This window comes from Taudactylus pleione, unplaced genomic scaffold (genome assembly GCF_031769625.1).
Source record: "Taudactylus pleione unplaced genomic scaffold, aTauple2 ptg000063l, whole genome shotgun sequence".
Lineage (NCBI taxonomy): Eukaryota > Metazoa > Chordata > Amphibia > Anura > Myobatrachidae > Taudactylus > Taudactylus pleione.
In genome coordinates this window covers 2,042,250-2,186,428 of record NW_028284465.1, presented here as the reverse complement: position 1 = coordinate 2,186,428, position 144,179 = coordinate 2,042,250, and the positions used below count along the sequence as shown (strand labels likewise).

General features: G+C 48.8%; 1 protein-coding gene across 2 annotated transcripts; it reads right to left on the bottom strand.

Annotated features, from left to right (window-relative positions):
- Window positions 1–48,829: 48,829 nt before the first annotated feature.
- CCDC25 (coiled-coil domain containing 25) lies at window positions 48,830–120,899 on the bottom strand. 2 transcript variants are annotated; one of them, XM_088465723.1, is made up of 10 exons: window positions 120,706–120,899; window positions 120,260–120,328; window positions 91,063–91,110; window positions 89,104–89,143; window positions 88,837–88,888; window positions 84,948–85,023; window positions 71,121–71,224; window positions 67,013–67,212; window positions 59,187–59,232; window positions 48,830–49,448 (listed from the first exon to the last, which is right to left on the bottom strand). In XM_088465723.1, the coding sequence occupies exons 2-10, from the start codon at window positions 120,282–120,284 to the stop codon at window positions 49,419–49,421; spliced, it is 621 nt and encodes a 206-aa protein (XP_088321849.1). In that variant the 5' UTR covers window positions 120,285–120,328; window positions 120,706–120,899; the 3' UTR covers window positions 48,830–49,418. The 2 variants fall into 2 exon arrangements, with proteins under 2 accessions (XP_088321849.1, XP_088321848.1); XM_088465722.1 differs by having other exon boundaries at window positions 120,738–120,898.
- Window positions 120,900–144,179: the final 23,280 nt, after the last annotated feature.

The following is a 144,179-nucleotide window of genomic DNA, read 5'->3' as shown; positions in this document are numbered from 1 at the left end:
AGAAAACAAAAACAGACCCAGCCCAGAAATGTAACAAGAGCCCCCCGGCCTATATCTGCAGCCCTGCTGGATGGGCGCACAGGTCGGACCTGGGATGGTTACAGCCGAACCTTGGCATGCATTGAGAGAAAGCCCTGGGCCTACACTGCTGAATACGTTTAATCCCGATGTCACTGGATGAAAGGGAACGGCCAGGGAAAGCAGGGATTGCTATATGGATTGGAAAGGGATGTGATAAAACCTCCGATAAGCGCATTACAAGTTTGTTGTCACTCCGCGTCCCCCGCTGGGGACATTCCCTTGATCTGTTCTCGTTCACAGGAGGCCCAGAGAATAGGATCATTGGCTGGTGACAAAATTAACCCTTGTGTATGTGTGTGGTAGGAAATTAGTTTGGTAGATGAACAGAAAGCCGCTATACAGCGCATGATTCCAATAAATAAATAATAATGGTTAAAAGAAAAAAAAACACCACAAACACAATATTATTATTATCCTTTATTTATAATATAATTGCATACGACTAAATTAAGATTTGTGGATATTGTTCAAAAAAAACTATTATTTATTTATTCGACATCCATAGGCTCTGCTATAGAATACAAGGTTTCCCAAACTTGGTCCTCAAAGCACCCTAGCAGTCCAGGTTTTAAGGATATCTATGTTTGTGCACAGATGGTAAAATCGAAACTGACTGAGGTACTAATTAAGTCACCTGTGCTTAAGCATGGATAGCCTTAAAACCTGAACTTTTACGGTGCATTAAGGACCGAGTTTGGAAACCAGTGGTGTACACAATACAGTCAGCTGAGATCTGTACAGCAGGATCAGGATGGGACCAATATTGCACATAAGTGCCGTAATATGTAAGACCAGAAAATTGTATAAACCGTCTATCTTTAGTATGGATCAATGTTCTCACCCCCCCCCAAGCCTCTAGTACACCCAACAGGTCATGTTTTGAGGATTTCTGTCTGTGGGAGCAGGTGGGAATATTATTGGCCCAGGAAAATAGATTAACAGACATGTGCATGATTAGAGAAATCCACACAGCGTGAGCGGTACTTGCGCCCCTGTCATTATCGGCACTGCTATCTATAAAATATAGCGCAGATAACCTGGCCAATGTACAGTATGAACAGCCAGTTCGCCTGACCATTCCGGCAGCTGCAGCTGGCGTTACCCTGCCACCACAGCGCTGTCCCTGCCGGGTCCAGGGATGCAGGCGGGATCTTGCGAGATCTCACGCATGCTGGCCGGGAGTGAGACACACAGCACTAGGCTGATGCGCTGTGGTCTCTAGCGGGGATCGCCGTAGGGGGGAGCTTTCACTCCTTCCCTTGGATTGTTCATCGGATTTCTTTATCTGTAAATAATGGCCAAGCACAATGGTACAATTCATATACAGTAATATAATCACCTCCACTGGATCACCTGAGGGGGGACACCTACGGCCCGATCCAATTGTTTAGCTACCAAACAAAAATTTCCATCACACAATATCATCATTTTATGTCCAGAAAACCTTCACCATTCGTCCTCCACATGTGATATAATGTGCACATTCGCCAAATACATTTATATTGTACAATTACAGTATATCTCAGCCAGTGGGCAGGGCAGGTTGTAGTAGTATCCCATTACTGTCCCGGAATATGTATATCCCTATTAGCATCCCTCCTCCCCAAGCCAGTGCTTAAAATACACACACAGAAAACGGTTCGAGGGGATGACGTTCCTGAGCGGTCTCCTCCTCTCTGTAATGATGCGTCGCAGGATGACCTCACCCCTGGGCTTGGACCACTGGGCCTGATTCAGAGCCGGACGCTCTGAATCAGGGCCCTCCTACCTAAACTTAGAGCGGCCTCCTGGCCGCTCGCATAGCTGTGGGTGACCACCCACAGCATATGCGAGCGGCCAAAAAGATGGTCGCGATGGGCAAGACCATCGGGCTTGCGACGAGACCCTGCAGTAGGGTCTTGGTGACCGCAAGCCCTGGAGTGATTTTGGCTCTATCAGAGCCAAAATCACTCCCACTGACATCACTAGTGATGTCAGTGGGGCCGCACCCAGACGGTAGGCGTTTACCATGGGAACGCCTCCGTCTGGCAGCCATGCCCCCGGCACGCCCACCAAAGGGGGCGTGCTGTCAATCAACATCAACACTGTCAATCAACATCAACACTAGGGCACCATCGACCCGCTTGCGAGCGCTCAGCGCTCGCGAGCGGGTCTGAATCAGGCCCACTGTGTAGAGTGCCGCCGTACGCTTCGCTTCTCTAGTGACAGCTGTGATTACCAGTCATAGCCTTTGCTAATACCGCTATTAACCCTGTGCATACTGTTATACCCCTTTTACACTGGTCCAATAACCCAGGTTATTGCAGTGTCACAGCTTAGTGTAAAAGGATCCCCGAAAAATAACCAGGGTCTAGTGATCCGGCAATCCAACCAGGGTAGCAAGCAGGGTTGAACCCAGGTTACGGTGCAGTGTAAATGGGTGTCCCAGGTCACCTGACCCTGGTCCCGTTTTACAGCATAGGAACAGCCGACTCACCAGCGATTGGAGATAAAATGGTGACCCTATATTAGTCAGAGGGATCGGAGACAAAGGACCTCATTCAGAGTCGGTCGTACGCATCCGATGTTTCCAAACCACGCATGCGCACGGTTAGTTGTGCGCATGTGCGTAGGAGGCTTTGCGATCCAAAATGCTGCAGAACGTATGGCTTACGAGCAGGAAGTGGCTTCTGAGAGTTGATTGACATGAAAGGCCGTTTGTGGGTGTTGACGGGGGTGGTGGTCTAAAAATGCAGGCATGCCTGAGCGTTTTGAGGGGCGTACGTAAATTACCTGCTACGAGCGACATAGAAGGCCGGAAGTAGTAAAACGTCACTCTGAGAGCAGGTTAGAGGCCTGGCTGATCATACAGCTTGAAGTAGGGTAGGAGCTCCATCAAGCCCCAGAATACAATCGATAGTAACAAACGTAACTGATGTTAGGATTGATGTTTCTATTTTGAGCCACACAATGCAAGCAGCTAATAATCGATTAATGAAGCTAATAACACTGCTAATTGGCTTGTAATTGATTCAGCTGCATTTGCATTAGTGAATAATAAGAATAAATCAATTTCATGATGATGGCTTTTTCTATGCGTTTTTTTTATTTTTTGTGGGCATCAACACAACACAACACAAGCGGCCGCAACCATCAGAAGAAAATTAACATACAGCGACTGACAACGACTGACTCGATCGCTAGCTGCTATCACTCGTTAGCTATAGGAGGTGTATTGTTCATGTATGGGCGTCACTTTGGTTGCGACCGACCGGCCATGCGATTGCTTCCTTTTTCAGCTTCTCGGACGTTAGGCATACGACCGAGCGGCCGCTTACGACCACCTCTGAATGAGGTCCAAAGTCCTTACAGTCACGAAAGTCAGGACAATCATGATACGCCCGAGAATTAAAGGTGAAACCAAAGTCACAGGCATTCGGAATGTGTATTTGTACCAGATTTGGGGACCTTATTGCCATAAGTATCCTAGAAGAAAAATGTTTCAAGGTTAAGTTCACAGAGGGCAAATATGTTGTTTAGAATAAGACAGGAGCTGCAACAGTAACCCTGTGTCGGCAACTATACGCTCCTATACTGTACATGGAGTGTTATGTGATGGCGGCATGCTTCAACGGCAACCCTGTGCCGGCAACTATACGCTCCTATACATGGAGTAGTGTTATGTGATGGCGGCATGCTTCAACAGTAACCCTCTGCCGGCAACTATACGCTCCTATACATGGAGGAGTGTTATGTGATGGCGGCATGCTTCAACAGTAACCCTGTGCCGGCAACTATACGCTCCTATACATGGAGGAGTGTTATGCGATGGCGGCATGCTTCAACAGTAACCCTGTTCCGGTAACTATATGGTCCTATACATGGAGGAGCGTTATGTGATGGTGGCATGCTACAACAGTAACCCTGTGCCGGTAACTATACGCTCCTATACATGGAGGAGTGTTATGTGATGGCGGCATGCTTCAACAGTAACCCTGTGCCGGCAACTATACGCTCCTATACATGGAGGAGTGTTATCCCATGGCGGCATGCTTCAACAGTAACCTTGCGCCGGAAACTATACGGTCCTATACATGGAGGAGTGTTATGTGATGGCGGCATGCTTCAACAGTAACCCTGTGCCGGCAACTATACGGTCCTATACATGGAGGAGTGTTATGTGATGGCGGCATGCTTCAACAGTAACCCTGTGCTGGAAACTATACGCTCCTATACATGGAGTGCTATGTGATGGCGGCATGCTTCAACAGTAACCCTGTGCCAGCAACTATACGGTCCTCTACATGGAGGAGTGTTATGTGATGGTGGCATGCTACAACAGTAACCCTGTGCCAGCAACTATACAGTCCTATACATGGAGGAGTGTTATGCGATGGCGGCATGCTTCAACAGTAACCCTGTGCCGGCAACTATATGGTCCTATACATGGAGGAGTGTTATGTGATGGCGGCATGCTTCACCAGTAACCCTGTGCCGGCAACTATATGGTCCTATACATGGAGGAGTGTTATGTGATGGCGGCATGCTTCAACAGTAACCCTGTGCCGGCAACTATACGCTCCTATACATGGAGGAGTGTTATCCCATGGCGGCATGCTTCAACAGTAACCTTGCGCCGGAAACTATACGGTCCTATACATGGAGGAGTGTTATGTGATGGCGGCATGCTTCAACAGTAACCCTGTGCTGGAAACTATACGCTCCTATACATGGAGGAGTGTTATGTGATGGTGGCATGCTTCAACAGTATCCCTGTGCCGGCAACTATACGCTCCTATACATGGAGTGTTATGTGATGGCGGCATGCTTCAACAGTAACCCTGTGCCGGCAACTATGTGGTCCTATACATGGAGGAGTGTTATGTGATGGCGGCATGCTTCAACAGTAACCCTGTGCCGGCAACTATACGGTCCTATACATGGAGGAGTGTTATGTGATGGCGACATGATTCAACAGTAACCCTGTGCCGGCAACTATACGCTCCTATACATGGAGGAGTGTTATCCCATGGCGGCATGCTTCAACAGTAACCTTGCGCCAGAAACTATACGGTCCTATACATGGAGGAGTGTTATGTGATGGCGGCATGCTTCAACAGTAACCCTGTGCTGGAAACTATACGCTCCTATACATGGAGGAGTGTTATGTGATGGCGGCATGCTTCAACAGTAACCCTGTGCCGGCAACTATACGCTCCTATACATGGAGTGTTATGTGATGGCGGCATGCTTCAACAGTAACCCTGTGCCGGCAACTATATGGTCCTATACATGGAGGAGTGTTATGTGATGGCGGCATGCTTCAACAGTAACCCTGTGCCGGCAACTATATGGTCCTATACTGTACATGGAGTGTTATGTGATGGCGGCATGCTTCAACGGCAACCCTGTGCCGGCAAGTATATTGGTCCTATACATGGAGGAGTGTTATCCCATGGCGGCATGCTTCAACAGTAACCTTGCGCCGGAAACTATACGGTCCTATACATGGAGGAGTGTTATGTGATGGCGGCATGCTTCAACAGTATCCCTGTGCCGGAAACTATACGCTCCTATACATGGAGGAGTGTCATGTGATGGCGGCATGCTTCAACAGTAACCCTGTGCCGGTAACTATACGCCCCTATACATGGAGGAGTGTTATGCAATGGCGGCATGCTTCAAAAGTAACCCTGTGCCGGCAACTATACGCTCCTATACATGGAGGAGTGTTATGTGATGGCGGCATGCTTCAACAGTAACCCTGTGCCGGCAACTATACGGTCCTATACATGGAGGAGTGTTATGTGATGGCGGTATGCTTCAACAGTAACCCTGTGCCGGCAACTATACGCTCCTATACATGGAGGAGTGTTATGTGATGGAGGCATGCTACAACAGTAAACCTGTGCCGGCAACTATACAGTCCTATACATGGAGGAGTGTTATGCGATGGCGGCATGCTTCAACAGTAACCTTGTGCCGGCAACTATATGGTCCTATACATGGAGGAGTGTTATGTGATGGCGGAAAGCTTCAACAGTAACCCTGTGCCGGCAACTATACGCTCCTATACATGGAGGAGTGTTATCCCATGGTGGCATGCTTCAACAGTAACCTTGCGCCGGAAACTATACGGTCCTATACATGGAGGAGTGTTATGTGATGGCGGCATGCTTCAACAGTAACCCTGTGCCGGCAACTATACGCTCCTATACATGGAGGAGTGTTATGTGATGGCGGCATGCTTCAACAGTAGACCCTGTGCCGGCAACTATATGCTCCTATACATGGAGGAGTGTTATGTGATGGCGGCATGCTTCAACAGTAACCCTGTGCCGGCAACTATACGGTCCTATACATGGAGGAGTGTTATGTGATGGCGGCATGCTTCAACAGTAGACCCTGTGCCGGCAACTATACGCTCCTATACATGGAGGAGTGTTATGTGATGGCGGCATGCTACAACAGTAACCCTGTGCCGGCAACTATATGCTCCTATACATGGAGTGTTATGCGATGGCGGCATGCTTCAACAGTAGACCCTGTGCCGGCAACTATATGCTCCTATACATGGAGTGTTATGCGATGGCGGCATGCTTCAACAGTAGACCCTGTGCCGGCAACTATATGCTCCTATACATGGAGTGTTATGTGATGGCGGCATGCTACAACAGTAACCCTGTGCCGGCAACTATATGGTCCTATACATGGAGGAGTGTTATGTGATGGCGGCATGCTACAACAGTAACCCTGTGCCGGCAACTATATGCTCCTATACATGGAGTGTTATGCGATGGCGGCATGCTTCAACAGTAGACCCTGTGCCGGCAACTATATGCTCCTATACATGGAGTGTTATGTGCTGGCAGCATGCTACAACAGTAACCCTGTGCCGGCAACTATATGGTCCTATACATCGAGGAGTGTTATGTGATGGTGGCATGCTTCAACAGTATCCCTGTGCCGGCATCTATACGCTCCTATACATGGAGGAGTGTTATGTGATGGGGGCATGCTACAACAGTAACCCTGTGCCGGCAACTATACAGTCCTATACATGGAGGAGTGTTATGCGATGGCGGCATGCTTCAACAGTAACCTTGTGCCGGCAACTATATGGTCCTATACATGGAGGAGTGTTATGTGATGGCGGCATGCTTCAACAATAACCCTGTGCCGGCAACTATACGCTCCTATACATGGAGGAGTGTTATCCCATGGCGGCATGCTTCAACAGTAACCTTGCGCCGGAAACTATACGGTCCTATACATGGAGGAGTGTTATGTGATGGCGGCATGCTTCAACAGTATCCCTGTGCCGGAAACTATACGCTCCTATACATGGAGGAGTGTTATGTGATGGCGGCATGCTTCAACAGTAACCCTGTGCCGGCAACTATACGCTCCTATACATGGAATGTTATGTGATGGCGGCATGCTTCAACAGTAACCCTGTGCCGGCAACTATACGCTGCTATACATGGAGGAGTGTTATGTGATGGCGGCATGCTTCAACAGTAACCCTGTGCCGGCAACTATACGCTCCTATACATGGAGGAGCGTTATGTAATGGCGGCATGCTACAACAGTAACCCTGTGCCGGCAACTATACGCTCCTATACATGGTGTGTTATGCGATGGCGGCATGCTTCGACAGTAACCCTGTGCCGGCAACTATATGCTCCTATACATGGAGGAGTGTTATGTGATGGGGGCATGCTACAGCAGTAATCCTGTGCCGGCAACTATACAGTCCTATACATGGAGGAGTGTTAAGTGATGGCGGCATGCTTCAACAGTAACCCTGTGCCGGCAACTATACGCTCCTATACATGGAGGAGTGTTATGTGAAGGCGGCATGCTACAACAGTAACCCTGTGCCGGCAACTATACAGTCCTATACATGGAGGAGTGTTATGCGATGGCGGCATGCTTCAACAGTAACCTTGTGCCGGCAACTATATGGTCCTATACATGGAGGAGTGTTATGTGATGGCGGCATGCTTCAACAGTAACCCTGTGCCGGCAACTATACGCTCCTATACATGGAGGAGTGTTATCACATGGTGGCATGCTTCAACAGTAACCTTGCGCCGGAAACTATACGGTTCTATACATGGAGGAGTGTTATGTGATGGCGGCATGCTTCAACAGTATCCCTGTGCCGGAAACTATACGCTCCTATACATGGAGGAGTGTTATGTGATGGCGGCATGCTTCAACAGTAACCCTGTGCCGGCAACTATACGCTCCTATACATGGAGTGTTATGTGATGGCGGCATGCTTCAACAGTAACCCTGTGCCGGCAACTATATGGTCCTATTCATGGAGGAGTGTTATGTGATGGGGGCATGCTTCAACAGTAACCCTGTGCCGGCAACTATACGCTCCTATACATGGAGGAGTGTTATGTGATGGCGGCATGCTTCAACAGTAACCCTGTGCCGGCAACTATACTCTCCTATACATGGAGGAGCGTTATGTGATGGCGGCATGCTACAACAGTAACCCTGTGCCGGCAACTATACGCTCCTATACAAGGAGTGTTATGCGATGGCGGCATGCTTCAACAGTAACCCTGTGCCGGCAACTATACGCTCCTATACATGGAGGAGTGTTATGTGATGGGGGCATGCTACAGCAGTAATCCTGTGCCGGCAACTATACAGTCCTATACATGGAGGAGTGTTATGTGATGGCGGCGTACTTCAACGGCAACCCTGTGCCGGCAGCTATACGGTCCTATACATGGAGAAGCGTTATGTGATGGCGGCGTGCTTCAACGGCAACCCTGTGCCGGCAGCTATATTGTCCTATACATGGAGGAGTGTTAAGTGATGGCGGCATGCTTCAACAGTAACCCTGTGCCGGCAACTATACGCTCCTATACATGGAGGAGTGTTATGTGATGGCGGCATGCTACAACAGTAACCCTGTGCCGGCAACTATACAGTCCTATACATGGAGGAGTGTTATGCGATGGCGGCATGCTTCAACAATATCCCTGTGCCGGAAAATATACGCTCCTATACATGGAGGAGTGTTATGTGATGGCGGCATGCTTCAACAGTAACCCTGTGCCGGCAACTATACGCTCCTATACATGGAGTGTTATGTGATGGCGGCATGCTTCAACAGTAACCCTGTGCCGGCAACTATATGGTCCTATACATGGAGGAGTGTTATGTGATGGCGGCATGCTTCAACAGTAACCCTGTGCCGGCAACTATACGCTCCTATACATGGAGGAGTGTTATGTGATGGCGGCATGCTTCAACAGTAACCCTGTGCCGGCAACTATACGCTCCTATACATGGAGGAGTGTTATGTGATGGCGGCATGCTACAACAGTAACCCTGTGCCGGCAACTATACAGTCCTATACATGGAGGAGTGTTATGCGATGGCGGCATGCTTCAACAGTAACCTTGTGCCGGCAACTATATGGTCCTATACATGGAGGAGTGTTATGTGATGGCGGCATGCTTCAACAGTAACCCTGTGCCGGCAACTATACGCTCCTATACATGGAGGAGTGTTATCCCATGGCGGCATGCTTCAACAGTAACCTTGCGCCGGAAACTATACGGTCCTATACATGGAGTGTTATGTGATGGCGGCATGCTTCAACAGTAACACTGTGCCAGCAACTATATGGTCCTATACATGGAGGAGTGTTATGTGATGGCGGCATGCTTCAACAGTAACCCTGTGCCGGCAACTATACGCTCCTATACATGGAGGAGTGTTATGTGATGGCGGCATGCTTCAACAGTAACCCTGTGCCGGCAACTATACGCTCCTATACATGGAGGAGTGTTATGTGATGGCGGCATGCTACAACAGTAACCCTGTGCCGGCAACTATACAGTCCTATACATGGAGGAGTGTTATGCGATGGCGGCATGCTTCAACAGTAACCTTGTGCCGGCAACTATATGGTCCTATACATGGAGGAGTGTTATGTGATGGCGGCATGCTTCAACAGTAACCCTGTGCCGGCAACTATACGCTCCTATACATGGAGGAGTGTTATGTGATGGCGGCATGCTTCAACAGTAACCCTGTGCCGGCAACTATAGGGTCCTATACATGGAGGAGTGTTATGTGATGGCGGCATGCTTCAACAGTAACCCTGTGCCGGCAACTATACGCTCCTATACATGGAGGAGTGTTATGTGATGGCGGCATGCTTCAACAGTAACCCTGTGCCGGCAACTATAAGCTCCTATACATGGAGGAGCGTTATGTGATGGCGGCATGCTACAACAGTAACCCTGTGCCGGCAACTATACGCTCCTATTCATGGAGTGTTATGCGATGGCGGCATGCTTCAATAGTAACCCTGTGCCGGAAACTATACGCTCCTATACATGGAGGAGTGTTATGTGATGGGGGCATGCTACAGCAGTAATCCTGTGCCGGCAACTATACAGTCCTATACATGGAGGAGTGTTATGTGATGGCGGCGTACTTCAACGGCAACCCTGTGCCGGCAGCTATACGGTCCTATACATGGAGGAGCGTTATGTGATGGCGGCGTGCTTCAACGGCTACCCTGTGCCGGCAGCTATATGGTCCTATACATGGAGGAGTGTTATGCGATGGCGGCATGCTTCAACAGTAACCCTGTGCCGGTAACTATATGGTCCTATACATGGAGGAGCGTTATGTGATGGTGGCATGCTACAACAGTAACCCTGTGCCGGTAACTATACGCTCCTATACATGGAGGAGTGTTATGTGATGGCGGCATGCTTCAACAGTAACCCTGTGCCGGCAACTATACGCTCCTATACATGGAGGAGTGTTATCCCATGGCGGCATGCTTCAACAGTAACCTTGCGCCGGAAACTATACGGTCCTATACATGGAGGAGTGTTATGTGATGGCGGCATGCTTCAACAGTAACCCTGTGCCGGCAACTATACGGTCCTATACATGGAGGAGTGTTATGTGATGGCGGCATGCTTCAACAGTAACCCTGTGCTGGAAACTATACGCTCCTATACATGGAGTGTTATGTGATGGCGGCATGCTTCAACAGTAACCCTGTGCCAGCAACTATATGGTCCTATACATAGAGGAGTGTTATGTGATGGTGGCATGCTACAACAGTAACCCTGTGCCGGCAACTATACAGTCCTATACATGGAGGAGTGTTATGCGATGGCGGCATGCTTCAACAGTAACCCTGTGCCGGCAACTATATGGTCCTATACATGGAGGAGTGTTATGTGATGGCGGCATGCTTCACCAGTAACCCTGTGCCGGCAACTATATGGTCCTATACATGGAGGAGTGTTATGTGATGGCGGCATGCTTCAACAGTAACCCTGTGCTGGAAACTATGTGGTCCTATACATGGAGGAGTGTTATCCCATGGCGGCATGCTTCAACAGTAACCTTGCGCCGGAAACTATACGGTCCTATACATGGAGGAGTGTTATGTGATGGCGGCATGCTTCAACAGTAACCCTGTGCTGGAAACTATACGCTCCTATACATGGAGGAGTGTTATGTGATGGCGGCATGCTTCAACAGTATCCCTGTGCCGGCAACTATACGCTCCTATACATGGAGTGTTATGTGATGGCGGCATGCTTCAACAGTAACCCTGTGCCGGCAACTATGTGGTCCTATACATGGAGGAGTGTTATGTGATGGCGGCATGCTTCAACAGTAACCCTGTGCCGGCAACTATATGGTCCTATACATGAAGGAGTGTTATGTGATGGCGGCATGCTTCAACAGTAACCCTGTGCCGGCAACTATACGCTCCTATACATGGAGGAGTGTTATCCCATGGCGGCATGCTTCAACGGCAACCCTGTGCCGGCAACTATATGGTCCTATACATGGAGGAGTGTTATGTGATGGCGGCATGCTTCAACAGTAACCCTGTGCCGGCAACTATACGGTCCTATACTGTACATGGAGTGTTATGTGATGGCGGCATGCTTCAACGGCAACCCTGTGCCGGCAAGTATATTGGTCCTATACATGGAGGAGTGTTATCCCATGGTGGCATGCTTCAACAGTATCCCTGTGCCGGCAACTATATGGTCCTATACATGGAGGAGTGTTATGTGATGGCGGCATGCTTCAACAGTAACCCTGTGCCGGCAACTATACGCTCCTATACATGGAGGAGTGTTATCCCATGGCGGCATGCTTCAACAGTAACCTTGCGCCGGAAACTATACGGTCCTATACATGGAGGAGTGTTATGTGATGGCGGCATGCTTCAACAGTAACCCTGTGCTGGAAACTATACGCTCCTATACATGGAGGAGTGTTATGTGATGGCGGCATGCTTCAACAGTATCCCTGTGCCGGCAACTATACGCTCCTATACATGGAGTGTTATGTGATGGCGGCATGCTTCAACAGTAACCCTGTGCCGGCAACTATGTGGTCCTATACATGGAGGAGTGTTATGTGATGGCGGCATGCTTCAACAGTAACCCTGTGCCGGTAACTATACGCTCCTATACATGGAGGAGTGTTATGCAATGGCGGCATGCTTCAAAAGTAACCCTGTGCCGGCAACTATACGCTCCTATACATGGAGGAGTGTTATGTGATGGCGGCATGCTTCAACAGTAACCCTGTGCCGGTAACTATACGGTCCTATACATGGAGGAGTGTTATGTGATGGCGGTATGCTTCAACAGTAACCCTGTGCCGGCAACTATACGCTCCTATACATGGAGGAGTGTTATGTGATGGCGGCATGCTACAACAGTAACCCTGTGCCGGCAACTATACAGTCCTATACATGGAGGAGTGTTATGCGATGGCGGCATGCTTCAACAGTAACCTTGTGCCGGCAACTATATGGTCCTATACATGGAGGAGTGTTATGTGATGGCGGCAAGCTTCAACAGTAACCCTGTGCCGGCAACTATACGCTCCTATACATGGAGGAGTGTTATGTGATGGCGGCATGCTTCAACAGTAACCCTGTGCCGGCAACTATACGCTCCTATACATGGAGGAGTGTTATGTGATGGCGGCATGCTACAACAGTAACCCTGTGCCGGCAACTATACAGTCCTATACATGGAGGAGTGTTATGCGATGGCGGCATGCTTCAACAGTAACCTTGTGCCGGCAACTATATGGTCCTATACATGGAGGAGTGTTATGTGATGGCGGCATGCTTCAACAGTAACCCTGTGCCGGCAACTATACGCTCCTATACATGGAGGAGTATTATCCCATGGCGGCATGCTTCAACAGTAACCCTGCGCCGGAAACTATACGGTCCTATACATGGAGGAGTGTTATGTGATGGCGGCATGCTTCAACAGTAACCCTGTGCCGGCAACTATACGCTCCTATACATGGAGGAGTGTTATGTGATGGCGGCATGCTTCAACAGTAGACCCTGTGCCGGCAACTATATGCTCCTATACATGGAGGAGTGTTATGTGATGGCGGCATGCTTCAACAGTAACCCTGTGCCGGCAACTATACGGTCCTATACATGGAGGAGTGTTATGTGATGGCGGCATGCTTCAACAGTAGACCCTGTGCCGGCAACTATACGCTCCTATACATGGAGGAGTGTTATGTGATGGCGGCATGCTACAACAGTAACCCTGTGCCGGCAACTATATGCTCCTATACATGGAGTGTTATGCGATGGCGGCATGCTTCAACAGTAGACCCTGTGCCGGCAACTATATGCTCCTATACATGGAGTGTTATGTGATGGCGGCATGCTACAACAGTAACCCTGTGCCGGCAACTATATGGTCCTATACATGGAGGAGTGTTATGTGATGGCGGCATGCTACAACAGTAACCCTGTGCCGGCAACTATATGCTCCTATACATGGAGTGTTATGCGATGGCGGCATGCTACAACAGTAACCCTGTGCCGGCAACTATACAGTCCTATACATGGAGGAGTGTTATGCGATGGCGGCATGCTTCAACAGTAACCTTGTGCCGGCAACTATATGGTCCTATACATGGAGGAGTGTTATGTGATGGCGGCATGCTTCAACAGTAACCCTGTGCCGGCAACTATACGCTCCTATACATGGAGGAGTGTTATCCCATGGCGGCATGCTTCAACAGTAACCTTGCGCCGGAAACTATACGGTCCTATACATGGAGGAGTGTTATGTGATGGCGGCATGCTTCAACAGTATCCCTGTGCCGGAAAATATACGCTCCTATACATGGAGGAGTGTTATGTGATGGCGGCATGCTTCAACAGTAACCCTGTGCCGGCAACTATACGCTCCTATACATGGAATGTTAAGTGATGGCGGCATGCTTCAACAGTAACCCTGTGCCGGCAACTATACGCTCCTATACATGGAGGAGTGTTATGTGATGGCGGCATGCTTCAACAGTAACCCTGTGCCGGCAACAATACGCTCCTATACATGGAGTGTTATGCGATGGCGGCATGCTTCAACAGTAACCCTGTGCCGGCAACTATACGCTCCTATACATGGAGGAGTGTTATGTGATGGCGGCATGCTACAACAGTAACCCTGTGCCGGCAACTATACAGTCCTATACATGGAGGAGTGTTATGCGATGGCGGCATGCTTCAACAGTAACCCTGTGCCGGCAACTATATGGTCCTATACATGGAGGAGTGTTATGTGATGGCGGCATGCTTCAACAGTAACCCTGTGCCGGCAACTATACGCTCCTATACATGGTGTGTTATGCGATGGCGGCATGCTTCGACAGTAACCCTGTGCCGGCAACTATATGCTCCTATACATGGAGGAGTGTTATGTGATGGGGGCATGCTACAGCAGTAATCCTGTGCCGGCAACTATACAGTCCTATACATGGAGGAGTGTTAAGTGATGGCGGCATGCTTCAACAGTAACCCTGTGCCGGAAACTATACGCTCCTATACATGGAGGAGTGTTATGTGATGGCGGCATGCTTCAACAGTAACCCTGTGCCGGCAACTATACGCTCCTATACATGGTGTGTTATGCGATGGCGGCATGCTTCGACAGTAACGCTGTGCCGGCAACTATATGCTCCTATACATGGAGGAGTGTTATGTGATGGGGGCATGCTACAGCAGTAATCCTGTGCCGGCAACTATACAGTCCTATACATGGAGGAGTGTTAAGTGATGGCGGCATGCTTCAACAGTAACCCTGTGCCGGCAACTATACGCTCCTATACATGGAGGAGTGTTATGTGAAGGCGGCATGCTACAACAGTAACCCTGTGCCGGCAACTATACAGTCCTATACATGGAGGAGTGTTATGCGATGGCGGCATGCTTCAACAGTAACCTTGTGCCGGCAACTATATGGTCCTATACATGGAGGAGTGTTATGTGATGGCGGCATGCTTCAACAGTAACCCTGTGCCGGCAACTATACGCTCCTATACATGGAGGAGTGTTATCACATGGCGGCATGCTTCAACAGTAACCTTGCGCCGGAAACTATACGGTTCTATACATGGAGGAGTGTTATGTGATGGCGGCATGCTTCAACAGTATCCCTGTGCCGGAAACTATACGCTCCTATACATGGAGGAGTGTTATGTGATGGCGGCATGCTTCAACAGTAACCCTGTGCCGGCAACTATACGCTCCTATACATGGAGTGTTATGTGATGGCGGCATGCTTCAACAGTAACCCTGTGCCGGCAACTATATGGTCCTATTCATGGAGGAGTGTTATGTGATGGGGGCATGCTTCAACAGTAACCCTGTGCCGGCAACTATACGCTCCTATACATGGAGGAGTGTTATGTGATGGCGGCATGCTTCAACAGTAACCCTGTGCCGGCAACTATACTCTCCTATACATGGAGGAGCGTTATGTGATGGCGGCATGCTACAACAGTAACCCTGTGCCGGCAACTATACGCTCCTATACAAGGAGTGTTATGCGATGGCGGAATGCTTCAACAGTAACCCTGTGCCGGCAACTATACGCTCCTATACATGGAGGAGTGTTATGTGATGGGGGCATGCTACAGCAGTAATCCTGTGCCGGCAACTATACAGTCCTATACATGGAGGAGTGTTATGTGATGGCGGCGTACTTCAACGGCAACCGTGTGCCGGCAGCTATACGGTCCTATACATGGAGGAGCGTTATGTGATGGCGGCGTGCTTCAACGGCAACCCTGTGCCGGCAGATATATGGTCCTATACATGGAGGAGTGTTAAGTGATGGCGGCATGCTTCAACAGTAACCCTGTGCCGGCAACTATACGCTCCTATACATGGAGGAGTGTTATGTGATGGCGGCATGCTACAACAGTAACCCTGTGCCGGCAACTATACAGTCCTATACATGGAGGAGTGTTATGCGATGGCGGCATGCTTCAACAGTATCCCTGTGCCGGAAAATATACGCTCCTATACATGGAGGAGTGTTATGTGATGGCGGCATGCTTCAACAGTAACCCTGTGCCGGCAACTATACGCTCCTATACATGGAGTGTTATGTGATGGCGGCATGCTTCAACAGTAACCCTGTGCCGGCAACTATATGGTCCTATACATGGAGGAGTGTTATGTGATGGCGGCATGCTTCAACAGTAACCCTGTGCCGGCAACTATACGCTCCTATACATGGAGGAGTGTTATGTGATGGCGGCATGCTTCAACAGTAACCCTGTGCCGGCAACTATACGCTCCTATACATGGAGGAGTGTTATGTGATGGCGGCATGCTACAACAGTAACCCTGTGCCGGCAACTATACAGTCCTATACATGGAGGAGTGTTATGCGATGGCGGCATGCTTCAACAGTAACCTTGTGCCGGCAACTATATGGTCCTATACATGGAGGAGTGTTATGTGATGGCGGCATGCTTCAACAGTAACCCTGTGCCGGCAACTATACGCTCCTATACATGGAGGAGTGTTATCCCATGGCGGCATGCTTCAACAGTAACCTTGCGCCGGAAACTATACGGTCCTATACATGGAGGAGTGTTATGTGATGGCGGCATGCTTCAACAGTATCCCTGTGCCGGAAACTATACGCTCCTATACATGGAGGAGTGTTATGTGATGGCGGCATGCTTCAACAGTAACCCTGTGCCAGCAACTATATGCTCCTATACATGGAGTGTTATGTGATGGCGGCATGCTTCAACAGTAACACTGTGCCAGCAACTATATGGTCCTATACATGGAGGAGTGTTATGTGATGGCGGCATGCTTCAACAGTAACCCTGTGCCGGCAACTATACGCTCCTATACATGGAGGAGTGTTATGTGATGGCGGCATGCTTCAACAGTAACCCTGTGCCGGCAACTATACGCTCCTATACATGGAGGAGTGTTATGTGATGGCGGCATGCTACAACAGAAACCCTGTGCCGGCAACTATACAGTCCTATACATGGAGGAGTGTTATGCGATGGCGGCATGCTTCAACAGTAACCTTGTGCCGGCAACTATATGGTCCTATACATGGAGGAGTGTTATGTGATGGCGGCATGCTTCAACAGTAACCCTGTGCCGGCAACTATACGCTCCTATACATGGAGTGTTATGTGATGGCGGCATGCTTCAACAGTAACCCTGTGCCGGCAACTATAGGGTCCTATACATGGAGGAGTGTTATGTGATGGCGGCATGCTTCAACAGTAACCCTGTGCCGGCAACTATACGCTCCTATACATGGAGGAGTGTTATGTGATGGCGGCATGCTTCAACAGTAACCCTGTGCCGGCAACTATAAGCTCCTATACATGGAGGAGCGTTATGTGATGGCGGCATGCTACAACAGTAACCCTGTGCCGGCAACTATACGCTCCTATTCATGGAGTGTTATGCGATGGCGGCATGCTTCAACAGTAACCCTGTGCCGGAAACTATACGCTCCTATACATGGAGGAGTGTTATGTGATGGGGGCATGCTACAGCAGTAATCCTGTGCCGGCAACTATACAGTCCTATACATGGAGGAGTGTTATGTGATGGCGGCGTACTTCAACGGCAACCCTGTGCCGGCAGCTATACGGTCCTATACATGGAGGAGCGTTATGTGATGGCGGCGTGCTTCAACGGCAACCCTGTGCCGGCAGCTATACGGTCCTATACATGGAGGAGTGTTATGCGATGGCGGCATGCTTCAACAGTAACCCTGTGCCGGTAACTATATGGTCCTATACATGGAGGAGCGTTATGTGATGGTGGCATGCTACAACAGTAACCCTGTGCCGGTAACTATACGCTCCTATACATGGAGGAGTGTTATGTGATGGCGGCATGCTTCAACAGTAACCCTGTGCCGGCAACTATACGCTCCTATACATGGAGGAGTGTTATCCCATGGCGGCATGCTTCAACAGTAACCTTGCGCCGGAAACTATACGGTCCTATACATGGAGGAGTGTTATGTGATGGCGGCATGCTTCAACAGTAACCCTGTGCCGGCAACTATACGGTCCTATACATGGAGGAGTGTTATGTGATGGCGGCATGCTTCAACAGTAACCCTGTGCTGGAAACTATACGCTCCTATACATGGAGTGTTATATGATGGCGGCATGCTTCAACAGTAACCCTGTGCCAGCAACTATATGGTCCTATACATAGAGGAGTGTTATGTGATGGTGGCATGCTACAACAGTAACCCTGTGCCGGCAACTATACAGTCCTATACATGGAGGAGTGTTATGCGATGGCGGCATGCTTCAACAGTAACCCTGTGCCGGCAACTATATGGTCCTATACATGGAGGAGTGTTATGTGATGGCGGCATGCTTCACCAGTAACCCTGTGCCGGCAACTATATGGTCCTATACATGGAGGAGTGTTATGTGATGGCGGCATGCTTCAACAGTAACCCTGTGCCGGCAACTATACGCTCCTATACATGGAGGAGTGTTATCCCATGGCGGCATGCTTCAACAGTAACCTTGCGCCGGAAACTATACGGTCCTATACATGGAGGAGTGTTATGTGATGGCGGCATGCTTCAACAGTAACCCTGTGCTGGAAACTATACGCTCCTATACATGGAGGAGTGTTATGTGATGGCGGCATGCTTCAACAGTATCCCTGTGCTGGCAACTATACGCTCCTATACATGGAGTGTTATGTGATGGCGGCATGCTTCAACAGTAACCCTGTGCCGGCAACTATGTGGTCCTATACATGGAGGAGTGTTATGTGATGGCGGCATGCTTCAACAGTAACCCTGTGCCGGCAACTATATGGTCCTATACATGGAGGAGTGTTATCCCATGGCGGCATGCTTCAACGGCAACCCTGTGCCGGCAACTATATGGTCCTATACATGGAGGAGTGTTATGTGATGGCGGCATGCTTCAACAGTAACCCTGTGCCGGCAACTATACGGTCCTATACTGTACATGGAGTGTTATGTGATGGCGGCATGCTTCAACGGCAACCCTGTGCCGGCAAGTATATTGGTCCTATACATGGAGGAGTGTTATCCCATGGCGGCATGCTTCAACAGTAACCTTGCGCCGGAAACTATACGGTCCTATACATGGAGGAGTGTTATGTGATGGCGGCATGCTTCAACAGTATCCCTGTGCCGGAAACTATACGCTCCTATACATGGAGGAGTGTTATGTGATGGCGGCATGCTTCAACAGTAACCCTGTGCCGGTAACTATACGCTCCTATACATGGAGGAGTGTTATGCAATGGCGGCATGCTTCAAAAGTAACCCTGTGCCGGCAACTATACGCTCCTATACATGGAGGAGTGTTATGTGATGGCGGCATGCTTCAACAGTAACCCTGTGCCGGTAACTATACGGTCCTATACATGGAGGAGTGTTATGTGATGGCGGTATGCTTCAACAGTAACCCTGTGCCGGCAACTATACGCTCCTATACATGGAGGAGTGTTATGTGATGGCGGCATGCTACAACAGTAACCCTGTGCCGGCAACTATACAGTCCTATACATGGAGGAGTGTTATGCGATGGCGGCATGCTTCAACAGTAACCTTGTGCCGGCAACTATATGGTCCTATACATGGAGGAGTGTTATGTGATGGCGGCAAGCTTCAACAGTAACCCTGTGCCGGCAACTATACGCTCCTATACATGGAGGAGTGTTATGTGATGGCGGCATGCTTCAACAGTAACCCTGTGCCGGCAACTATACGCTCCTATACATGGAGGAGTGTTATCCCATGGCGGCATGCTTCAACAGTAACCTTGCGCCGGAAACTATACGGTCCTATACATGGAGGAGTGTTATGTGATGGCGGCATGCTTCAACAGTATCCCTGTGCCGGAAAATATACGCTCCTATACATGGAGGAGTGTTATGTGATGGCGGCATGCTTCAACAGTAACCCTGTGCCGGCAACTATACTCTCCTATACATGGAATGTTAAGTGATGGCGGCATGCTTCAACAGTAACCCTGTGCCGGCAACTATACGCTCCTATACATGGAGGAGTGTTATGTGATGGCGGCATGCTTCAACAGTAACCCTGTGCCGGCAAGAATACGCTCCTATACATGGAGTGTTATGCGATGGCGGCATGCTTCAACAGTAACCCTGTGCCGGCAACTATACGCTCCTATACATGGAGGAGTGTTATGTGATGGCGGCATGCTACAACAGTAACCCTGTGCCGGCAACTATACAGTCCTATACATGGAGGAGTGTTATGCGATGGCGGCATGCTTCAACAGTAACCCTGTGCCGGCAACTATATGGTCCTATACATGGAGGAGTGTTATGTGATGGCGGCATGCTTCAACAGTAACCTTGTGCCGGAAACTATACGGTCCTATACATGGAGGAGTGTTATGTGATGGCGGCATGCTTCAACAGTATCCCTGTGCCGGAAACTATATGCTTCTATACATGGAGGAGTGTTATGTGATGGCGGCATGCTTCAACAGTAACCCTGTGCCGGCAACTATACGCTCCTATACATGGAGTGTTATGTGATGGCGGCATGCTTCAACAGTAACCCTGTGCCGGCAACTATATGGTCCTATACATGGAGGAGTGTTATGTGATGGCGGCATGCTTCAACAGTAACCCTGTGCCGGCAACTATACGCTCCTATACATGGAGGAGTGTTATGTGATGGCGGCATGCTTCAACAGTAACCCTGTGCCGGCAACTATACGCTCCTATACATGGAGGAGCGTTATGTGATGGCGGCATGCTACAACAGTAACCCTGTGCCGGCAACTATACGCTCCTATACAAGGAGTGTTATGCGATGGCGGCATGCTTCAACAGTAACCCTGTGCCGGCAACTATACGCTCCTATACATGGAGGAGTGTTATGTGATGGGGGCATGCTACAGCAGTAATCCTGTGCCGGCAACTATACAGTCCTATACATGGAGGAGTGTTATGTGATGGCGGCGTACTTCAACGGCAACCCTGTGCCGGCAGCTATACGGTCCTATACATGGAGGAGCATTATGTGATGGCGGCGTGCTTCAACGGCAACCCTGTGCCGGCAGCTATATGGTCCTATACATGGAGGAGTGTTAAGTGATGGCGGCATGCTTCAACAGTAACCCTGTGCCGGCAACTATACGCTCCTATACATGGAGGAGTGTTATGTGATGGCGGCATGCTACAACAGTAACCCTGTGCCGGCAACTATACAGTCCTATACATGGAGGAGTGTTATGCGATGGCGGCATGCTTCAACAGTATCCCTGTGCCGGAAAATATACGCTCCTATACATGGAGGAGTGTTATGTGATGGCGGCATGCTTCAACAGTAACCCTGTGCCGGCAACTATACGCTCCTATACATGGAGGAGTGTTATGTGATGGCGGCATGCTTCAACAGTAACCCTGTGCCGGCAACTATACGCTCCTATACATGGAGGAGTGTTATGTGATGGCGGCATGCTACAACAGTAACCCTGTGCCGGCAACTATACAGTCCTATACATGGAGGAGTGTTATGCGATGGCGGCATGCTTCAACAGTAACCTTGTGCCGGCAACTATATGGTCCTATACATGGAGGAGTGTTATGTGATGGCGGCATGCTTCAACAGTAACCCTGTGCCGGCAACTATACGCTCCTATACATGGAGGAGTGTTATCCCATGGCGGTATGCTTCAACAGTAACCTTGCGCCGGAAACTATACGGTCCTATACATGGAGGAGTGTTATGTGATGGCGGCATGCTTCAACAGTATCCCTGTGCCGGAAACTATACGGTCCTATACATGGAGGAGTGTTATGTGATGGCGGCATGCTTCAACAGTAACCCTGTGCCGGCAACTATACGCTCCTATACATGGAGTGTTATGTGATGGCGGCATGCTTCAACAGTAACACTGTGCCGGCAACTATATGGTCCTATACATGGAGGAGTGTTATGTGATGGCGGCATGCTTCAACAGTAACCCTGTGCCGGCAACTATACGCTCCTATACATGGAGGAGTGTTATGTGACGGCGGCATGCTTCAACAGTAACCCTGTGCCGGCAACTATACGCTCCTATACATGGAGGAGTGTTATGTGATGGCGGCATGCTACAACAGTAACCCTGTGCCGGCAACTATACAGTCCTATACATGGAGGAGTGTTATGCGATGGCGGCATGCTTCAACAGTAACCTTGTGCCGGCAACTATATGGTCCTATACATGGAGGAGTGTTATGTGATGGCGGCATGCTTCAACAGTAACCCTGTGCCGGCAACTATACGCTCCTATACATGGAGTGTTATGTGATGGCGGCATGCTTCATCAGTAACCCTGTGCCGGCAACTATATGGTCCTATACATGGAGGAGTGTTATGTGATGGCGGCATGCTTCAACAGTAACCCTGTGCCGGCAACTATAAGCTCCTATACATGGAGGAGTGTTATGTGATGGCGGCATGCTTCAACAGTAACCCTGTGCCGGCAACTATACGCTCCTATACATGGAGGAGTGTTATGTGATGGCGGCATGCTACAACAGTAACCCTGTGCCGGCAACTATACAGTCCTATACATGGAGGAGTGTTATGCGATGGCGGCATGCTTCAACAGTAACCTTGTGCCGGCAACTATATGGTCCTATACATGGAGGAGTGTTATGTGATGGCGGCATGCTTCAACAGTAACCCTGTGCCGGCAACTATACGCTCCTATACATGGAGGAGTGTTATCCCATGGCGGCATGCCTCTACAGTAACCTTGCGCCGGAAACTATACGCTCCTATACATGGAGGAGTGTTATGTGATGGCGGCATGCTTCAACAGTATCCCTGTGCCGGAAACTATACGCTCCTATACATGGAGGAGTGTTATGTGATGGCGGCATGCTTCAACAGTAACCCTGTGCCGGCAACTATACGCTCCTATACATGGAGTGTTATGTGATGGCGGCATGCTTCAACAGTAACACTGTGCCGGCAACTATATGGTCCTATACATGGAGGAGTGTTATGTGATGGCGGCATGTTTCAACAGTAACCCTGTGCCGGCAACTATACGCTCCTATACATGGAGGAGTGTTATGTGACGGCGGCATGCTTCAACAGTAACCCTGTGCCGGAAACTATATGGTCCTATACATGGAGGAGTGTTATGTGATGGCGGGATGCTGCAACAGTAACCCTGTGCCGGCAACTATACGCTCCTATACATGGAGGAGTGTTATGTGATGGCGGCATGCTTCAACAGTAACCCTGTGCCGGCAACTATATGGTCCTATACATGGAGGAGTGTTATGTGATGGCGGCGTGCTTCAACAGTAACCCTGTGCCGGCAACTATACGCTCCTATACATGGAGGAGTGTTATGTGATGGCGGCATGCTTCAACAGTAACCCTGTGCCGGCAACTATACGCTCCTATACATGGAGGAGTGTTATGTGATGGCGGCATGCTACAACAGTAACCCTGTGCCGGCAACTATACAGTCCTATACATGGAGGAGTGTTATGCGATGGCGGCATGCTTCAACAGTAACCTTGTGCCGGCAACTATATGGTCCTATACATGGTGGAGTGTTATGTGATGGCGGCATGCTTCAACAGTAACCCTGTGCCGGCAACTGTACGCTCCTATACATGGAGGAGTGTTATCCCATGGCGGCATGCTTCAACAGTAACCTTGCGCCGGAAACTATACGGTCCTATACATGGAGGAGTGTTATGTGATGGCGGCATGCTTCAACAGTATCCCTGTGCCGGAAACTATACGCTCCTATACATGGAGGAGTGTTATGTGATGGCGGCATGCTTCAACAGTAACCCTGTGCCAGCAACTATATGCTCCTATACATGGAGTGTTATGTGATGGCGGCATGCTTCAACAGTAACACTGTGCCGGCAACTATATGGTCCTATACATGGAGGAGTGTTATGTGATGGCGGCATGCTTCAACAGTAACCCTGTGCCGGCAACTATACGCTCCTATACATGGAGGAGTGTTATGTGATGGCGGCATGCTTCAACAGTAACCCTGTGCCGGCAACTATATGGTCCTATACATGGAGGAGTGTTATGTGATGGCGGCATGCTTCAACAGTAACCCTGTGCCGGCAACTATACGCTCCTATACATGGAGTGTTATGTGATGGCGGCATGCTTCCACAGTAACCCTGTGCCGGCAACTATAGGGTCCTATACATGGAGGAGTGTTATGTGATGGCGGCATGCTTCAACAGTAACCCTGTGCCGGCAACTATACGCTCCTATACATGGAGGAGTGTTATGTGATGGCGGCATGCTTCAACAGTAACCCTGTGCCGGCAACTATAAGCTCCTATACATGGAGGAGCGTTATGTGATGGCGGCATGCTACAACAGTAACCCTGTGCCGTCAACTATACGCTCCTATTCATGGAGTGTTATGCGATGGCGGCATGCTTCAACAGTAACCCTGTGCCGGCAACTATACGCTCCTATACATGGAGGAGTGTTATGTGATGGGGGCATGCTACAGCAGTAATCCTGTGCCGGCAACTATACAGTCCTATACATGGAGGAGTGTTATGTGATGGCGGCGTACTTCAACGGCAACCCTGTGCCGGCAGCTATACGGTCCTATACATGGAGGAGCGTTATGTGATGGCGGCGTGCTTCAACGGCAACCCTGTGCCGGCAGCTATACGGTCCTATACATGGAGGAGTGTTATGCGATGGCGGCATGCTTCAACAGTAACCCTGTGCCGGTAACTATATGGTCCTATACATGGAGGAGCGTTATGTGATGGTGGCATGCTACAACAGTAACCCTGTGCCGGTAACTAGCCGATCCTATACATGGTGGAGTGTTATGTGATGGTGGCATGCTTCAACAGTAACCCTGTGCCGGCAACTATACGCTCCTATACATGGAGGAGTGTTATCCCATGGCGGCATGCTTCAACAGTAACCTTGCGCCGGAAACTATACGGTCCTATACATGGAGGAGTGTTATGTGATGGCGGCATGCTTCAACAGTATCCCTGTGCCGGCAACTATACGCTCCTATACATGGAGTGTTATGTGATGGCGGCATGCTTCAACAGTAACCCTGTGCCGGCAAATATGTGGTCCTATACATGGAGGAGTGTTATGTGATGGCGGCATGCTTCAACAGTAACCCTGTGCCGGCAACTATATGGTCCTATACATGGAGGAGTGTTATGTGATGGCGGCATGCTTCAACAGTAACCCTGTGCCGGCAACTATACGCTCCTATACATGGAGGAGTGTTATCCCATGGCGGCATGCTTCAACGGCAACCCTGTGCCGGCAACTATATGGTCCTATACATGGAGGAGTGTTATGTGATGGCGGCATGCTTCAACAGTAACCCTGTGCCGGCAACTATACGGTCCTATACTGTACATGGAGTGTTATGTGATGGCGGCATGCTTCAACGGCAACCCTGTGCCGGCAAGTATATTGGTCCTATACATGGAGGAGTGTTATCCCATGGCGGCATGCTTCAACAGTAACCTTGCGCCGGAAACTATACGGTCCTATACATGGAGGAGTGTTATGTGATGGCGGCATGCTTCAACAGTATCCCTGTGCCGGAAACTATACGCTCCTATACATGGAGGAGTGTTATGTGATGGCGGCATGCTTCAACAGTAACCCTGTGCCGGTAACTATACGCTCCTATACATGGAGGAGTGTTATGCAATGGCGGCATGCTTCAAAAGTAACACTGTGCCGGCAAATATACGCTCCTATACAAGGAGGAGTGTTATGTGATGGCGGCATGCTTCAACAGTAACCCTGTGCCGGCAACTATACGCTCCTATACATGGAGGAGTGTTATGTGATGGCGGCATGCTACAACAGTAACCCTGTGCCGGCAACTATACAGTCCTATACATGGAGGAGTGTTATGCGATGGCGGCATGCTTCAACAGTAACCTTGTGCCGGCAACTATATGGTCCTATACATGGAGGAGTGTTATGTGATGGCGGCAAGCTTCAACAGTAACCCTGTGCCGGCAACTATACGCTCCTATACATGGAGGAGTGTTATGTGATGGCGGCATGCTTCAACAGTAACCCTGTGCCGGCAACTAGACGCTCCTATACATGGAGGAGTGTTATGTGATGGCGGCATGCTACAACAGTAACCCTGTGCCGGCAACTAGACGCTCCTATACATGGAGGAGTGTTATGCGATGGCGGCATGCTTCAACAGTAACCTTGTGCCGGCAACTATATGGTCCTATACATGGAGGAGTGTTATGTGATGGCGGCATGCTTCAACAGTAACCCTGTGCCGGCAACTATACGCTCCTATACATGGAGGAGTGTTATCCCATGGCGGCATGCTTCAACAGTAACCCTGCGCCGGAAACTATACGGTCCTATACATGGAGGAGTGTTATGTGATGGCGGCATGCTTCAACAGTAACCCTGTGCCGGCAACTATACGCTCCTATACATGGAGGAGTGTTATCTGATGGCGGCATGCTTCAACAGTAGACCCTGTGCCGGCAACTATATCCTTCTATACATGGAGGAGTGTTATGTGATGGCGGCATGCTTCAACAGTAACCCTGTGCCGGCAACTATACGGTCCTATACATGGAGGAGTGTTATGTGATGGCGGCATGCTTCAACAGTAGACCCTGTGCCGGCAACTATATGCTCCTATACATGGAGGAGTGTTATGTGATGGCGGCATGCTACAACAGTAACCCTGTGCCGGCAACTATATGCTCCTATACATGGAGTGTTATGCGATGGTGGCATGCTTCAACAGTAGACCCTGTGCCGGCAACTATATGCTCCTATACATGGAGTGTTATGCGATGGCGGCATGCTTCAACAGTAGACCCTGTGCCGGCAACTATATGCTCCTATACATGGAGTGTTATGTGATGGCGGCATGCTACAACAGTAACCCTGTGCCGGCAACTATATGCTCCTATACATGGAGTGTTATGTGATGGCGGCATGCTACAACAGTAACCCTGTGCCGGCAACTATATGGTCCTATACATGGAGGAGTGTTATGTGATGGTGGCATGCTTCAACAGTATCCCTGTGCCGGCATCTATACGCTCCTATACATGGAGGAGTGTTATGTGATGGGGGCATGCTACAACAGTAACCCTGTGCCGGCAACTATACAGTCCTATACATGGAGGAGTGTTATGCGATGGCGGCATGCTTCAACAGTAACCTTGTGCCGGCAACTATATGGTCCTATACATGGAGGAGTGTTATGTGATGGCGGCATGCTTCAACAGTAACCCTGTGCCGGCAACTATACGCTCCTATACATGGAGGAGTGTTATCCCATGGCGGAATGCTTCAACAGTAACCTTGCGCCGGAAACTATACGGTCCTATACATGGAGGAGTGTTATGTGATGGCGGCATGCTTCAACAGTATCCCTGTGCCGGAAAATATACGCTCCTATACATGGAGGAGTGTTATGTGATGGCGGCATGCTTCAACAGTAACCCTGTGCCGGCAACAATACGCTCCTATACATGGAGGAGTGTTATGTGATGGCGGCATGCTTCAACAGTAACCCTGTGCCGGCAACTATACGCTCCTATACATGGAGGAGCGTTATGTGATGGCGGCATGCTACAACAGTAACCCTGTGCCGGCAACTATATGCTCCTATACATGGAGTGTTATGCGATGGCGGCATGCTTCAACAGTAGACCCTGTGCCGGCAACTATATGCTCCTATACATGGAGTGTTATGTGATGGCGGCATGCTACAACAGTAACCCTGTGCCGGCAACTATATGGTCCTATACATGGAGGAGTGTTATGTGATGGTGGCATGCTTCAACAGTATCCCTGTGCCGGCATCTATACGCTCCTATACATGGAGGAGTGTTATGTGATGGTGGCATGCTTCAACAGTAACCCTGTGCCGGCAACTATACGCTCCTATACATGGAGGAGCGTTATGTGATGGCGGCATGCTACAACAGTAACCCTGTGCAGGCAACTATACGCTCCTATACATGGAGTGTTATGCGATGGCGGCATGCTTCAACAGTAACCCTGTGCCGGCAACTATACGCTCCTATACATGGAGGAGTGTTATGTGATGGGGGCATGCTACAGCAGTAATCCTGTGCCGACAGCTATACGGTCCTATACATGGAGGAGCGTTATGTGATGGCGGCGTGCTTCAACGGCAACCCTGTGCCGGCAGCTATATGGTCCTATACATGGAGGAGTGTTAAGTGATGGCGGCATGCTTCAACAGTAACCCTGTGCCGGAAACTATACGCTCCTATACATGGAGGAGTGTTATGTGATGGCGGGATGCTGCAACAGTAACCCTGTGCCGGCAACTATATGCTCCTATAATTGGAGGAGCGTTATGTGATGGCGGCATGCTTCAACTGTAACCCTGTGCCGGAAACTATATGGTCCTATACATGGAGGAGTGTTATGTGATGGCGGGATGCTGCAACAGTAACCCTGTGCCGGCAACTATACGCTCCTATACATGGAGGAGTGTTATGTGATGGCGGCATGCTTCAACAGTAGACCCTGTGCCGGCAACTATACGGTCCTATACATGGAGGAGTGTTATGTGATGGCGGCATGCTACAACAGTAACCCTGTGCCGGCAACTATATGCTCCTATACATGGAGTGTTATGCGATGGCGGCATGCTTCAACAGTAGACCGTGTGCCGGCAACTATATGCTCCTATACATGGAGTGTTATGTGATGGCGGCATGATACAACAGTAACCCTGTGCCGGCAACTATATGGTCCTATACATGGAGGAGTGTTATGTGATGGTGGCATGCTACAACAGTAACCCTGTGCCGGCAACTATATGCTCCTATACATGGAGTGTTATGTGATGGCGGCATGCTTCAACAGTATCCCTGTGCCGGTATCTATACGCTCCTATACATGGAGGAGTGTTATGTGATGGGGGCATGCTACAACAGTAACCCTGTGCCGGCAACTATACGCTCCTATACATGGAGGAGTGTTACGCGATGGCGGCATGCTTCAACAGTAACCCTGTGCCAGCAACTATACGCTGCTATACATGGAGGAGCGTTATGTGATGGCGGCATGCTACAAAAAGTAACCCTGTGCCGGCAACTATACGCTGCTATACATGGAGGAGCGTTATGTGATGGCGGCATGTTTCAACAGTAATCCTGTGCCGGCAACTATACGCTCCTATACATGGAGGAGCGTTATGTGATGGCGGCATGCTACAACAGTAACCCTGTGCCGGCAACTATACGCTTCTATGCATGGAGGAGTGTTATGTGATGGCGGCATGCTTCAACAGTAACCCTGTGCCGGCAACTATACGCTGCCATACATGGAGTGTTATGTGATGGCGGCATGCTTCAACAGTAACCCTGTGCCGGCAACTATATGGTCCTATTCATGGAGGAGTGTTATGTGATGGCGGTATGCTTCAACAGTAACCCTGTGCCGGCAACTATACGCTCCTATACATGGAGGAGTGTTATGTGATGGCGGCATGCTTCAACAGTAACCCTGTGCCGGGAACTATACTCTCCTATACATGGAGGAGCGTTATGTGATGGCGGCATGCTACAACAGTAACCCTGTGCCGGCAACTATACGCTCCTATACAAGGAGTGTTATGCGATGGCGGCATGCTTCAACAGTAACCCTGTGCCGGCAACTATACGCTCCTATACATGGAGGAGTGTTATGTGATGGGGGCATGCTACAGCAGTAATCCTGTGCCGGCAACTATACAGTCCTATATATGGAGGAGTGTTATGTGATGGCGGCGTGCTTCAACGGCAACCCTGTGCCGGCAGCTATATGGTCCTATACATGGAGGAGTGTTAAGTGATGGCGGCATGCTTCAACAGTAACCCTGTGCCGGCAACTATACGCTCCTATACATGGAGCAGTGTTATGTGATGGCGGCATGCTACAACAGTAACCCTGTGCCGGCAACTATACGCTCCTATACATGGAGGAGTGTTATGTGATGGCGGCATGCTTCAACAGTAACCCTGTGCCGGCAACTATACGCTCCTATACATGGAGGAGTGTTATGTGATGGCGGCATGCTACAACAGTAACCCTGTGCCGGCAACTATACAGTCCTATACATGGAGGAGTGTTATGCGATGGCGGCATGCTTCAACAGTAACCTTGTGCCGGCAACTATATGGTCCTATACATGGAGGAGTGTTATGTGATGGCGGCATGCTTCAACAGTAAACCTGTGCCGGCAACTATACGCTCCTATACATGGAGGAGTGTTATCCCATGGCGGCATGCATCAACAGTAACCTTGCGCCGGAAACTATACGGTCCTATACATGGAGGAGTGTTATGTGATGGCGGCATGCTTCAACAGTATCCCTGTGCCGGAAACTATACGCTCCTATACATGGAGGAGTGTTATGTGATGGCGGCATGCTTCAACAGTAACCCTGTGCCAGCAACTATATGCTCCTATACATGGACTGTTATGTGATGGCGGCATGCTTCAACAGTAACACTGTGCCGGCAACTATATGGTCCTATACATGGAGGAGTGTTATGTGATGGCGGTATGCTTCAACAGTAACCCTGTGCCGGCAACTATACGCTCCTATACATGGAGGAGTGTTATGTGATGGCGGCATGCTTCAACAGTAACCCTGTGCCGGCAACTATACGCTCCTATACATGGAGGAGTGTTATGTGATGGCGGCATGCTACAACAGTAACCCTGTGCCGGCAACTATACAGTCCTATACATGGAGGAGTGTTATGCAATGGCGGCATGCTTCAACAGTAACCTTGTGCCGGCAACTATATGGTCCTATACATGGAGGAGTGTTATGTGATGGCGGCATGCTTCAACAGTAACCCTGTGCCGGCAACTATACGCTCCTATACATGGAGTGTTATGTGATGGCGGCATGCTTCAACAGTAACCCTGTGCCGGCAACTATAGGGTCCTATACATGGAGGAGTGTTATGTGATGGCGGCATGCTTCAACAGTAACCCTGTGCCGGCAACTATACGCTCCTATACATGGAGGAGTGTTATGTGATGGCGGCATGCTTCAACAGTAACCCTGTGCCGGCAACTATAAGCTCCTATACATGGAGGAGCGTTATGTGATGGCGGCATGCTACAACAGTAACCCTGTGCCGGCAACTATACGCTCCTATTCATGGAGTGTTATGCGATGGCGGCATGCTTCGACAGTAACCCTGTGCCGGCAACTATACGCTCCTATACATGGAGGAGTGTTATGTGATGGGGGCATGCTACAGCAGTAATCCTGTGCCGGCAACTATACAGTCCTATACATGGAGGAGTGTTATGTGATGGCGGCGTACTTCAACGGCAACCCTGTGCCGGCAGCTATACGGTCCTATACATGGAGGAGCGTTATGTGATGGCGGCGTGCTTCAACGGCAACCCTGTGCCGGCAGCTATACGGTCCTATACATGGAGGAGTGTTATGCGATGGCAGCATGCTTCAACAGTAACCCTGTGCCGGTAACTATATGGTCCTATACATGGAGGAGCGTTATGTGATGGTGGCATGCTACAACAGTAACCCTGTGCCGGTAACTAGCCGCTCCTATACATGGAGGAGTGTTATGTGATGGTGGCATGCTTCAACAGTAACCCTGTGCCGGCAACTATACGCTCCTATACATGGAGGAGTGTTATCCCATGGCGGCATGCTTCAACAGTAACCTTGCGCCGGAAACTATACGGTCCTATACATGGAGGAGTGTTATGTGATGGCGGCATGCTTCAACAGTACCCCTGTGCCGGCAACTATACGCTCCTATACATGGAGGAGTGTAATGTGATGGCGGCATGCTTCAACAGTATCCCTGTGCCGGCAACTATACGCTCCTATACATGGAGTGTTATGTGATGGCGGCATGCTTCAACAGTAACCCTGTGCCGGCAACTATGTGGTCCTATACATGGAGGAGTGTTATGTGATGGCGGCATGCTTCAACAGTAACCCTGTGCCGGCAACTATATGGTCCTATACATGGAGGAGTGTTATGTGATGGCGGCATGCTTCAACAGTAACCCTGTGCCGGCAACTATACGCTCCTATACATGGAGGAGTGTTATCCCATGGCGGCATGCTTCAACGGCAACCCTGTGCCGGCAACTATATGGTCCTATACATGGAGGAGTGTTATGTGATGGCGGCATGCTTCAACAGTAACCCTGTGCCGGCAACTATACGGTCCTATACTGTACATGGAGTGTTATGTGATGGCGGCATGCTTCAACGGCAACCCTGTGCCGGCAAGTATATTGGTCCTATACATGGAGGAGTGTTATCCCATGGCGGCATGCTTCAACAGTAACCTTGCGCCGGAAACTATACGCTCCTATACAAGGAGGAGTGTTATGTGATGGCGGTATGCTTCAACAGTAACCCTGTGCCGGCAACTATACGCTCCTATACATGGAGGAGTGTTATGTGATGGCGGCATGCTACAACAGTAACCCTGTGCCGGCAACTATACAGTCCTATACATGGAGGAGTGTTATGCGATGGCGGCATGCTTCAACAGTAACCTTGTGCCGGCAACTATATGGTCCTATACATGGAGGAGTGTTATGTGATGGCGGCAAGCTTCAACAGTAACCCTGTGCCGGCAACTATACGCTCCTATACATGGAGGAGTGTTATGTGATGGCGGCATGCTTCAACAGTAACCCTGTGCCGGCAACTATACGCTCCTATACATGGAGGAGTGTTATCTGATGGCGGCATGCTTCAACAGTAGACCCTGTGCCGGCAACTATATCCTCCTATACATGGAGGAGTGTTATGTGATGGCGGCATGCTTCAACAGTAACCCTGTGCCGGCAACTATACGGTCCTATACATGGAGGAGTGTTATGTGATGGCGGCATGCTTCAACAGTAGACCCTGTGCCGGCAACTATACGCTCCTATACATGGAGGAGTGTTATGTGATGGCGGCATGCTACAACAGTAACCCTGTGCCGGCAACTATATGCTCCTATACATGGAGTGTTATGCGATGGTGGCATGCTTCAACAGTAGACCCTGTGCCGGCAACTATATGCTCCTATACATGGAGTGTTATGCGATGGCGGCATGCTTCAACAGTAGACCCTGTGCCGGCAACTATATGCTCCTATACATGGAGTGTTATGCGATGGCGGCATGCTTCAACAGTAGACCCTGTGCCGGCAACTATATGCTCCTATACATGGAGTGTTATGTGATGGCGGCATGCTACAACAGTAACCCTGTGCCGGCAACTATATGGTCCTATACATGGAGGAGTGTTATGTGATGGCGGCATGCTACAACAGTAACCCTGTGCCGGCAACTATATGCTCCTATACATGGAGTGTTATGCAATGGCGGCATGCTTCAACAGTAACCTTGTGCCGGCAACTATATGGTCCTATACATGGAGGAGTGTTATGTGATGGCGGCATGCTTCAACAGTAACCCTGTGCCGGCAACTATACGCTCCTATACATGGAGTGTTATGTGATGGCGGCATGCTTCAACAGTAACCCTGTGCCGGCAACTATAGGGTCCTATACATGGAGGAGTGTTATGTGATGGCGGCATGCTTCAACAGTAACCCTGTGCCGGCAACTATACGCTCCTATACATGGAGGAGTGCTATGTGATGGCGGCATGCTTCAACAGTAACCCTGTGCCGGCAACTATAAGCTCCTATACATGGAGGAGCGTTATGTGATGGCGGCATGCTACAACAGTAACCCTGTGCCGGCAACTATACGCTCCTATTCATGGAGTGTTATGCGATGGCGGCATGCTTCAACAGTAACCCTGTGCCGGCAACTATACGCTCCTATACATGGAGGAGTGTTATGTGATGGCGGCATGCTACAACAGTAACCCTGTGCCGGCAACTATATGCTCCTATACATGGAGTGTTATGCGATGGTGGCATGCTTCAACAGTAACCCTGTGCCGGCAACTATGTGGTCCTATACATGGAGGAGTGTTATGTGATGGGGGCATGCTACAGCAGTAATCCTGTGCCGGCAACTATACAGTCCTATACATGGAGGAGTGTTATGTGATGGCGGCGTACTTCAACGGCAACCCTGTGCCGGCAGCTATACGGTCCTATACATGGAGGAGCGTTATGTGATGGCGGCGTGCTTCAACGGCAACCCTGTGCCGGCAGCTATACGGTCCTATACATGGAGGAGTGTTATGCGATGGCGGCATGCTTCAACAGTAACCCTGTGCCGGTAACTATATGGTCCTATACATGGAGGAGCGTTATGTGATGGTGGCATGCTACAACAGTAACCCTGTGCCGGTAACTAGCCGCTCCTATACATGGAGGAGTGTTATGTGATGGTGGCATGCTTCAACAGTAACCCTGTGCCGGCAACTATACGCTCCTATACATGGAGGAGTGTTATCCCATGGCGGCATGCTTCAACAGTAACCTTGCGCCGGAAACTATACGGTCCTATACATGGAGGAGTGTTATGTGATGGCGGCATGCTTCAACAGTACCCCTGTGCCGGCAACTATACGCTCCTATACATGGAGGAGTGTTATGTGATGGCGGCATGCTTCAACAGTATCCCTGTGCCGGCAACTATACGCTCCTATACATGTAGTGTTATGTGATGGCGGCATGCTTCAACAGTAACCCTGTGCCGGCAACTATGTGGTCCTATACATGGAGGAGTGTTATGTGATGGCGGCATGCTTCAACAGTAACCCTGTGCCGGCAACTATATGGTCCTATACATGGAGGAGTGTTATGTGATGGCGGCATGCTTCAACAGTAACCCTGTGCCGGCAACTATACGCTCCTATACATGGAGGAGTGTTATCCCATGGCGGCATGCTTCAACGGCAACCCTGTGCCGGCAACTATATGGTCCTATACATGGAGGAGTGTTATGTGATGGCGGCATGCTTCAACAGTAACCCTGTGCCGGCAACTATACGGTCCTATACTGTACATGGAGTGTTATGTGATGGCGGCATGCTTCAACGGCAACCCTGTGCCGGCAAGTATATTGGTCCTATACATGGAGGAGTGTTATCCCATGGCGGCATGCTTCAACAGTAACCTTGCGCCGGAAACTATACGCTCCTATACAAGGAGGAGTGTTATGTGATGGCGGTATGCTTCAACAGTAACCCTGTGCCGGCAACTATACGCTGCTATACATGGAGGAGTGTTATGTGATGGCGGCATGCTACAACAGTAACCCTGTGCCGGCAACTATACAGTCCTATACATGGAGGAGTGTTATGCGATGGCGGCATGCTTCAACAGTAACCTTGTGCCGGCAACTATATGGTCCTATACATGGAGGAGTGTTATGTGATGGCGGCAAGCTTCAACAGTAACCCTGTGCCGGCAACTATACGCTCCTATACATGGAGGAGTGTTATGTGATGGCGGCATGCTTCAACAGTAACCCTGTGCCGGCAACTATACGGTCCTATACATGGAGGAGTGTTATGTGATGGCGGCATGCTTCAACAGTAGACCCTGTGCCGGCAACTATACGCTCCTATACATGGAGGAGTGTTATGTGATGGCGGCATGCTACAACAGTAACCCTGTGCCGGCAACTATATGCTCCTATACATGGAGTGTTATGTGATGGCGGCATGCTACAACAGTAACCCTGTGCCGGCAACTATATGGTCCTATACATGGAGGAGTGTTATGTGATGGCGGCATGCTTCAACAGTAACCCTGTGCCGGCAACTATACGCTCCTATACATGGAGGAGTGTTATGTGATGGCGGCATGCTTCAACAGTAACCCTGTGCCGGCAACTATACGCTCCTATACATGGAGGAGTGTTATGTGATGGCGGCATGCTACAACAGTAACCCTGTGCCGGCAACTATACGCTCCTATACATGGAGGAGTGTTATGTGATGGCGGCATGCTACAACAGTAACCCTGTGTCGGCAACTATACAGTCCTATACATGGAGGAGTGTTATGTGATGGCGGCATGCTTCAACAGTAACCCTGTGCCGGCAACTATACGCTCCTATACATGGAGGAGTGTTATCCCATGGCGGCATGCTTCAACAGTAACCCTGCGCCGGAAACTATACGGTCCTATACATGGAGGAGTGTTATGTGATGGCGGCATGCTTCAACAGTAACCCTGTGCCGGCAACTATACGCTCCTATACATGGAGGAGTGTTATCTGATGGCGGCATGCTTCAACAGTAGACCCTGTGCCGGCAACTATATCCTCCTATACATGGAGGAGTGTTATGCGATGGCGGCATGCTTCAACAGTAACCTTGTGCCGGCAACTATATGGTCCTATACATGGAGGAGTGTTATGTGATGGCGGCAAGCTTCAACAGTAACCCTGTGCCGGCAACTATACGCTCCTATACATGGAGGAGTGTTATGTGATGGCGGCATGCTTCAACAGTAACCCTGTGCCGGCAACTATACGCTCCTATACATGGAGGAGTGTTATGTGATGGCGGCATGCTACAACAGTAACCCTGTGCCGGCAACTATACAGTCCTATACATGGAGGAGTGTTATGCGATGGCGGCATGCTTCAACAGTAACCTTGTGCCGGCAACTTTATGGTCCTATACATGGAGGAGTGTTATGTGATGGCGGCATGCTTCAACAGTAACCCTGTGCCGGCAACTATACGCTCCTATACATGGAGGAGTGTTATCCCATGGCGGCATGCTTCAACAGTAACCCTGCGCCGGAAACTATACGGTCCTATACATGGAGGAGTGTTATGTGATGGCGGCATGCTTCAACAGTAACCCTGTGCCGGCAACTATACGCTCCTATACATGGAGGAGTGTTATCTGATGGCGGCATGCTTCAACAGTAGACCCTGTGCCGGCAACTATATCCTCCTATACATGGAGGAGTGTTATGTGATGGCGGCATGCTTCAACAGTAACCCTGTGCCGGCAACTATACGGTCCTATACATGGAGGAGTGTTATGTGATGGCGGCATGCTTCAACAGTAGACCCTGTGCCGGCAACTATACGCTCCTATACATGGAGGAGTGTTATGTGATGGCGGCATGCTACAACAGTAACCCTGTGCCGGCAACTATATGCTCCTATACATGGAGTGTTATGCGATGGTGGCATGCTTCAACAGTAGACCCTGTGCCGGCAACTATATGCTCCTATACATGGAGTGTTATGCGATGGCGGCATGCTTCAACAGTAGACCCTGTGCCGGCAACTATATGCTCCTATACATGGAGTGTTATGCGATGGCGGCATGCTTCAACAGTAGACCCTGTGCCGGCAACTATATGCTCCTATACATGGAGTGTTATGTGATGGCGGCATGCTACAACAGTAACCCTGTGCCGGCAACTATATGGTCCTATACATGGAGGAGTGTTATGTGATGGCGGCATGCTACAACAGTAACCCTGTGCCGGCAACTATATGCTCCTATACATGGAGTGTTATGCAATGGCGGCATGCTTCAACAGTAACCTTGTGCCGGCAACTATATGGTCCTATACATGGAGGAGTGTTATGTGATGGCGGCATGCTTCAACAGTAACCCTGTGCCGGCAACTATACGCTCCTATACATGGAGTGTTATGTGATGGCGGCATGCTTCAACAGTAACCCTGTGCCGGCAACTATAGGGTCCTATACATGGAGGAGTGTTATGTGATGGCGGCATGCTTCAACAGTAACCCTGTGCCGGCAACTATACGCTCCTATACATGGAGGAGTGCTATGTGATGGCGGCATGCTTCAACAGTAACCCTGTGCCGGCAACTATAAGCTCCTATACATGGAGGAGCGTTATGTGATGGCGGCATGCTACAACAGTAACCCTGTGCCGGCAACTATACGCTCCTATTCATGGAGTGTTATGCGATGGCGGCATGCTTCAACAGTAACCCTGTGCCGGCAACTATACGCTCCTATACATGGAGGAGTGTTATGTGATGGCGGCATGCTACAACAGTAACCCTGTGCCGGCAACTATATGCTCCTATACATGGAGTGTTATGCGATGGTGGCATGCTTCAACAGTAACCCTGTGCCGGCAACTATGTGGTCCTATACATGGAGGAGTGTTATGTGATGGGGGCATGCTACAGCAGTAATCCTGTGCCGGCAACTATACAGTCCTATACATGGAGGAGTGTTATGTGATGGCGGCGTACTTCAACGGCAACCCTGTGCCGGCAGCTATACGGTCCTATACATGGAGGAGCGTTATGTGATGGCGGCGTGCTTCAACGGCAACCCTGTGCCGGCAGCTATACGGTCCTATACATGGAGGAGTGTTATGCGATGGCGGCATGCTTCAACAGTAACCCTGTGCCGGTAACTATATGGTCCTATACATGGAGGAGCGTTATGTGATGGTGGCATGCTACAACAGTAACCCTGTGCCGGTAACTAGCCGCTCCTATACATGGAGGAGTGTTATGTGATGGTGGCATGCTTCAACAGTAACCCTGTGCCGGCAACTATACGCTCCTATACATGGAGGAGTGTTATCCCATGGCGGCATGCTTCAACAGTAACCTTGCGCCGGAAACTATACGGTCCTATACATGGAGGAGTGTTATGTGATGGCGGCATGCTTCAACAGTACCCCTGTGCCGGCAACTATACGCTCCTATACATGGAGGAGTGTTATGTGATGGCGGCATGCTTCAACAGTATCCCTGTGCCGGCAACTATACGCTCCTATACATGTAGTGTTATGTGATGGCGGCATGCTTCAACAGTAACCCTGTGCCGGCAACTATGTGGTCCTATACATGGAGGAGTGTTATGTGATGGCGGCATGCTTCAACAGTAACCCTGTGCCGGCAACTATATGGTCCTATACATGGAGGAGTGTTATGTGATGGCGGCATGCTTCAACAGTAACCCTGTGCCGGCAACTATACGCTCCTATACATGGAGGAGTGTTATCCCATGGCGGCATGCTTCAACGGCAACCCTGTGCCGGCAACTATATGGTCCTATACATGGAGGAGTGTTATGTGATGGCGGCATGCTTCAACAGTAACCCTGTGCCGGCAACTATACGGTCCTATACTGTACATGGAGTGTTATGTGATGGCGGCATGCTTCAACGGCAACCCTGTGCCGGCAAGTATATTGGTCCTATACATGGAGGAGTGTTATCCCATGGCGGCATGCTTCAACAGTAACCTTGCGCCGGAAACTATACGCTCCTATACAAGGAGGAGTGTTATGTGATGGCGGTATGCTTCAACAGTAACCCTGTGCCGGCAACTATACGCTGCTATACATGGAGGAGTGTTATGTGATGGCGGCATGCTACAACAGTAACCCTGTGCCGGCAACTATACAGTCCTATACATGGAGGAGTGTTATGCGATGGCGGCATGCTTCAACAGTAACCTTGTGCCGGCAACTATATGGTCCTATACATGGAGGAGTGTTATGTGATGGCGGCAAGCTTCAACAGTAACCCTGTGCCGGCAACTATACGCTCCTATACATGGAGGAGTGTTATGTGATGGCGGCATGCTTCAACAGTAACCCTGTGCCGGCAACTATACGGTCCTATACATGGAGGAGTGTTATGTGATGGCGGCATGCTTCAACAGTAGACCCTGTGCCGGCAACTATACGCTCCTATACATGGAGGAGTGTTATGTGATGGCGGCATGCTACAACAGTAACCCTGTGCCGGCAACTATATGCTCCTATACATGGAGTGTTATGTGATGGCGGCATGCTACAACAGTAACCCTGTGCCGGCAACTATATGGTCCTATACATGGAGGAGTGTTATGTGATGGCGGCATGCTTCCACAGTAACCCTGTGCCGGCAACTATACGCTCCTATACATGGAGGAGTGTTATGTGATGGCGGCATGCTTCAACAGTAACCCTGTGCCGGCAACTATACGCTCCTATACATGGAGGAGTGTTATGTGATGGCGGCATGCTACAACAGTAACCCTGTGCCGGCAACTATACGCTCCTATACATGGAGGAGTGTTATGTGATGGCGGCATGCTACAACAGTAACCCTGTGTCGGCAACTATACAGTCCTATACATGGAGGAGTGTTATGTGATGGCGGCATGCTTCAACAGTAACCCTGTGCCGGCAACTATACGCTCCTATACATGGAGGAGTGTTATCCCATGGCGGCATGCTTCAACAGTAACCCTGCGCCGGAAACTATACGGTCCTATACATGGAGGAGTGTTATGTGATGGCGGCATGCTTCAACAGTAACCCTGTGCCGGCAACTATACGCTCCTATACATGGAGGAGTGTTATCTGATGGCGGCATGCTTCAACAGTAGACCCTGTGCCGGCAACTATATCCTCCTATACATGGAGGAGTGTTATGTGATGGCGGCATGCTTCAACAGTAACCCTGTGCCGGCAACTATACGGTCCTATACATGGAGGAGTGTTATGTGATGGCGGCATGCTTCAACAGTAGACCCTGTGCCGGCAACTATACGCTCCTATACATGGAGGAGTGTTATGTGATGGCGGCATGCTACAACAGTAACCCTGTGCCGGCAACTATATGCTCCTATACATGGAGTGTTATGTGATGGCGGCATGCTACAACAGTAACCCTGTGCCGGCAACTATATGGTCCTATACATGGAGGAGTGTTATGTGATGGCGGCATGCTACAACAGTAACCCTGTGCCGGCAACTATATGCTCCTATACATGGAGTGTTATGTGATGGCGGCATGGTACAACAGTAACCCTGTGCCGGCAACTATATGGTCCTATATATGGAGGAGTGTTATGTGATGGCGGCATGCTACAACAGTAACCCTGTGCCGGCAACTATATGCTCCTATACATGGAGTGTTATGTGATGGCGGCATGCTACAACAGTAACCCTGTGCCGGCAACTATATGCTCCTATACATGGAGGAGTGTTATGTGATGGTGGCATGCTTCAACAGTATCCCTGTGCCGGCATCTATACGCTCCTATACATGGAGGAGTGTTATGTGATGGGGGCATGCTACAACAGTAACCCTGTGCCGGCAACTATACAGTCCTATACATGGAGGAGTGTTATGCGATGGCGGCATGCTTCAACAGTAACCTTGTGCCGGCAACTATATGGTCCTATACATGGAGGAGTGTTATGTGATGGCGGCATGCTTCAACAGTAACCCTGTGCCGGCAACTATACGCTCCTATACATGGAGGAGTGTTATCCCATGGCGGCATGCTTCAACAGTAACCTTGTGCCGGCAACTATATGGTCCTATACATGGAGGAGTGTTATGTGATGGCGGCATGCTTCAACAGTAACCCTGTGCCGGCAACTATACGCTCCTATACATGGAGGAGTGTTATCCCATGGCGGCATGCTTCAACAGTAACCTTGCGCCGGAAACTATACGCTCCTATACATGGAGTGTTATGTGATGGCGGCATGCTTCAACAGTAACACTGTGCCGGCAACTATATGGTCCTATACATGGAGGAGTGTTATGTGATGGCGGCATGCTTCAACAGTAACCCTGTGCCGGCAACTATACGCTCCTATACATGGAGGAGTGTTATGTGATGGCGGCATGCTTCAACAGTAACCCTGTGCCGGCAACTATACGCTCCTATACATGGAGGAGTGTTATGTGATGGCGGCATGCTACAACAGTAACCCTGTGCCGGCAACTATACAGTCCTATACATGGAGGAGTGTTATGCGATGGCGGCATGCTTCAACAGTAACCTTGTGCCGGCAACTATATGGTCCTATACATGGAAGAGTGTTATGTGATGGCGGCATGCTTCAACAGTAACCCTGTGCCGGCAACTATACGCTCCTATACATGGAGTGTTATGTGATGGCGGCATGCTTCAACAGTAACCCTGTGCCGGCAACTATATGGTCCTATACATGGAGGAGTGTTATGTGATGGCGGCATGCTTCAACAGTAACCCTGTGCCGGCAACTATACGCTCCTATACATGGAGGAGTGTTATGTGATGGCGGCATGCTTCAACAGTAACCCTGTACCGGCAACTATACGCTCCTATACATGGAGGAGTGTTATGTGATGGAAGCATGCTACAGCAGTAATCCTGTGCCGGCAACTATACAGTCCTATACATGGAGGAGTGTTATGTGATGGCGGCGTACTTCAATGGCAACCCTGTGCCGGCAGCTATACGGTCCTATACATGGAGGAGTGTTATGCGATGGCGGCATGCTTCAACAGTAACCCTGTGCCGGCAACTATACGCTCCTATAATTGGAGGAGCGTTATGTGATGGCGGCATGCTTCAACAGTAACCCTGTGCCGGAAACTATATGCTCCTATACATGGAGTGTTATGTGATGGCGGCATGCTACAACAGTAACCCTGTGCCGGCAACTATATGGTCCTATACATGGAGGAGTGTTAAGTGATGGCGGCATGCTTCAACAGTAACCCTGTGCCGGAAACTATACGCTCCTATACATGGAGGAGTGTTATGTGATGGCGGGATGCTGCAACAGTAACCCTGTGCCGGCAACTATATGCTCCTATAATTGGAGGAGCGTTATGTGATGGCGGCATGCTTCAACAGTAACCCTGTGCCGGAAACTATATGGTCCTATACATGGAGGAGTGTTATGTGATGGTGGCATGCTTCAACAGTATCCCTGTGCCGGTATCTATATGCTCCTATACATGGAGGAGTGTTATGTGATGGGGGCATGCTACAAAAGTAACCCTGTGCCGGCAACTATATGGTCCTATACATGGAGGAGTGTTATGTGATGGTGGCATGCTTCAACAGTATCCCTGTGCCGGTATCTATACGCTCCTATACATGGAGGAGTGTTATGTGATGGGGGCATGCTACAACAGTAACCCTGTGCCGGCAACTATACGCTCCTATACATGGAGGAGTGTTATGCGATGGCGGCATGCTTCAACAGTAACCCTGTGCCGGCAACTATACGCTGCTATACATGGAGGAGCGTTATGTGATGGCGGCATGCTACAAAAGTAACCCTGTGCCGGCAACTATACACTGCTATACATGGAGGAGCGTTATGTGATGGCGGCATGTTTCAACAGTAATCCTGTGCCGGCAACTATACGCTCCTATACATGGAGGAGTGTTATGTGATGGGGGCATGCTACAACAGTAACCCTGTGCCGGCAACTATACGCTCCTATACATGGAGGAGTGTTATGTGATGGGGGCATGCTACAACAGTAACCCTGTTCCGGCAACTGTTCGCTCCTATACATGGAGGAGTGTTATGCGATGGCGGCATGCTTCAACAGTAACCCTGTGCCGGCAACTATACGCTCCTATACATGGAGGAGCGTTATGTGATGGCGGCATGCTACAACAGTAACCCTGTGCCGGCAACTATACGCTCCTATGCATGGAGGAGTGTTATGTGATGGCGGCATGCTTCAACAGTAACCCTGTGCCGGCAACTATACGGTCCTATACATGGAGGAGTGTTATGCCATGGCGGCATGCTTAAAAACTACTCAGCTACACAGCAAAATATGCATTCAGAAACAATATTATTGCTGGGTACTAGGAGGGGTCTTGTGGGCACGAACGTAAATGTAAATATACTGTTTGGTCCTATGTTCCAGCTTTCTGTGGGACATTCAGAATGTGTTTGCACATAGCAGACTGCCATGAGATGGGCATTGCTGCTATCTGCCCCTCACCTCTCCTCCTGCCTACACACTGTATAGTCTGATGAGATAGTAAAGCGCATCTGGAACATGAATAATGGATGTGCTGCACATGAGCTGTGTAGCAGCCGTCTGTAAGATGGCCAGAGAGCCTTTCTGCACATTTCTACACTATATACTGTAAATACATTTAGATAAATCATAACGGAAAATGCTGTTAACAGAGCATGGGGGAGATGTACTAAGCCAGTGTTGGCTAACCTTGACACTCCAGCTGTTATGGAACTACATAACCCAGCATGCACTGCTACAGTTTTGCTATTAGGGCATGCTAAACCTGTGGCAGGGCATGCTGGGATATATAGTTCCACAACAGCTGGAGTGTCAAGGTTAGCCAACACTGTACTAAGCTCTGCAAAGTAATAAATTGGAGAGTGATAAACCACCAGCCGATCAGCTCCCAACTGTCATGTCACAGGCCTTGTTTGAAAAATGACAGTTGGGAGCTTATCGGCTGGTGGTTTATCACTATCACTTAGTACATCTGGCCCATAACTAAATAAGAAAACAATGTATGCACTTTACCATGGAAGTATGGCTTGGTATGTATAGTATGTAACAAGGTGCGCGTATGAACCAATGCTCCTGTAAGAGACGTTTCCTCTTGCGAGGGTCGCACCTGGCGGTCACACTTATTGTCCTCTATGGAGTAACATTACTCCTCTATATTTATGGGGTTCAGATGTGTGCTTAAAATTTAGCATCTTACTTGAATCACAAAGGCAGTGAAACACCACTCACAGAGTGCGAGAGAGGTGGGGGCTGCAACAAATTAGTTTTAAAATTTGTACAAAGTCGAAGCACAACGGAACTTGGGGTGAGAAATAGCCACGGCCGCTTCTTATACAGATTCAGACTCATTCGCACACAGATATACAGAGGTCACACCTCACGTCGATCAGTGTAATCTAGCAAAGTAGTTTTGTCACTCCCAGTCATCTCGTTTACGTGCTCATTGCGTCCGAGTCGCCAGAGAGGGGCTGTATGGCGCGATTGCAGCCAGTGTACGAGGGCCCATCTGTACTTCTATCCCAACAGATATAGAGCGTCATTATCAGTGAGGCCACATCATGGGGAACCGGCCTATGATTTACTAACCTCAAGATGCAGGAAGGGCAGCATCTTAATAACTAAGACATGTTCTATATTCATTACAGAACATTATTTGTCAAATAATTAGAATAATAATTAATTCCAGTTGTAAATTGCAACAGAATATGCCGGCATGATAAAAGTAAATGTTAATAAACAATGATATGCGCTCAGGCTCACTGACCTAATGATGTCATCTGTAACGTGAAGGCGCGATGTCATCTGTAACATGAAGGCGTGATGTCATCTGTAACGTGAAGGCGCGATGTCATCTGTAACCTGAAGGCGCGATGTCATCTGTAACCTGAAGGCGCGATGTCATCTGTAACATGAAGGCGCGATGTCATCTGTAACATGAAGGCGCGATGTCATCTGTAACATGAAGGCGCGATGTCATCTGTAACATGAAGGCGCGATGTCATCTGTAACATGAAGGCGTGATGTCATCTGTAACATGAAGGCGTGATGTCATCTGTAACATGAAGGCGTGATGTCATCTGTAACGTGAAGGCGTGATGTCATCTGTAACGTGAAGGCGTGATGTCATCTGTAACGTGAAGGCGTGATGTCATCTGTAACGTGAAGGCGCGATGTCATCTGTAACATGAAGGCGTGATGTCATCTGTAACCGGAAGGCGCGATGTCATCTGTAACATGAAGGCGTGATGTCATCTGTAACCGGAAGGCGCGATGTCATCTGTAACATGAAGGCGCGATGTCATCTGTAACGTGAAGGCGCGATGTCATCTGTAACATGAAGGCGTGATGTCATCTGTAACATGAAGGCGTGATGTCATCTGTAACATGAAGGCGTGATGTCATCTGTAACCGGAAGGCGCGATGTCATCTGTAACATGAAGGCGTGATGTCATCTGTAACGTGAAGGCGCGATGTCATCTGTAACGTGAAGGCGTGATGTCATCTGTAACATGAAGGCGTGATGTCATCTGTAACCTGAAGGCGCGATGTCATCTGTAACCTGAAGGCGCGATGTCATCTGTAACATGAAGGCGTGATGTCATCTGTAACATGAAGGCGTGATGTCATCTGTAACATGAAGGCGCGATGTCATCTGTAACATGAAGGCGTGATGTCATCTGTAACCGGAAGGCGCGATGTCATCTGTAACATGAAGGCGTGATGTCATCTGTAACCGGAAGGCGCGATGTCATCTGTAACATGAAGGCGTGATGTCATCTGTAACATGAAGGCGCGATGTCATCTGTAACGTGAAGGCGTGATGTCATCTGTAACCGGAAGGCGCGATGTCATCTGTAACATGAAGCCGTGATGTCATCTGTAACGTGAAGGCGCGATGTCATCTGTAACATGAAGGCGTGATGTCATCTGTAACATGAAGGCGTGATGTCATCTGTAACGTGAAGGCGTGATGTCATCTGTAACATGAAGGCGTGATGTCATCTGTAACCGGAAGGCGCGATGTCATCTGTAACATGAAGGCGTGATGTCATCTGTAACGTGAAGGCGCGATGTCATCTGTAACATGAAGGCGTGATGTCATCTGTAACATGAAGGCGTGATGTCATCTGTAACATGAAGGCGTGATGTCATCTGTAACCGGAAGGCGCGATGTCATCTGTAACGTGAAGGCGTGATGTCATCTGTAACGTGAAGGCGCGATGTCATCTGTAACATGAAGGCGTGATGTCATCTGTAACATGAAGGCGTGATGTCATCTGTAACCTGAAGGCGCGATGTCATCTGTAACCTGAAGGCGCGATGTCATCTGTAACATGAAGGCGTGATGTCATCTGTAACATGAAGGCGTGATGTCATCTGTAACATGAAGGCGCGATGTCATCTGTAACATGAAGGCGCGATGTCATCTGTAACCGGAAGGCGCGATGTCATCTGTAACCGGAAGGCGTGATGTCATCTGTAACCGGAAGGCGCGATGTCATCTGTAACATGAAGGCGTGATGTCATCTGTAACATGAAGGCGCGATGTCATCTGTAACGTGAAGGCGCGATGTCATCTGTAACATGAAGGCGTGATGTCATCTGTAACGTGAAGGCGCGATGTCATCTGTAACATGAAGGCGTGATGTCATCTGTAACGTGAAAGCGTGATGTCATCTGTAACCTGAAGGCGTGATGTCATCTGTAACCTGAAGGCGCGATGTCATCTGTAACCTGAAGGCGTGATGTCATCTGTAACGTGAAGGCGCGATGTCATCTGTAACCTGAAGGCGTGATGTCATCTGTAACCTGAAGGCGCGATGTCATCTGTAACCTGAAGGCGTGATGTCATCTGTAACGTGAAGGCGCGATGTCATCTGTAACATGAAGGCGTGATGTCATCTGTAACATGAAGGCGCGATGTCATCTGTAACCTGAAGGCGCGATGTCATCTGTAACATGAAGGCGTGATGTCATCTGTAACCGGAAGGCGCGATGTCATCTGTAACATGAAGGCGTGATGTCATCTGTAACCTGAAGGCGCGATGTCATCTGTAACATGAAGGCGTGATGTCATCTGTAACATGAAGGCGCGATGTCATCTGTAACATGAAGGCGTGATGTCATCTGTAACCGGAAGGCGCGATGTCATCTGTAACCGGAAGGCGCGATGTCATCTGTAACATGAAGGCGTGATGTCATCTGTAACCTGAAGGCGCGATGTCATCTGTAACATGAAGGCGCGATGTCATCTGTAACATGAAGGCGTGATGTCATCTGTAACCTGAAGGCGTGATGTCATCTGTAACATGAAGGCGTGATGTCATCTGTAACCTGAAGGCGCGGTGCACGTTACCGACTTGCAACATAACTTTATAAACCAAAAACAACCATTACTATAGCAGGAAGCAGCAGCCCCGTACCTGGTAAGGTGACTGGAGATTCTTACCGGTAACTGCAGTTGAGACTAGGCAGTGCTCTGGCAAAAGTACCTGCAGGCTGGCGCTCGGCATTTGTGAACGATAACACAGCAATGTGCTAATGCTCAGCAAGTACAGAGCGTACGCCGGCCATTGGTAAGACCTCATAAAACACCCAGAGCACAAAGAATTGACACCGCTGCCCCCTGATGGCAGCCGTGGGGTAGTGCACTCAAGATATCAACCCTGCAAGGTCTACACCTGCTCTCACTCTGTGCTGTATAATTCCTGTTCTGTCTGATGTGTTTTGCTGAACCTGTCCTCACCGTTTCTGTAAAGATAAATGATTGGTCTACCATGTGACCTGGAAGCGGTCAGTGATTCCATTCCAGGTGGAGCAGAGCCTCACAGCAGTACTTGTGGCCAGGAAATTTTAGGGACCACACTACACACTAGCCCCCCCAATAATCCAACTGTTATACCCATGTGTTCTGGAGCGTGATTTTTGTGGTCTATCCCGGATGAGCAGTCTCATGTATAAAATAACCATAAGACTGATCTGAAGCAGTACATGGGCTATACAAGGGACACATGTGTCTTAATGCCATTACTGTACATGCCCAATTCAAAAGGGGGAACAACATAGACATAATAGAGACCAAATGCAAAATGCATTAAATCTCTGAGAAACGGGCCTGGCAGAAAGAACAGACCGAGACTTCTATGGCTTAAACTTTATTTCTCAAACTTGCTTATTGAACGCGCCCAATCGTGACATAAGCTAGCAGACGGAATTGGCTTTCGGCGAGTCCCAGCAATATCCCAGACGTAGACTCAGAGCTGCACACGTGTAGACATCAGAGAGACATCTAAAAAAATATATCAAAATTGTCTGAGATGTTGAGAAAAGGAATTAAAAGTTTAAAACGCCCATTCCAGCGAAGCCGTTTGCATAGGACTCACAGTCCGCGCGGGTGCTAGAACCGGTCACTGCAGGCATAGCCAGGTGTGTGATTTCCACATGGTCCTCGCATGAAGTCGCTTTACTGACAGGACACCACAAACTCTGTTGGGTGGCTGATCCCATTTCCAGCTCCCGAACCTCAAACTATCTTCTTGTGGTGTTAGAGAGCTCTGCGTATCCTCCACACGGTGTAGTCAGAGGGGCTCACGGCAGGTGTGTATGGCTGGTGCAGTAAGCGAGCGCTGGATGAAGGGTTAACAAACAGTCTCTATTTTGGCATTGACAAGTCCCCAGGAGCAATTTAACATAGTTCAACTCTTAACAACTAGCGCTGTCCGCCCATGTTACATGAAGTCATCAGATTCATTGCCGTCCTGCGGGAAGAGAATATACCAATGATTAGGTTTTAAAGTACCAGTAACATGATTTTATGTGCTGCGTCCCCCCAGGCTCTGCTCGCTGGGGTGTTACATCATTAAGAAGGTTCTGCTGTAGAAATGACACCTTATCACCAACAGCAATGACCATCTTCAGCTCAGCAGCTATACTGTGCCCTCTGCTCTCCCAGTCTATAGGGAAGACCAGGAGCGGGAAGGGGGGGGGTGACCTGTAATGCACAATTCACCTGCTCCTAATAACTCAATGCAAGCCCCGGCTGGGACCTCTGCAGCCCACCACCTCCCCCACCAACCAAGCCTGAGGGCTGGCAGGAGGTAGGCGATGTAGACTGTCAAATGTGCGTACTTTCACAGCCAATGAGAAAACGGGGATGGCTGTTAAGGGTTAAAGTGTCTTCTCCAGCAGGGCCTCTGACTGACAGGGTATTGCTTTCTAGATGGTTTTGGGAAGCTGGTGAGGCAGAGGCCCCTCTGACAAACATTGTGTGAAAATATTATTTTGACAAGAAAAAAAAATAAAAAATGAGCCCTGAAAAAAATTTCAAAACCAAAACAGACGATTATTAAAGCGGCCGATGAAGTTGGGGTAGTGGTGATAATGGCCTACAAAATATAACCTCAGACTAAACGGATACAAAACTTAGGGAGAGCAACACATAGTAAGTTCTCTGCATCACAAAGAAAATTGTAAAAAAAATAATAATATAGGCATTAGAAAAGTATTGGAATTAATTAATGCAAAACTATAAGGACATCGGTGCTATTGATGAGGAAGAGGCTACACTTTTAACCAATAAGAACCCATCTACTCCTGTAATTTATGTGCTCCCAATGGTTCACAAGGACATCAGGAATGCTCCTGGATAGACCTATAAGTGCAGGGACCTCCACTCTAATCTTCCCTTCTGGAGCCATTACCATCTACGGCCCTTAGCTGGCAAATGCCAGTGACACACTCCAGTACCCACACTCGGGTAACCACACTCCAGTAACCACACTCCAGTAACCACACTCCAGTAACCACACTCCAGTAACCACACTCCAGTAACCACACTCCATCTTCTAAAATACAAAGTGGGTTTTTTCCTATAGTAGCCAGGCATGCATTGTGGTTATACACACAGGCAGATTATCAACACTATGTTAATGTCCCATATTACGAAATACAGTCAGGTGCATAAATATTGGGACATTGCAGAATTTTCATATTTTGGCCTCTATTCACCACCACAATGGCTTTGAAATGAAACAAACAAGATGTGCTTTAACTGCAGACTTTCAGTTTTAATTTGAGGGTAATTACATCCAAATCAGGAGAACGGTGTAGGAATTACAATGGTTTCCCTATATGTGCCTCCCACTTTTTAATGGGCTAAAAGTAATGGGACTATCAACTCAAAAGCTATTTCATGGACAGGTGTGGGCTATTCTCTCGTTATTTCATTATCGATTAAGCTGGTAAAAGGTCTGGAGTTGAATCTAGGTGTGACATTTGCATTTGGAATCAGTTGCTGTCGACTCTCAATATGAGATCCAAAGAGATGTCACTATCAGTGAAGCAAGCCATCATTAGGCTGAAAAATCAAAACAAACCCATCAGAGAGATAGCAAAAACATTAGGTGTGGCCAAATCAACTGTTTGGAACATTCTTAAAAAGAAAGAATGCACCGGAGAGCTCAGCAACACCAAAAGACCCGGAAGACCACGGAAAACAACTGTGGTGGATGACAGGAGAATTATTTCCCTGGTGAAGAAAAACCCCTTCACAACAGTTGGCCAAATCAAGAACACTCTCCAGGAGTTAGGTGTATATGTGTCAAAGTCAACAATCAAGAGAAGACTTCACAAGAGTGAATAACAAGAGATATGGTAAGAACTTACCTTTGTTATCTGTTTCTACGAAGTCCATAGGGTCCACAGGGTGACCTTGGGGTATAGCTGGATCCTGGATCCTCGGGCACCACGGAGTTAAAGCTTTTAGCTGCTCCAAGGATGCACTCGGGTCCATCCTCCTCTATACCCCGCCCCCAAGCCACAGGCACCTCAGTTGGTAAGCAGCCCAGGCCGGAGGAGGAGACGAAACAGAGAGAAGGAAGACTGGAACACACAAGAACCATACTCACAGAAATGGGAGACGGAAAACCGGTGACCAGTCACAGAGCCCATATGAAGCCAAGTGCGTCAGGGCGGGTGCCCTGTGGACCCTATGGACTTCGTAGAAACAGAGATAACAAAGGTAAGTTCTTACCATATCTCTTGTTTTCTACTTCAGGGTCCACAGGGTGACCTTGGGGATGTCCCAAAGCAGTCCAACTAAGGGCGGGGACGCTCCTGTGCAGAAAGGAGAACCCGTAGCCCAAAGGATGCATCCTGAGAGGCGAAGGTGTCAAACGTATATAACCTCAAAAAGGTCTGAATGGAAGACCAGGTGGCCGCCTTACACAGCTGAACAGCAGAGGCGCCACGACTAGCAGCCCAAGAAGGGCCCACAGACCGAGTGGGATGAGCCTTAACAGAGGCTGGAACAGGTAAACCCTCCTGCATATAAGCCTCAATAATAACAGAACGAAGTCAATGGGCTAGAGTCTGTTTGTTGGCAGGCCAACCCCTCTTGTGAAAACCAAAGAGGATAAACAAAGAATCCGACTTCCTCACAGAACTAGTCCGGTCCACATAAACCTGGAGTGCACGGACAATGTCTAAGGAAGCCTCCCCAGCCGAAAGATCAGGCGACTGAAAGGCTGGTACAACAATTTCCTGATTAATGTGGAACCTGGAAACCACCTTAGGCAGGAAATCAGGACGAGTGCAAAGCACCGCTCTGTCCTGATGAAAAACCAGAAAAAGGGGGACGACAGGAAAGCGCCCCCAAATCCGACACCCTCCTGGCAGAAGCAATTGCCAAGAGGTAAACCGTCTTAAAAGTTAGCCACTTGAGCTCCACTGACTCCAAGGGCTCAAAAGGAGGACCCTGTAAGGCCCGAAGAACCACCGCCAAATCCCACGGGGCCACAGGTGGCACAAAGGGAGGCTGGATTCCTAAAACACCCTGGAAAAAGGTGTGTACGTCCAGCATAGCAGCAATCCTGCGCTGGAACCACACCGACAGAGCAGACACGTGCACCTTCAGTGAGGAAAGACAATCCTAAGTCCAAACCCGACTGAAGGAAAGCCAGAAAACGCGAAACTCGGAACACCTGGGGATCATATTTTCTGGCCTCTCACCACTGAAAGTAAGTGTGCCACACTCTGTGGTAGATCCTCGCGGAAGCAGGCTTGCGCGACCTCAGCATGGTGGTAATAACGGAGCTAGAAAAGCCCCGAGACCTCAGGACGGCTGTCTCAAGAGCCACGCCGTCAAAGATAGTCGACCCAGATCTGGGTGAAGACAGGGCCCCTGAGACAACAGGTCCCGCCGTTGAGGTAGGAGGTACGGAGCGTCGATGGACAGGCTCCACAGATCGGAGTACCACGGCCTTATGGGCCACGCTGGGGCCACCAGGATGAGTGTGCCTCCATCCTGCTTGAACTTGCGCAGGACACGAGGCAGCAGAGATATCGGAGGGAACAAGTAAGCCAGGTGAAACAGCCATTTCACCGACAGCGCGTCTATCAGATTTGCGCCTGCGTCCCTTGTCCTTGACCCGTACACGGGCAGCTTGTGATTGTAACGGGACGCCATCAGGTCCAGCTCTGGCAGCCCCCACTTGTCCACCAGTAGTTGGAATACCTCTGGATGAAGCGACCATTCCCCGGGATGCACGTCGTAACGGCTGAGGAAGTCTGCCTCCCAATTGAGGACTCCCGGGATGAAGACTGCCGAGAGAGCTGGAAGATAGCGCTCTGCCCAAGCCAGGACGCGGGACACCTCAGACATCGCAGCTCGACTGCGAGTCCCTCCCTGGTGATTGATGTACGCCACCGTGGTGGCGTTGTCTGACTGCACCTGAACGGCCCTTCCGTGAAGAGCGGTGCCGGACGACTGCAGGGCTCTGTACACTGCCCGCAGTTCCAGGATGTTGATGGGAAGAATCGCTTCCTACGTTGACCAACGACCCTGAAGTGACAAGGAGCCTGTCACCGCCCCCCAACCCCGGAGACTGGCATCTGTGATGAGCAGAACCCATTCCGGGATCCAAAAGGGACGCCCCTCGAAGAGATGAGCCGTCTGTAGCCACCAGGCCAGGGACAGACGCACCTCCGAGGACAACACCAGCATCTGAGAGCGGATCCTGTGTGGCAATCCGTTCCATTCCGAAAGAATCAGCCTCTGCAGGGGCCTGGAATGGAACTGGGCAAACTCCACCATGTCGAATGCCGACACCATGGACCCCAAAACTCTCATTGCTGAGTGCACCGACACTCTGCCCCTGCTCAGACAACTGTGAATCCGCAGCTGTAAGGAGGAGACCTTCTCTGGAGTCAGAAAAATCCGTTGCTGACGAGAGTCCAGCAGGGCCCCCAAATGAACCATCCGCTGTGATGGGATGAGGGAGGACTTCTTCCAGTTGATCAACCATCCGTGCGCCTGTAGACAAGCGAACGTCTGGAGATGCTGGATCAGTACCTCCGGGGAGCTTGCCAGCAAGAGGTCGTCGTCTAGATACGGTAGCAACCGTATCCCCTGGCTCCGAAGGTGAGCCGCCATGACCGCCATCACCTTGGTAAATACCCTTGGTGCCGTGGAGAGGCCAAAGGGTAGAGCCCTGAATTGGTAGTGGTTGTGGAGAATAGCAAACCGCAGAAACAGTTGTTGCGATGTTGCTATAGGCACATGGAGGTAGGCGTCCTGGATATCCAGGGAGACCATATAATCCCCCGGTTCCATCGCCAGAATGATGGAATGCAAAGTTTCCATCCTGAATTTGGGAACCCTGAGAAACCTGTTCAGGGACTTCAAATTGAGGATGGGGCGATGAGAGCCATTAGGTTTCTGCACCAGAAACAGCGTAGAGTAATACCCCATCCCACGTTGAGATTGTGGTACGGGTATAATGACCCCCGCCATCAGCAAGGCCTCTATGGCTTCCTGAACCTGCAAGGCCTTGGTTTTGTCCTGAGAAGGACTTGTGCAAAAAAACTGGCGAGGCGGCATGTGCCGAAAAGACAGGGCGTACCCCTGGGAGACCACTTCTCGCACCCAGGCATCCGTGGTGGTATTGTGCCAGCACTGGGCGAATTGAAGAAGTCGGCCTCCCACTCTGGGGTCCCCCAGAGGGAGGCCCGTCCCATCATGCAGAAGGCTTATCTTCTTGCTTGGAAGAAGGGCGCCTAGCACTCCAGGCTTGCTTCTTTGGCTTTGAGGCGGTCTTGGTTGCGGACTGCCTCGGGAAGGACTGACCCTTTGCCTTGCCCTGAACCCGAAAGGAGTGAAAGGCTGAGCTTCGGACCTTAGCAGGTGTCGTAGCTGAAGGAAGGAAGGCTGACTTGGATTTTGCCAGGGTATCTACTATTTTGTCCAGGTCCGGACCAAATAGTAACTCTCCATTAAAAGGTAAGGCCTCCAAGCCTTTCCTTGAATCAGCGTCTGCTCTCCAAGACCTCAACCACAAGGATCTGCGAGCAGACACTGCTGCCGCCGAAACCCTAGAGGTCAGCAGGCTAGCATACAAAGATGCTTCTACAATGTAGGAAGCGGCATCTCTCATCTGTCCTAACAACGCCCTCTGGACATCCGGAGCTTCATCCGTAAACGTATCCTCAAGGCGTTGGCCCGACCCTCAATGGCCTTGGCCACCCAGGAGACAGCCGGGCTACAGCCCCTGAGAGAGAGTAAATAGACTTTAGACAAGTCTCCACCTTCCTGTCCGTAGGATCCTTCAGCGAGGATATAGACGGCAATGGCAAAGTAGCACTCCTGATGAGACGTGTTACATGGGAATCGACCGCAGGCGGAGGTTCCCATTTCTTACAATGCGCCTCCGGAAAACGGATAATTGGACGCCAACCGCTTCTGTGGCAGGAAACGCTTACTGGGTGTCTGCCAGACCACCGCCATGTGATCAGTCAACTGATCAGACAAGGGGAACGCTGCAGAAGTAACCTTAGCTTTTTTAAAACTAGGATACCTCGACTTGGGAGCGGGTGCCTCATCCTCAATCAGAAGAATGGCCCGCACCGCCTTAACCAGAGCCCGCACATTGATGGAAGACTTAGAGTCTACCTCCTGGACTGAGGCATCTGAGGCTGAGTCATCCTGCACCTCACCATCATCCGAGGACCGCTCAGAGTCCGAAAAATGCGCAGCCTGCGCCATAACTGTGCGTTTAGACGCCCTGGAGGGCACGTCACTGCGCAACATCGACTGAAAAGCCGAAGATGCTGCCGCCAAATCTTGGACAGTGTGGGAAAGCGCATCCACCCAGGGTGGAGGAGCTGCCACAGGAGCCTGAAACGGCACCACAGCCTGCTGCGCCACAGGGGTGGACTGTATATACATTGGCAACCCCGCATAGGGACCAACAGGCTGAGACCCTGGGGGAGTCTGCAATAATTGTGGGACACCCGGGGAATGGGGGATGGTAGGCTGGGGCAACGCCCTAGTAGGGACGGCAGTCGGGACCGACAGACGGTCCGCAATGGACACCAGCACCTGGGAAAACATCGCCCATGGTGGCTCCTGCGACATAGGAGGTTTAGACACACCAGGGACCGCCTGGCACCGTCCGCACAGGCCGTCCTGTGACAAATCCTCCCTATCCACTCCTGCAGAACAGCGCCTGCAGGAGAACAATACCGGAGCCACGGAGTGCTCAATCTCCTCCTCAGACATGACAGACTATATAATTAAATATACAGTTATGACATAGGAAGAAAACGTGCGCACTCACCAGTGTGCTGGACAACAGCCCACAATATGGCCCTGTGTAGCACACAATTGTATGTGACGGACCTCACAAATACGTGATCTATATAAGTGAGGTCAGTAGAAACACCCTTCCCCCGCACACCTGTAGGGCTTGTAGGAGAAGGAAAGGGATAGGTATAGGCTGACAGTAAGTAGAAATTAGCACAGACAGGCAGCACTAGCAAAAGTCACATACCATGCAGGAAGATATACTCACTGCACCTTTCCACTACAATCAACCTGCCCAGATTCAGTGTCTGGGAGGGCTATAGCGCTCCTGATCGGGGGAGAGGTACACAGGGGGACCGCTCCGCGTGCTCCCTGAGAGTATCTGCGCTGCCACTGGAGAAAATGGCTGCTGGAGACCTCAGAGGAGGAGTGGCCGAGTAACTGCAGCTCAGCGACGCCAGACTACTAGCTGAAAGGCGCGCTGAGCTGAGGGGAGGAGCCGCTAGACAGGGAAGGCTTCCTCCCCTGGCTAGCATATTAACCCCCGGGTTGCTGGCATCCCGCTTGCCGCGTTATTCACCCTGGTGGCCTAGTGGTCTGGCGGGGTATGCCTCCAATGGAGGGGGAGCCCGCCGCCACCGCTAGCTCCCCCGGTCTGTCCCCTAGACCGGGGGCATGGGACTGCATTTAAAAGGAACCCGCGCACCGCCGCTAATCAGTGGTGCGCGGCTTATCTTGATCTCCCCGGCGTCTCCGGCAGCAGTGTCGGGGGAAACCAGAGTCCAGCTAGTACAGACTCTGGCTTCCCCCGCCGCGATCCCCAGTTCAGTGCTGGCGTCGCGGCGCCAGCAGGGAGAAGGAGCGGCAGCGTGGGCGTCTGTACAGACAGCCCATCGCTGCCGCTCTGGAGAAAAAGAAAAAACTGTAGTCAAAAAATAAATAAATTTAACTAAGTTAAAAAAGCTTTAGGGGGCTGCTCCTGCAGACCCCCCCCCGCAGGGTGACCCGACTCCGGCCGGGCACCATCTTAAACTGAGGTGCCTGTGGCTTGGGGGCGGGGTATAGAGGAGGATGGACCCAAGTGCATCCTGGGAGCAGCTAAAAGCTTTAACTCCGTGGTGCCCGAGGATCCAGATATACCCCAAGGTCACCCTGTGTACCCCTATGGACCCTGAAGTAGAAATAGAGGGTTCACCACAAGATGTAAACAATTGGTGAGCCACAAAAACAGGAAGACCAGATTAGAGTTTGCAAAACAACATCTAAAAAAGCCATTACAGTTCGGGAACATCCTATGGACAGATGAGACAAAGATCAACTTGTACCAGAGTGATGGGAAGAGAAGAGTATGGAGAAGGAAAGGAACTGCTCATGATCCAAAACATACCACCTCATCAGTGAAGCATGGTGATGGTAGTGTCATGGCGTGGGCATGTATAGCTGCCAATGGAACTGGTTCCCTTGTATTTATTGATGATGTGACTGCTGACAAAAGCAGAATGAATTCTGAAGTGTTTCGGGCAATATTATATGCTCATATCCAGTCAAATGCTTCAGAACTTATTGGACGGCGCTTCAGAGTGCAGATGGACAATGACCCGAAGCATACTGTAAAAGCAACCAAAGAGTTTTTTAAGGCTAAAAAGTGGAATGTTATGCAATGGCCAAGTCAATCCCCTGACCTGAATCCGATTGAGCATGCATTTCACTTGATGAAGACAAAACTGAAGGGAAAATGCCCCAAGAACAAGCAGGAACTGAAGACATTTGCAGTAGAGGCCTGGCAGAGCATCACCAGGGATGCCCAGCGTCTGGTGATGTCTATGCGTTCCAGGCTTCAGGCTGTAATTGCCTGCAAAGGATTTGCAACAAAGTATTAAAAAGTGAAAGTTTGATTTAGGATTGTTTAGTTTGTCCCATTACTTTTGGCCCCTTAAAAAGTGGAAGGCACATATAGAAATCGTTGTAATTCCTACACCGTTCACCTGATTTGGATGTAATTACTCTCAGATTAAATCTGAAAGTCTGCAGTAAAAACACATCTTGTTTCTTTCATTTCAAAGCCATTGTGGTGGTGAATAGATGCCAAAATATGAAAATTCTGTCAATGTCCCAATATTTATGCACCTAAGTATTAAATAAGGTGGCTGAACCAATGTTTAACCTGACAATTCATTAGGGACCAGTGACCTCTCAGGCACAAGGCACTAGTCCCTGGAGTTGAATACTGGATTAAAGTGACGGAATGGCTGCCTCCATTGTCGTATTGGGGACAGGAACATGTATGGTCAGAGGCAGCATACACACTCCGAGCTCTTATTGGGGACAGGAACATGTATAGTCAGAGGCAGCATACACACTCCGAGCTCTTATTGGGGACAGGTACATGTATAGTCAGAGGCAGCATACACACTCCGAGAGAGCTCTTATTGGGGACAGGAACATGTATAGTCAGAGGCAGCACACACACTCCCAGAGCTCTTATTGGGGACAGGAACATGTATAGTCAGAAGCAGCACACACACTCCGAGAGCTCTTATTGGGGACAGGAACATGTATAGTCAGAGGCAGCATACACACTCCTAGCTCTTATTGGGGACAGGAACATTCAGAGGCAGCGCACACACTCAGAGAGCTCTTATTGGGGACAGGAACATGTATAGTCAGAGGCAGCACACACACTCAGAGAGCTCTTATTGGGGACAGGAACATGTATAGTCAGAGGCAGCGTACACACTCCGAGAGCTCTTATTGGGGACAGGAACATGTATAGTCAGAGGCAGCATACACACTCCCAGAGCTCTTATTGGGGATAGGAACACGTATAGTCAGAGGCAGCACACACACTCAGAGAGCTCTTATTGGGGACAGGAACATGTATAGTCAGAGGCAGCATACACACTCCGAGAGCTCTTACCTGGTTTGTAGACATTTTGTCAGTTTTCATCAATGAAGAGTAATTTCTGAGGAGAGACCAGACACAGGATAACTACACTGGGAACATGTGAATAACACATAACGCAGGTATCAGTAAGGATAGAGAAAAAAAAGAACTCTGAGCCGTATTCAGAGCCGGACGCTCTGACAGAGTGCTCGCTCTGAATCAGGGCGTTTTTTTTTTTTTTAAGGAGCGGCCTCCTGTCCGCTCACATAGCTGTGGGTGACAACCCACAGCTATTGCGCGCTGCCAGGATGATGGTCGCGATGGTCAAGACCATCGGGGCTATCGGGCTTGCGACGAGACCCTTGTGGTAGGGTCTCGTGGCCGCAAGCCCCAGAGAGCTTCCGGCTCTAATAGAGCCGGAAGCTCTCCCACTGACATCACTGGTGATATCAGTGGGGCCGCCCCCAAACGCCAAGGAGTTCCTTCGGGAACGCCTCCGTTTGGCCGGCCACGCCCACGGCTCGCCTACCAAAGGGGGCGAGCTGTCACTCACCATCGACAGCTCGCCCCCTTTGTAGCGAGACCCGGAGCGACGGAGTGCCCGTCGCTATCCGGGTCTCGCGCATGCGCACAACGGAGCCGGCTCCGTCGTGCGCATGCCCAGTGGGCCACCATCGACCCGGTTGCGAGCGCTCAGTGCTTGCGACCGGGTCTGAATCAGGCCCTCTGTTGGGTGAACACAAAGAAAGATGTAATATGGTTGTGTTTAAAAATTAACTTTTAATATAAAAATGTTACAATATTACTCTGTCATAATAGGCAAAAAACAAGAGATATGGTAAGAACTTACCTTTGTTATCTCTGTTTCTACGAAGTCCATAGGGTCCACAGGGTTGACCTTGGGGTTATAGCTGGAACAGGATCCATGGGCACCACACAGTTAAGCTTTTAGCTCCCAGGATGCACTTGGGTCCTCCTCTATACCCCGCCCCCGAGCCACAGGCACCTCAGTTGGTAAGCAGCCTAGGCCGGAGGAGAATATGGAACAGAGAGAAGGAAGACTGGAACACACAAGAAACCATACTCACAGCAATAGGAGACGGAAAACCGGTGACCAGCCACACAGCCCATTTGAAGCCAGGTGCGTCAGGGCGGGCGCCCTGTGGACCCTATGGACTTCGTAGAAACAGAGATAACAAAGGTAAGTTCTTACCATATCTCTTGTTTTCTACTTCAGGGTCCATAGGGGGTCCACAGGGTTGACCTTGGGGATGTCCCAAAGCAGTACAACTAAGGGCGGGGACGTTCCTGTGCTGAAAGGAGTACCCGGCGCCCAAAGGATGCATCCTGAGAGGCAAAGGTGTCAAACGCATAGAACCTCAAAAACGTTTGAATTGAAGACCAAGTGGCCGCCCTACACAGCTGAACAGCAGAAGCGCCACGTCTAGCAGCCCAAGAGGGACCCACAGAACGAGTGGAATGAGCCTTAACAGAGGCTGGCACAGGTAAGCCCTCCTGTGCATAAGCCTCACAAATAACGGAACGAAGCCAACGGGCTAACGTTTGTTTGTTGGCAGGCCAACCCCTCTTGTGAAAACCAAAGAGGATAAACAAGGAATCAGACTTCCTAACCGAAGCCGTCCGGTCTACATAAATTCTAAGCGCCCGGACCACATCTAAGGAAGTCTCACCAGCTGAAAGATCAGGGGACTGAAAAGCTGGCACAACAAGTTCCTGATTAATATGGAACTTCGAGACCACTTTGGGCAAAAACTCAGGACGAGTGCAGAGCACCGCTCTGTCCTGGTGAAAAATCAGGAAAGGAGGGCGACAGGAAAGCGCCCCCAATTCAGACACCCTCCTGGCCGAAGCAATTGCCAGGAGAAAAACCGTCTTAAATGTCAGCCACTTGAGCTCCACCGCCTCAAGAGGCTCAAACGGAGGACCCTGCAGGACCCGTAGCACCACCGCCAAGTCCCAAGGAGCCACAGGAGGCACAAAGGGAGGCTGGATCCTGAGAACACCTTGGAAAAAGGTGTGAACGTCTGGTAGTATTGCAATCCGCCGTTGAAACCACACGGACAAGGCGGACACATGAACCTTCAGAGATGCAAGGCGTAAGCCGAGATCCAATCCTGACTGAAGAAATTCCAAGATCCTAGAAACTCGGAACACCTGAGGATCATAAAGTCTGGACTCACACCACTGAAAGTAAGTGTGCCACACTCTGTGATAAATCCGTGCTGAAGCAGGCTTGCGTGCCCTGAGCATCGTACCAATAACCGAACTGGAGAAGCCCCGAGACCTCAAGACGGCTGTCTCAAGAGCCACGCCGTCAAAGACAGCCGACCCAGATCCGGGTAAAGGCAGGGCCCCTGAGACAACAGGTCCCGACGTTGAGGAAGAAGGTACGGAGCGTCGATGGAGAGGCTCCTCAGATCGGAGTACCAAGGACGTCTGGGCCACGCCGGAGCTACCAGCACGAGCATGCCGCCGTCCTGCTTGAATTTCCGCAGAACCCGAGGAAGCAGGGATATCGGAGGAAACAGATACGCCAGGTGAAACGTCCATGTCACCGACAGCGCGTCCACCAGACTTGCACCTGCGTCTCTTGTCCTTGACCCGTAAACGGGCAACTTGTGATTGTGACGGGAGGCCATCAAGTCCAGCTCCGGCAGTCCCCACCTGTCCACGAGTAGCTGAAACACCTCTGGGTGAAGCGACCATTTCCCGGGATGCACGTCGTGACGGCTGAGGAAGTCCGCCTCCCAATTGAGGACTCCGGGGATGAAGACCGCCGAGATCGCTGGAATGTGACCCTCCGCCCAAGACAGGATACGAGACACCTCCGACATCGCTGCCTGACTGCGAGTTCCGCCTTGGTGATTGATATACGCCACCGTGGTGGCGTTGTCGGACTGCACCTGTACCGCCCTTCCGTGAAGAGCGGGGCCGGACGACTGCAGGGCCTTGTATACTGCCCGCAGTTCCAGGATGTTGATGGGGAGAAGTGCTTCTTCCGCTGACCAACGACCCTGAAGCGACAAAGAGCCGGTCACTGCCCCCCAACCCCGGAGACTGGCATCCGTCGTGAGCAGGACCCAGTCCGGGATCCAAAATGGGCGTCCCTCGACCAGATGAGCTGTCTGAAGCCACCAAGCCAAAGATAGCCGAACGTCCGGAGACAACACCAGCACCTGAGAGCGGATCCGGTGAGGTAACCCGTTCCATTCTGATAGAATCAGCCCCTGCAGGGGCCGGGAATGGAACTGGGCAAATTCCACCATGTCGAATGTCGACACCATGGACCCCAGAACTCTCATAGCCGAATGGACCGACAGGCGGCAACGGCTCAGGCAACTGCGTATCCGCAGCTGTAGTGAGGCGACCTTCTCCGGAGTCAGGAAGATCCTTTGCTGACGCGAATCCAGCAGGGCTCCCAAATGAACCATCCGCTGTGATGGAATCAGAGAGGACTTTTTCCAATTTATCAACCACCCGTGTGCTTGCAGGCAAGCGATCGTCAGGTGGAGATGTTGAAGCAGTACCTCCGGGGAGCTCGCCAGCAACAGGAGGTCGTCCAGGTACGGCAGCAGCCGTACATTCTGGTTCCGAAGATGTGCGGCCATGACCGCCATAATCTTCGTGAACACCCTCGGTGCCGTGGAGAGACCAAAGGGTAGCGCCCGGAACTGATAGTGGTGTTGAAGGATAGCGAACCTCAGATACCGCTGGTGTGAAGATGCTATCGGAACATGGAGGTAGGCGTCCTGGATGTCCAGGGACACCATGTAATCCCCCGGTTCCATCGCCAGAATGATGGAACGTAACGTTTCCATCCTGAACTTGGGAACTCTGAGGAATTTGTTCAGAGACTTCAAGTTGAGGATAGGGCGATGAGAACCATTGGGTTTCTGCACCAGAAACAGAGACGAATAATTCCCCGTCCCTCGTTGTGATAGAGGAACGGGAACAATGACCCCTGCTTTCAGCAAGGACTCTATAGCCTCCTGAACCTGTAACGCCTTGGTCTTGTTCTGAGAAGGACTTGTGCAGAAAAACTGGTGGGGTGGTCTGTGCCGAAAAGACAGGGCGTACCCCTGGGAGACCACTTCTCGAACCCAGGCATCCGTGGTGGTATTGTGCCAGCACTGGGCAAATAGAAGAAGTCGGCCTCCCACTCTGAGGTCCCCCAGAGGGAGGCCCGTCCCATCAGGCCGCAGGTTTATCTTCCTGCTTGGAAGAAGGGCGCCGAGCACTCCAGGCTTGCTTCTTGGGTTTAGAGGCCGTCCTACTCGCAGACTGTCTCGGGAAGGACTGACCTTTCGCCTTACCCTGAACCCGAAAGGAACGAAAAGCCGAACTCCGAACCTTAGCAGGCAGTGCCGCCGAAGGGAGGAAGGCCGACTTGGATTTAGCCAGGGTGTCCACTATTTTGTCCAAGTCCGGACCAAATAGTAATTCCCCATTGAAAGGTAAGGCCTCCAGACCTTTCTTTGAATCAGAGTCCGCTCTCCAGGACCGCAACCATAAGGATCGGCGGGCAGACACCGCTGCAGCCGATACCCGCGAGGTCAGCAGACTAGCATCTAAAGAAGCTTCTCCAATGTAAGAAGCGGCGTCCCTCATTTGTCCCAACAACGCCCGCTGGACATCCGGAGCGTCGTCCGGGAAGGTATCTTCCAATGCATTGGCCCACCCCTCAATGGCCTTGGCCACCCAGGAAATGGCCATGGACGGTCGGGCCACCACCCCGGAGAGGGAGTAAATAGACTTTAAGCAAGTCTCAACTTTCCTGTCCGTGGGATCCTTCAGCGAGGATATCGACGGTAATGGTAAGGTGGCGCCCCGAGTTAAACGGGTGACATGGGAATCCACCGCCGGTGGAGATTCCCATTTTTTACAATGTGCCTCAGGGAAGGGGTAATTAGAAGCCAACCGCTTCTGAGGAAGGAATCTCTTACTGGGCGCCTGCCAAGCTACCGCCATATGATCCGTCAACTGATCCGACAGGGGAAACACCGCAGAAGCCACCTTAGTTTTTTTGAAACTAGGAAACTTCGACCTAGGAACCGGTGCCTCATCCTCTATAAGAAGAATAGCTCGCACCGCCCTAACTAGTGCTCGCACATTAATGGACGACTTGGTATCCATTTCCTGGACCGAGGCGTCCGAGTCAGTGTCATCAGGGACCTCCCCATCATCTGAGGAACCCTCTGAGTCCGATACCTGAGCAGCCCGTGTCATGAGTGGGCGTTTAGAAATCCTAGAAGGCATGTCAGTCTGCAACATTGACTGAAAAGCCGAGGAAGCGGCCGCCAAATTTTGCACGGAGTTGGAGAGCACATCCACCCATGGTGGAGGCGTCGCCATAGGGGCCTGAAAAGGTACCACAGGCTGCTGCGGCACAGGGGAAGCCTGTATATACATAGGCAACCCCGCATAGGGACCAACTGATTGAGACCCAGGAGGACTCCGCAATAACTGCGGGACACCCGGGGAATGGGGGATGGTCGGCTGGGGCACCGCCCTAGTAGGGAGAGCAGTCGGGACCGACAGACGGTCCGCAATAGACACCAGCACTTGAGAAAACATCGCCCACGGTGGTTCCTGCGCCAGAGAAGGTCCTATCTACTCCTGCAGAACAGCGTCCGCAGGAGGCCAACACCGGAGCCACTGAGCGCTCAACCTCCTCGTCTGACATGACAGAATATATTATATATCTGGCACCAGGGTAGAAGTAAAACGCACTCACCGGTGTGCTGAACAACAGCCCACAATATGGCACTGAGTAGCACACAACTGTATGTGACGGACCTCACAAATACGTGATCTATATAAGTGAGGTCAGTAGAAACGCCCCTCCCCCACACACCTGCAGGGCTTGTAGGAGAAGTAAAGGGATAGGTATAAGCTGACAGTAAGCGGAAAATAAGCACAGACAGGCAGCACTAGCAAAAAGTCACATACCATGCAGGAAGATATACTCACTGCACCTTTACACTACAATCACCCTCCCAGATTCAGTGTCTGGGAGGGCTATAGTGCTGTGTACGCTGTCCTTAATCAGGGGAGAGGTACACAGGGGGACCGGTCCGCGTGCTCCCTGAGATCTGCGCTGCCACTGGGAAAATGGCCGCTGGAGACCTCAGAGGAGGAGTGGCCGAGGAATCTGCAGCTCAGCGACGCCAGACTGCGTGCTGAAAGGCGCGCTGAGCTGAGGGGAGGAGCCGCTGACAGGGAAGGCTTCCTCCCCTGGCTGGCCATTAACCCCAGGGATGCTGGCTTCCCGCTTGCCGGTTATCCCTGGTGGTCTAGTGGTCCCACGGGTTATGGGGGGGCCCGCCGCCACTGCCAGCAGCCTCCGGTCTGTCCCCAGGACCGGAGGCTAAAGGACTGCATTTAAGGCATTCCGCGCGCCGCCGCTAGCCAGCGACGCGCGGCTTACCTGAATCCCCGGCGACTCCGGCAGCAGTCCTGGGAGGTAGACAGAGTCCGGCTAGTACGGACTCTGTCCTCCCGCCGCGATCCCCAGATCAGTACTGGCGTCGCGGCGCCAGTCGGGGATCAGAGCGGCAGCGTGGGCGTCTGTACAGACAGCCCTTCGCTGCCGTCTGTAGTAAAAATAGATTAAAAATAAATAAAATTTAACTTAAAATAAAAAGCTTCTGGGGGCTGCTCCTGCAGCCCCCCTGCGCGGTGACCGACTCCGGCCGGGCACCAGCTTACACTGAGGTGCCTGTGGCTCGGGGGCGGGGTATAGAGGAGGACCCAAGTGCATCCTGGGAGCTAAAAGCTTAACTGTGTGGTGCCCATGGATCCTGTTCCAGCTATAACCCCAAGGTCAACCCTGTGGACCCCCTATGGACCCTGAAGTAGAAAGTTGCTGTACACACTATTCCTTGTAAATACATACACTGTGTATATTTCTAATAATACAACTGACAATTGGGTTAGATGGTACAGTATACCAAATGCTACCAAACAAACATTTGTATCTCCAACATTTGTTTTTACAAAAATGTATAGTTATGTAGAAAAACCATAGATGTAAATGATGAGGTATTAATTCCCCCTTACATAATTATTGAGGGCGAAACATCAAACAGTTCTGTTACTGTAAAGAAATGTTTGGTAGCATTTGGTATACCATCTAAACCAATTGTCAGTTGTATTATTACCAATATACACAGTGTATGTATTTACAAGGAATAGTGTGTACAGCAACTTTTTAAACGGGAGCGCGCATCTTCAGCGACATAGCCGGTACACTCTGGCCGATGTGGAAGATATGTTGCTCTGATACGCCGGATCGGACAACATATCGTCTAGTGTGCACCCGGCGTCAGTCTCCAAAATGATTACATAAAAATAGGGGAGGCAGATTATCATTTTACACTGAGCGTCACCCTTATCACTAAATAAGCCCATGGGTATGCAGCTCATTTTGTAATTCATCTGAGGGTATTATGAAATATTAGGGATGAACATACTTATTTTAGCTCGGTAATCCCCAAAATACATTCAGCAGGTAAAGAAGAGTCAGCGATGTGCCAGTAACCCAATGGGATAAAAACCACGTCCAAGTCGATGCAGCTGCCAGGAAAATAGCAATAACTTATCACAGAGACAAACCTGACCCAGGGCTAGTAATCAGCAGCTAGTATGGGCCCAGGCAAACGTCCAGGCCAGGACCTCAGCCGATGAGTGGAAGAGATGTCAGAGCTATTGATCAGGGACAAGTTGCCAGGAGACGGTATAATAAGGAATTAATTTACGTTTCACGGGCACTGTTGCACAATACTCTGGTTACAGGGAAAATTCTCGTCTCGTCCCGGAGGTAGCGATGCTAAACTCACCGGAGATCGTCCATCTCTTTCTTCTTCTTCATCTCCTCCTTCTCTTTCCTCTTCAGCTCCTGGATCTGAACTTTCTTCTCGTTCCTCTCCTCCCGGTCTCTCGATTCCTTCTCGGCAGCGAGGTCTGGGTAACTCTCAGTCCTCGTCTTCTCCAGACGATTAATGATCTCATTTGCTTTCTCCACGGTCATGCTTTTCACCTGGGTTATAAAACAGATGAACAATCCTTAATCGTGTTAAACAATTTAGCTATTGAGTATTTGTACATGTTAGGAATCACACATCGGGAGAAAGCTCAGGCATTGCTACACTAACTGAACTACTTCTGCGCCCTCTTCTGGACAGACGGAAGTATTTTATTTTTTTTTGTTTTAACGCACATTTACATTTGCTGTTATTATATTGTAAACTGGCTAAGTAGTGTACTATGGCTACAGCTTAGATTTTAGTAACAAATAAGTGTATTTGTACTTGTTGAATGTTAAATCTTTTCCTTAGTTTGTAGGGAGTAGCCAGAGATGGGGAATGTTTGTTGTTTACTCATTAAAGAGAGGGACAGCTGAATGAAGAGAGTACCATCATTCCTGCTAAGGGAGATCCTGTGTCTGTCTCACTCTACAGCATCACAGAAATGAATTCATGATAAGTTCAATCATTAACCCTTTTCACCATTTGCAAAAGACACATAAGATAGAATGCACCAAAGACACTCCGAACAATGGCTATAGCCAGGTAGTGACAGGTACAGGCAGGGCCGCCATCAGGGGGGGACTGTCGGGACTACTGTACCGGGCCCGGGCACTCCGCCAAACAAGGGGGGCCCGGCCCGCTCCTACCACCCACCCGCCGCTATTGCTTGAGCAAGGCAAAGGGGCCTCCTGTCTGATGCCCGCCCACCGCAAATGAATGGGGACCCCCCGCCGCTACTGCCTCGCCCAGCATGTAAGCGGTGCCTGACCCGTGACTGTCCGCAGGATCAATAAAGTTTATTATCCGGCGCGCGTCATGACGTTAACGCGCCACTAAAGGAGAGAGAGAGAGGACAGAGGAGCCGCAGCGCCCTTCTAGACAACCATGGAGCAGAAGCCTGGACCTAACCTGGAATTAAAGGTAAGTTAATTCATATGCTGCCTGCTGGGGAAGAAGGTGGCAGGCTGGACCAACACTGTGTGCAGTATGCAGTGAGGCAGAAGGGGGCTGGAAACGTCAGATCAGTCACATAGGCTATATAGAATTAATAAAAAAAATTTGTAAATATATGTTTGTATACACATATATATATATATATATATATATATATATATATATATATATATATATATATATATATAGTGTGTGTGTATACAGTGTGTATATATATATATATATATATATATATATATATATATATATATATAGTGTGTGTGTGTATGTGTGTATATATAGTGTATGTATATATAGTGTGTGTGTTTATATATATATATATATATATATATATATATGTGTGTGTGTGTATATAGTGTATGTATGTATGTATGTATGTGTGTATATATATATATATATATATATATATATATAGTGTGTGTGTGTGTATATAATATATATATATATATATATATAGTGTGTGTGTGTGTATAATATATATATAGTGTGTATATATATATATATATATATATATATATATATAAATAAAATGTGGTTTTATTTATCTGTTTGGGGACATAACATTGGCATCTAGCAGCAGCAAACCAGGAACATGCTGCATTTCTATATACATGGTGTAAGGAGGGTGTACTAGCCGTACCTGCCATCGGCTGCAGCCCGCGCCCTTCTCCGCCTCACGGTTTTTGTAATGTATGGGAAGGGGTGGGCCCTGCCTATTTTGAGTGTCCCGGGCCCCACAACTTCTGATGGCAGCCCTGGGTACAGGTGTACATTGCTATCAATGGCAGCATCTGCTGAGACTATAATACTAACCATGTGAAGAGGACTAGATTGCCCCTCCTTCGAAGACCTATTTGAACCGCCCACGAGGAGCTGACTGGCTTTGGCAATACTTATTTTCTATTGATGGCCTAGTAGCAGCTATGTTTGTCCCATGCATACCTGAAGTCTTCTACCATCTGAATCCCCACTATAACTGGATTTTCTTTATGTCTTCAACCCTCTAATTTCAGACGTGTCCTTCTTCCTAAACTCTGTTAATACCTTTCATGTCAAATCACCTCTACCCCTCCTCGCCTCTAAGCTGGACGTGTTCAGCCCTTGAGGCCTTTGCTGATAAGTTTGGTATGCAGCACTATTTTAGTAGCCGTTCTCTGAAGTTTCCAGGGGCACAGGGAACATTACTAGGGAGTGAGGAAGGAAGGACGGATGGACTCAACTAAATATTACCTACTCCTAGAAGCTAACATCTCAGAGTCCATGGAGGGACTGAAGTAGCCTTGGAACAGCCTTCATAATATTACATTTATAATTAACTCAATATAATACCAAATCAAATACATCTACATGACTTAATCACTATAGAACATAAAAACTAATGAAGTTATTCACATTTTAACCTAAATAGTACAAAATATTTCCAGTCATTAAAAAGTAAATATAAAACTTACAGTATAATAAGTTTAATAGTCATCTATTAGTAATTACATGGAGTGATCGCAAAATACGCGCTGTACCGTGTTTTTAAGCGCTACAGGCAGTGAGGTGGTCCTGCAGTACGCGCTGCGTGTGCGACGCTACAGCCCAAAAAATCCTCAACGTCTCCCCAATCGCCAGCAGCAGCGTCTCCCCAACCAATTGCTGATACTTCCCTCCCTGCAGTTTACATGCCAGTGTGCTCTCCAGGCTCTATATTGGGCATCCTCCTTGTGGGTGCGGGCTCCTCCAGCAGCCTGCAATCCATACCCGACTCCTTCAGCCAGCTCTATGCATGCAGGAGGCCGGGGAAGTGGACACTGCTGGGAACAGGAAGGAGCAGGAGGTCTACACCTGGCTGCTGAGGGACAAGCTTTGGCAGCAGCTCAAGCTAGAGGCTAACAACAGTGACCCGGCTGAGGGCTCCCAGCAGGAGGAGGAGGATACCCAATGCCTCATCTGCCATCTACCCTTACCCCTCCCTACCCCCAGCACTGCTCCCCAGTATTGCCTGCCCCTAACCCCCTCCTTGCCCCCCCGTATGGTCCTAGCTATTAAACCTTGCCCCCCCATATGGTCCTATCTATTAAACCTTACCCCCCCCACCACCAGTACTGCCTGTCTCCAACCCCTCCAGTACTGCGCCAGCTGCTATCTACTCTTGCTGCCTCCCTACCCCCAGCCTTGCCCCCTCCTCCACCCCCCCCAGCAAAGTCGCAATAGCTGTCTGCACTTACTTACTCCCTTCCCTCAGCACTGCCTGCCCTTACTCCCCTCTACCCCCAGCTCTACCCTAACGGTGCGTATCCACTAAACGAGTCACTCCATGAGCGGCATCGTTCAGTGTGTCCCCGTCAGTGGTGTGCTCAATGTTAGCGACATTGAGCACACACACTGAACGATATCATTAATGATATTGTTTAGTCCCTCATCCCCAAACCTGCACAACCTGACTATATCAGGTCGGACAGCAAATTCGGGCGATGAGATGAGCGACGTCTTCAACGACCAGGGGAAGGCACGCATCGCTGTTCGTTGACGGCATATCCACTGGACGATGTAGTGAACGACTGAATGATAACGTTCAGTCGTTCAAAATATCGTCTAGTGGATACGTGGCTTTACTTCTCCCTGCCTTTACCCCCGGCTCTACCGCACCTGCTGCTTCCGCTAGCCCCCTCTAACCCAACTGCTACCTGCACCTAGCCCCTATAATATGTGATGGGACCCAGAAACAGTGGAGTATGACCCCAAATTTTTTAAAGTAAAGGGTCCCCGGGACACACAAATTTTTTTCGCTCAGTGCCATCACTGAAATGTGACAGATAAATGGCTGTGGACAATCACAACCTTCACAGCCATAATAAAGGGGTTTCCGTTCCTGACAATAGACGGTAAATAAGGAATGGGTGGGAAGGGGAATAAAGACCTGGTGACATATACAATGCAGCTAATTGTATTTCATTTAGTTATCAGAAACAGAAATTACGTCTTTTTGCTTGTGAAACCCGATCTGGCCAACGTCCATTTCTCCAGTTTTCCTCAAATTGCTCCATGGTGTGTATACAACATTGATACTGCTCATCTTACAGCCTGTGGGGAGATCAACAAAATAATGAGTGTTATAAGAACTTACCTTTGTTAACTCTCTTTCTTCGAAGTCCATAGGGCCCACAGGGAAACCTTGGGGTGTAGGTGGTGGATGAGGACACCGGGCACCATGCAGTTAAAGCTTTCAGCTCCCAGGATGCACTGGTCCACTCTCGCTATACCCCGAGGCACCTCAGTTGGTAAAAAGCCAAAGGCCGGAGGAAGAGGAGAGAGAAGGAAGACTGGTACACAAGACTCACACTCTCACAGAGGAGACTGGAAACCCGTGACCAGAAACATAGCCCATATGAAGCCAGAGGTGCGTCAGGGCGGATGCCCTCTGGACCCTATCGACTTCGAAGAAAGAGTTAAAGGTAAGTTTTACTATAACTCTAATTTTCAGGGTCCATAGGGCTTCACAGGGAGGCCTTGGGGATGGTCCCAAAGCAGTCATTCAAGGGTGGGAATGCTCCTGCGCTGAGAGGAGAATCCGGCACCCAAATGAAGCATCTTGAGAGGCGAATGTATCAAAGGTATAAAACCTCAGACGGGTATGGACAAAGGACCAGGTAGCTGCCTTACAAAGCTGTGAAGCTGAGGCCCCTCGAGGAGCTGCCCACGAGGGACCCACAGACAGAGTAGAACGGGCAGTAGCAGTAACCGGAACAGGAAGGCCTGCCTGCGTGTAGGCCTGTGAAATAATCTTACGAAGCCATCTAGTCAATGTTTGTTTGATGGCTGGCCCTTCCCCTCTTGTGAAATCCGTAGAGCATAAATAAGTCTGATTTCCGAAGGGAACTGGTACGGTCCACATAAAGCTTGAGGGCATGGACCACATCCAAGGAGGCCTCACCTGCAGAGAGGTCTGGTGACTGAAAGGCCGGGACTAGGATTTCCTCATTAATATGGAAACTAGAAACAACTTTAGGCAGGAACCCAGGGCGAGTCCGAAGAACAGCACTGTAATATTAGAAATGGGGAGGGACAAGAGAGCACCCCCAAATCGGATACTCTTCTGGCAGATGCTATAGCCAGAAGAAAGTCTTCGCTGTTAACCACTTGAGCTCCACCGAAATCAGGGGGTTCATTTATATATTATTAATAATTTGGAGTTGTCTGTTTTTGTGCCTACAATTAGTCTCATCAGGTAGCACCTCCCATTATATATATTCAGGGTGTGCAGTCCAGAAACCTTCCCATATAGTTCAAATGGAGGACCCTGGAGGGTAGAACCATCGGCAAATCCCAAGGAGCCACTGGAGGGACAAAGGGAGGTTGTATCTGGAGGACATCCTGAAGGAAGGTGTGGACATCCGGGAGTGGAGCAAGTCTACGCTGGAACCAAATGGACAAAGCAGAGAGGTGCACTTTCAAGGAGGCCAGGAGGAGTACCAATGACATCTGGGCAAAACTGGAGCCACCAGCAAGACCATGCCCCCTTCTTCTTTGAACTTCCCAAGAACTCGAGGAAGAAGGGAGACTGTAGGAAACAGGCAGGCAAACTGAAAGGTCCACCTTACTGACAGAGCATCTACAAAGGATGCTTCGGCATCTCTTGTCCTGGACCCGTACACTGGCAGTTTGTGATTGTGTCGGGAGGCCATGAGGTCCACCTCTGGGAGGCCCCATCTGTTCACTAGGAGTTGAAACACCTCTTGGTGAAGTGACCATTCCCTGGGATGCACGTCGTGAGGGCTGAGGAAGTCTGCTTCCAAATTGAGAACTCCCGGAAAGAACACAGCAGAGATGGCCAGGAGATGACCCTCGGCCCAAATCAGAATGTGTGACACTTCTGTCGTTGCTGCCCGACTTCAAGTACCTCTCTGATGGTTTATGTAAGCCACTGTTTGTGGCACTGTCAGACTGAACCTGTATGGGTTTCCCGTGAAGTATGTGTTGGGCCAGTTTGAGAGTCCTGTCGACAGCCCAAAGCTCCAATATGTTGATCAGCAGGATTGATTCGACCGAAGTCCAACGGCTCTGAAAGGAGTGTGGACCGGCCACTGCAACACAACCCCGAAGACTGGTGTCTGTTAAGATTACCCAGTCCAGGATCCAAAAGGGGCGACCCTTGGTTAGATGGTTAGATGAGAGGTCTGTAACCAGCAAGATAGAGACAGACACTTCCGGAGAGAGTACCATCGTCTGAACTTGATCCGATGGGGTAACCTGTTCCACCTGGAGAGGATCAGCCTTTGCAAAGGCCTGGAATGGAACTGAGCATACTGCACCATGTCGAAGGTGGACACCATTGCACCCAGAACCTGCATTGCCCAGTGAATTGACACTCGGCGACTGTGGAGGTATCTACGCACTCGTAGTTGAAGTGTGGAGATCTTGTCTGAAGTCAGAGAGATTTTCTGATCCTGAGAATTCAGCAGGGCTCCCAGATGAATCATTCTCCGTGAAGGATTGAGGGAGGCCTTTTTCCAATTGATTAACCATCCATGCCTTTGTAGGAGGAGCCAGTGGCACACAGATTTTTAAAGCCGCAAGGCTCTACTCTACCAATGTCTAAACCCCACTGTCATGAAGCTCCAGTGTCCCCTAGTGGATGAAGGAGAAATAAAATAAAAGCTTTTAGGGCTGCCCGAACAGCCCCACGCGCAATGGTGACACGACTCCGGCCGGGCACAAACGAAAATTGAGGTGCCTCTGGCCCAGGGCGGGGCATAGGGGGATGGACTGATGCATCCTGGGAGCTGAAAGCTTTAACTGTGTGGTGCCCGGTGTCCTTATCCACCACCTATACCTCAAGGTCTCCCTTTTAAGCCCTATGGACCCTGAAGAAAAAAAAAAAAAAAAAAAAAAAAAAAAAAATATATATATATATATATATATATATACATACACACACACACACACACACACAATATATACACATACACACACACTATATAATAGGTAGGGTAGGTGTGAGGATGTACCAGTGTGAGTAGTACAGGTGGGAGTAGGGTAGGTGTGAGGGTGTACCAGTGTGAGTAGTATAGGTAGGAGTAGGGTAGGTGTGAGGATGTACCAGTGTGAGTAGTATAGGTGGGAGGATGTACCAGTGTGAGTAGTATAGGTGGGAGTAGGGTAGGTGTGAGGGTGTACCAGTGTGAGTAGTATAGGTGGGAGTAGGGTAGGTGTGAGGGTGTACCAGTGTGAGTAGTATAGGTGGGAGTAGGGTAGGTGTGAGGGTGTACAAGTGTGAGTAGTATAGGTAGGAGTAGGGTAGGTGTGAGGGTGTACCAGTGTGAGTAGTATAGGTGGGAGTATGGTAGGTGTGAGGGTGTACCAGTGTGAGTAGTATAGGTGTGAGGGTGTACCAGTGTGAGTAGTATAGGTGGGAGTAGGGTAGATGTGAGGGTGTACCAGTGTGAGTAGTATAGGTGGGAGTATGGTAGGTGTGAGGGTGTACCAGTGTGAGTAGTATAGGTGGGAGTAGGGTAGGTGTGAGGGTGTACCAGTGTGAGTAGTATAGGTGGGAGTAGGGTAGGTGTGAGGGTGTACCAGTGTGAGTAGTATAGGTCATGCTTCGTTTTATTAAAACTTGCAACAAGTATAATAATAATAAATACATAAAATGTAAATAAATAATTACATAAAATCAAAAACTTAATAAAAAAGGCAAAAAAAATACATAATATTACTTCATATACTTTTCCTAACCTAATACAAACACTTATCTACCCTACTACCTATATACAATCCACCACCTGCAAGTGAAAACTAAGCAAGGATTTAGAAACCACCTCAAGTAAAAGGAAACTATCTAAATCATACATCAAACCCTAAACTATATTACCCATCACCAACACCTACAGGCAGATGTATGCAAACCTTTCCATAAATAAAACAAAATACTTCAAAAAACCATCTACAAGGGAGTGAAAAAAGAGAAAAGAAAACCCAAAGCTGGAATTCAGAGAGACTGTTTGCCACCCACTCAAGGGGGTTTCAACTGGCCCCACTGACGAGACCAGCCGACAGCATCCAACCCCTCCCTATCCAGATCCATCATCCTTCTCACCTCTTGAAGAATCAAACCCACCACATTCCTATAGGGGAGGACCTTTTTCCTTATGGACACCTGACACCGTGCGCTCCACGTGTGAAATCTAACTGCTAAACTAACTAAATAAATCGTGACTAAATTAAATCCACCGTATCTTCTGACTACCCCATAAACCCACTCAGGGTAACTAAGCCCCGAAAGGCACGGAATAACAATGGCTTTTGACACCTCCTCATAAACCTTTACATTAAAGGGACACTCAAGCAGAAAGTGGTCAATCGTCTCCACCACCCCTGGACACTCCTCCCGTGTACAACCACGATCATTGACACTCTTCCACCTGAGATTCTCCCCAACATAAAGTCTTCCGTGAAAAGAGAGCCAAGCAATGTCTCTAAACTTCTGCGGTATCCTCTGTGAATTTAACAGAGCTAACCCGGCCGAAGCGACATCACTCGGACAGTCCCTCAGGGACAGCTGGTCATGGAAGTGAGTCTGCAAAATTATTCTCTCCAACTCCCTTCTAGAGAAGTTTTTGACTTCACTCACCACCATGCCAAAACGCCTCATCACCTTCAAACTCTGGATGACGTAGATCGGGAGGTAACCACACCGAATCCGAAAGCTTTTCACCTGGCCACCCTCTAGCCACAACCTGAGGAAGGGGAACATCCAGAATCTAAATCCCTCTACCCACCGATGGGGAGCATCTAAAATCAAACTCCCAAGATTAAATTTTAAAAAGGCTGTTACAAAAAAGACAACGGGGTTTACCATATTTAAACCCCCGTCTTTCCTCGGTCTGTAGGTGATGTTTCTCCTGACAATATTGACCCCGTTTCCCCACAAAAGAAGGAAAAACAAGGAATTCAATCTGGACCACATAGATTGAGGCAAAAAACACACATAACTGACATATAAAAAAATCGGAATCAAGTAAGTCTTACACAAGTCAACCCTTTCCCTCAGAGATAACTTCCATCTCTTCCAGCTCTCTACCTTCTTGGTAGCATCTTCCAGCTTCTTATCCCAGTTTAGGGAGGCATAGTCACCATGGTCAAATGTTATGCCTAGAATTTTAATCTGCTGACTGGCCCGAGGGAAGCTGTCCGGAAGGCAAAATTCATCACCCTCCTCCCCATCCAGAAAACTTCACACTTTTCACGGTTTACCCTGTAGCACGAGGCTTCAGAGTATTCACAGATAAGATGTTCCACATCACGGGCCTCTATCCGTGAGGAGAGAACCACCGTGATATCATCTGCGTAGGCCACCACCTTTAGCGGAAACTCTGGGCTCAGCTGCACCCCACCCACAGTTCCGCTCTCTACCCTTCTGACGAAGGAGTCAATCGCAAAAACATATAGGAGGGGGCTCAGGGGGCATCCCTGACGAACACCAGAGCCTACCCCAATAGTGGGACCCACCCAACCATTTACAAGTGGGAAGCTCTCGGCCTGACGATAAATAGCCTGCAGCCAATTCACCACCCGCTCTGGAAGACCATACCTTTTCAGTAAGGCCCAAAGGTACTCATGGTTTACCCGATCAAAAGCCTTAGATTGATCCAATGCCAGTAAATACTTTCCACACTTCTCAGCCCTGCACCGCTCAATGACCTCCCGGACACCTAGGACAGCACTAAAGGTGCTACGGCCCTTCACCGTACAGTGCTGAGAGGGGGAAAGCAACAGCTCAGAAAATTCCGATAGCCTATTGAACAGTACCTTTGCCAAAATCTTCCTGTCTGTATTAAGAAGGGCTATGGGGCGCCAGTTCTCAATACGGGACGGATCCTTTCCTTTAGACAGTAGTATAAGGGCAGATAACCTCATGGAAGGAGGGAGGACTCCCTCATCCAGGCTCTCATTAAATACTTCCACAAGGCGAGGAATTAAGAGGTCTGAAAAGGTCTTATAGAATTCAGATGTTAAACCATCCGGTCCTGGAGATTTTTTGAAGTTTAACCCCTCTATCGCTATCTTAACTTCCTCTGCCGTTATATCACTCTCCAAAGATTCAGAAGAAATGACCTGAGAACCCAAACCTGGTGTCCTCCTCAGAAATTCCTCCATCCTCTCCCTGATGAGTGAATGCTCAGATAAAAGATCTGAATAATAGGACTCAGTCACTTCCAGAATGCCTTTCTTATCAATATGAAGAACACCCTGTCCATCCTTCAGTCCCCTGATCTCTTTGGCATCAACTGACCTCCTACAGCTCTGGTAGGAATCTGGTGAGTGGTATGTTCCATAATCCCTCTCCAGAACTAAGGATGCCAGTCGGTTGTACTGAAACTCCTTCATCCGAGCCTTCACCCGGGAGATTTCCCCACTATCTCCCTCCTCAGAGATCCAATTTCTTTCTCAGGCTATGGTAGATGTTACGTCTTAACAAGTTTTTTTTAGCAATAGACCCACGAAAAAACTTCCGGATTCTCTTTTTAATCACCTCCCACCACTCAGATCTACTCCAACCCGCCTCCAAAAGTGTCTCCTGAGATTGAAAGAAGACCCTAAAGGATTGTCTAACGCTCTCTTCTTCCAGAAGCTCTGAGTTCAATCGCCACAGGCCCCGCCCTTTCTGAGGGGGTTCTGAGGCATTCAAAGTCACTGAGAGAAAAGCGTGATCGGAAAACTCCACTAACCTCACCCCTAAAGATGAGGTCTTTGAAGATTCCTTAACAAAAAACCTATCTATTCTAGATCTATGACTACCACTAAAAAAGGTGAAACCTGTGAGGTCTGGGAAATGCCGAATATGCACATCTACCAGACCCGCCTGTCTAATCATGCTAACTAAAAAATTGGAGTCATAGCCCAGAGTTTTCTTTGAGCCTCCTCTATCTTTTGGCCTAATTATGGTATTAAAATCACCACCAAAGATAACTCCACCACAAAACTACAAGCTAACCCTACTCGGGCAAGCCTTCTCTTCCATAGCGACAACTGTCACTACCCGTTCCTCCCTTACTCCCTGACAGTCTACAGGGACCTTCTCCCCCGTACGAGAAGGCCCAGGATCAGGAGGTTTGGGTACAAACTTGATAACCTAATGCTCAGTACCAGGTACCTGTACCTGACTCGGCCCTACACAGGAGCCTTGGGACACACCTTGAGCCACCCTATCCTCCTCCGTACCCTGGGTCTCCTCTATCACCGTCACTTCCTCCACCACACTTCCTAAACTGCACATATTTTCCTCTTCCAGCTGAGTTCCAGCAGGGTCACACTCTAATCCCTCCCCATCACCTTCCTCCTGATCTGATCTCTTTCTCCTCCTTTTATTCCTTTCCTCCCCCCCTTCAATTTTATTAACTTTCTTTGTCACCCTCCTTGATTGCTTCTTATCCTTCCCGGTTACCAAAATCAATTCACCCCCACTCCTCATTACTTCCTCCTCATCAGAGGAAAATACATCAAATTTGTTGCTTAGCACAACTTGCACATCTTCACCTTTCCTCTTTTTCTTATTTCCTCTCCTTACCTCCTGAAAAGGTGCCTCCTCTACCTGTTTCCCTTGCACCTGCTTTACATGTTCATCTACACCTAGTGGTTCTTTTTGTCTCACCACCTCCTCCTCCCTTCTTGCTTCTGGCCTAACCTCCTGCCCACTATTATGGCTGGCCCGAGGACACCTGCTATACGGGTGGCCGCCTTCCCCGCATAAATTACATTTGACCACCCCACATTCTCTGGATACATGGCCGATCTTATTACACAATGAACATTTTATCACATTACATTCGCTGCTCAGATGCCTAAAATCCCCGCACTTAGAGCAGGTTCTTGGTTGACCCTGGTAGCATTGTACTCGATCCCTGCCAATGTACGCAGCGGACGGTACATGGATGAATCAATGTCAGAATGACGCAGCTTTACCAGGGCCTCCCAAGCTCCCCCCCATACCCCCATTGTATATCCAGATTTGCTTAGGTCAGACTGTATATCACAATATCTGAACAACCAGTACGCAATATCTTGGACAGGAATGGACTCATTCCTCACTAGAATATGCACCTTCACTTTATCATGCTTTGTAACCAAATTTACTCTGTACATATCATATGGTTTTGACATTTTACATGCCTGCCATTTTGTCCAGAACACTTGTAGTCCCTGGTAGGATAAAAAACTCAAATCAAATTCTGCAGATTTGACCGGGTGTATGCAAGCATATAAATCTGAGGGTTTAAACCCCAGACCAAAAATCATTTTTAAGAAAGTCTCCTTTGTAGGAACTTCCCCCTCTCCTGCCCATCGGAACTGGATTAAATTTCTCCTTTTTCCAACATGGCCTGCTGCACCCGGCATTTGTGGACCAGCATTATTCACATTCATATTGAAAGCATTAGATCTTGTCACCATTTTAGCATACGATATACTTCCAGGAACAGTTTGTTTATCCGATACGTTTGTTACCACACTCCCCCCACCCTCTCTCCTTCTTACATCATCACAAATAATTTTAGCAGCCTCTGCAGCCCTGGCTGGTACAAGCATCTTATCTCCATAAACAGTTTCTATTACTTTAATCTGCTCCTCCGGCAGCCCAGTCTTTTCTAATGCAGGCATTCCTTGTGCAAATTGTCTTTCCTTTATGCGCCCTCCTAAACCAGTACCATGCGGAAACCTCCTTGTACCTATAACCTTCTCGCCCTGCACGTCTCCGGGAACAATCCCCAGAGCCTCCCCAGTAACAGGTAATTCACCTGCCACTGCAGATTCACCTGGAGATCCCCCCTCAGTGCCACTTTTCTGTAAAGCTTCCTCAAGCCTTAATTCCGCCATAACAACCTCCATTTGAGCCTGGAACACCGTGCCCTCTGTGTTCCTGGCTCCGCCATCTGCCATCACTACAGGTGGAAATAGTTCATGCCGGGCACTGTCAGGCTCAGCCGTCACCGGCCACTTCTTACCTGCCTTACCCCCAGCACCCGGCACACTGTTACTCACCTGCAGGACAGCCGGCTCACCGAAAGCGCCCTTTACCGCAACATCCTCCACCTCAGGCTCGCAAGACATCTCCACTGTGTCCCCTGCCACGGACTTCTCCTGGGAATCAGCAATCACAGCACCAGACACCTCTGAAATAACTTTATCCTCCATATTTACTGCATCTTCAGCTGTATTAGACTCCGTTACTGCTGCTGCCTCCAGCTGCATACACTCTGCCTGGACATCAGCTGGTAGGTTTGTTTCACTTTCAGTTGCAGAAACAGGCTGTGGGGTGCTGCTGCTGCAATCACCAGGTACACTGATAACACCTGTCTCCATGGGTGTCGGCCTTGATTGGACCTTTGCATGAACTGGTAACCCTTTCACTGCTGCTTGCATCTGCTTTTCCTTTTTTTCCAAGCGCTTTTCTTGCAATTTACTTTTAACCCTTCCCAGAGTTACAGAAAGGGTTTCAATCACTTCTTTTAACACTGGTTTCTCCCATTTATAGCAGGTATTTCTTTTTTTCTTCTTATCATTAATTCTGGTCTGTATACGCTTTGCCTCTCTTTGTAATTCCTCAATAGAGAAGCTATCAAATGATTCCTCCTCCTCCTCATCTTCCTCTTCATCCCCAGTATCACCAGGGGCTCCAGGAACATTCTCCAAGGCATCAAGGGGCCTCACCCCCCCACATACTTCACTACCCCCTGGGCAGACAGTAGCTGCTGTCACTCCACCCTGTGTTACATCACACAGGGGAGCACCCAGGGAGAGTTTGTGGGAATCCGACTGTCTCCAGTTTCTTCACTGGGGCCACACCGACAGGGTAGGTAGCTTCCAGCACTGCTCGATCCTTTGTTCCATCACATAGGGGAGCATCCTCAGATATAGGGGGAACAAGCTGTGGTTCCAACTGCACAGAAGCCGGGCTGATGATATTGCCTCCACTGTCACTCATGCTGCTTCCTGATGATCCGGACAGGCCTGCCGCACTAGTTATCCGGACACCACGAGTCTTTGCTTTTGCTTTAGAGCCCGAGCCACGGGCTGAACATCGGGAGCACTCTCCCCCAGGAGGATCCATCCCCCTGGGGAAGCCAGCAGGGAGTCTCCCTGCAGACACGGGACACACCTGCAGCAGCTAGAGCTCTCCTCCACACAACCTCCTCACAGCTCAGACAGCACACACTGCAGAGTCTCCACCCCCAGGATAGGTGGGAGTAGGGTAGGTGTGGAGGTGCATTAGTGTGAGTAGTACAGGTGAGAGTAGGGTAGGTGTGAGGGTGTACCAGTGTGAGTAGTATAGGTGGGAGTAGGGGAGGTGTGAGGGTGTACCAGTGTGAGTAGTATAGGTGGGAGTAGGGTAGGTGTGAGGGTGTACCAGTGTGAGTAGTATAGGTGGGAGTAGGGGAGGTGTGAGGGTGTACCAGTGAGTAGTATAGGTGGGAGTAGGGTAGGTGTGAGGGTGTACCAGTGTGAGTAGTATAGGTGGGAGTAGGGGAGGTGTGAGGGTGTACCAGTGTGAGTAGTATAGGTGGGAGTAGGGGAGGTGTGAGGGTGTACCAGTGTGAGTAGTATAGGTGGGAGTAGGGTAGGTGTGAGGGTGTACAAGTGTGAGTAGTATAGGTGGGAGTAGGGTAGGTGTGGGGGTGTACCAGTGTGTAGTATAGGTGGGAGTAGGGTAGGTGTGAGGGTGTACCAGTGTGTAGTATAGGTGGGAGTAGGGTAGGTGTGAGGGTGTACCAGTGTGAGTAGTATAGATGGGAGTAGGGGAGGTGTGAGGGTGTACCAGTGTGAGTAGTATAGATGGGAGTAGGGGAGGTGTGAGGGTGTACCAGTGTGAGTAGTATAGATGGGAGTAGGGTAGGTGTGAGGGTGTACCAGTGTGTAGTATAGGTGGGAGTAGGGTAGGTGTGAGGGTGTACCAGTGTGAGTAGTACAGGTGGGAGTAGGGGAGGTGTGAGGGTGTACCAGTGTGAGTAGTATAGGTGGGAGTAGGGTAGGTGTGAGGGTGTACCAGTGTGAGTAGTATAGGTGGGAGTAGGGTAGGTGTGAGGGTGTACCAGTGTGAGTAGTATAGGTGGGAGTAGGGTAGGTGTGGGGGTGTACCAGTGTGTAGTATAGGTGGGAGTAGGGTAGGTGTGAGGGTGTACCAGTGTGTAGTATAGGTGGGAGTAGGGTAGGTGTGAGGGTGTACCAGTGTGAGTAGTATAGATGGGAGTAGGGGAGGTGTGAGGGTGTACCAGTGTGAGTAGTATAGATGGGAGTAGGGGAGGTGTGAGGGTGTACCAGTGTGAGTAGTATAGATGGGAGTAGGGTAGGTGTGAGGGTGTACCAGTGTTGTTAGTATAGGTGGGAATAGGGTAGGCGTGAGGGTGTAAGTGTGAGTAGTATAGGTGGGAGTACGGTAGGTGTGAGGGTGTAAGTGTGAGTAGTATAGGTGGGAGTAGGGTAGGTGTGAGGGTGTACCAGTGTGAGTAGGGTAGGTGTGAGGGTGCAAGTGTGAGTAGTATAGGTGGGAGTAGGGTAGGTGTGAGGGTGTACCAGTGTGAGTAGTATAGGTGGGAGTAGGGTAGGTGTGAGGATGTACCAGTGTGAGTAGTATAGGTGGAAGTACGGTAGGTGTGAGGGTGTAAGTGTGAGTAGTATAGGTGGGAGTAGGGTAGGTGTGAGGGTGTAAGCGTGAGTAGTATAGGTGGGAGTAGGGTAGGTGTGAGGGTGTACCAGTGTGAGTAGTATAGGTGGGAGTAGGGTAGGTGTGAGGGAATTGGTATGAAATCAGTGGAAGCCCGACAGCGCTGGAAATCCCGATCGTGGATAGGTAAGTATAGACTAACCTAACCCCCCTAACCCTCCTTAGGGGTGCCTAACCCTAACCCCCCCAAGTGCCTAACCATAACCACCCCCTTCCCTGCTGCCTAAACCTAAGTCCCCCGGGGAGGTGCCTAACCCTCCCTCCCCCTAGCCTAACCCTAAGTCCCCCCCGGGAGCCCTAAACCTAACCCCCCCCCCGTGACTGTCCGCTCGCGGCGCCCGGCATCACAACGATCATCTAGACGCCCGGCATTTCACCATTGCTGGGATATGACAGTCAGGAAGCCGGCTGCCGGTATTTAGGCAGTCGGCTTCCTGATTGCATACCGGTGTGAGGGTGTACCAGTGTGAGTAGTATAGGTGGGAGTAGGGTAGGTGCGAGGGTGTACCAGTGTGAGTAGTATAGGTGGGAGTAGGGTAGGTGTGAGGGTGTACCAGTGTGAGTTGTATAGGTGGGAGTAGGGTAGGTGTGAGGGTGTACCAGTGTGAGTAGGATAGGTGGGAGTAGGGTAGGTGTGAGGGTGTAAGTGTGAGTAGTATAGGTGGGAGTAGGGTAGGTGTGAGGGTGTAAGTGTGAGTAGTATAGGTGGGAGTAGGGTAGGTGTGAGGATGTACCAGTGTGAGTAGTATAGGTGGAAGTACGGTAGGTGTGAGGGAATTGGTATGAAATCAGTGGAAGCCCGACAGCGCTGGAAATCCCGATCGTGGATAGGTAAGTATAGACTAACCTAACCCCCCCAAGGGGTGCCTAACCCTAACCTCCCCCCCCCAAGTGCCTAACCATAACCACCCCCTTCCCTGCTGCCTAAACCTAAGTCCCCCGGGGAGGTGCCTAACCCTCCCTAGCCTAACCCTAAGTCCCCCCCGGGAGCCCTAAACCTAACCCCCCCCCCCCCCCCCGCTCGCGGCGCCCGGCATCACTACGATCATCTAGACGCCCGGCATTTCACCATTGCCGGGATATGACAGTAAGGAAGCCGGCTGACGGTATTTAGGCAGTCGGCTTCCCGATTGCATACCGGTGTGAGGGTGTACCAGTGTGAGTAGCATAGGTGGGAGTAGGGGAGGTGTGAGGGTGTACCAGTGTGAGTAGTATAGGTGGGAGTAGGGTAGGTGTGAGGGTGTACCAGTGTGAGTAGTATAGGTGGGAGTAGGGTAGGTGTGAGGGTGTAAGTGTGAATAGTATAGGTGGGAGTAGGATAGGTGTGAGGGTGTAAGTGTGAGTAGTGTAGTTGAGATTAGACTAAAGAGGCCTATCCATTAGCAGATGTATTTCTGAGCGATGAAAGACAAAAGATATTACTTGAAAATTCCGTTGGCTGTGCTGAACGATATCTGTCATGTACATGACAGATTTTGGCGAACGATGAACGATATCGCATGACATCATTCAGGGAGTGGATTTTTTTCACTGCAGCGCTCTGTAGCTGCTGCTAATATCTTTCGTCGTTCACCACATATAAACTGCACGATATTGCCAATATCGTACAGCTACATGCGATAATTGACCAACATGTTGGAGAGATGATAGATGCGATTTATCGGCCGCGGGAGTGTGCATCTGTCATTGTCCAGGGCCTATCCATTAGCAGATATAATTAACGATTGAGCGATATATTTTATACGTTCATTTTATCTGCTAATGGATAGGCCCCTTTGGTATTAATAAAGAGATGATTTTTCAAAAATTATTAGAAGATTGGAAGGCCGTGGGAAAGTCTGATTAAGCGTGATAAGGATAAGTTGGTAGCGGGAATGGGAGGTGGTTACCAGAGACATTATGAGGAGCTAGTCAGAGGTAGAACTGCACGCTGGAGGACACGGGAAGCCAGAGTAAGGACTTGCAGACAGGTAAGAGGGGAAGACCGGTATTGATGTAGGAAGTCGTCTCAACTCAAACTAATAATCTGTCTAATTACATACAAACACCAGCAGTAAGGCTCTTTCGTTTTTAACAGGGGAGAGAACATACCTTGTATACTGTTGGCCTTTACTAGCTGTGCACAATCTGCTAGTACATCTTTAGGTATATCTTCTATCGTCTGATCCTGAAATATATAGGAAAATTACTTTGAAATTCTGAAAACAGTCAGCGATTAACAGAGCACTAGTTATATATAAAAATCTTAAGACAATTTTGTAGGGTTATCCTAGCACTGAGTGATTAAATGCATGCTTTAACATAACGTGTGTATATTGGTAGCCTAAATTTATATTTACTCCACCTGGTGTCACTACTGACAATGCTCCACCCTGTAAAGTGCAAGTACCACAGAGCTCAGCGGAGTTATAAAACGGATACACTGACTGACAATGCTCCACCCTGCAAAGTGCAAGTACCTCAGAGCTCAGCGGAGTTATAAAACGGATACACTGACTGACAATGCTCCACCCTGCAAAGTGCAAGTACCTCAGAGCTCAGCGGAGTTATAGAACGGATACACTGACTGACAATGCTCCACCCTGCAAAATGCAAGTACCTCAGAGCTCAGCGGAGTTATAAAACGGATACACTGACTGACAATGCTCCACCCGGCAACGTGTAAGTACCTCAGAGCTCAGTGGAGTTATAGAACGGATACACTGACTGAATGCTCCACCCTGCAAAGTGCAAGTACCTCAGAGCTCAGCGTAGTTATAGAACGGATACACTGACTGACAATGCTCCACCCTGCAAAGTGCAAGTACCACAGATCTCAGCGGAGTTATAAAACGGATACACTGACTGACAATGCTCCACCCTGCAACGTGTAAGTACCTCAGAGCTCAGCGGAGTTATATAACGGATACACTGACTGACAATGCTCCACCCTGCAAAGTGCAAGTACCTCAGAGCTCAGCTGAGTTATATAACAGATACACTGACTGACAATGCTCCACCCTGCAAAGTGCAAGTACCACAGATCTCAGCGGAGTTATAAAACGGATACACTGACTGACAATGCTCCACCCTGCAAAGTGCAAGTACCTCAGAGCTCAGCTGAGTTATAAAACGGATACACTGACTGACAATGCTCCACCCTGCAAAGTGCAAGTACCTCAGAGCTCAGCTGAGTTATAAAACGGATACACTGACTGACAATGCTCCACCCTGCAAAGTGCAAGTACCACAGAGCTCAGCGGAGTTATAAAACGGATACACTGACTGACAATGCTCCACCCTGCAAAGTGCAAGTACCACAGAGCTCAGCGGAGTTATAAAACGGATACACTGACTGACAATGCTCCACCCTGCAAAGTGCAAGTACCTCAGAGCTCAGCGGAGTTATAAAACGGATACACTGACTGACAATGCTCCACCCTGCAAAGTGCAAGTACCTCAGAGCTCAGCGGAGTTATAAAACGGATACACTGACTGACAATGCTCCACCCTGCAAAGTGCAAGTACCTCAGAGCTCAGCGGAGTTATAGAACGGATACACTGACTGACAATGCTCCACCCTGCAAAGTGCAAGTACCTCAGAGCTCAGCGGAGTTATAAAACGGATACACTGACTGACAATGCTCCACCCTGCAAAGTGCAAGTACCTCAGAGCTCAGCGGAGTTATAGAACGGATACACTGACTGACAATGCTCCACCCGGCAACGTGTAAGTACCTCAGAGCTCAGTGGAGTTATAGAACGGATACACTGACTGAATGCTCCACCCTGCAAAGTGCAAGTACCTCAGAGCTCAGCGTAGTTATAGAACGGATACACTGACTGACAATGCTCCACCCTGCAAAGTGCAAGTACCACAGATCTCAGCGGAGGTATAAAACGGATACACTGACTGACAATGCTCCACCCTGCAACGTGTAAGTACCTCAGAGCTCAGCGGAGTTATATAACGGATACACTGACTGACAATGCTCCACCCTGCAAAGTGCAAGTACCTCAGAGCTCAGCTGAGTTATATAACGGATACACTGACTGATAATGCTCCACCCTGCAAAGTGCAAGTACCACAGAGCTCAGCGGAGTTATAAAACGGATACACTGACTGACAATGCTCCACACTGCAAAGTGCAAGTACCACAGATCTCAGCGGAGTTATAAAACGGATACACTGACTGACAATGCTCCACCCTGCAACGTGTAAGTACCTCAGAGCTCAGCGGAGTTATATAACGGATACACTGACTGACAATGCTCCACCCTGCAACGTGCAAGTACCTCAGAGCTCAGCGGAGTTATACAACGGATACACTGACTGACAATGCTCCACCCTGCAACGTGTAAGTACCTCAGAGCTCAGCGGAGTTATATAACGGATACACTGACTGACAATGCTCCACCCTGCAACGTGTAAGTACCACAGAGCTCAGCGGAGTTATAGAACGGATACACTGACTGACAATGCTCCACCCTGCAAAGTACAAGTACCACAGAGCTCAGCGGAGTTATAAAACGGATACACTGACTGACAATGCTCCACCCTGCAACGTGCAAGTACCACAGAGCTCAGCGGAGTTATAAAACGGATACACTGACTGACAATGCTCCACCCTGCAACGTGTAAGTACCACAGAGCTCAGCGGAGTTATAGAACGGATACACTGACTGACAATGCTCCACCCTGCAAAGTGCAAGTACCACAGAGCTCAGCGGAGTTATAAAACGGATACACTGACTGACAATGCTCCACCCTGCAACGTGCAAGTACCACAGAGCTCAGCGGAGTTATAAAACGGATACACTGACTGACAATGCTCCACCCTGCAACATGCAAGGAGCTCAGCGGAGTGATAAAACGGATACACTGACTGACAATGCTCCACCCTGCAAAGTGCAAGTTCCACAGAGCTCAGCAGTTATAAAACGGATACACTGACTGACAATGCTCCACCCTGCAAAGTGCAAGTTCCACAGAGCTCAGCAGTTATAAAACGGATACACTGAATGCTCTGGTGACAGGATTACATTTGAGGAGAATTGTCTGCACAGAATCAGGATCTCATCTTCCATCCCAAATTTTCAAATGCAGATTTCCACTTAGAGCAAAAGAAACACCATTTTGCTGTAATTCTCTCAAAAGCGGAGTAATATGTATCAGAATTGTATGCATGAAATAACTGGAGTCTGTAGACTTGATGGAAGAAGTGAACATAAATTGCTGATACAAAGTGACTTAACAGGGTGTTGGGGCCACAAGAGGCCTTTAATATTCTTTAAGTGCGGCGGCATGAAGTCTACGCGGCTCTAATTAGTACACACTGTCTTATACATATAAATGACATGCAGAGCCAGATAGAAGACCAAGTATTTATTATCTTACTGAAGTCATATGGAGAAATTAGGAGCTGTGGGCCTGATTCAGCGAGGAACGCAGTTGCTTATACACACGCAATCGGCCGATTGTTGCATTCTGCGCATGTATAGCAGTGCGTGTGCGCAAACTAGCAATTGCGATCGGGACTGTGATTGCAGAGGCTACGCAGACCCATAGAGTGACTGACAGGAAGTGCAGTTTGTGGGTGGTGGCCATAAGCAGCCATAGCACTGATAGCGTGAGTGAGGTCAGGGCTGGTGCAAGTGTGCATATGGGCCCGATGTTACAGATGGTTTGGCTATGTAGCCCTAGTATACGGATGTGAGTAAGGGGACGTGGGCGTCCTTATGTCAGGCTGTGATCGCAATGTGATTGCAAACATTTAAATATCACCGCTGATATTATCAACTCTGGTGCGTGCTTATAAGCAGAATTGCGATCCGGAGTGAATCAGGCCCTTAGTCTTACGATGTATCAGTCAGGGATTTTATTTTCTCTGTTTGCCAGGATTTGGGCGTTATTACTATTGGGCAATGTTGCCGTGTCGGAGATGTCTCGCGCTGTTTTACCACATATTATATTGCATGCAGGCCTGTGAGACAGTTTTACCTTTTGTAGCCGGAGGTAGACGTGAGCGGAGGAGTGTTTATCCACATGAAACCTGCACAGACAGAATACAAGGTTATCAGTGGGGACCCTGCACTCCGAGGAGCCCAGCACATGAGGGGACAACACGTCATGGGGGGGAAGAGATGTTTCTTCTGGAGAATCGGCAGATAGAACGTTTCGTACTGAGCAACCTTTATTAGTGTGCAAGCCCCAGCAGGACAATGCACTGATTATTAATGTAAGAGTTTTTAGATCCCTTATACATACCATATATCTTCTGGCCAGCCATACTTTATAAGATCTTCATCTGCAATAGAAAAATAAACTATTGTAACAGGGAAAACTAAATGGTTCACGGAAACGCCACTGCCAGACAAAAGCCAGGTAATGTTCAGTTTTATGGGGGAGTTGTTAAAAGGGGTTGGGTAGGGGATGTCGGTGCTTGAATCCCGCGGTCAGAATCCCGACTCCGTCATCCTGACAGGGTTAGGATACCAACACTTGTCGGTAAGTATCTAAACCTCACGCCAGCCCTAAACCTAACCCTTACTCCTGCACCCTAAACCTAACTACCACCCCCCGCAGCCTAAACCTCCCCCGCCAGTGCCTAACCCTCCCCCTAACCCCACTACTTACCGTTGGGATGCCCGACTGCCGGGATGATGAATACATCCCGTTAAGGTCATCGCCTAACTGCAGAGGATCAGGAAAAGGAGGAAGGGTAAATAAATAAAACAAGATACCGCCCATTGCAGGGCAATAATAAAATAGACAACACGTTATAAAAAGCTGTCCCTGTATAAAGTTAGGATCTTTGAGCTTTAAGCAATAGTTACTGCTTGGTAAAGACAGGCCGGTATAACACCATTTTAGTGTTCACTCTAGCTCCGGCGGCAGGCAGGGCGCCGGAGCTAGAGAAGGCACTTCCACTCGCGCCAAAGGCAAGCGCGCACCCGAGAAGGGGGCGTGTCTATAAGACGCGTCACCCTTTTCGTCACTCTTGGGGGCATGCCCGGCACCCACACCGGGCAGCCCCCAAGCGCTGCTGACAGGGAGAATAGATGCCTGCCTCTCCTCTGCCATCTGCTCCTCCTAGCCTATCCCCGCTCCGGCTGCCGCTGATGATGTCATCAAAGTGCTGCCGGCAGCCGGCCAATTAAAATGCTGCACTTTTTATTTTTTTTATTCAATTATTTATTTTATTTCTTTTATTGCCCTGGTGGTCCAGCGAGAGTGCGGGTGGCCCGCTATGGCTGAGACCAGTCAGTGGTTTACAGCGCAGGCGGGTGTCCCCAGCATCCGGCTGGGGTCCTGTGTCGCTGACTCGATCAACAGCGACACAGCCACCGGCGCGGGAGGTGGTGAGCGGCAGCGCTGAGCGTCCTATAGGACATTCTGCGCTGCCAACTCAATGTAAAAGCTGCTTGGTGCAGCCCGGGTGTAGTAAATTCCCGGGTAGCACCATTCAGACATGAGCAGGGTAATTTCCCGGGATTTAAGTCCAGGGAAATTCCCTGGTCGATTGAAGGGTCAGCCACCCGGGAATTTGGCGGAGGCAGGCCAAATTCCCGGGATTGTCGGAATGTCTGAAAGGGGTATTACCCACAATTCTGTTTGCAGGGAAAGGGATTTACTAAACACTGGTAGCACATCTGGATCCCGTGGGCCTGATTCTGAGCCACATGTAATGTGATCGCAATTCCGAACGCCTACGGTGAACTGAATTGCGCACATCTATACACTTGCGCTGCTCCCAGTCCTCCTCCCACAAGAGCAGACGTCATCAATGGCGCTTACACCTGTCCCTTATAGGATAAGACTGACAATGGCGGGCACTGTGGTTATGTACGACTGACAATAGGTAGCAACTCTGCCTACGCGCCTCATCATGGAACATTCAGTAACGTTCATTCAGCGGTCACAATCCCCTGTACCAGCTATGATAGCTTGTCAGTTCTTAAATGTAAAAAAGCAACCCACGATATATGCGCACTTTGTACTTGCGCAAACTCAGAATCAGGCCCCATGTTTATAGCAACGAAAGGAATGAACTATAAATAGGTAATATGGACCTAGAAGTGCTGTTATGCGCTGTCCCATCATGTGCTTCGGTATATACTGTGTGTATGCACTGTATATGGGTCTTAGGTAAGGATCATAAATAGAGCTTCCGTGTACCCACAGCATTACTGGTCACAATCCAATCCTCCAAGGACGACCACTTACTCTCAAACTTGTCCTTTCCCATGTATATGGTGTACGCTGGGGAGACAACTGTGGAAGAAACACACAATGGATTACCAGCACTGCGCACCACAAAGCTTTCCATGTATAAAGCACTGAAACACACCCTACAGACGGGATCAATAACAGGGTTTTACACCACCCCATCTCAATGAGATTAGGGCCTTAGTGTCAGACATGCTATCAATGCTCTTGGGGTGAGTAATTGTACATGTGCTGTAATGTGAACGGATGAGACGTGGCGATGGCCTGGTCAATGTATGCATTACGGTGAGCCAGTTCTGGCTGCACCGCTTGTATAACAATTACTAAATCATAATGAGAACAAGCCCGTCAAGCTGAGACGGAGTGACAGTGACCTACCAGTGTATATAACTATATAATAGGTGTAATACAGTGACGTACCAGTGTATTTAAATGTATAATAGGTGTAATACAGTGACCTACCAGTGTATATAACTATATAATAGGTGTAATACAGTGACGTACCAGTGTATATAAATGTATAATAAATGTAATACAGTGACAGTGACGTACCAGTGTATATAAATGTATAATAGGTGTAATACAGTGACGTACCAGTGTATATAAATGTATAATAGGTGTAATACAGTGACAGTGACGTACCAGTGTATATAAATGTATAATAGGTGTAATACAGTGACAGTGACGTACCAGTGTATATAAATGTACAACAGGTGTAATACAGTGATAGTGACGTACCAGTGTATATAAATGTATAATAGGTGTAATACAGTGACAGTGACGTACCAGTGTATATAAATGTATAATAGGTGTAATACAGTGACAGTGACGTACCAGTGTATATAAATGTACAACAGGTGTAATACAGTGACGTACCAGTGTATATAAATGTACAACAGGTTTAATACAGTGACAGTGCCGTACCAGTGTATATAAATGTATAATAGGTGTAATACAGTGACGTACCAGTGTATATAAATGTATAATAGGTTTAATACAGTGACGTACCAGTGTATATAAATGTATAATAGGTGTAATACAGTGACGTACCAGTGTATATAAATGTATAATAGGTGTAATACAGTGACGTACCAGTGTATATAACTGTATAATAGGTGTAATACAGTGACAGTGACGTACCAGTGTATATAAATGTATAATAGGTGTAATACAGTGACGTACCAGTGTATATAAATGTATAATAGGTTTAATACAGTGACGTACCAGTGTATATAAATGTATAATAGGATTAATACAGTGACGTACCAGTGTATATAACTGTATAATAGGTGTAATACAGTGACGTACCAGTGTATATAACTGTATAATAGGTGTAATACAGTGACGTACCAGTGTATATAACTGTATAATAGGTTTAATACAGTGACGTACCAGTGTATATAAATGTATAATAGGATTAATACAGTGACGTACCAGTGTATATAAATGTACAACAGGTGTAATACAGTGACAGTGACGTACCAGTGTATATAAATGTATAATAGGTGTAATACAGTGACGTACCAGTGTATATAAATGTATAATAGGTGTAATACAGTGACAGTGACGTACCAGTGTATATAAATGTATAATAGGTGTAATACAGTGACGTACCATTGTATAAAAATGTATAATAGGTGTAATACAGTGACGTACCAGTGTATATACATGTATAATAGGTGTAATACAGTGCCGTACCAGTGAATATAAATGTATAATAGGTGTAATACAGTGACGTACCAGTGTATATAAATGTATAATAGGTTTAATACAGTGACGTACCAGTGTATATAAATGTATAATAGGATTAATACAGTGACGTAACAGTGTATATAAATGTATAATAGGTGTAATACAGTGACGTACCAGTGTATATAAATGTGTAATACAGTGACGTACCAGTGTATATAAATGTACAACAGGTGTAATACAGTGACAGTGACGTACCAGTGTATATCAATGTATAATAGGTGTAATACAGTGACGTACCAGTGTATATAAATGTATAATAGGTGTAATACAATGACTTACCAGTGTATAAAAATGTATAATAGGTGTAATACAGGGACGTACCAGTGTATATACATGTATAATAGGTGTAATACAGTGACGTACCAGTGTATATAAATGTATAATAGGATTAATACAGTGACAGTGACGTAACAGTGTATATAAATGTATAATAGGTGTAATACAGTGACAGTGACGTACCATTGTATATAAATGCATTATAGGTGTAATACAGTGACAGTGACGTACCAGTGTACATAAATGTATAACAGGTGTAATACAGTGAAGTACCAGTGTATATAAATGCATTATAGGTGTAATACAGTGACGTACCAGTGTATATAAATGCATTATAGGTGTAATACAGTGAAGTACCAGTGTATATAAATGCATTATAGGTGTAATACAGTGACGTACCAGTGTATATAAATGCATTATAGGTGTAATACAGTGACAGTGACATACCAGTGTATAGAAATGTATAACAGGATTAATACAGTGACAGTGACGTAACAGTGTATTAAAATGTATAATAGGTGTAATACAGTGATAGTGACGTACCAGTGTATATACATCTACAAATAGGTGTAATACAGTGATAGTGACGTACCAGTGTATATACATGTATAATAGGTGTAATACAGTGACAGTGACGTACCAGTGTATATACATGTATAATAGGTGTAATACAGTGACGTACCAGTGTATATACATGCATAATAGGTGTAATAAAGTGACAGTGATGTACCAGTGTATATAAATGTATAATAGGTGTAATACAGTGACATACCAGTGTATATAAATGTATAATAGGTGTAATACAGTGACGTACCAGTGTATATAAATGTATAATAGGTGTAATACAGTGACGTACCAGTGTATATACACATGTATAATAGGTGTAATACAGTGACATACCAGTGTATATAAATGTATAATAGGTGTAATACAGGGACATACCAGTGTATATAAATGTACAACAGGTGTAATACAGTGACGTACCAGTGTACGTAAATGTATAATAGGTGTAATACAGTGACGTACCAGTGTATATAAATGCATTATAGGTGTAATACAGTGACGTACCAGTGTATATAAATGCATAATAGGTGTAATACAGTGACAGTGACGTACCAGTGTATATAAATGTACAACAGGTGTAATACAGTGATGAACCAGTGTATATAAATGTACAACAGGTGTAATACAGTGATAGTGACGTACCAGTGTATATAAATGTACATTAGGTGGAATACAGTGACGTACCAGTGTATATAAATGTATAATAGGTGTAATACAGTGACAGTGACGTACCAGTGTATAAAAATGTACAATAGGTGTAATACAGTGACAGTGACGTACCAGTGTATATACATGTACAATAGGTGTAATACAGTGACGTACCAGTGTATATACATGTATAATAGGTGTAATACAGTGACATACCAGTGTATATAACTGTATAATAGGTGTAATACAGTGACGTACCAGTGTATATAAATGTATAATAGGTGTAATACAGGGACATACCAGTGTATATAAATGTACAACAGGTGTAATACAGTGACGTACCAGTGTATATAAATGTATAACAGGTGTAATACAGTGACAGTGACGTACCAGTGTATATAAATGTACAAGAAGTGTAATACAGTGACGTACCAGTGTATATAACTGTATAACAGGTGTAATACAGTGACAGTGACGTACCAGTGTATATACATGTACAAGAAGTGTAATACAGTGACGTACCAGTGTATATAACTGTATAATTGCTGTAATGGAGTGACAGTGACGTACCAGTGTGTATAAATGTATAATAGGTGTAATACAGTGACATACCAGTGTATATACATGTACAATAGGTATAATACAGTGACAGTGACGTACCAGTGTATATAACTGTATAATAGGTGTAATACAGTGACGTACCAGTGTATATAAATGCATTATAGGTGTAATACAGTGATGTACCAGTGCATATAAATGCTTTATAGGTGTAATACAGTGACGTACCAGTGTATATAAATGTATAATAGGTGTAATACAGTGACGTACCAGTGTATATACACATGTATAACAAGAGATATGGTAAGAACTTACCTTTGTTATCTCTGTTTCTACGAAGTCCATAGGGTCCACAGGGTTGACCTTGGGGTATAGGTTGGGAACCAAATCCGGGCACCACGCAGTTAAAGCTTTTAGCTCCCAGGATGCACTTGGGTCCACTCTCCCTATAACCCCACCCCCAAGCCAGAGGCACCTCAGTTTGTAAGTAGCCAAAGGCAGGAGGAGGAGAGAAAAAGAGAGAGAAAACTGGAACACTCGATAACCATACTCACAGAAATGGGAGACGGAAAACCGGTGACCAGCCACACAGCCCATTCGAAGCCAGGTGCGTCAGGGCGGGCGCCCTGTGGACCCTATGGACTTCGTAGAAACAGAGATAACAAAGGTAAGTTCTTACCATATCTCTTGTTTTCTACTTCAGGGTCCATAGGGGGTCCACAGGGTTGACCTTGGGGATGTCCCAAAGCAGTTCAACCAAGGGAGGGGACGCTCCTGTGCTGAGAGGAGAATCCGCCGCCAAAAAGGAAGCATCCGGAGAGGCAAAGGAAACCAATGCCTAGAACCTTAAAAAGGTGTGGACAGAAGACCACGTGGCCATCTAGCAAGGCAAAACAGCCAAGGCGCCACAGCGAGCCACCCACGAGGGTTACATGGCCCGAGAAAAAACAAGCATCAATAACAGAAAGGCCTACCCATGGGTAGGCCCCTGAAGAAGACATACGAGGCCGTCCAGCCAACATTTGGCCATAGGCCGGCCATCCTTTCCTGTTAAAACCAGAAATTTCAGACCACCAATAAGGAGTCCGATTTCCGTCAGGAACCTGAACGGATCACATAAATCCACAGAGGCCGGACCACAGTCAATGAGGTCACACCAGCCGAGAGGACTGGGGACTGAATGGCCTCACCATAAGTTCCAGAATAATATGGAACCTAAAAATCACTAAGAAGAAACACAGGGTGAGAGCAACTCAGACCCTGACAAGATGCCCTCCAGAAGAGGGAGCCACATGAGAACGCTCCCAATTCCGACACTCACCTGGGTGATATAAACTCCCTGAGAGAAAGAGAGAAAGCCAAAGCAATAGACCATGTAATGGCTATCACAACCAGCGGTTCCATTAACTTTCCCCGGAGTTAACGAAGAACCACTACTAACTCCCAAGGAGTCCCTAGGGAAGACAAATGGAGGCATAATCCAGAAAACACTCCAAAGGATGAACTGGATATCAGAGCGGAGCAATTCCATATCTTAATCATACTGACAGTGTAGAGATCCGCACTGTCAGGAAGGCCAGGCCGAGGGTGAAACCCAAGCCAGCCGGAAGGAATGCCAGAATATCTGGAAATCCTGGACCCCAGAGGATCATATCGACAGGTATAATACCATAAGAATTATGGCTGCCACAGTTTGTGGTAGGTCCCAGCAAAAGCTGATCCATGTGCTCTAATCATTCCAACGATGACAAAGCCAGGGAAGCCGTAAGACCACTGTAGGGACGCAGTCAAAGACAAACTACCCAGGTCCAAGGCAAACCCCAGGACCCTGAGACAACAGGTCCGGGCAGTGAAGCATCAGGAATGGAGTATCGATGGAGAGACTCCGAAAAACCAAGTACCCCTGACATCTGGGGCAATCAGGAGCCACTAGCAGGAAAGCATCTCCGTCTCGATTGAAACACTTCCCTCGAGGAAGAATGGAGACCGGAGAACACAGGTACGCAAATTGGAAGAACCACTTCACCGACAAAGAGTCACTGAAGGTGGCTTCAGAATCCCCAGAGCTGGACTGTAACACCATAGTGTGATAGAGTCAGAAGGCCATGAGGGTCACCTCAGGAGGACCCCCCCCCCCCCCTGCTCACCAGGAGATGAAACCTCTCTTGGGGAAGAGACTAGTCCCCTGGATGCACGTCGTGATGGCTGAGGACTCCCGCTTCCCAATGGAGAGCACCTGAAATGAACACTGTCTAGATGGTCGGGAGGAGACCCTCAGACAATGTCCGAATGTATGACATACCTGACATTGCCACCCAACGAACAGTATTGCTAAAAAAAAAAGCCACTGTTCTGACGCTGTCGGACTGAACTTTTTCAGGTTCACCGGGAAACAAGTGCTATGCCAGAGTGAAGGCCCAAGACAGGCTAAAGTTCCAACAAGTTAATTGACAGGGTGGAATCGACAGACATCCAACTGCACTGAAATGGATGCGAACCAGACACTGTCCTTAGCAAAGAATACCCTGGACGAGATGGCCATAGTCACCCGAAAAGGGACCGACTTGCCTCCGGGGAGAGCATCATCGTTTGAACAGTGATCAGACAGAAAAAACTTGTTCCATCTGGAGATAAGCCAATTATGGAAAGGCCTGGAATGGAACTAAGCCCATTCCACCCTTCCAAAGGCAGACACTGAATAGTGGACCATGCATCCCAGAGTGTAAAGACATATGTCGACTGCGCAGACATCCATGTACTCCTAATGGAAGAGTGGAGATGCCGTCTTACGCCAGAAGAATTCTCAGATTCTGAGAATCCAGCAGGTCTCCTAGATACCCAGAAAGGGATGCAGGGAGGACTTTTTCCCCATTGATTAAACGTCTGCACCCTGAAGAAGCCACAGTCAACCTGACCCGGCTGTAAAGTACCCCGGTGATCCTGCTAAGAGCAGGAGGCCATCCAGGTACAGGAGCATTGGGATATACTGAACAGAAGAACTGTCAGAAAATCCAAAACGCTGGTAAACCCCTGTGGGGCTGAGAGCAGTCTCAACAGGCAGAGCCCGAAAAATCGTAAGCGCTGTGATACAGCAAACCTCAGTCCATGCTGAGGTAAGTTCTCTGTAAGTACCCGTAGGCACGCGTCCTGTATATCCAGTGATACCATAAAGTCCCCAGGTTCCAAACATAGTATGATGGAGCATAGGGATTGCCTCCTGAGCCCAGGTAGCTTTAGGAACTGGTTCAGGGAAATGAGACAGAGAATAGGCCAAAGAGGACCATTCAGCCACCGCACCAGAAAGAAAGCAGAACAACCAGTCCCTCGCTGAGAAAGTGGGGATGGCCCAATTAGCTCCGTTTACCGCAACAACTGTATAGCTTTCTGGATTTGTAAGGCCCTGTTCCGAATAAGGGTCTGAGTACCATCACATGGAAATAGGCCGCCTGAGCAAAGAGAGTGCGTACCCCCCTACCCACGTAGCTGCGGCAACTAGACACTAGTACTGGGCAAACTGAGAAAATCGCCATCTCCCAGTGGTAGGCCTGTCTCGTCAGGCTGACGATATATCTGTAGGTTCAGAAGCAGGATCGGCTGGCAGTCCAGGCCTGCTCGGAACTGGATATGTCGGCCCTTGTAAAGGTCGACAGTCTATGAAGAAACAGACCTTAGGCTGACCCAGAGGACAAAAAGACTTAATAGTCTGAGGCCCTATAGTGAGCATAGCTGAAGGCGGGAAATTTGTACTGCCACTGTCAAGGTCAGGACCCAACAAGATATACCCTATAGATGGTATCTGCACCTCTGCATTCCCAGAGCGCAGCCATAGGGTATTACGGAGGATACCGTCGCAGCCGGAACTCTGAAAGTTAGGAGCTGGTATCCAATATAGGCATGCCCACCTATGACAACTGCATATATTACGTGAGCGACCAAATACATTTGAACCCCAGACGTGTTGGAGGGGAAAAAACATTACAAATGCATCAGCTCAGTATGCAATAGTATTAACCAACCATGCTATAGCCATGGTAGGATGGGTAACAACCCCTGAAAGCGAGTATACTGAATTCAGGCAGAGTTACCACCTACGGATCAGAAGAATCCGACCACGCAGGAATGGGAGGCGTAGTAACGTCTGTAATCAGACGAGTAACAAGCCCATCCACCCCAGGAGGGGCTCATGATGACCCTCAGGGAATTTGGGACAGGAGACCAAACACTGTTGTAATACCTCATATCTGGCAACAGCCAGAGTCCCGCCATGCGATCCACCCGCAAGTCAGCAACAGGGAACCAGAAGGCACGCCATACTGAGGGTGTATGATACAGGTGCAGGTCAACATTCACTCTAACCAGAATGGACCTGCCACCAGCCCAAAGCAGGGATAATAATACTTGAGATAGGCTTCCCCCCGTGTAAGAGGGAAAGAGCCCAAAACAGTACCCAGTTCACGGTAGAGCCAAGTGGGAAGTAACCACAGGGCGTCAACCACGCCAATTTGCGTTTCATAGAAAAACGACATCCACCCAGTGTGGCTGTTGTGGCAATCCCTGCAAGGGGCATGACAGACTATTGTGGCACCAGGGGGAATTCATATACTCGAAAAACCCCTGTAGGGAGCGGTAGTCTGTGTCACAGGGGAAGAGTGCAAGAAACTGCGAGATACCCTGAGATGAAAAAGGGGCAGTATGGTAAAGTAACCCCAAGTGAGGTACAACAATGGGGCCCGCCCGGCGATCCGCAATTAAGAGGATCCCGAGAAAACAAACCGCCCAAGGGGGTCGTGAAAGGGGCCGGCACCCGATGACGCCACATACAGAACCCTTGAGGAGTTAAATCCTCCGCACTAACACCTGCAGCACATGGCTTGCAGGATAGTAAAAATGGGTGCAGTATAACATTCTATCTCCTGGTCAGACATATCTGACCAAGCCTTGTGATCAAGCAGCGCTATACTGGTCCTGACTGATACTAAAAATTAGCTGCAGGGACCCATTTTCAGCGTATGCAACACACAGTTCCACTCAAAATATGGCAATGTGCAGCACGCAACAGTATGTGACAAACCTCACAAATATTAACAAGTATATAAATGTGAGTCTCAGAACCACCCCAAGTACAGCTGTATTAGGGCAGATAAGGAAAGGGATAGATATACACTGACAGGTGAGAGAATACAGACAGTCAGCACTAGCATAAGTCACATACAATGCAGATATACACATATATACATAAACATGTCATATAATATACTGCACTATTACACTGCATGCAACTTACCCAGATTCAGTGTCTGGGAAGGCTACAGCGCTGTGTACACTGACCTGATGGTGAGGTACGCAGGGGGACTGGGCTCACTGCCATCTCCGGAGATCTTTGCTGCACCACAGAGAAAATGGCCGCTGGAGACCTCAGAAGAAGCGTGGCCCGCGGAGGAAGCAGCTCAGCGACGCCAGACTATGGGTACTGAAAGGCGCGCTGAGCTGAGGGGAGGAGCCGCTGTAACAGGGAAGGCTGTCTCCCCTGGCCGGCTATTAACCCCCGGGACGCCGGCTCCCTGCACCGAACACCAAGTCCCTGGTGGTCTAGTGGACACACGGGGTATGGGGGGCCCGCCACCACTGCCGGCGCCTCCGGTCTGTCCTTAGAGACCGGAGGCACAGGACTGCATTTCAAATGCGCGGATCACCGCAAGCGGTGATCCGCGACCTTACCTGCTCCCCGTGGATCCGGCAGCAGTCCTGGGCGCCCGCAGAGTCCGGCTAGTACAGACTCTGGGGTCCCGCTGAGATCCCCAGATCTGTACTGGCGTCTCAGCGCCAGCGGGGTGACGGAGCGGCAGCTTAGACGTCCTATGGACAGTCTGACGCTGCCGCTCTGAAGAATCCAAAGGAAAAATAAAAAACTCTGTCCTTTAAAAAAAATAAAGCTTAGGGGCTGCTAATCAGCTCCCCACTGCACTAAACGGTGACCAGATTCCGGCCGGGCACCAACTTAAACTGAGGTGCCTCTAGCTTGGGGGTGGGGTTATAGGGAGAGTGGACCCAAGTGCATCCTGGGAGCTAAAAGCTTTAACTGCGTGGTGCCCGGATTTGGTTCCCAACCTATACCCCAAGGTCAACCCTGTGGACCCCCTATGGACCCTGAAGTAGAAAATAGGTGTAATACAGTGACGTAGCAGTGTGTATAAATGTATAATACAGGGACATACCAGTGTACATAAATGTACAACAGGTGTAATACAGTGACGTACCAGTGTATATAAATGTATAATAGGTGTAATACAGTGAAGTACCAGTGTATATAACTGTATAATAGGTGTAAAACAGTGACGTACCAGTGTATATAAATGTACAATAGGTGTAATACAGTGATAGTGACGTACCAGTGTATATGCACATGTAAAATAGGTGTAATACAGTGACATACTAGTGTATAAAAAACAAGAGATATGGTAAGAACTTACCTTTGTTATCTCTGTTTCTACGAAGTCCATAGGGTCCACAGGGTTGACCTTGGGGTTATAGCTGGAACAGGATCCATGGGCACCACACAGTTAAGCTTTTAGCTCCCAGGATGCACTTGGGTCCTCCTCTATACCCCGCCCCCGAGCCACAGGCACCTCAGTTGGTAAGCAGCCTAGGCCGGAGGAGAATATGGAACAGAGAGAAGGAAGACTGGAACACACAAGAAACCATACTCACAGCAATAGGAGACGGAAAACCGGTGACCAGCCACACAGCCCATTTGAAGCCAGGTGCGTCAGGGCGGGCGCCCTGTGGACCCTATGGACTTCGTAGAAACAGAGATAACAAAGGTAAGTTCTTACCATATCTCTTGTTTTCTACTTCAGGGTCCATAGGGGGTCCACAGGGTTGACCTTGGGGATGTCCCAAAGCAGTACAACTAAGGGCGGGGACGCTCCTGTGCTGAAAGGAGTACCCGGCGCCCAAAGGATGCATCCTGAGAGGCAAAGGTGTCAAACGCATAGAACCTCAAAAACGTTTGAATTGAAGACCAAGTGGCCGCCCTACACAGCTGAACAGCAGAAGCGCCACGTCTAGCAGCCCAAGAGGGACCCACAGAACGAGTGGAATGAGCCTTAACAGAGGCTGGCACAGGTAAGCCCTCCTGTGCATAAGCCTCACAAATAACGGAACGAAGCCAACGGGCTAACGTTTGTTTGTTGGCAGGTCAACCCCTCTTGTGAAAACCAAAGAGGATAAACAAGGAATCAGACTTCCTAACCGAAGCCGTCCGGTCTACATAAATTCTAAGCGCCCGGACCACATCTAAGGAAGTCTCACCAGCTGAAAGATCAGGGGACTGAAAAGCTGGCACAACAAGTTCCTGATTAATATGGAACTTCGAGACCACTTTGGGCAAAAACTCAGGACGAGTGCGGAGCACCGCTCTGTCCTGGTGAAAAATCAGGAAAGGAGGGCGACAGGAAAGCGCCCCCACTTCAGACACCCTCCTGGCCGAAGCAATTGCCAGGAGAAAAACCGTCTTAAATGTCAGCCACTTGAGCTCCACCGCCTCAAGAGGCTCAAACGGAGGACCCTGCAGGACCCGTAGCACCACCGCCAAGTCCCAAGGAGCCACAGGAGGCACAAAGGGAGGCTGGATCCTGAGAACACCTTGGAAAAAGGTGTGAACGTCTGGTAGTATTGCAATCCGCCGTTGAAACCACACGGACAAGGCGGACACATGAACCTTCAGAGATGCAAGGCGTAAGCCGAGATCCAATCCTGACTGAAGAAATTCCAAGATCCTAGAAACTCGGAACACCTGAGGATCATAAAGTCTGGACTCACACCACTGAAAGTAAGTGTGCCACACTCTGTGATAAATCCGTGCTGAAGCAGGCTTGCGTGCCCTGAGCATCGTACCAATAACCGAACTGGAGAAGCCCCGAGACCTCAAGACGGCTGTCTCAAGAGCCACGCCGTCAAAGACAGCCGACCCAGATCCGGGTAAAGGCAGGGCCCCTGAGACAACAGGTCCCGACGTTGAGGAAGAAGGTACGGAGCGTCGATGGAGAGGCTCCTCAGATCGGAGTACCAAGGACGTCTGGGCCACGCCGGAGCTACCAGCACGAGCATGCCGCCGTCCTGCTTGAATTTCCGCAGAACCCGAGGAAGCAGGGATATCGGAGGAAACAGATACGCCAGGTGAAACGTCCATGTCACCGACAGCGCGTCCACCAGACTTGCACCTGCGTCTCTTGTCCTTGACCCGTAAACGGGCAACTTGTGATTGTGACGGGAGGCCATCAAGTCCAGCTCCGGCAGTCCCCACCTGTCCACGAGTAGCTGAAACACCTCTGGGTGAAGCGACCATTCCCCGGGATGCACGTCGTGACGGCTGAGGAAGTCCGCCTCCCAATTGAGGACTCCGGGGATGAAGACCGCCGAGATCGCTGGAATGTGACCCTCCGCCCAAGACAGGATACGAGACACCTCCGACATCGCTGCCTGACTGCGAGTTCCGCCTTGGTGATTGATATACGCCACCGTGGTGGCGTTGTCGGACTGCACCTGTACCGCCCTTCCGTGAAGAGCGGGGCCGGACGACTGCAGGGCCTTGTATACTGCCCGCAGTTCCAGGATGTTGATGGGGAGAAGTGCTTCTTCCGCTGACCAACGACCCTGAAGCGACAAAGAGCCGGTCACTGCCCCCCAACCCCGGAGACTGGCATCCGTCGTGAGCAGGACCCAGTCCGGGATCCAAAATGGGCGCCCCTCGACCAGATGAGCTGTCTGAAGCCACCAAGCCAAAGATAGCTGAACGTCCGGAGACAACACCAGCACCTGAGAGCGGATCCGGTGAGGTAACCCGTTCCATTCTGATAGAATCAGCCCCTGCAGGGGCCGGGAATGGAACTGGGCAAATTCCACCATGTCGAATGTCGACACCATGGACCCCAGAACTCTCATAGCCGAATGGACCGACAGGCGGCAACGGCTCAGGCAACTGCGTATCCGCAGCTGTAGTGAGGCGACCTTCTCCGGAGTCAGGAAGATCCTTTGCTGACGCGAATCCAGCAGGGCTCCCAAATGAACCATCCGCTGTGATGGAATCAGAGAGGACTTTTTCCAATTTATCAACCACCCGTGTGCTTGCAGGCAAGCGATTGTCAGGTGGAGATGTTGAAGCAGTACCTCCGGGGAGCTCGCCAGCAACAGGAGGTCGTCCAGGTACGGCAGTAGCCGTACATTCTGGTTCCGAAGATGTGCGGCCATGACCGCCATAATCTTCGTGAACACCCTCGGTGCCGTGGAGAGACCAAAGGGTAGCGTCCGGAACTGATAGTGGTGTTGAAGGATAGCGAACCTCAGATACCGCTGGTGTGAAGATGCTATCGGAACATGGAGGTAGGCGTCCTGGATGTCCAGGGACACCATGTAATCCCCCGGTTCCATCGCCAGAATGATGGAACGTAACGTTTCCATCCTGAACTTGGGAACTCTGAGGAATTTGTTCAGAGACTTCAAGTTGAGGATAGGGCGATGAGAACCATTGGGTTTCTGCACCAGAAACAGAGACGAATAATACCCCGTCCCTCGTTGTGATAGAGGAACGGGAACAATGACCCCTGCTTTCAGCAAGGACTCTATAGCCTCCTGAACCTGTAACGCCTTGGTCTTGTTCTGAGAAGGACTTGTGCAGAAAAACTGGTGGGGTGGTCTGTGCCGAAAAGACAGGACGTACCCCTGGGAGACCACTTCTCGAACCCAGGCATCCGTGGTGGTATTGTGCCAGCACTGGGCAAATAGAAGAAGTCGGCCTCCCACTCTGAGGTCCCCCAGAGGGAGGCCCGTCCCATCAGGCCGCAGGTTTATCTTCCTGCTTGGAAGAAGGGCGCCGAGCACTCCAGGCTTGCTTCTTGGGTTTAGAGGCCGTCTTACTCGCAGACTGTCTCGGGAAGGACTGACCTTTCGCCTTACCCTGAACCCGAAAGGAACGAAAAGCCGAACTCCGAACCTTAGCAGGCAGTGCCGCCGAAGGGAGGAAGGCCGACTTGGATTTAGCCAGGGTGTCCACTATTTTGTCCAAGTCCGGACCAAATAGTAATTCCCCATTGAAAGGTAAGGCCTCCAGACCTTTCTTTGAATCAGAGTCTGCTCTCCAGGACCGCAACCATAAGGATCGGCGGGCAGACACCGCTGCAGCCGATACCCGCGAGGTCAGCAGACTAGCATCTAAAGAAGCTTCTCCAATGTAAGAAGCGGCGTCCCTCATTTGTCCCAACAACGCCCGCTGGACATCCGGAGCGTCGTCCGGGAAGGTATCTTCCAATGCATTGGCCCACCCCTCAATGGCCTTGGCCACCCAGGAAATGGCCATGGACGGTCGGGCCACCGCCCCGGAGAGGGAGTAAATAGACTTTAAGCAAGTCTCAACTTTCCTGTCCGTGGGATCCTTCAGCGAGGATATCGACGGTAATGGTAAGGTGGCGCCCCGAGTTAAACGGGTGACATGGGAATCCACCGCCGGTGGAGTTTCCCATTTTTTACAATGTGCCTCAGGGAAGGGGTAATTAGAAGCCAACCGCTTCTGAGGAAGGAATCTCTTACTGGGCGCCTGCCAAGCTACCGCCATATGATCCGTCAACTGATCCGACAGGGGAAACACCGCAGAAGCCACCTTAGTTTTTTTGAAACTAGGAAACTTCGACCTAGGAACCGGTGCCTCATCCTCTATAAGAAGAATAGCTCGCACCGCCCTAACTAGTGCTCGCACATTAATGGACGACTTGGTATCCATTTCCTGGACCGAGGCGTCCGAGTCCGTGTCATCAGGGACCTCCCCATCATCTGAGGAACCCTCTGAGTCCGATACCTGAGCAGCCCGTGTCATGAGTGGGCGTTTAGAAATCCTAGAAGGCATGTCAGTCTGCAACATTGACTGAAAAGCCGAGGAAGCGGCCGCCAAATTTTGCACGGAGTTGGAGAGCACATCCACCCATGGTGGAGGCGTCGCCATAGGGGCCTGAAAAGGTACCACAGGCTGCTGCGGCACAGGGGAAGCCTGTATATACATAGGCAACCCCGCATAGGGACCAACTGATTGAGACCCAGGAGGACTCCGCAATAACTGCGGGACACCCGGGGAATGGGGGATGGTCGGCTGGGGCACCGCCCTAGTAGGGAGAGCAGTCGGGACCGACAGACGGTCCGCAATAGACACCAGCACTTGAGAAAACATCGCCCACGGTGGTTCCTGCGCCAGAGAAGGTCTGGATGGACCAGGAGCCACCTGGCATCGACTACACAGGCCATCCTGTGACAAATCCTCCCTATCTACTCCTGCAGAACAGCGTCCGCAGGAGGCCAACACCGGAGCCACTGAGCGCTCAACCTCCTCGTCTGACATGACAGAATATATTATATATCTGGCACCAGGGTAGAAGTAAAACGCACTCACCGGTGTGCTGAACAACAGCCCACAATATGGCACTGAGTAGCACACAACTGTATGTGACGGACCTCACAAATACGTGATCTATATAAGTGAGGTCAGTAGAAACGCCCCTCCCCCACACACCTGCAGGGCTTGTAGGAGAAGTAAAGGGATAGGTATAAGCTGACAGTAAGCGGAAAATAAGCACAGACGGCAGCACTAGCAATAGTCACATACCATGCAGGAAGATATACTCACTGCACCTTTACACTACTATCAACCTGCCCAGATTCAGTGTCTGGGAGGGCTATAGTGCTGTGTACGCTGTCCTTAATCAGGGGAGAGGTACACAGGGGGACCGGTCCGCGTGCTCCCTGAGATCTGCGCTGCCACTGGGAAAATGGCCGCTGGAGACCTCAGAGGAGGAGTGGCCGAGGAATCTGCAGCTCAGCGACGCCAGACTACGTGCTGAAAGGCGCGCTGAGCTGAGGGGAGGAGCCGCTGACAGGGAAGGCTTCCTCCCCTGGCTGGCCATAACCCCAGGGATGCTGGCTTCCCGCTTGCCGGTTATCCCTGGTGGTCTAGTGGTCCCACAGGTTATGGGGGGGCCCGCCGCCACTGCCAGCAGCCTCCGGTCTGTCCCCCGGACCGGAGGCTAAAGGACTGCATTTAAGGCATTCCGCGCGCCGCCGCTAGCCAGCGACGCGCGGCTTACCTGAATCCCCGGCGACTCCGGCAGCAGTCCTGGGAGGTAGACAGAGTCCGGCTAGTACGGACTCTGCCCTCCCGCCGCGATCCCCAGATCAGTACTGGCGTCGCGGCGCCAGTCGGGGATCAGAGCGGCAGCGTGGGCGTCTGTACAGACAGCCCTTCGCTGCCGTCTGTAGTAAAAAGATTAAAAATAAATAAAATTTAACTTAAAATAAAAAGCTTCTGGGGGCTGCTCCTGCAGCCCCCCTGCGCGGTGACCGACTCCGGCCGGGCACCAGCTTACACTGAGGTGCCTGTGGCTCGGGGGCGGGGTATAGAGGAGGACCCAAGTGCATCCTGGGAGCTAAAAGCTTAACTGTGTGGTGCCCATGGATCCTGTTCCAGCTATAACCCCAAGGTCAACCCTGTGGACCCCCTATGGACCCTGAAGTAGAAATGTATAATAGGTTTAATACAGGGACATACCAGTGTACATAAATGTATAATAGGTGTAATACAGTGACGTACCAGTGTATATAAATGCATTATAGGTGTAATACAGTGACGTACCAGTGTATATAAATGTATAATAGGTGTAATACAGTGACGTACCAGTGTATATAAATGCATTATAGGTGTAATACAGTGACGTACCAGTGTATATAAATGTATAATAGGTGTAATACAGTGACGTACCAGTGTATATAATATGAGATATGGTAAGAACTTACCCTTGTTATCTCTATTTCTACGAAGTCCATAGGGTTCCACAGGATACCTTGGGGTATAGGTGTGACGTCAGTCGCAGGGCACCAAAGAGTTAAGCTTTCAGCCTCCCAGGATGCACTAGGTCCCCCTCCTATACCCCGCCCCCGGGCCCAGGCACCTCAGTTAGTTACCAAGCCATAGGCCGGAGGAGGAGAAGGAAGAGAGAGAACAAAGATCTGGACACATACAAGAATCACATTCTCACCAGAGGGAGACGGAAAACCGGTGACCAGAGCAAAGCCCATCTGCAGCACAGGTGCGACAGGGCGGGAGTCCTGTGGAACCCTATGGACTTCGTAGAAATAGAGATAACAAGGGTAAGTTCTTACCATATCTCATATTTTCTACTTCAGGGTCCATAGGGTATCCACAGGATACCTTGGGGATGTCCCAAAGCAGTATCCTTTAAGGGTGGGGACGCTCCTGTGCAGAAAGGAGAATCCGCCGCCCGAAGGAAGCATCCTGAGAGGCGAAGGTGTCAAACCTGTAATACCTCACGAAGGTATGGACAGAGGACCACGTAGCAGATCTGAACTGCCGAGGCACCACGTCGAGCTGCCCACGAAGGACCCACAGACCTAGTGGAATGAGCCTTCAGAGAAGGAGGGACCGGTAGGCCTTCATGAAGATAAGCTTCAGAAATAGCCATACGGATCCAGGCTGCCAAAGTTTGCTTTGAAGCAGGCCAACCCTTTTTATGGAAGCCATAGAGGACAAAAAGCGTCCGACTTCCTAAACGAAGAAGTGCGGTCAACATAAGTCCTTAAGGCCCGCACAACATCCAAAGAGGCCTCACCCACGGAAAGACCTGGTGAGTTAAAGGCCGGAACAACTATTTCCTCGTTAACATGAAACTGGGAAACAACTTTGGGAAGAAACTCGGGCCGAGTGCGGAGCACTGCCCTGTTCCCATGAAAAACCAAGAAAGGGGGTCTACAAGAAAGAGCCCCTAACTCAGAAACACGTCTGGCCGAAGCAATGGCCAGAAGGAAAACAGTCTTAGCTGTTAGCCATTTAAGATCCACTGAGCCCAGTGGTTCAAACGGCGGGCCTTGGAGAGCCCTCAGGACCACAGCCAAATCCCAAGGCGCCACAGGTGGAACAAAGGGCGGTTGAATGCGGAGAACACCCTGCATAAAGGTGCGCACACCCGGGATTGTAGCAATCCTACGGTGAAACCAGACAGATAGGGCCGAAACCTGTACCTTCAAAGAAGCAAGGCGAAGCCCATGATCTAGTCCCGCTTGCAGGAAGGCGAGAATCCGAGACAGACGAAACTCCCGCGGTGCATAACCTCTCGGTCGACACCACTGGAAGAACGTATGCCACACGCGATGGTATATCCTCGCGGAAGACGGTTTCCGAGCTCGTAACATGGTACGCACCACAGAGCTGGAAAACCCCCGGGACCTCAGCATGGCCGTCTCAACAGCCACGCCGTCAAAGACAGCCGAGTCAGGTCCGGGTGAAGGCAAGGACCCTGAGACAGAAGGTCCGGTCGTAGCGGCAACCGCAGAGGACTGTCCACGGACAGACCCTGAAGGTCTGAGAACCAGTGCCTTCTGGGCCACGCGGGAGCTATCAACAGGAGCGTCCCTCCTTCCTGTTTGAATTTCCGGATTACCCGTGGAAGAAGGGAGACCGGAGGGAACAGGTATGCGAACCGGAACGTCCACCGGACGGACAGAGCATCCACCAGAGACGCCCCTTCGTCTCTTGTGCGAGACCCGTACACCGGCAACTTGTTGTTGTGCCGGGACGCCATGAGGTCGATTTCTGGAAGACCCCACCTGTACACCAGTAGTTGAAAAACGTCCGGGTGCAGGGACCATTCCCCCGGATGAACGTCCTGGCGACTTAGAAAGTCCGCCTCCCAATTTAGCACTCCCGGGATGAAGACCGCTGATATGGCCGGAAGATTGCGCTCCGCCCAAACCAGGATCCGAGAGACCTCTACGAGAGCCGTCCGACTGCGAGTTCCTCCTTGCCTGTTTATGTAGGCCACGGTGGTAGCGTTGTCCGACTGGACCTGCACCGGGTGACCCTGGAGAAACCGCTGTGCCTGCTGGAGAGCATTGAAGACCGCACGGAGTTCCAAGATATTTATTGGAAGCTCTGCTTCTGTCGGCGACCACCTGCCCTGGAACAAGTGTGGACCCGTAACTGCTCCCCAGCCCCGAAGACTGGCGTCCGTTGTCAACAGGACCCAATTTGGAACCCAGAACGGACGTCCCTTGTTGAGGTGGGTCGTCTGTAACCACCACGCAAGGGACAGGCGAACCTCCTGGGTGAGCACAATAGTCTGGGACTTCAGAGACTGAGGCAGCCCGTTCCACTTGGACAGGATCAGGTGCTGCAGAGGTCTGGAGTGAAACTGGGCGTATTCCACCATGTCGAACACCGACACCATGGAGCCCAGTAACCTCATCGCCGAGTGTAAGGACACCCGGCGGCTGTGCAGACAACTGCGCACCCTTGACTGTAAAGCAGAGATCTTGTCCTCCGTCACGAAGATCCTTTGCTGTCCCGAGTCCAATAAGGCTCCAAGATGCAGAATCCTCCGAGACGGGATTAGAGTGGACTTCTGCCAGTTGATTAGCCAGCCGTGCCGTTGCAGCAGTGCAATGGTCAGGTCCAAGTGGTGTAACAGGAGCTCTGGAGATCCTGCCACCAATAACAGGTCGTCCAAGTACGGCAACATGCGGACTCCTTGCAGCCGCAGAGAAGCCGCCATGACCGCCATCACCTTGGTGAAAACACGTGGTGCTGTCGCCAGGCCAAAAGGTAACGCCCGAAACTGGAAGTGGTCGCTGCGGATTGCAAACCGAAGGAACTCTTGATGGCGCAAAAGAATAGGGACATGCAGGTAAGCGTCCTGTATGTCCAATGACACCATGTAGTCCCCAGGTTCCAGCGCCAGAATGATGGACCGTAGGGTCTCCATCCGAAACTTCGGGACCTGCAAAGACTTGTTGAGTGCTTTGAGGTTGAGAATCGGACGATATGACCCATTGGGTTTCTGTACCAAAAATAGATTTGAATAGAAACCCTGGCCCCTCTGGGAGAATGGAACAGGCACTATAACTCCAGCCTGGAGCATAGTGTGCAATACCTTCCGCAGCTCCGTAGCCTTGTTCCGGTCTGATGGTAGACCCGTGGTGAAGAATCGAGCCGGGGGTCTGTGCCGGAAGGAGAGGGCGTACCCGTGGGAGACCACCTCCAGAACCCAAGTGTCTGTCGTAGTGAACGACCAACACCGGGAGAACTGCAGCAGGAGGCCTCCCACCCTGGGATCCCCCAAGGGGAGACCCGGACCGTCAGGCCGCAGGCTTGCCATCTGGCTTGGGGGCCGGACGTCTGGTACTCCATGCCTGTTTCCGGGGCTTGACCGATTTCTTAGGGCCAGCCTGTCGAGGAAACGACTGTGGTTTGGGCCTGCCCTGGGCCCTAGATGACCGAAAGGACGATGGTCCAGAACCAGAAGGAGCAGCGGCTGACGGGAGACAAGCAGATTTGGCTGCCGCCAGCGTGGCCACAATCTTATCCAGATCCGGACCGAAGAGAACTTCTCCGGTAAACGGTAACGCTTCCAGACCTTTCTTGGAATCTGCGTCCGCCTTCCAGGATCGCAGCCACAAGGTGCGACGAGCAGCTACCGCTGCTGAAGAAATTCTAGACACCAGAGTACTAATGTCTAGAGCCGCCTCGTTGATGTAGGTGGCCGAATCACGGAGATTGCCAATCAACTCCGCCTGTTCGGCCGGACAGTCGGATTCAAAAGAAGCCTCTAAAGAATCCGCCCAGCGCTCCATCGCTCTGGCAACCCAGCAAATGGCCATAGCCGGCCGTGCTGCCCCCCCTGCAAGGGAATAAGCGGACTTCAGGCAGATTTCTACCTTGCGGTCCGTAGCATCCTTAAGGGAGGACATGGATGGCATCGGCAATGTGGCACTACGGACAAGACGGGTCACGTGAGAATCCACCTGTGGAGGGGATTCCCACTTAGCAAAATAATTATCCGCGAACGGATAAGCCACCGCCAGGCGTCTCTGCGGCTGGTATCTTTTGCCAGGTTGTTTCCACGCCTCCTCTAAATGGTCCACCAACTGACCCGAAAGAGGAAAGACTGTGGCATCGCCCTTCACATCTTTGAAAAAGGCATACTTAGATTTAGCCGCTGGGGGAACTTCGTCCTCAATCACCAAGGCTGTGCGGACCGCCCGAATAAGTCCAGGAATATATACTTTGGACTTAGCATCAGCGTCCTTAGTATGGAGAGGTTCCTGATCGTAAGGATCCAGAATCTCCCCATCATCAGACGTCCCTTCGTCATCCTCATAAGGAGCGGACAGAGACGCCACCGGCCTTTTATGAGGCCGCATCACAGACTCCCCTTGCAACACATCCGACAAGTGCTGTACAGAACTCGTCAGGGAGTTAACCAACGCTGGCTCCTGAGAACCCGGGAGCGGGGAAATAGGGAGACTGTGGGGTACCACCAATTGTCGTGGGAACCCCTGCATGGGTGACGACACCACAGACTGCTGGGACAAACCCATCGGAGTAAACGCGGGCTGCGGAGCTAACTGGCCCACTAAAGCTGTTAACGCCTGAGCGAAACAAGCCAATGGCGGCTCCTGTACCGGTGCTGTAACCGTAATAGGCCGCGCCATGGACAAACACTGCCGGCAAAGGCCCTCCGCGCTACCCTCCCCCTCCGCTAACGGTACTTTACACGTGGTACACTGTAGCCGGAGGGGAAAATCACTTTCAGACATGATGGCACCACGTATGTGACCTCTCTCACCAATTAAGTATTAAATAGGCGAGAGACCACCCTGCAGCACCGCACCGCAAGGGCTTTAGCAGAAAGAACAGGGACAGTAATAAAGCTGACAGTTTAGAGAAGAAAAGTTACAGGCAGCGCTAGCACAGTCACATACAATGCAGAGAAATAACAATTCCTGCACTAACAGCGCTGATCACTCAACTACACAGACACAGGGCCTGGTAGGACACAGCGCTGCATACACAGACCTGAGCCACAGCGGAGGAGAGGTATGCGGGGGGACCCAGACCACAATGCTTCCTTCCAGACTTCCAGCAGCGTTCACCATGCGTTGCAGAGAAGATGGCCGCCGAGGAGCAGAGAGAAGCTGGCCTGGGGGAGGAGCGCTGACACAGGACCAGTCAGCACAGTGCAGAGAGGGCTGTGTGCAGCGGGGGAGGCGCCGGCTGTGAGACAGGGAAGGCGCGCTCCCCTGGCATGCATTTAACCCCTGGGACGCCGCAGCGCTACCGCTCTGCTGCGGTCCGCTGTCCCAGGGGGTAGTGGAAAGCGCAGGTTCAGTACCTGGCTCCACGCTGCAGCCAGTCCCCAGGGAGCCCCCTGCCTGGGGACTCAGGACCATGTGACCAGCGGGGACCCACCGCGGGACCCCGCTGCTTACCTTTGTCCCCCTTGGGTCCGGCCATGGTCCGGAACATCTGGGGTCACCGCTAGCTGTGACCCCAGATGCTCACCAGCATCCCCGGATCAGTACCGGCGTTCTGGTACCGGCGGGGGTGTAGGGAAGACAGCATGGACGTCAGGACTGACTGTCCATGCTGTACATCCAGATGTGCAGCCACAGCTGCACTGAAGAAAGCTTCAGGGGCTCTTCTAGCCCCCACTCCGACAGGTGCACCCGACGCCGGCCGGGCACCAAACTAAACTGAGGTGCCTTGGCCAGGGGGCGGGGTATAGGAGGGGGACCTAGTGCATCCTGGGAGGCTGAAAGCTTAACTCTTTGGTGCCCTGCGACTGACGTCACACCTATACCCCAAGGTATCCTGTGGATACCCTATGGACCCTGAAGTAGAAACACATGTATAATAGGTGTAATACAGTGACGTAGCAGTGTGTATAAATGTATAATAGGTGTAATACAGTGACGTGGCAGTGTATATAAATGTATAATAGGTGTAATACAGTGACGTAGCAGTGTATATAAATGTACAACAGGTGTAATATGGTGACGTACCAGTGTATATAAATGCATTATAGGTGTAATACAGTGACGTACCAGTGTATATATATGCATTATAGGTGTAATACAGTGACAGTGACGTACCAGTGTATATAAATGCATAATAGGTGTAACACAGTGACGTACCAGTGTATATATATATATGCATTATAGGTGTAATACAGTGACAGTGACGTACCAGTGTATATAAATGTATAATAGGTGTAATACAGTGACAGTGACGTACCAGTGTATATAAATGTACAATAGGTGTAATACAGTGACGTACCAGTGTATATAAATGTACAATAGGTGTAATACAGTGACAGTGACATACCAGTGTATATAAATGTATAATAGGTGTAATACAGTGACAGTGACGTACCAGTGTATATACACATGTATAATAGGTGTAATACAGTGACATACCAGTGTATATAAATGTATAATAGGTGTAATACAGTGACAGTGACGTACCAGTGTATATAAATGTACAATAGGTGTAATACAGTGACGTACCAGTGTATATAAATGTACATTAGGTGTAATACAGGGACGTACCAGTGTATATAAATGTACTATAGGTGTAATACAGTGACGTACCAGTGTATATACACATGTATAATAACAAGAGATATGGTAAGAACTTACCTTTGTTATCTCTGTTTCTACGAAGTCCATAGGGTAACCTTGGGGTATAGCTGGATCCTGGATCCTCGGGCACCACGGAGTTAAAGCTTTTAGCTGCTCCCAGGATGCACTTGGGTCCAACCTCCCCTATACCCCGCCCCCGAGCCACAGGCACCTCAGTTGGTAAGCAGCCCAGGCCGTAGGAGGAGACGAAACAGAGAGAAGGAAGACTGGAACACACAAGAACCATACTCACAGAAATGGGAGACGGAAAACCGGTGACCAGTCACAGAGCCCATATGAAGCCAGGTGCGTCAGGGCGGGTGCCCTGTGGACCCTATGGACTTCGTAGAAACAGAGATAACAAAGGTAAGTTCTTACCATATCTCTTGTTTTCTACTTCAGGGTCCATAGGGGTCCACAGGGTGACCTTGGGGATGTCCCAAAGCAGTCCAACTAAGGGCGGGGACGCTCCTGTGCTGATAGGAGAACCCGGCTCCCAAAGGATGCATCCTGAGAGGCAAAGGTGTCAAACGCATAGAACCTCAAAAAAGTCTGAATGGAAGACCAGGTGGCCGCCTTACAGAGCTGAACAGCAGAGGCGCCACGGCTAGCAGCCCAAGAAGGGTCCACAGACCGAGTGGAATGAGCCTTAACAGAGGCTGGAACAGGTAAACCCTCCTGCATATAAGCCTCAATAATAACAGAACGAAGCCAACGGGCTAGAGTCTGTTTGTTGGCAGGCCAACCCCTCTTGTGAAAACCAAAGAGGATAAACAAAGAATCCGACTTCCTCACAGAACTAGTCCGGTCCACATAAACCTGGAGTGCACAGACAACGTCTAAGGAAGCCTCCCCAGCCGAAAGATCAGGCGACTGAAAGGCTGGTACAACAATTTCCTGATTAATGTGGAACCTGGAAACCACCTTAGGCAGGAAATCAGGACGAGTGCGAAGCACCGCTCTGTCCTGATGAAAAATCAGAAAAGGGGAACGACAAGAAAGCGCCCCCAAATCTGAAACCCTCCTGGCAGAAGCAATTGCCAAGAGGAAAACAGTTTTAAAAGTTAGCCACTTGAGCTCCACTGACTCCAAGGGCTCAAAAGGCGGACCCTGTAAAGCCCGAAGAACCACCGCAAAATCCCACGGGGCCACAGGTGGCACAAAGGGAGGCTGGATTCTCAAAACTCCCTGGAAAAAGGTGTGTACGTCCGGCATAGCAGCGATCCTGCGCTGGAACCACACCGACAGAGCAGACACGTGCACCTTCAGCGAAGAAAGACGTAATCCTAAGTCCAAACACGACTGAAGGAAAGCCAGAATACGCGAAACCCGGAACACCTGGGGATCATAGTTTCTGGCCTCGCGCCACTGAAAGTAAGTGTGCCACACACTGTGATAGATCCTCGCGGAAGCAGGCTTGTGCGCCCTCAGCATGGTGGCAATAACGGAGCTAGAAAAGCCCCGAGACCTCAGGACGGCTGTCTCAAGAGCCACGCCGTCAAAGATAGTCGACCCAGATCCGGGTGAAGACAGGGCCCCTGAGACAACAGGTCCCGCCGTTGAGGTAGGAGGTACGGAGCGTCGATGGACAGGCTCCGCAGATCGGAGTACCACAGCCTTCTGGGCCACGCTGGGGCCACCAGGATCAGTGTGCCTCCCTCCTGTTTGAACTTGCGCAGGACCGAGGCAGCAGAGATATCGGAGGGAACAAGTAAGCCAGTTGAAACAGCCATCTCACCGACAGCGCATCTATCAGACTTGCGCCTGCGTCCCTTGTCCTTGACCCGTACACAGGCAGCTTGTGATTGTGACGGGACGCCATCAGGTCCAGCTCTGGCAGACCCCACTTGTCCACGAGTAGTTGGAATACCTCTGGATGAAGCGACCATTCCCCGGGATGCACGACGTAACGGCTGAGGAAGTCTGCCTCCCAATTGAGGACTCCTGGGATGAAAACTGCCGAGAGAGCTGGAAGATAGCGCTCCGCCCAAGCCAGGACGCGGGACACCTCCGACATCGCAGCTCGACTGCGAGTCCCTCCCTGGTGATTGATGTACGCCACCGTGGTGGCGTTGTCTGACTGCACCTGAACGGCCCTTCCGTGAAGAGCGGTGCCGGACGACTGCAGGGCTCTGTATACTGCCCGCAGTTCCAGGATGTTGATGGGAAGAATCGCTTCCTCCGCCGACCAACGACAATGAAGTGACAAAGAGCCTGTCACCGCCCCCAAACCCCGGAGACTGGCATCTGTCGTGAGCAGAACCCATTCCGGGATCCAAAAGGGGCGCCCCTCTAGGAGATGAGCCGTCTGCAGCCACCAGGCTAGGGACAGACGCACCTCCGAGGACACCAGCATCTGAGAGCGGATCCTGTGTGGCAATCTGTTCCATTCAGAAAGAATCAGCCCCTGCAGGGGCCTGGAATGGAACTGGGCAAACTCCAACATGTCGAATGCCGACACCATGGACCACAAAACTCTCATCGCTGAGTGCACCGACACTCTGCCACTGCTCAGACAACTGTGAATCCGCAGCTGTAAGGAGGAGACCTTCTCTGGAGTCAGAAAAATCCGTTGCTGACGAGAGTCCAGCAGGGCCCCCAAATGAACCATCCGCTGTGATGGGATGAGGGAGGACTTCTTCCAGTTGATCAACCAGCCATGCGCCTGTAGACAAGCGACCGTCAGGTGGAGATGCTGGATCAGTACCTCCGGGGAGCTTGCCAGCAAGAGGAGGTCGTCTAGATACGGTAGCAACCGTATTACCTGGCTCCGAAGGTGAGCCGCCATGACCGCCATCACCTTGGTAAATACCCTTGGTGCCGTGGAGAGGCCAAAGGGTAGAGCTCTGAATTGGTAGTGGTTGTGGAGAATAGCAAACCGCAGAAACCGTTGGTGCGATGTTGCTATAGGCACATGGAGGTAGGCGTCCTGGATATCCAGGGAGACCATATACTCCCCCGGTTCCATTGCCAGAATGATGGAACGCAAAGTTTCCATCCTGAATTTGGGAACCCTGAGAAACCTGTTCAGGGACTTCAAATTGAGGATGGGGCGATGACAGCCATTGGATTTCTGCACCAGAAACAGCGCAGAGTAATACCCCATCCCACGTTGAGACTGTGGTACGGGTATAATGACCCCCGCCGTCAGCAAGGCCTCTATGGCTTCCTGAACCTGCAAGGCCTTGGTTTTGTCCGGAGAAGGACTTGTGCAAAAAAACTGGCAAGGCGGCCTGTGCCTAAAAGACAGGGCGTACCCCTGGGAGACCACTTCTCGCACCCAGGCATCCGTGGTGATATTGTGCCAGCACTGGGCGAATTGAAGAAGTCGGCCTCCCACTCTGGGGTCCCCCAGAGGGAGGCCCGTCCCATCACGCAGAAGGCTTATCTCCTGGGTGGCCCACCCCTCAATGGCCTTGGCCACCCAGGAGATGGCAATGGACGGCCGGGCTACAGCCCCTGAGACAGAATAAATAGACTTTAGACAAGTCTCCACCTTCCTGTCCGTAGGATCCTTCAGCGAGGATATAGACGGCAATGGCAAAGTAGCACTCCTGATGAGGCGTTTTACATGGGAATCGACTGCAGGCGAAGTTTCCCATTTCTTACAATGCGCTTCTGGGAATGGATAATTGGACGCCAAGCGTTTCTGTGGCAGGAAACGCTTACTGGGTGTCTGCCAGACCACCGCCATGTGATCAGTCAACTGATCAGACAAGGGGAACGCTGCAGAAGTAACCTTAGCTTTTTTAAAACTAGGATACCTCGACTTGGGAGCGGGTGCCTCATCCTCAATCAGAAGAATGGCCCGCACCGCCTTAACCAGAGCCTGCACACTGATGGAAGACTTAGTGTCTACCTCCTGGACTGAGGCATCTGAGGCTGAGTCATCCTGCACCTCACCATCATCCGAGGACCCCTCAGAATCCGAAAGATGCGCAGCCTGCGCCATGACTGAGCGTTTAGACGCCCTGGAAGGCACGTCACTGCGCAACATCGACTGAAAAGCCGAAGATGCTGCCGCCAAATCTTGGACAGTGTGGGAAAGCGCATCCACCCAGGGAGGAGGAGCTGTCACAGGAGCCTGAAACGGCACCACAGCCTGCTGTGCCACAGACTGTATATACATTGGCAACCCCGCATAGGGACCAACAGGCTGAGACGCCGGGGGAGTCTGCAATAATTGTGGGACACCCGGGGAAAGGGGGATGGCAGGCTGGGGCAACGCCCTAGTAGGGGCGGCAGTCGGGACCGACAGACGGTCCGCAATGGACACCAGCACCTAGGAAAACATCGCCCATGGTGGCTCCTGCGACATAGGAGGTTTAGACACACCAGGGACCGCCTGGCACCGTCCGCACAGTCTGTCCTGTGACAAATCCTCCCTATCCACTCCTGCAGAACAGCGCCTGCAGGAGAACAATACCGGAGACCCGGAGTGCTCAATCTCCTCCTCAGACATGACTTAGGAAGGAAACGTGCGCACTCACCAGTGTGCTGAACAACAGCCCACAATATGGTACTGTGTAGCACACAACTGTATGTGACCGACCTCACAAATACGTGATTTATATAGGTGAGGTCTGTAGAAACACCCTTCCCCCGCACACCTGTAGGGCTTGTAGGAGAAGGAAAGGGATAGGTATAGGCTGACAGTAAGTAGAAAAAAGACACAGACAGGCAGCACTAGCAAAAGTCACATACCATGCAGGAAGATATACTCACTGCACCTTTCCACTACAATCAACCTGCCCAGATTCAGTGTCTGGGAGGGCTATAGTGCTGTGTACACTGTCCTTGTCGGGGGAGAGGTACACAGGGGGACCGGTCCGCGTGCTCCCTGAAGATCTGCGCTGCCACTTGAAGAAAATGGCCGCTGGAGACCTCAGAGGAGGAGTGGCCCGAGTATCTGCAGCTCAGCGACGCCAGACTACTAGCTGAAAGGCGCGCTGAGCTGAGGTGAGGAGCCGCTAGACAGGGAAGGCTTCCTCCCCTGGCTAGCATATTTAACCCCCGGGTTGCCGGCATCCCGCTTGCCGCTTAATTTACCCTGGTGGTCTAGTGGTCTGGCGGGGTATGCCTCCGCTGGAGGAAGGGGCCCGCCGCCACCGCTAGCGCCCCCGGTCTGTCCCCTAGACCGGGGGCATGGGACTGCATTTAAAAGGAACCCGCGCACCGCCGCTTATCAGCGGTGCGCGGCTTACCTTGATCTCCCCGGCGTCTTCCGGCAGCAGTCCCGGGGGAAACCAGAGTCCGGCTAGTACAGACTCTGGCTTCCCCCGCCGCGATCCCCAGTTCAGTGCTGGCGTCGCGGCGCCAGCAGGGAGAAGGAGCGGCAGCGTGGGCGTCTGTACAGGCAGCCCATCGCTGCTGCTCTAGAGAAAAACCTTATAGTAAAAATTAAACTAAGTTAAAATAAAAAGCTTTAGGGGGCTGCTCTTGCAGCCCCCCCCCCGCAGGGTGACCCGACTCCGGCCGGGCACCATCTTAAACTGAGGTGCCTGTGGCTCGGGGGCGGGGTATAGGGGAGGTTGGACCCAAGTGCATCCTGGGAGCAGCTAAAAGCTTTAACTCCGTGGTGCCCGAGGATCCAGAACCCAGCTATACCCCAAGGTCACCCTGTGGACCCTGAAGTAGAAAGGTGTAATACAGTGACAGTGACGTACCAGTGTATATACATGTACAATAGGTATAATACAGTGACGTACCAGTGTATTTAAATGTACAATAGGTGTAATACAGTGACAGTGACGTACCAGTGTATATAACTGTATAATAGGTGTAATACAGTGACGTACCAGTGTATATACACATGTATAATAGGTGTAACAGTAACATATCAGCGTATATAAGTGTAATACAGATATAATGTAATAATAGAACGTACCGTTGCTGGTAAAGTATAGCACCATGGCGTCTCCCTGACGTCTCTCTGCGGCCAGATATAAATGAATACCTATAATGAGAATATACAGAATAGCGTCACCTTTATAGTCACATATCAGCATTATGTGCCCCCCGTAGTGACCCCTGGTACAGATACAACACACCGCAGACCCTGGAGGGGGCTAATATATTATACGCTGCTACATTAAGCATCAATTATCAATCTATGTACTAAATAGTGACACACTGCACAGGACATATGCTGGGAGCACAGGAACAAGGAGAGAAGCCGTGTAATATGTATATGCACGTTATGTACAGACATATAGAGGAGTCAGTGCGGGCCAGCCCTTACTCAGCACCAGTGACTCTAAGCCAGGCAGCAACCCAGAGCTCAGCAACTGGGGTCCGGGGCAAGTCTGTCCCCTCCCAGGGGCATGCTGGTACCTGTGGTGCTGGCGGCCCCGGGTGTAGCCTACCTCAGCGGCGGCCTCAGACACAGCCGTCACCCCGCCTGGATCCCCCTCTCCGTGCCCGGCCGGCAGCAGCCAGCAGCTGACACTCCGGAAGCCGCGACCACTGTCCGTGTGTAACTGCAGCTGCAGCAGCGGACCGGGCCTGACTGAAAGCGGCTCTCCCCACACACAGCGCCATCTGCCGGCCCGGGGGTGTAATAACAGCATCCCAGCCTCCCCTGCACTTCTAACCTGAGAGAGGGGTCCTGCTGGCTGCTGCTACTACAGGGTATCATCACCCCCTGATAATCCCCTCTGCTCTGCCCCTCTCTCCTGCCAGGTCCAGATTATCCACATTTACAGTATGTATTACGTATTCTGTACATCCAGGGTTGAACTGGCCCATAGGGATACAGGGGAAACCCCCTGTGGGCCCCATTGCCTGATTGACCACCCCTCTTCTAGGAGGTAGGTTCCAGATTGTGCACTTGAATCATGCATTATACATGTTACATTATCCTACTTCCGAACATTGCTGAATGTAAGAGAGGGACTGTCCCGAACGGGTTGTCGTGGTCTTGTCGCACACCCCCGTTACATCACTCTGAGGGCATGCCAGTGGCAGCACCCGGGTGTCACCTGCCGAGGGGTTTGGCTGTGAGGCCACGCCCATGTCATTGAGGCCACACCCCCTTTTTGGCGGCTTCGCCTGTGCACACAGCGTCCCTCTCCCACATGCCCAGCACTCCCGGACATGCTGGGTTGCCCCCAGAGACTCAGCCTGCATAGTAAAGATGGCGTGCGCATGCAAACAGCATCTACTCACCCGCTGCTCTGCAATGCACAGCAGAGGTGAGTGCTCTCCCCAACTCTCCCCCTACACCGCTGGACACTGCGGCCCAAAGCAAAGTATGCATTATTATGCTGCACAATACTATGGTGCATTTCTACAATGCATTGCTGGTATTAATCTGGTACGTTATCACTCTCTAATGGTTAGCCAAGCCTCTGTGAATGCTGGCCACACCGCAAAGTATTGGCCCCTATCACTGCATTCAAGGGTGCTGTAACCCCCAAAGGGCACTCCAAACAAAATAAAAAAATATTTTCTGTGTTTGTGAATTGTGTGCACTGTAGCCGCACGTGCATCAACAAAGGAGCAGCGCCAAGCGTGCGCCTGTGTCCCATAAGTAAAGAGCCGGCTGGCTCATTTCTTAAAGGGTGGTGTAACCCACAAAGTGCACTACTCTCCAGCAAAAATAAAAAAATATTTTCTGTGTTTGTGTGCGCCTTAGCCGCACGTATATATCAATATAACATAAATGGAGGACCAAACTTTCTCCGATAAAAATAAAATAGGGAAAGATCAAGAACCACTTCCTCCTAGTGCTGTTGCTGCTGCTGGGAGTTGTTCATCATCCCAGAGAGGAAGTAGGAATACCACTACTTTTACTAAACAATTGACCCTCCAACAGTCCTTAGCGAGGAGGATGAAGTACGACAGCAGTCATCCTGAAGCAAAACGTATAACTGAGGCCTTGACTGCTATGTTGGTGTTAGACGTGCGTCCGGTATCCGCCATTAGTGCAGTGGGATTTAGACAATTGATGGAGGTAGTGTGTCCCCGGTTCCAAATCCCGTCTAGATTCCACCTGCATCCTCAAAGCAGCAGCGACAAGCGTGCGTCTGTCTGTTAAAGGGTGGTGTAACCCTCAAAGTGCGCTCCACAAACAATAAAAAAATTCTTCTTTTTTTTTCTCTTTGTGAAATGTGTGGGCTGTAGCCGCACCTGCATCCTTAAAGCAGCAGCGACAAGCGTGCGTCTGTCTGTTAAAGGGTGGTGTAACCCTCAAAGTGCGCTCCACAAACAATAAAAAAATTCTTCTTTTTTTCTGTCTTTGTGAAATGTGTGGGCTGTAGCCGCACCTGCATCCTTAAAGCAGCAGCGACAAGCGTGCGTCTGTCTGTTAAAGGGTGGTGTAACCCTCAAAGTGCGCTCCACAAACAATAAAAAAATTCTTCTTTTTTTTTCTGTCTTTGTGAAATGTGTGGGCTGTAGCCGCACCTGCATCCTTAAAGCAGCAGCGACAAGCGTATGTCTGTCTGTTAAAGGGTGGTGTAACCCTCAAAGTGTGCTCCACAAACAATAAAAAAATTCTTTTTTTTCCTGTCTTTGTGAATTGTGTGGGCTGTAGCCGCACCTGCATCCTCAAAGCAGCAGCGACAAGCGTGCATCTGTCTGTTAAAGGATTACATTGGTGACCTCATCCAAGTAGGCATGTCAGACAGTCCGTACATGTACTGGCAGGAAAAAGAGGCAATTTGGAGGCCCCTGTACAAACTGGCTCTATTTTACCTGAGTTGCCCCCCCTCCAGTGTGCACTCCGAAAGAGTGTTTAGTGCAGCCGTGAACCTTGTCAGCAAAAGGCGTAGGAGGTTGCTTCCACAAAATGTGGAGAAGATGATGTTCTTAAAAATGAATTATCAACTCTTCCAGGGAGACCAGCCTCCAGAACCTACAGAGGGACCTGTGGTGGTGGATTCCAGCGGGGACGAATTAATACTCTGTGAGGATGAGGATGTACACAACACTGAAGAGGGTGAGGAATCGGTGAATGAGGAGGATGAGGACGACATCTTGCCTCCGTAGAGCCAGTTTGTGCAGGGACAGATTAATTGCCAGCTTGTTTTGTGGGGGCCCAAACGAACCAATCATTTCAGCCACAGTCGTGTGGCAGACCGTAGCGCTGAAATGATTGGTTTGTTAAAGTGTGCATGTCCTGTTTATACAACATAAGGGTGGGTGGGAGGGCCCAAGGACAATTCCATCTTGCACCTCTTTTTTTACTTTGCATTATGTACTGTTTGGGGCCTACTTTTTCAAACTGCCATCCTGTCTGCCACTGCAGTGCCACTCCTAGATGGACCACGTGTTTGTGCCGCCCACTCGTGTCGCTTAGCATAGTCATCCAGCTACCTCGGTGCAACCTTTTGGACATAAAAACACTATTGTGAGGTGTGAGGTGTTCAGAATAAACTGGAAATGAGTGGAAATTAAGGTTTTTGAGGTTAATAATAGCATAGGAGCAGAAAAACCTACAAATTCTGTGATTTTAGCTGTTTTTATGCTTTTTTTCAAAAAAATACAGATCCAAAACACAAAACCCAGAACCCAAAACACGGAAGGGTGGTTTTGGCAAAACCAATCCAGATCCAAAACACGAAGAAAGATCCAGATCCAAAACCAAAACACAAAAAGTGGCCGGTGCACACCCCTAATAAAAATACACACATTTCAGGGAAATTCTTTCCTTAAAAAACAGCATTCTCTATTTTTCCTAACAGATAATACCTAAATACAGAAAAGCACCTGTATAAATCTAATCTTTTATCACCACTACAATATCAGCAATCCATGTAGGTTTTTTACTCCAATAAAACAACACCTGTCACACTCTTAATTTCCTGGGTAGAATTTATATACCAATCTCTATTCAATCACTTATCTTCTCTACATATAATAAAGAGTTGTGAACAAAATATGGCCAAAACAATACGTATAGCTGACCTTCTTATTTGTTTTATGATAAAAACAAAAAAATTACCATATGATGTCTCATCTAAATATGTCAATGGATAATACTTCTAAAATAGCATACATACGGCTGGCAGAATATTACATCAACCATTTGGTCTCGAAATCACCATTGAGCACTCTGGCTTTCAGGGTCCTGAGTTCATGGATCCACTTCATCTCAGCTTTAGCTAACATGGCCTTTAAATCGCCCTGTCTCAACTTTTTTCCACTCTTTCAATGACTTTAAAACTCACTGTTTTCAATTGAACAGCTATGTATGTCTTTAAAATGTGATGACATATGGTGGGTCTCTAACCCCTTTCCGAACATTTCTCTGGTGTTCTGACACATGGATCTTAAAGGGGCGACTAGATCTACTGACATATTGTTTGTTAAAGCTACATTGTTTGACATATACGATATTGCTGCTATTGCAAGTTAAAAATTGATTTATTTTATAGGTTTTTTCGGTGACACGAGGAAAAACTTATTTTACTGCCTTCCTTGCTAGTGACACTTCTACATCCCATACATGTGCCACATCGAAAAAAACCTTTAGAGGTTATTCTTGTACCTTTTCTTTTGGGTGGTGACATGGCACTCGTCATTAACACATTTTTCAAATCGGGTGCCCGTTTGTATATCACTGTAGGTTTATCTGGTAACTCATTTTTCCAAATAGGATTGGCCTTTAAAATATGCCAATATTTATTTAGGACAGTTTCCAATTTTCTGTAATCCTTGATAAAGGTAGTTATAAAGGAAATAGAAAAATCCTTATCCTGTTTCCTGGACTTTTTTACTATAAGGTCCTCCCTTTTGATATTATCAATATCTTGGAGGGTCGTATCTATGCTTTCCTGTTTATACCATTTATCTAAAAATTGTTCCTTTTAAAGGTTGGACTTGTTCTTTATAAATATCCTCATTGGTACAGTTCCGCTTGATTCGACAAAACTGACTGTTGGGAACTCCCCTCAACCAACTTGGATGGTGGCTACTGCCAATATTAATAAAATAATTGCTATCGGTTTAAAAAAGTTTTTTGTACAGATCTTAGAATCTTTATGTACACCGTAAGATCCAGGAAATTGACTTGTGATTCACTTATAGTATATGTCAGGACGACCCCAAAGTTATTACTGTCAAGACCTTCTTGAAAAGCAGAAAATGTATTGCGCCCCCCTCTCCAAATCATAATAATATCATCTATGTAGCGATGATATGTGACGAGGCGCACACCCTGCTCCTGCCAAACAAGGGACTCCTCCCACATGCCCATGAAGATATTCTCAAAGCTGGGTGCGAACCTCGTCCCCATCGCAGTCCCAGACCGCTGGATGTAATGTTCATCCCTGAAGGTAAAATGGTTATTAACCAAAATAAATGTTATACCTTCCAAAATGAACGCTTTTGTTTCTACATCCAGCATTTCCATATCCAATACCTTTTCCACTGCACTCAGCCCCACCTCATGTTTGATGATGGTGTATAATGCCGATACATAGGCTGTAATATGTAGGTCACCTTCATTCCGTTCTACAGCTTCCAACTTATTAATGGCATCCGTAGTATCTTTAAGGTGCAGTAAGCCAATCTTTCATTTGTATGTACAGACTTTACAGCGTGGGATGCTATAAAAGTACTTTTTTTTGAGGAAATCATATTTTTAAAGGAGACTGTATTTTTTTGAAGTTTTTATTTTATTAAAGATTATTTTTATGGAACAACAGCATTTTTAGATTTTAATTTGGTTTATTGCCAGCACCATTATTGGAAATATTGATATTTCTTGGTTTATCACTCGTTTCTTTGAGGAATATAGCCCCATTATTTGTCTTAGAAGCTAACTATCCTATATACACAGAAGTTGTCTGTTTGTTTGAACCTCACCATCACAGCGCTGTTTGTATGACACAAGGGTTTATACCTTTTCCTTTACATTCTGTTACAATTAAATAAACTGGATACTGTTCCACTTAGAATTGTATTTTGAATTGCGTATATATATATATACATATATATATATATATATATATTGTGATCAAAGCACTGGGGAAGTGTGGAATTGCTTCTACGTGTGTCCCAGATTCCTGTCCTATGTATATTAAAACCCCCAGGAGAAGTCTGGTTACAGACTAGATGTCGGCTTTTGTGACAAGCCGGAATGGGTCCTGGGGGTGTGATGTGAGGAGAGGGAGGGCTCCATCCACAGGCCACTCCAGATCTTGGGCCTTTCAGCTTGGTAACAGCCTCATTAGGGCTTCCACCTGGAACTGGCTGATTTAAGCTGGGTTTGTTTGTGGCTGAGTGACTTACACCTGGGAGAGCAGGCACAGGCTAGCTTGCTCTGAGACACTGCTGAATACAAAACCTGTGAGTAATATGGATGTGCTTTTCGTTTAGTGTTCTGACAGATATGGAACATTCTGTCTAGTTAGAGCCCAGAGAGGCTAGGTTTTTATTCATGTTTGCTTTTGTTTATGTATCCGGATAATAAAGACTGGCGCTGACCAGCTTGTATGAGAACCCAGACTTGTGTTCTGTTTATCTGGCTGCTGTGTGCTTAAAGAGGGAGTCCATCTACCCAGGAGAGGAACCCCTATTCGGACTGTGTCACAATATATATATATATATATATATATATATAATATATATATAGATATATATATATATATATATATATATATTGCATTTGAAGCAGTCCAATAAGAAAGTGTAGTCCATTAGGATATTACCCACACGGGTTAATTACACAGCTAAGACTAATTGACTACAGAATGATTATACCTCTTATTTAAAATAATTATCTGAATGAATCAGTCTTAAGCCCCTGATGAAGGTGCCGGAAGCACTGATACGCGTTGTTCTATGGGAAATTCAGTTTAGGACAGGCAGCCACTAAAAGCCTTCAAACAACATGGAGTGCTTCTTATGAAGCTGTGACCCCACGCATACGGAGCAGTGCCCTCTCTTACTACTGGATTTGAGGCATTTTACTGGGATACTCTGAGTCATTGGTTCTATGGTCCCACATACAGCCGGCTACCGCAATTTGTGGGACATAGCTCCTGTATTATCACCTGGCTTCATGGTCAGCAGCTGCCACTGGAGATTATGCATTATAAAGCACACTGCTGTTGCTCTGCTATATATCCACTCCTAGTGCCCACTGAGAGACAATGTCCACCTCTGGCACTTGAAACCCTCATGTGACCCCTTTGTTACCCATACCCAGAAATGCTGTTGGAACACACCACTCCAGGAACGGGCATTTGAGCCTTTACTCACATGCTGGCTCCAGATCCTCCAACATGACCCGTTCCATCAGGTACAAAATGCTCTGCTCCTGGACTCCGACACCTAATTTATTATTGCAGTCCCCTGTGCTGAACTAGTTAATTGATAAGAAATGTGTTTTACCACAGGTGACAGCAATCATACATTAGGTCGGAAGTCCAGAAACAGAGCATTTTGTACCTAATGGAATGGGTCATGTTGGAGGGTCTGTGGCTGTAGTGCATTTTTTGCGGCGCCATAATTATCTTCCAACAGTGCTGGTTTATACAGGCTTAAGCTGGCCACACATCTAAAGATTAACTGTCCAACCAGCCAACTAGTTGATTGGTTGGAATGAAAATCTGGTAAGGTATGAAAGCAAATGACAATCAGCAATTTGCTCCTAAACACTGGAAAATGGACCAAAACTGTTGTTTGAACAAATTGTTTAGATCAAACATATAAAAAACTTGTCTGAATGACTATTTTCATCTGTTTTCTAGCATTTAGGAGCAATTTGGTGATAATCATTTACTATTATCCGTTACCAGATTTTCATTCCAACCAATCAACTAGTTGGCTGGTTGGATGCAAATTGGTCTAGTGTGTGGCCAGCTTAAGAAGATGGTGATTCTACTGACACCTGGGAACATTGTTACAGATATCGAGTCATTTGCTATCCATTTCATATATTGATACCAGCACTAGCTAAGTGACTTTCGTCTTGGATCCTCCGGTGGACTATGGTGGTATTTACTTGCACAGTTACAGCTTATTTGCAGCTGCTGATATGCTCTATTTCTAGTGGAATTGGTGCTGTTTACTCTCTTTTTGCTCAATTAAAATGTTCTATTTTCCTTCCTATTGTATGTTTCATTTGAAGCAAGGCTTATATTATATACACATTGTAACACGATTACTTTATGATCGCAATTTACATCACTGTATTACGGTAATTTACTAGCGTTGATTTAGTATTATTGTTATATATTGTTTTAATACTACTCCTCACCAAACACTGGCTTTCATAGCCCTCATTGACATCACTGCACACTTGCACCAGCGCTATACTTGGTGCCCGACCGTGTTTATGCTTCTGCACAGCTTTGCAGCATAGCCCACAGTCAGCGCTGTAACTTTGAGTTACGGCTCCCAGTGCCAGGCACACCCCCTCAACCTCTGATGTCATGCCACAGGGGGCAGGGTCACCAGCAACCTGAACAACAGCGCTGCCCAGAGCAGGGCCGAAACTAGGATTTTTGTCACCTGGGGCAAGACAGTAATTTGGTGCCCACCCTGATAATTCCCCCAATGTAATGCCCCCTGCAGCAGTGTCCATATAGTACTGCCCGCTTCAGCAGTGCACCTATAGTAATGCCCCCTGATGTAATGCCCCTGTAGTAGTGCCCATATAGTAATGCCCCTGTAGTAGTGTCCATATAGTAATGCCCCTGTAGTAGTGCCCTTGTAGTAGTGCCCCTATAGTAATGCCCCTGTAGTAGTGCCCTTGTAGTAGTGCCCCTATAGTAATGCCCCTGTAGTAGTGCCCATATAGTAATGCCAACATAGTAATGCCCTGTCGATGCTGGATAATTGGCTGAGATAGAGTCGGTTTAAATTAAATCTGTGCGATGCCATTTTGTGAATGGCAATAAGACGCCATTTTGCGACTGGCCGCCCAGCGCCATTTTAGTGAATCTCGCCCATTATAAGTACATACAATGAGACTATTATATAGCGTCGTGCGATTCCCATGCAATAGAAAGAAGTTAAAAGTCCTCACCACATAAATACAGACAGTCACTAAAACATATAAACTGATTAAATGTACCATGGTGTACTCCACAAAACACATAGTCGCACAGCTCTAACTAGCGTCTTTTCCCAATTCCCCAATACTTACACACTGCACACTTACATAAAAGGTTATTTGATATTTAAGGTTTAGTACATGGTAAGCAGACCGTGTTTGGTGTTGTACTGATCCACTGTGTCTCAACAGATTTCCGGTATCATCGGTGAGAAGATCGCAACATGCGTTTGCAAACTATTGACTATAGAGAGTTAGAACATTAAAATGCACTTTGTAATGTTACCATCTTAGATTAGCATGCAGCGGGAAAAAGGATACAAAGGGCTGTTGGAGGCTGACTTGTGTCCATTTGAATTGACCTATGAACTATCCTGTAACAAAAGCACCTTTAAGAAGAACCAATGGAATCATGCCAATCTGTTCTATTGTATTGCCTATCCCTGTAAGTGTATATATGTGCGCTCTCTGACCCCAGTCGAGAGTCTTCTTGCTGTGCTGTTGAAGGAGGTTTCTATTGCTGATGCCGGTATCTGGGCCCAGAGCGCGTGCATATGTAACAACTGTACCTTGGGTCTGTATGAGTTATTTGCACTGATTGTCTTTACAGCGTGTAAACATCTGTTTTTATATTGAATAATAACTTTTTGTGCTTTGGAACCACACTCAAAGTCTGAAAGCATTTATTTACTGTGCGACTCATTACGCTAAATAGCGACAATTTTAGAAGGTATAGACAGGATTGCATAGAGGTTTTAAATAGGTATCGATAGTTGGGGGCTCACAGTATGAAATCACGCTACCGGTCACTATGTAACACTCGGTAGCGATCTCTCGGCAAAAGGGTGGAGGCGCCATAGCAGGAGAACGCATTGTGCCTTTGAAATCTGCTACAACTTTGTTGCTGAGAGTCCGCTACTTGTTATTGTGGCTTTAGGAACGCTGATTAAGAATCCAGGGACGAGGGAGGAAAAAGTTTGTTTTCCTTCATCGATAGTTTTTTGTGTGTTAATAAGGGGAAGTCACATTATTGTGTATGCGACCAGTCGCACTATAGCGTCATAATACTTTTTGTGTAGTGGTCGCATTATTGTGTATGTGACTAGTCGCACAATAGCGTATACGTTCTTCCAGTAGTGCTGCCACGTGTTTTGAACAAAGCCGTTGAGAGCGCATTGATAAATAGCATTGTTGTAAGCATCTTGATCAGTGTTGCCATAGTCTGGGAAAACGTGTATTTTTCTGCACAGGAAAAGGGTGTGTAACAGTGAGTATTTGTTGATAGGGACAACTGTTCCCTAGTTAAGGGTATCGTAGGACCCTTAAGGACTAGGTGCAATGGTTGACCTAGTAGCTCGGTTGTAGATACCGTTCTAACACATAAGCAGGTGTAGTTGTTGTCTTTGTTGTAGGTTCGGCTCTCAGTGTGATTACTGTATTCAGTGATCAGTTAGGGTTAAATGAGCATTGTAATTGAACCTCACAGTTTTGGCTAAATTGTGATTGTGAACTGGGTAGAGGGTGGACGAAATCACTGAAAGGGTAGGTGTTATTGGAATGCCTACATGCTAGCAGTTGAAAGGTAGTCAAAAAGGGATTAGGTGCGTGAAAGCAGCCTGGTTATTCTTCCACAGGTGTGTGGGTGCATCCTGTTTATATCGTCCGCAGGTAAGTGAAAGTATCTTGACTGTCTTTCACCAGTTTAAATCTTTATTGAAAAGCTTAGGGTTCTCCCAGAATGGGGGACAAGCAAACAATACAGATGTTAGATGATGTGCTGCTGTTGGAAGCGCCGCTTGGATCGGCACAGCATATTATGCATACTAAGTACGGTGCTTATGGTTTAAAATGACGATGAGGAGTGTTAGACCTTTTCCCAGAATTGGTAGCTTTGATAAGGAGGTATTGAACAATGTCCGAGATAGTATCTGTATGGTGCGTTCTCGAATGAAAAACGTAAAACATAACAAGTGTTTAAAGTTATGGCAGCATGAGGGGGATGCGTGGCTTAAAGGTGTGCGCGCGACGCAAACTAGCGTCACGAGCACGTTACAGGAGAATACACCTGCAGTGCTAAACTGCGGTGCGTGCGCACCACGAAATGGTGCGCACGTGCAGCAAGGTAGTGTTGCGGAAGGTATTGCCAGTGGTTCACGCGCACCACCACCGCCCTATGCGGATGGGGGTGCAGGCACAGTTGTTGAAAAAACCTATAAAAATTTAACAAGTAACTTGTACCCTCACTTAAGTAATCACAAAGAATATGTTTATGATGCGGATGATGAGCCTATTGTTATGTCTGCCATTTCCCGTGCTGTTAGATGCTCCATCATAACAAGCACAAATGGTGGCCCCATCTTCATCAGTGACAGTACAGGAAGTGTTAACATCTCTTGCACCTGTACATAAAGTTGTTAACCATATAAGTAGCAGTAATAGACTGAATCTCCAGCCAGGTAACAAGGTCAAAAGTAGCAGTGCGGCCAGTCTGCATCCCATTAGGACAATAACTGTTCCGAATGGGAATGTGGATGCGAACGGTGTAGTGCCCACAAGGGAAGTAGCAATGCATTGTCCTTGGACAAGAGCGGAGCTAAATTCCATAGTGAATGATTTCCCTGACCCTAAAAAGGAATTAGCCAAATGCCAAAGATTTTTAAAGAATTTGGGTAGTGCTCACGAGCCAACCAATAAAGATTGGCGAGTGGTGTTAAGGGCTTGTCTTCCACGCAATACCGACATGAAAAATGTTATCACTGATTGCGTATTGGATGGAGATGTTCCCTTAACAGATGAAATTAACCAAGGTAAAATTACCTGCATTATAACTCAATTGGGTGTATATTTTCAAGTAGTAGTTAATTGGAGCAAAATTTTCACCATAAAACAAAAAGAGTGTGAATCTGCAGAGGATTATTGTAACCGAGCTCTGCAGGCTATCACCCAGTACACTGAGTTAGAGGATATTAAAGATAGCACTCATCACAGGGGAATGATCATCACTGTACTTATGGATGGTCTCAAAGAGAATCTAAAGACCCAAGTTCAGACCTCATTATCTGGCTGGAAAGGAGTTACTGTAGACACCCTCTTAGAATCCGCTATTGAACATGATAAGAACATTCTTAAAAAGAGAGAGACCCAGAGTGAGAAGCTAATGGCTATTAGTATTCAAGCTCTAGAAGGAATGACTGTGACATCACAGCCAACAGACACACCTGCACCTGTACAACTACACGTTATCACCAATCCTGTACCACCACACACACAACCTACCCCACTTATCACACACAGCCACAAAACCCATACTATCCACAACCACCATATTTCTCTCAATATTCTTATCCACACCCACCATCTTTCTTTTCCGCTCAACTCACACAGCAATCCTTTCACCAACCCCACTCACGAGGGTGCTTTAACTGCAACCAAGTGGGACATGTAAGTAAGAACTGTAAGGTGATGAGGGCCGGACCCCCTAACCAGGGAGTACCTGGATATCCCCATAAGGGATATACACAGAGTACAGGAAAACCACAACAGTCACCAGCTCCAAATGCTGTATTGGAGAGTGAGAGTCAACGCTAGGGGTCAGGTCATACCTGTAGTCTACAGATAGTCAGGTTAACGGGAAGTACTAGGGAAGAACCGGTAATAATGGTTGATGTAGCTGGTACTAAATATCCTTTTCTTGTAGACACAGGGGCGACCAGATCAGTGATAAATTCTCCCACTAACTTACGGGTAACCAGTGAGATGGTACCAGCAATGGGTGTAACGGGTAAAGTGCAACATTATCCTTTAACAAAATCCACAGAGGTCACTATCGGGCCATTGCATACCAGGCATTCTTTCCTCCTGGCAGCAGCGGCTCCTACTAACCTACTGGGAAGGGATTTGCTATGTAAAATGGGATGTGTCATATATTGTCCCTCTGATGGTATGTTTCTAGATATCCCAGAGAGAGTTGTTCATGAGGTGAGGGATATGTTGGACACTCCCCAAAGGATAATGTATGACTCTACTGGTTTAAGTAAAAATCCATCTCAGGTAGATCAGATGTTATCCAAAATTCCAGATTCACTGTGGACCAAGGATGGACAGGACACTGGATTAATGGCAAGCGTAAGTCCCGTAATGGTAAATCTAAAAAGTGGTAGGCACAAATTCCCCAGTACCCATTAAAACAGGAGGTAGAATTAGGGGTTTATCCATTAAAACAGGAGGTAGAAATAGGGGTTTATCCCATAACTGAGCGATTGTTACAGCAGGGAATTTTAGTTCATACAGCAAGTGTAGCCAACAGTCCCATCTTTCCTGTAAAGAAGAGTGGTGGGAGGGGTTATAGGCTGGTACAAGACCTTAGAGGGGTTAATAAGGTGGTAGAGAGCCAATTTCCTGTAGTGCCAAATCCAGATGTCATTCTCATGCAGATCCCACCAAATGTAACCCATTTCACTGTCATTGACCTCTGTTCTGCTTTCTTCTCTGTGCCTCTTCATCCTGACTGTCAGTACCTATTCACTTTTACATACAGGGGTGTACAATACACATGGACACGATTACCCCAGGGTTTCATAGACAGCCCCAGTATCTTCTCCCAGGCCTTACAAGACTGTTTACAATCTTTTCAACCTGTCAATGGATCTGTTCTAATACAATATGTGGACGATTTATTGTTATGTTCTGATTCGTTTATGTCATGTTTAAATGATACTAAACTTTTATTGCTTCATCTCTCACAAACAGGACACAAGGTTGCTAAGGACAAACAGCCATGCCAGTCCAGGGTTAAATACTTGGTACAATACCTAACTCAGGGGTTATGACATCTCACAAATGACAGAATCCAGGCCATACAGAACATGACACTGCCGCAGAACCAACAGCAAATTCGTACCTTCTTGAGAATGTGTGGTTACTGCAGAATGTGGATCCCAGGTTTTTCTATTTTGGCCTTGCCATTACAGGCCTTAGGACTTCATTCAGAGTCGGTCGTTGCGGCCGCACGGTCGTACTGGAAAAGGGGCCGGATATGCAAAAGATGCACTCACATGTTGCGTCCCTAAGGTCGGATCGTTAGCTGGCCGAGCAAGGGGAGGAAGCGGTCGGAACGCAAAAAATATGCCCCCTTCTCGTACGCATTACACGTCATCTCCGGCCATATAAGGATTAATCGCGAGCATCGGAAACCATCGGAACTGGTCGTAGAGCTTAAGGTTGACCATACCCTCTCTTAAGCTCTACGATCATGTCAGTGTAAAACCTCCCATGTCACGTGTGCCATGACACTACTTTGTAATTTATGCACTCCCATTAAACGCCGTTCGCATAATTAGGCACGCCTGCGTTCGGATCTCCACTCCCCCGTTTTCAAGCACCTTCCCGTTACCACCCACAAACACCTCATTCTGTCACTCAAACTACCGACCTGGCAGTGTTCAAGGAGAGAGAAATTTCTGATCGTAGCGGATAGTTTGCGCACGCGCATTGCGAACTTTACGCATGCGCAGTTTAGCGAACATCGGTGGCGTACGACCGTGCGGCTGCAACGTCCGACTCTGAATGAGGTCCTTAGTCTCTTCCTCAAAGCCCGATCGTGTCATGCACACAGAGGAATCAGAGCAGGCTTTCCTTAATCTTAAGGATAGTCTGACAAGAGCACCTGCATTGGGAATACCTGATTATGAAAAACCTTTTGATTTGTATTGTACGGGATCCAATGGTTGTGCAGCAGGTGTCCTCACACAAAAACATGGTGATGCCAGTAGGCCCGTAGCATACTACAGTGCACAATTGGACACTGTGGCAAGATCACTCCCAATGTGTTTAAGAAGTGTAGCAACAACTCCTCTATTGGTCAGTAAGAGTGAGGATGTGGTACTAGGCCATGATATGATTGTCTATAATCCCCATGCTGTATCTGCTTTGCTAAACTCTGCCCAAACCAGACATGTCTCCTCAGCTAGGTTCACAAAATTGGAACTAGCATTAATAGCACCTGCAAACATCACCATCAAAAGGTGCAGTACGTTAAACCCAGCTACGTATTTACCATATGTGCAACATGATGCACAAAGGCTGGAGAGAGGTGAGTCGCTGGCGAAAGGTGAGTTCTGCAGGTGTATTGATGCACATGATTGTATGGAATATCTGAATCAAACCTTTACTGCAAGACCTGACATACGGGATACACCTTTAGAAAATGTAGATGTGACATTTTACACGGATGGGAGTTGTCATGGATAAACGGACACTGTAGAGATATGTACAGGTTATGCTGTGGTAAATGACGAAGACATCATAGAAGCCGTACCTTTAGGCCCACCACACACGGCCCACGTGGCGGAACTGGTGGCACTAAAGAGAGTGTATGAATTAGCGGACGGTAAATCTGCTAATATCTACACTGACTCTAGGTACGCCTTCGGGGTAGTACACGATTTCGGTGCCCTATGGCATCTGAGAAAGTTTATGACAGCAGCAGGCACACCAATTACACATGCCAAACATATAAAGGGACTACTAGCAACAATCCAATTGCCAAAGGCAGTGGCAGTAATTAAGTGTAAAGCCCATACATGTGAGGATGATCCGGTGTCACTGGGCAACAACAGGGCAGATGGAGCTGCAAAATGGGCAGCAGGGTTAAACATGAATGTACCAACTGAAATAATCATGACTTTTCAAACAATTCATATGCTGAAATTAATTGAGATGCAAAATTTGTGTTCTATCCAGGAAAAGTCAGTCTGGAGGTCCAAGGGATGTGGGCAAAAGTCCTCTGGACTCTGGAGAGATGGACAAGGTAAGCCAGTGGCCCCCAAGGCATACTACCCAAGCCTGGCTGAGGCAGTGCACGGTCTGACTCATTTGTGAAAGCAAGGTATGTGTAAATTGGTGAGAGCATACTGGTGCGCACCGGGTTTTTCTTCTCAAGCGGAAAAGAGAGCAATGTCCTCTCTGACCTGCTTGAGGAAAAACATTGGGAAAACGATCCCTACTGAACCATCCCACATTCCTCCGACTGACGGACCTTTACAGGTAATACAAATTGATTTCATCCAATTACCACCCTGCAGGAATCTCAAGTATGTATTAGTGTCCACTGACGTGTTTTACAATTGGGTTGAGGCATACCCAGCTGCCACTAATACTGCTGCGTTTACTGCCAAGAAAATTGTTCAGGAATTTGTGTGCAGATACGGTATCCCTAAAATTATCGAGAGTGATAGGGGTACTCATTTCACAGGTGATGTTTTTCAAAATATGTGTAAACTGATGGGTATTAATAGTCAACTTCATATCCTCTACCGACCGCAAGCCAGTGCCAAGGTGGAGAGGATGAACGGAACTATTAAAAATAAATTAAATAAAATCATGGCAGAGACTGGACTAGGATGGCCAGAAGCATTACAGTTGGTCCTACATAGCATAAGGACCACTTCTAGACCCCCTCTAAATCAGTCCCACTTTGAAATACTGTTTGGTAGACAACCTCATTTGATTGTAAGTCCACAGGAAGACTTGAAAGGTAACAACGAGGTAACTGTAAGGTATCTTATACCAATGAGTAAACAGTTAAAACAGCAACAGCAGAAACTGAAATTGTTGTCTCATGATATGCCTGAAACAAACTATCATGATGTTGAACCTGGAGAATATGTTATGATCAGAAATTTCTTGCATTCAGGTTGTTTGATTGATCGTTGGGAAGGTCCGTATCAGGTGTTGCTGACGAGTACCACATCTCTGAAGGTGGCCGAGAGAGATACCTGGGTCCATTCCACTCACTGCATGAAGGTCAACTAACCGGTGGAGAAACAAGGCGGAGACGAGGCAGATAACATGGGCCTGTTGATCGGGAAGGTTAAAAGGTTGCAGTGAGATAGCTGAGCTAAAGAAATTTGTAGGTCCTTGCTATGGCAATGGACTGGTCTGCTGTGTTCATCTTTGTATTCTCTTTCAGAGTTTCCATCGTCCTGGTTTGTTTGGGGATTTCTTGTTTCTGTGACAGGGGACCGACAGAGGAGATGGGAGCTAATGGCAGTATTGATGGAGTGGAGTCGAGAGGAGGAGTGCTATGCCAATCAGGGGAGTGTCTGACCAATCTTAGTACAGTAATTGTTTAGAGATCTGCTATTTTGGATACTCGGAGACAGTGTGAAGGTTTATCGTCTGAGGATTATTGTATGTGCGAGTTCTGTGGGTCTGTAGTCAACGAGAGATGCATCCAACAGTGTCAACCAAAGTATAATCAGTTTTGAAGTGGGTATCCTTTAGAGGATTATCACACCATGGTGGGCAAAATTTTTAACCAAACCGACTGTTGGGTGTGCTCTCACGTGCCCCAAGGACAGCATAATGTGGGATTAGTGCCATTCCCATTAAATATCTCTGAAATTTTACAATTGCAAAAAGGAAAGACACTGGATGGAAAATTTCTTAACACCAAAACACCCCATTTTAAACTCCACCAGTACCAGGCAGATAAAACACTTTTATGTTTAAACATCACCAACTCCAATGATCCAGGAAGTTGGGAGGTGACTGGGAATAACCAGATGATGACCTTCTCACAAAGAGCTGACCGTGAGCCTATGAATTATGAACTGTTACGCACAATTAGGTCAGGTGGAAGACACTTCCGGTATAAATATACACTGAGTAACACCAAATAAATGGTTGGCAGAGTATCAGAAGGGTACTGTGCCAGAGTTATACAACCAGAAACATGTATTAGCCAGATGGGAGAACTTGACATAGGATCATTTGTTAGGGAAATGTGTTGGATGATTATGATGCATTCTATTCCTTATGTTCTCCCCGATGATGTATATTTTATATGTGGAAGGAAAGTGTATAAGTCGCTCTCTCCGAGTTCCGAAGGTTTGTGTTACCTGGGAAGAGTAGTCCCAGAGGTTATGGCCCATACACATGGTGAAATGCTTGGTATTCATAAAGACACACCATCACCATATCTTCACACACAGTATGAACACAGAGACAAAAGAAATATGATACCTGGTGACGTGCATAAAGCCACACAGTTAATTAGTGAGACGACTGGCTTTCAAGTTTTGGTAGCATTGGATCCCACCAGGATCGCTCGGGGTACACTAAATCTTAGATATATCCAAGATCTTGCTAAATTAATAGATAATATCACCGAGATGTATGATGACACATTCAGGTATACAGATAGGGAATTGCAGGCGTACAAGAAAGAACTGGTGCAACACAGATTAGTATTAAATTATTTAACAGCTGTCACTGGAGGGTGTTGCGTAACTTTGGCCACCAAATTTGGGTACTTACATTACAAATGATACCAGCAACCCCAAGGAGGTGATAGACCGGAAGATGGATGAAATTCTGCAGTTAAAATGGGAATTTCGAAAGAACCATAATGCTTCAGTGGCTGAAGTAGGGGAGAAGGTAGAGGAATGGGTTTCTTGGTTGAACCCAGTGAAATGGTTCTCAGGTCTAGGACAGTGGGTCCAGGAAATGATTGTGAGCATAGGTAAACTCCTGATCCTCATACTGGTTGTCATCATAGTAATTGGCCTATGTGTAAGGTGTGTTCCTACTGTGTTAAAATGTGGAAAATGTAAAGATAAGGTGAATCAAAGGAATGAAATCATGATGGTGGTCAGTAGTAACAATATGAATACTGAGGTAAATGTTGGACTGCATTACAATCCTGAACTAGGAAATACCATCATATAATGTATAATATTTAGACATGCATAAAATGTGTTATTAAAATGTTATTTTGAATAATGTATGTCCCTATTCCCCCTCAAGACTTCCTTTATAGGATTGGTGCATCCTCACATCTTTCCCATGATCTCCCAAGATCCGCGGTGTGCGTATAGGGGTAGTTTTATATCCCCTCCTAGAGACACATTATTGATGGATTAAGAACCACCTTGTGCCATCCCATAATATAACATTGAATAATATGTCATAATGTAAGCCTAAATTAATTTTAAAGTCAGAGTATGATAGCATGTTGTTTGCTATCAAAGGGTGGACTGTCGAAGCCGGATAATTGGCTGAGACAGAGACGGTTTAAAATTAAATCTGTGTGACGCCATTTTGCGAATGGCAATGAGACGCCATTTTGCGACTGGCCACCCAGCACCATTTTAGTGAATCTCGCCCATTATAAGTACATACGGCGAGACTATTATATAGCGTTGTGCGATTCCCACGCCATAGAAAGAAGTTAAAAGTCCTCACCACATAAATAGACAGTCACTAAAACATATAAACTGATTAAACCTGCAAAACACGTACCATGATGTACTCCACAAAACACATAATCGCACAGCTCTAACTAGCGTCTTTTCCCAATTCCCCAATACTTACACACCGCACACTTACATAAAAGGTTCCTTAACATTAAAGTGTAATACTCAAGGTTTATTCAGTAATTATTAATGTTGTGAAATAAAGGTTATTTGATATTTAAGGTTTAGTACATGGTAAGCAGACTGTGTTTGGTGTTGTACTGATACACTGTGTCTCAACAGATTTCCGGTATCATAGGTGAGAAGATCGCAGCATGCGTCCGCAAACTATGGACTATAGAGAGTTAGAACATTAAAATGTACTTTGTAATGTTACCAGCTTAGATTAGCATGCAGCAGGAAAAAGGATACAAAGGGCTGTTGGAGGCTGACTTGTGTCCATTTGATTTGACCTATGAACTATCCTGTAACAAAAGCACCTTTAAGAAGAACCAATGGAATCATGCCAATCTGTTCTATTGTATTGCCTATCCCTGTAAGTGTATATATGTGCACTCTCTGACCCCAGTCGAGAGTCTTCTTGCTGTGCTGTTGACGGAGGTTTCTATTGCTGATGCCGGTATCTGGGCCCAGAGCGCGTGCGTATGTAACAACTGTACCTTGGGTCTGTATGATTTATTTGCGCTAATTGTCTTTAGATCACAGCGTGTAACCATCTGTTTTTACATTGAATAATAACTTTTTGTGCTTTGGAACCACACTCAAAGTCTGAAAGCATTTATTTACTGTGTGACTCATTACGCTAAATAGCGACAATTTTAGAAGGTATAGGCAGGATTTTAGAAGGTATAGAATGGATTGCATAGAGGTTTTAAATAGGTATCTATAGCCCCTATAGTAGTGCCCCATAATAATGCCCCTGTAGTAGTGCCCATATAGTAATGCCCCTGTAATAGTGCCCATATAGTAATGCCCCTATAGTAGTGCCCATATAGTAATGCCCCTGTAGTAGTGCCCATATGGTAATGCCCCTGTAGTAGTGCCCATATAGTAATTCCCCTGTTGTAGTGCCCATATGGTAATGCCCCTGTAGTGCCTATATGGTAATGCCCCCATAGTAATGCCCCTGTAGTGCTGCTTACACAAGAAAAGAACAACAATACTTACCTTAATCCCCACTCCTGCATCCGCCGCCATCCGGTCCCTCCGGCTGCTCCTCGGCACTATGGGAGAGATGTCATGACGTCTCCCATAGTGCTCATGGGGAGAGCCGGAAGCTGTAGTTGAGGAGAGAAGTCCAGCCTCTGGCTACCGTGGCACTGTAGGGAAGGAGCCGGACGCCCGCTAGTAATAACATCTCAGTGGGCATCCGGCTTGGATCCTCCCTGTGGTGCCAGGCTGGAGGACATTGGTGATGCGTGCAGCGGCGAACCCGGTGCACGTGCACCTCCAGTCCCCCCCCCAGCTGCGACCCTGCCCAGGGCATCCTCAGAATGGTCCGGGAGGCTTTTATGGCTGCAGTCTGCCATTTGGAGTATCCAGAGGATGCTCCGGTTGGCACTGCAGCTCCGAATCTGGCTGCAGGGTGCCATTGCAGGCACCCTGCTAGCCAGATACAGGGGCCGTGGGTGAGTGGCGGTGCCACCCTCAGAGCTCCGTGCTCTGTGTGGTGACACTGGTCACCCATTGCTAGTTATGGCCCTACCCACAATAACACTGGCACGCCCTCCCTGAAATTTCCCTAGATAAGAACAGCCCATTACCACGTAGTTACGCCCAATTAGTCACAAGTTCCAATATGCCTGTATATATGACTCTGAATTACCCATACAAGCGCATACTTGGTACCAGAGCATGCGCAGAGCGAAAACACGCAAGCTGCCCATCGCCATCGGGTGCTCTCTTAGCTCTGCATTAGGCTCTAATTAAACACATACAAACAGAAATTCAACCACCGTGGTATTATTTATTTTTATTTATTACATCATTTTAAATAGGTCATACTAACTTTTAGTTTTTGAAGCAGCTTAACTTTGGTGCTTATGACATATTAATTAAGCTTTTATGCTATCTTCATAACTTCCTTAAAGCTGCATACACACACAACGATTTTTTGAACGATTATCGTTAAACGATATCGTTTAATGATAATCGTTTGAAAAATCATTCACTTTCCGAGTCAAACGATGATCGATAATCGTTCATGCGCGTTCACGTTTGTAGTTTGTAGTTCAGTCAGACTTGTCAACTTAACGATTTTCATTAAGGGAATATGCAAAAATCGTTTGTAGTTCATAAAAATCGTTCATTACACTTTAAAAAAATCTGACAGATAATCTGACAGAAAATCGTTCATAAAATCGTTGGTAACAAAATCGTTGTGTGTGTGTATGCAGCTTAATAGTAACATTTGGTCAACTTTACACACAATATCCTCATTTGTATGAACATTAACAGCTGTAGTGTTTTGCATCATCATTTGCATTTTGTTGTAAAATAAAGAGATCATCCTGTAACTCAGCAGTCACCTGTGCACGGATCACCTGTATCACCTGTGCACGGATCACCTGTATCACCTGTGCACGGATCACCTGTATCACCTGTGCACGGATCACCTGTATCACCTGTGCATGGATCACCTGTATCACCTGTGCACGGATCACCTGTATCACCTGTGCACGGATCACCTATATCACCTGTGCACGGATCACCTGTATCACCTGTGCACGGATCACCTGTATCACCTGTATCACCTGTGCACGGATCACCTGTATCACTTGTGCACGGATCACCTGTATCACCTGTGCACTGATCACCTGTATTACCTGTGCACGGATCACCTGTAACACCTGTGCACGGATCACCTGTAACACCTGTGCACGGATCACCTGTATCACCTGCGCACGGATCACCTGTATCACCTTTGCACGGATCACCTGTATCACCTGTGCACGGATCACCTGTATCACCTGCGCACGGATCACCTGTATCACCTGCGCACGGATCACCTGTATCACCTTTGCACGGATCACCTGTATCACCTGTGCACGGATCACCTGTATCACCTTTGCACGGATCACCTGTATCACCTGTGCACGGATCACCTGTGTCACTGCAGACATGAACATTTCAGGGGAGGAAAGATATGATATACAACAGCTGGGTCTGGTTGTTGGAGCAGGAAGCACCTGTACAGCAGGACTAATGATAAATGGATTTATAGTTACTGTGAATGTCACTGATTGGATGAAAGGAAGACCGGTGACCGTGACTGACCAGGTCCTTACCTCCCTCGGGGTCACAAGGATGGTTTTCCTATTCTCCTGCCTGCTGGACATATTAAGTCATATTTTCTTTATAGACTTGTACATCCTGTATAATATCATTCTTAAATTCTTTCGATTTACTTTCTTCTGTGCCAGCATCTGGCTGTCAGCACTTCTGTCTGTTGTCTTCTGCCTGAAGATCTGCAACTTCCACAGTGTCTGCTTCCTACGTCTGAAGACCATTATATTACAGAGGGTCGTCCATCTGATTATGGCTTCTCTGCTCGTGTCCATTTGTTACATATCACTTAGTCTTATGATTGATAACATTGAAATCCCTAAAAATTCAACAAATGAAAGCCGTAACAAGGAAATGCAAGTTTATATGATTATATTGTCGACCATTGTGCCGTTCCTCGCGTTCCTCATGTCGTCGGTCCTTCTTATTTCTTCTCTGTGTCATCACATGAACAGGATGAGAGGTGACCGGACTGTAACTGGACAACTGGACGCCTATCACAAGACCAAAGTTTTTAACTTTTTCATTTATTAGCTTTCATTTTTATATTGCTGTTATTATAACTTTATGGTGTTTTCATAATTCAGTTGAATTAGCGGGAGTTTATATTATTTTGAGTATTGTTCCTGCTCTGCAATCCTCTTATCTGATCTATATAACAGCCAAGCTACGAAATCGGTTCTCGGAGATTATCCAACATGGAACCAACTGCTGGCTCACCAGAAATTGTTCTAGACTCAGCCCTGTAGATCCATTGGCGACAAACACTCAGAGGTGTAAGGAAAGTGCACGCGAGTAGTGAATACTTCATTGTAATATTTTGTATAAAAGGAAATACACTGCCTGGCTCATCAAGAACTCATAAAGAGCAAGAGGGCAACTAAGGAACTTTCTGAAACATTATGGGGCAAAGTTGAACAATAGTCAACTGCAATTGATCCGGCATAGTGTGCGCAGATCTAAATGTATGTAATTGCCATTATACAGATATGTATGCTTCTCTTCAGCCAGTACACCTCGAATTTCTATGCTGGGTTTGATACCCTTCACCATTATCTGTGACCATTCGCACCATTCTTATCTTTAGTGCAAAAGATCCGTCTGAAAATAGACGTAATTATGTGTATCCATGTAGTGTATATCAAACTAATCCATGTATACAATGGGTAATGTATTCTGTAATCTAGGTTCTAAGGCAGACGGTAACCCTATGTACAGTTAGCAGGATTTCCTAACTGCACATAGGGTAACCGCCCAGC

Excerpts from the sequence above, each read along its gene's own strand:
- CCDC25 (XM_088465723.1), bottom strand. The coding sequence starts at position 120,284 with ATGGTGCTATACTTTACCAGCAACG. Across the intron at positions 88,889-89,103 it reads GGCTGGCCAGAAGATATATG|GTTTCATGTGGATAAACACT; the intron begins GTATGTATAAGG and ends CTGTCTGTGCAG. Across the intron at positions 49,449-59,186 it reads ACAAAATGTCTACAAACCAG|GACGGCAATGAATCTGATGA; the intron begins GTAAGAGCTCTC and ends CTCTTCCCGCAG.